General features: G+C 38.2%; 8 protein-coding genes and 4 long non-coding RNA genes across 20 annotated transcripts; 9 read left to right on the plus strand and 3 right to left on the minus strand.

Annotated features, from left to right (window-relative positions):
• The first annotated feature begins 14,680 nt into the window (after positions 1-14,680).
• On the plus strand, positions 14,681-17,321 carry LOC129742252 (uncharacterized). Its single transcript, XM_055734128.1, has 5 exons — positions 14,681-15,088; positions 16,372-16,467; positions 16,529-16,608; positions 16,678-16,745; positions 16,803-17,321. Exons 1-5 carry the CDS (start codon positions 14,681-14,683, stop codon positions 17,228-17,230), a joined length of 1,080 nt encoding a protein of 359 aa, XP_055590103.1. The 3' UTR covers positions 17,231-17,321.
• A 5,133-nt stretch (positions 17,322-22,454) lies between these two features.
• On the plus strand, positions 22,455-23,027 carry LOC129742253 (uncharacterized). Its single transcript, XM_055734129.1, has one exon. The coding sequence runs from the start codon at positions 22,455-22,457 to the stop codon at positions 23,025-23,027; it is 573 nt and encodes a 190-aa protein (XP_055590104.1).
• A 3,423-nt stretch (positions 23,028-26,450) lies between these two features.
• On the plus strand, positions 26,451-29,614 carry LOC129746216 (uncharacterized). Its single transcript, XM_055739776.1, has 6 exons — positions 26,451-26,508; positions 26,570-26,649; positions 26,719-26,786; positions 26,844-27,323; positions 28,425-28,509; positions 28,576-29,614. Exons 4-6 carry the CDS (start codon positions 27,120-27,122, stop codon positions 29,595-29,597), a joined length of 1,311 nt encoding a protein of 436 aa, XP_055595751.1. The 5' UTR covers positions 26,451-26,508; positions 26,570-26,649; positions 26,719-26,786; positions 26,844-27,119; the 3' UTR covers positions 29,598-29,614.
• A 6,663-nt stretch (positions 29,615-36,277) lies between these two features.
• On the minus strand, positions 36,278-38,295 carry LOC129746493 (lanC-like protein 3 homolog). The gene is made up of 3 exons (XM_055740155.1): positions 38,161-38,295; positions 37,209-38,070; positions 36,278-36,828 (listed from the first exon to the last, which is right to left on the minus strand). The coding sequence occupies exons 2-3, from the start codon at positions 38,025-38,027 to the stop codon at positions 36,394-36,396; spliced, it is 1,254 nt and encodes a 417-aa protein (XP_055596130.1). The 5' UTR covers positions 38,028-38,070; positions 38,161-38,295; the 3' UTR covers positions 36,278-36,393.
• Positions 38,296-44,301: 6,006 nt separating this feature from the next.
• On the plus strand, positions 44,302-45,396 carry LOC129749449 (uncharacterized). The gene is made up of 2 exons (XR_008738049.1): positions 44,302-44,967; positions 45,027-45,396. It is a non-coding gene; the product is annotated as an uncharacterized LOC129749449 (long non-coding RNA).
• A 3,398-nt stretch (positions 45,397-48,794) lies between these two features.
• Positions 48,795-49,900, plus strand: LOC129750142 (uncharacterized). The gene is made up of 3 exons (XR_008738305.1): positions 48,795-49,204; positions 49,258-49,557; positions 49,621-49,900. It is a non-coding gene; the product is annotated as an uncharacterized LOC129750142 (long non-coding RNA).
• A 4,307-nt stretch (positions 49,901-54,207) lies between these two features.
• Positions 54,208-55,658, plus strand: LOC129745139 (GTP:AMP phosphotransferase AK3, mitochondrial). The gene has a single exon (XM_055738045.1). The coding sequence runs from the start codon at positions 54,450-54,452 to the stop codon at positions 55,095-55,097; it is 648 nt and encodes a 215-aa protein (XP_055594020.1). The 5' UTR covers positions 54,208-54,449; the 3' UTR covers positions 55,098-55,658.
• A 9-nt stretch (positions 55,659-55,667) lies between these two features.
• LOC129745138 (uncharacterized) lies at positions 55,668-57,582 on the minus strand. 3 transcript variants are annotated; one of them, XM_055738043.1, is made up of 3 exons: positions 57,038-57,582; positions 56,793-56,971; positions 55,668-55,813 (listed from the first exon to the last, which is right to left on the minus strand). In XM_055738043.1, the coding sequence occupies exons 1-3, from the start codon at positions 57,372-57,374 to the stop codon at positions 55,778-55,780; spliced, it is 552 nt and encodes a 183-aa protein (XP_055594018.1). In that variant the 5' UTR covers positions 57,375-57,582; the 3' UTR covers positions 55,668-55,777. The 3 variants fall into 3 exon arrangements, with proteins under 3 accessions (XP_055594018.1, XP_055594019.1, XP_055594017.1); XM_055738044.1 differs by lacking the exon at positions 55,668-55,813 and adding an exon at positions 56,016-56,698 and having other exon boundaries at positions 57,038-57,580; XM_055738042.1 differs by lacking the exon at positions 55,668-55,813 and having other exon boundaries at positions 56,016-56,971; positions 57,038-57,574.
• A 13,995-nt stretch (positions 57,583-71,577) lies between these two features.
• On the plus strand, positions 71,578-80,446 carry LOC129743820 (tetratricopeptide repeat protein 14 homolog). Of its 2 annotated transcripts, XM_055736020.1 has the most exons (11): positions 71,578-71,763; positions 75,213-75,562; positions 75,633-75,709; positions 75,956-76,078; positions 76,145-76,359; positions 76,625-76,837; positions 77,007-77,410; positions 77,506-77,730; positions 78,476-78,917; positions 79,024-79,407; positions 79,528-80,446. In XM_055736020.1, exons 2-11 carry the CDS (start codon positions 75,259-75,261, stop codon positions 80,270-80,272), a joined length of 3,132 nt encoding a protein of 1,043 aa, XP_055591995.1. In that variant the 5' UTR covers positions 71,578-71,763; positions 75,213-75,258; the 3' UTR covers positions 80,273-80,446. The 2 variants fall into 2 exon arrangements, with proteins under 2 accessions (XP_055591995.1, XP_055591994.1); XM_055736019.1 differs by having other exon boundaries at positions 79,024-80,446.
• Positions 80,447-82,392: 1,946 nt separating this feature from the next.
• On the minus strand, positions 82,393-94,288 carry LOC129744280 (putative mediator of RNA polymerase II transcription subunit 19). 4 transcript variants are annotated; one of them, XR_008736872.1, is made up of 4 exons: positions 93,865-94,288; positions 91,699-91,887; positions 87,770-89,200; positions 82,393-87,693 (listed from the first exon to the last, which is right to left on the minus strand). XR_008736872.1 is itself a non-coding variant. In XM_055736725.1 (3 exons), the coding sequence occupies exons 1-3, from the start codon at positions 93,865-93,867 to the stop codon at positions 87,992-87,994; spliced, it is 1,401 nt and encodes a 466-aa protein (XP_055592700.1). In that variant the 5' UTR covers positions 93,868-94,288; the 3' UTR covers positions 82,393-87,991. The 4 variants fall into 4 exon arrangements, 2 of the variants coding, with proteins under 2 accessions (XP_055592700.1, XP_055592701.1); XR_008736873.1 differs by having other exon boundaries at positions 82,393-87,713; XM_055736725.1 differs by having other exon boundaries at positions 82,393-89,200.
• A 754-nt stretch (positions 94,289-95,042) lies between these two features.
• LOC129749048 (uncharacterized) lies at positions 95,043-101,419 on the plus strand. Of its 3 annotated transcripts, none has more exons than XR_008737910.1 (8): positions 95,043-95,516; positions 95,591-95,735; positions 95,889-96,919; positions 96,988-97,230; positions 97,505-97,847; positions 97,913-99,280; positions 99,631-99,958; positions 100,020-101,419. It is a non-coding gene; the product is annotated as an uncharacterized LOC129749048 (long non-coding RNA). The 3 variants fall into 3 exon arrangements; XR_008737911.1 differs by having other exon boundaries at positions 95,889-96,048; positions 96,218-97,230; positions 100,020-101,418; XR_008737909.1 differs by having other exon boundaries at positions 95,889-97,230.
• An 11,135-nt stretch (positions 101,420-112,554) lies between these two features.
• LOC129750187 (uncharacterized) lies at positions 112,555-113,436 on the plus strand. Its single transcript, XR_008738326.1, has 3 exons — positions 112,555-112,790; positions 112,862-113,017; positions 113,076-113,436. It is a non-coding gene; the product is annotated as an uncharacterized LOC129750187 (long non-coding RNA).
• Positions 113,437-144,179: the final 30,743 nt, after the last annotated feature.

Here is a 144,179-nt window from a genome sequence, read left to right on the forward strand (position 1 = left end):
TCATTTAAGCAAATGAAATAACTATCCTGAAGTGATTTTTTTGTTGACGAAATGATTTTCTTGAGTATTGATAAGAAGCTTCACAAGAAGAAAAGTACGTTTTGTTCCCAGTGTATCACCAGTGATCCACTTTACTTACTCAAAAATTTATATGTTTTAGTTGAAATCTAAGTAAACCATCATTTGATTCTGTTTGCATAAGCAACGTTTTGCACGTCAGTAATTTTATTTGAAGGAAATTATAAAAACTTGTCAAGTAATTGAATAACAAATGACGACTTGATTTAAATTCGAAAAAAATCCAACTTTTTTGCAGCTTTTGATCTGCCAAGAAAAACCGAGCGAACCAATTTTCTTCAAATTTCGTGCAATGTTTCTTCACTCATATCTACACAATCGGTGAAAAAATGGTGTTGATCCAAAGCGCCCATTTCAAATGCGAGCTGTGCAAAGTTGTGGATCACCTGTGCTACCATGGGAAGGAAAGGGTTAATGAAAAAAAAAGCAAATTACATTCCTATGAACTTTAACCCAATGAATCAAGGAAACGATAGGTATGAAAAATAGAAAAAAATATGTTTTTAATTGAAGATCGAAATGATGTTCTGATTTCAAAATTTTCTGAACATTTTTGGTGGGGATCTGCGATTTGATTTAAGACTATGTAATATTTTCAAGATTCAATAACATTTAATTCAAAAGCAGATTTAAAAAAAACTAAATAGTTCGAAAAGAAATAATCTGTTCAGGCTACGATGGTTTCATGAGTTCATATCATCTTCTGGAAAATTTCATACTGATATAACTCAAAACCTAAAAAAAAGTGTTTTTTTTATAAATCGAAACTCTCAATAGAGGAAAACCGGGTATGAAACAGTGAACCTGTAAAAAGTTTTTCGGCAAATAATTAAAAAAAAAGTTGAGTTTGTTTAGTCAGATTGTTTATTTGGGCCCAACCATTTATAAATGAAGAAATAATGTATACATTTTATGTAAATTTTGAACGTTTGCATTCGCTCTAGTGTACCTTTTAACTGGAAATTCTTCTTAGATGATTGATAACTTACACATATGGTTGCAAAAAATTCTTTGCATTCGGCCTTTAAATAAACATCAATCCTAATCCTTCTCAAAGGACAGGCTTTGTTTAGTTCATGTGTCTGTTCATTTTCAACGGATTTTGTTGTTGTTCTGTAAATTTAAATGCGCGTGATTTATCTTCAGTTAAGCACATTCGTACATGTTCGAAAAATGTTTCTAGGCGTATTGGATTATTCAATCGCAGCAGTATCAAATTCATGTTTTTAGACAACCATTGCTGATTCAATTAACGTGAAATCAAAACAGTTTTAATATATAAAACCGTTTTAATGGTTTTGATTTGATCGGTAAATTATCAATCTGGGTCACATCTAGGCTTCATTTATTCATTTGTCTTGTACAAATGAGCTAGGAATCAAGAAGAAAAAAACACATCTAGGCTTCTTATCGCCGCCACGTGCGTTGAAAGTATGCTTGGTTGAGAAATAGGCGCCCAAATCTTCCCACTAACCAGTATGCTATGCCCTGGTTACTATCCTCTCACGACGTTTGTTCGCGACGCCTCGACCATAGAGACGAATAACAAACCACCCGCCCGGCGCCCAAAGTAATGAAAATCTCGAAAAAATGGATGTCATGACTTTTATTTGATTCAAAAAACTACAAATTTAATTATTACGGACAATTGAGGTGACTTTTTGTTAATTTTATTCGATATAAACCGATTCGCATGGCTACAGAATATTCGAAAAATAATTTCATTCAAATCGTTTTGGTCATTTCGGAGGAGTAGTACTACAAACACCGTTACAAGAGAATTTTATATAATAGATTAAAGTTTTCTATTAAAATTCTGCAACCATGTTATAGTAGTCCAGTACTGGTTTTAAAAATATGAAATATGCCACATTCCCCTTTACAGAAAAAATAATCGAAAAATATTGAAAAAAGTAATCAATGTTACCTAAGGGTTTGCGTACTTTTTGCTTTAATACAAAAAAATATATTTGTTCGTTAATAGTAGCAGCGTTTCATAAATGCCTTATGGTTTATAATAAACTCAATAAAAGTCAATAGCTCATGACTACCATAGTCAATTCGTTGCAGTTTATATTAGAAGGCAAAGTCGACACTAGGTGGCAGTGTAGTCACATTTGCGAAAAATTGAACAAAATGTTCTATGGTGAGTCATGTCTGCATTAGTCTGTGCTAAAAATATACCATTCGATACCACTATATTCAGAATGCGTATTTATTACCTTAATAAGCTTCCGCTCTGGTTTCAAATTAATACGGAAATGTTTTTGGGAAATAATTTCATATATTTTTTCTATAAGTTTGTACAAATTATAAATATTTAACCTAAATTGATTAATGGTTTAAAACTCTAAAAGTTCAATGAGGCGCACTTATTTTTTTCAATTTTTTACATATATTTAACCGAAAAACAGGAGTGGCAGAAGGTATGACGCTGAGGATCAACGCAGTCTCACGGATATTTAAAAAAATACGAAGTCAAAAACAATATTTTTATTGCAGTTCCCGTGAAGCATAAAATGCGCTTATCCCTTTAATTTGATTGATTAGCCTTTTCAATTACTTTCAAAAAGCTCTTTTGTCGAATTTTAAATTGAAAAAGAATAAACATTTTCTTTCTAATTCAGGAAGAATGATTTTTGACATCGGGCATTTGATTTCTTAAAAATGGAATTAATTATTATTTGTTTATATTATGACATAATTCGAAAGAAAATTCAGAGAAATATGAGAAAAACAAGTTAAAATTTGAATTTTTCATTGCATTTCATTGTCGTTGATATTTTTACAGAAATAAACAAAGCTTCCAACTTGTAAAAAAAATTGTGTGTTTTTTATGATTAGTCCCTATGTATGCATTCTATAACATAAATTTGGAAACAGTGATAACTAATTCTCAAAATATAAAACAAGTTTTTTATGCTCCTTTTATTTTATGGTCCTGGAACATATTGAAAATTTACCAAATTTGGCAAATGTTCTGGGCTGTGGAAATTCTAAGGTTTTTCTTTCTGGCCAGGATGAACCTGGAAAAGTGACGTAGTGTTAAAACTTTTCCTCAATCTGGAAAAAACATTTCAAGAGAACAGAAATGAGGAAAATGCTGTAAGCATCAACCAAACGAATCATGTTTGCATAATGCTTTGAGCTTTTCGTATTTCTGAAAATTTATCCTTGTAACATATCTATGTGTGTCGAAATTTGAACAAGCAACAATGTGAAAAATGTTGTTTCCTAGATGTATTTCCAAACATTAGGTTGCTACCTATATAGAGGCTGAAATTAATCCAACAAAGTTATAATACTGCATTCTGCATTATGAATTAAAGCAGCTTCTGAAAAATTCTCCTGACAAACACAATTATTTCAGTAGCCAATGATGATGATGAACGATGACGAGAGATTTTCCTCCCCCGTCATCGGCATCATCGCATCGAGGTTCGGTTTCCAGGCGAGTGGCATTTCAGTCGCCCAAATTACCATTGGATTGTAGACCTACCTACAAAAAACGCGATGGTGGAAATGCGCTGAAGCATAAACTCCTTCCCCCATCAAAAAGTGTGTATCGCAATGCTTCGGGCATGAAAAACGCGAGCATGAGCATAACGCCCCACAAAAACCGGAGAATCGTCATCGTCGTCATCATCATCGTCATCGCATAAATATGCTGGCCAATATACATACAACTCCTACGATCGGAGAGGAGGTCTTTTGTTTTTTGTTGTTGTTTCATCTATTTCGTTTTTATTTTGCTGTCTTCTGATGTGCTACTAGAAATACTTTTACAAGGAGCAAACACACATTTCATCAAATTCGATTCAATGCTCGGGTTCAGTTTGTCCCTCCATACGCGACCAAGAGGTGAAAAGTTCCGCGCTGTCGCGAGATGAACTGGTTGGCGCTTATTCTTCGCGTTTGAAAGATCCAATGCCTCGGGTTGCGTTTCGATCATCGTCGTCGCCGTTTTTGTCGGTTCCCGATTCTGAGCTTTTAACTTTTGAGCGATTTGTGAATTGAAATTAATGATAGTGAATTATTCCATTATCGAATTTGCTGTGCGAGTTTCCTGGTGTTATCGAGTGAAGAATGTGACTGAAAGCTGCTCCAAAACAATTTGACTACAAATGCAGAACACAGTTCCGTCGGAAAAGTTTCAATGTACATTTGAAGGAGATGAAAGTGAATAGGTGCTGTGGATTTTTCGAAAAAAAATATCTTCTCATGGTTAGCAAAACAAATTTCGAAATGGAAATGAACTAAGGTAATTTACCTTTGCATTGATTACACAGGTATACAAAATTTAACTTTTCTGTAAGAAACCAAGACATTTTGACTTATTTGGGGGCGCTGATTCCCCATTAATCTGTGTCGGTTCAAGTTATTTAGTTTTAAGAGTAAAAAAACAAAGGCAAAACAGTAAAATTTGTAATTTTTTTTTCAATCTTCAAATGTCAGAAATAATTATGGACTCGTTCTATGCAATTTTTTTAAAATTATGGAATTTAAGTAGATATATTCGTTATTACTTTATATTTCTAAGACTAGAACATCTAGGAGAAATCTGAATCGTTGGTTTATTAGAGGACAGTGAATTAATTCAAATTTATCTGTTAATGGTGATGGCTAACGACTGACATTAAACGAAAATGCCAGCTAGCTCGATATCACCATCACTTTTAAAACCAAAATCATGCCATCATAACATGATGACCCTCCAGACGTTCTTGTGCGACCCGCGAAGCTTTTGTCAAATTTTTATTATTTTTCGACTTGTTTCTTCTTTGATCAAATATATATGAACATTTGCCCCACAGTTATTCAGAACGTTAATTTTTTTTCTTGCGTTTTAAGAATTTATCATGTTCTTTTAAATACAAAAAATCAATATTATTAAATAGTAAAATATAATATTTGAGTTTTTTTTTATTCAGATTACATTTTTTCAGTTATTCAGCTTCAATTCAATTCAAAATACTTATATAAAAGCAGGCGCAGATATTTCTTAGTCTATTATGAAAATACCTAGGCTGGCAAAAAAAACCATTATCGAAAACAATATTTTTGTTCATTAATATTGAGTGTTTTTATCTACATAATCGACATAGGATTCTTATTGACATGACTCACATCAGAATCATCGACTGAATTCTGAATTCTTTACACATAAACAAAATCTGAGGGCGACTGAAAAAGTCAGAGGCAACTTTTTTCCAATAATTTTATAGATAAATCTTGCCAGACATCGATAATTGAGTTTTACTTCAAAATAAGCCATCCACATTATCTAAGTTAGATTAACATTAGAAATCCTATCACAGTGGTTTAATTTTTAAAATTCTTGAATACTGTCAAAAATTTATTTAAAAAATCAAAATGTGTTTTTCACGCTATAAGTTTTCGCTGTTGTATTACCACAGATGAACAGATGTACACTAGGGTGTCCCAAAATTGCATAACTTCTGGGAATCTGGGGGCTCACCCTCTAAATGGTAGATTAGGATGTGCCGAACAAACTTTTGTATGGGGCCGACTAAAAAAAATCATGTTTAGAGGTTCCGCAAGCGCGATCTTTAAAAAAAGTCCGCTTTCAAAAGATTTGATTTTAAATAAATTCTGGGTCCAAAAATTTTCATAGAATTTATATATTTTATGTTTTTTTAATTTTGTTTGAGTTAAAAACTACACGTAAAAAATACAAAATGAACCAAATTTGTATCAAAATGTAAAACTAGCAAGCTATTTTCAAGAGAAAAAAATTATTTGGTCCAAAAATTTTGAATTCAACTGACCAAAATGTGTACCAAGCGTAGAATATTTTTGATACCAATGCCATCAAAAGATGCGGATTTTTGTGCACTTAAACTTTGTTGAACAAAACATGTGGTTTGTATCAACGTGTGAACAGCTATTCACGGTTTAATGCTTAACAAAAATAACAATTTCGGATATTTTTTATTTAATTTATCAAATTTGTCTTAATAAATACCTACTTTAAAATCAAAATACTTGCAAAAAAGGACTTTGATGGTTAAAAGGAGTCATCAGAAGGCCATATGCCGAATTTGAGCAGAATCGGATAACAGGAAGGGGTTGCACTGAATCTCAAGTGTGAAAGGGATTCTGAGACATAGTGTTCTAAAGAAGCATAAAAAACTGGTTTTTCATCATGCATTTTTGTCTTTATCAATAGATTGTTTGATTATGTAAGTTTTATTAAAATTTCAATTAAGACTAACATTTCACCTGAAGACTGCAACTCGATTGGACTTAAAACAAAAAAGTTATGGTTGTTCAAAGATTGTATTTTGGTTACAAATTGTCCTGTAAAACTCAATGAGTAAAAAGTACTCATTGTGTGTTAAATGACAATTTGCCACAAAAATACAATCTTGGAACAGTCATAACTTTTTTGTTTTAAGTCCAATCGAGTTGCAGTCTTCAAGTGAAATGTTAGTCTTAATTGAAATTTTAATAAAACTTTCATAATCAAGCAATCGATTGGTAAAGACAAAAATGCATGATGAAAAACCAGTTTTTTATGCTTCTTTAGAACACTATGTCTCAGAATCCCTTTCACACTTGAGATTCAGTGCAACCCCTTCCTGTTATCCGATTCTGCTCAAATTCGGCATATGGCCTTCTGATGACTTCTTTTAACCATCAAAGTCCTTTTTTGCAAGTATTTTGATTTTAAAGTAGGTATTTATTAAGACAAATTTGATAAATTAAATAAAAAATATCCTAAATTGTTATTTTTGTCAAGCATTAAATCGTAATAGCTGTTCACACGTTAATACAAACCACATGTTTTGTTCAGCAATGTTTAAGTGCACAAAAATCCGCATCTTTTGATGGCATTGGTATCAAAAATATTCTACGCTTGATACACATTTTGGTCAGTTGAATTCAAAAATTTTTAACCAAAACTTTTTTTTCCTTGAAAATAGCTTGCAAGTTTTACATTTCGATACAAATTTTGTTCATTTTGTATTTTTACGTGTAGTTTTTAACTCAAACAAAATTAAAAAAATATAAAATATATAAATTTTATGAAAATTTTTGGACCCAGAATTTATTTAAAATCAAATCTTTTGAAAGTGGGCTTTTTTTAAAGATCGCGCTTGCGGAACCTTTAAACATGATTTTTTTTAGTCGGCCCCATACAAAAGTTTGTTCTGCACATCCTAATCTACCATTTGGAGGGTGAGCCCCCAGATTCCCAGAAGTAATGCAATTTTGGGACACCCTAATGTACACGCTCGAATAAAAAATCTTCAAAAACTTGTGTAATAGATGACAGTGTTCTTAGATAGCTATTTTAGAAGTAACAATTTTTCGAAAGTGGAAACAGTATACCTGTATAATAAGTTTGACAGATTGCCGGCTTTATCCGGATTTACCCGAATATTTGATACAAAATTTGGGAAAAGTCCACTCCAGCCCGTTTGCCCGGATTCATTCACTTCATTTGCCAAATCCAACAAAAAAAACCAATTGTGTTATAAATTTTGAGCAAGTTTTATAAAAATAATCATGAAAGAAGGTTTTATTGAAGCCTTAAATACGATTTAAGCTCTGCTGATGCGTTTTGATAAAAAAAAATAATTAAGTTTTTCTCCCCTAATTATTGTTAAGTAACCCAGGAGGGATTTGTCCGGCCCGCAGATGTGCTGATAAAAATCTGGAAGCATAAGTATATTACCCCATGAATAAATAAACCTTTATATTAAATGGATTTTACAGCTTAAATTGATGAATTGTTCTATTTTTTGAAGAATACCAATTAGCTGATAAAAGTAGCATCATGATAATTTTTTCACAACAGAGACTGCCGAAATAACAAACAGCGATAATTAAGTTTCAACACTTTCATCGGAGTATGAAGAACCTATCCAATCCAATAGAATCATTGAAGAACAATCCCACATATCAGTACCGATTCTATGAATCGAGACTTCTGTGTTTCTTATTGAAGCGAACAAGTTTTCGACTAATATTCATCATTTGCTTAATCAAGAATGTGTTTCGAAACTTCATAGACCATTTTCTCAAAATTCTTCAAGTAGGTATCTCAGTAAAAAAAATACAATAAGAATTACCTCATTCAACCCTCAACTGACTTGATTTTTGAATTTGTTTTCGATTAAACTTTTTTTTCTAACAGACTAAAAAAACTTGTTTTAATCGCAATTTGACCCATGTCGAAAATAGGTCCTACTTAATTCCTTAGGGATTTATTTTGGACCCTCCAACATAACCTGAGTATTAAACTTGCTGCTAAATGTTCATGAACGTAATAAAACATCGAACGGCGATATGAAAAGAATTATGCTCACTGTTTCAATCGACTCTTAGTCAAAAGCCTATTTGGTAGGTCAAAAGCTACACCTTAAAGAAGCTCAAAAACATGAAAAAACTGAACACTGAACATGCACCAATTTGTTTATTAAAGGGGGAGTAGGGTCTAACGGATAAAAAAAACACCATTTTCACGAATTTTTTTTAGAGCTAGCGTTCAAACAAATGTATTCAAATTTGTTGCATTATACAAAGCATTGTTAAAAGAACATTTAGTAATTTTTTCGTAGAAATATATTTCAAAATGAGCCGGTGACGGAGCACGTTCGAGGATGCCTTTTAGAAAACAGGATTTGCGGTGGACACTGTATCTCAGCACAGAATCATCTGAAGTCAAAAAATCAGAGCAAAATATTTTTAATAGATATTGTTCTGGACCCCAACGATTTTAACTTAATTATTATTATTATTAACTTAAATTTTTTTAATGAAATTTTTGTGGCTGTTTGAAGTAAAAACTACGATTTTTCACGAAAAAATCCGCCATTTTTTATCTGTAAAATCACCCTAAAGAAAAAAAAAAAGAAAAAAATCGTTGGGGTTTGGTATTTTATTTGTAGAAAATATGTTCCAAATTTGAAAAGAATCGGTGAAGTAGTTTTCAAATGACGATGTCCACTGACTTTAAAAACGCGTTTGAAGTTTCTGCTTGCAGTATTCTTGCAGTATTAGATACGAGGAGATAAAGGCCTATAATTTCAACAGTTTTGCTTTGATTGACTTGAAAATTTGACACAACATTCTTGAAATGTTTTACAATAAGAAAATAAAAAAATAAAATAAATCGATTTTTTTAAAGTGTTAGACCCTACTCTCCCCTTAAGTCATTATTATTATGCTTCATGAAAAATTATTGACAGTTTGGTCTAAAAGTTACAACCATACAGGGTTGATTTTCGAGAAAAAAAACTTAGGTAGAAGCGATGAAATATAAACCCTGTCTAAAGGAGGGGTTGGGAAAAAGCGACAACAAATCGGAAAATATGTAACCACTGATAAATGTAACCACTGATGTATGTAACTAAGTTTGATATTTGCAACCAAGGCCGTGCGAACGGGGGGGGGGGGGTTTTAGGGGTTTAACCCCCCCCCCCCCCCATGGAGATTTTTTCCAAGTAAAATTTTCAGTACAAGAAATGAATTTACCGGAAATTACTTGATCACAAAAGGTGTTAGAAAATTAGTGTTGACAAATATGACAGAAATTCGGCTCGCCTCCGGCGGAATTTCGTCTTAAATCATTCTAAGACATTTCGTTTTACGGCTCTATATGACGTTCACAAAATGAAATTAATCAATTCTAGATTTCGATTTGCAATTCAGTTAAAACCTTTTGTATTGAAACTCAAATCTTTATTCACAAAAACCCTAACTCGTGTTTAAAATGGGTTTTTACTAGGAAGTGTAACTAAACAAGTTTAACATTTGAAACCAACTATTTGAACTTCAAAACTCATTCATAGAATACTAATTTTACACATCACAAGTTGGTAACCATGTGAAAGGTGTTGAACACGCACGATAGTCAAAATCCTAGTTTCGATGACTTTAAAACTAACACCTTTGATTGTAAAAAAGGTAAATGTCATTCCAAATTTTATGGTGATATGAAATATTCCTCAAGAAACCAATTTCAGCCTCAATTATATTTTATGTTTTTCATTCTTTTGAATCCTAAACTCTATATCGAAAAAGTTTTTGACAAACTACTCAAGGCCTCAAATTTAACATTTTTCCTAGGCGCAAATAATTTAAAAGATGATTTTATACAATTTGGGTGCCCAAAATCCAAATATGCGATTAGGTTTATGTCTAACATCTTCGTTCATTAAATCACAATAGGTGAAACTCATTTAAGAATTTCTTTTTTGACTTTTTTGAAAAATCTGTGAAACATAAAAAGAAAATAATAGGGTTCAAATCAATTATCTACATTCCCCTAGATCGCAACTAATTTTGGTTTCTGCGAAAAAAGCTATAGCAGTCTCCTACTTGTTCTCGTTACTCCATTTAAATCAAATTTAATTTAAGATATTTGTAGGCGAAAAACAAATGCAGATTAAAACAAATTGGTAAAATTCAATAATATCTTTTTTATTTATAATTTCTTTACTAGAGTCGGACATGCTTGTAATCATATATTCCAAGTTTATAGAAACTTTAGAATTTAACTTTTTTAGATCATGCATTATCATCATCATCAACATTATTATTCCTAAATAAATTAAATATAATAAGCAAATAAGGAATCATTTTTTTTTAATTTCATGAAGATTTGTTAGAGCATCAGTTATAAATGATTGATTTCACTTAAAACTGATTCAAGTTTAAACTTATAAACTCCATAAACGTATCTTTTTTAACGTCTTATTATGTTTTTCTAAATTACCAAATTTTATAGTTTTTTATTTTAAACTTTCACATGAATTTTCCAATTTTTGTAGTCAAACATTTTTAATTTCTTTTAAAATAATTTAAATAAGTTTCTCATTGTTTTTCAAGTCTGAATTTTTGTTTTCTGAAAAAATAATAAGCCTAAAAATCTATTTTTAAAAAGAAAACTTAGTTTTCTCTAAATATATGAAGTAATACTGTTAACTTCAGAATTGCACTATCCTATTTCAGTCTTTTAGGTTGATAACTGGACGAAATAAAAAATGATGTTTTCTCTGATTTTGATCACTGTTACTCTTGAAATAAAATTGATATTCTTCTTTGTATCAAATTAAATTCAATCATCAAGTAGCATGTGTTTCGAATAATATAACTCAAGTTCAATATGGTTTTTTCCTAATCAAGATTTCACAATTCAAATGGTGTAGAATATTCCTTCAAATTTAAAATATTACAGCGGAATTTTTCAATCAATCCATCAATTGAAAATGAAGGAAAGGAATGTTAACGATTAATAAACAAAAGTTTTTATAGTTCTGCTGAACAATTTTAAATCGTGATTAAATTCATATCTAATCTGAAATATATTTTAGAATTCAGATTAAGTTTCTTTTTAAATCTGGGTTAAATTTATGAATTTTATTTCTATTATTCCTATGCCCGAAGCTTTAAACTCTGTTTTTCTTCAAAATCGCATTTGTTTTCTGTGTTTTCTGAAATATTGATGTAAGATTCGTCAACTTGATTGCTTCGTATTTATTCTTGCAAATGTCTAGTTCAGAATAAGGAACATCATTTTCAATAATCTAAGGATGATTTGCCAGACAGAGCACTGATTCAAAACTTTGAAAATCTTGATTTTGAATTTTTAATTTTGAACCCCCCCCCCCCCCCCCCCCCCCACTAGTTCTTTACCAAACTACTTACTTTCTTCATTAAAATGACGTGAAATAAATGAACAAACATTTGGTATTAATGATGAATCAGAAAAAATAGGTTGAATATCAAAAACTTAGATTTTTTTTTTTTCAGTAAACCACACTTATTCCAGTTTCAAGTCGTAGATAGCAGCACTATCTTGCAGTTAAAACCAAATTTAGTCTCAATATTGATTTTCCAGGTTTATTTAGGCCCATATTCATCATTTTGAGGTATATTCCCATTACAGTTTTGTGGAAGTTCGCGCTGCTGAAAGCTTTTCCGGATTTGCAAAAGAATCACCAGCACAAAAATGTACAACCGCAAAAATTCCTGCTCATCTCAACTTCCGATTCAGTTGCAAATCATACCAATAATACTGCTAGCCATCTGGTCCATCAAGCTCCATCGCAAAGTACAACTTTATTCTGATAATCGGTCCAAAAAATTCACTTTAAGTGACCTTGATGCGATTCTATTTTTTCTGATTTAGTGATCTTAGAATTTCCAAGGCTTTCACACGGTACCATGTACTTATTTCTTGACCAAAATCATCCAGCACAACCTAATTAATCTCGGATATTAGAAAATGCGCACGAATTTGGTAAAACTGCAAGATAGTGCTGCCATCTATGACTTAAAACTAAAGAAATAGTGTTTGACTATTTGAAAGCCATTAGAATTTTTTAATTCCAATCTGTTTTTTGGATTCAAATTCAGCCTCAAATCTATGTTTCATCATTTTGCATCATACTTATGAATGTTAATGAAGAAATCAAGCAGTTCGTTAAAGTTTTGTAGCTCAAATATTAAATTCCTTTACGCTAGAGGACCCCTTTTAATATATTTGAAACCCTTTGGGATTCCGGAAAACTCCTTAAAATGCAGTTATCTATTCAAATAATTCGTAGAAGGATTATTATTCACTTTTACACACTAAATTTTAAAAAAAATCTTGTTTTTGTTGAAAAACACAAGTGGTACTATTCTTATTTCGCACCCCTTTTTCACATTTTTGGTCCTCAACGCCAATTGCTACGTCCAAAAAAAGTAAACTTATGCTTGAATTATCCTTTAAACAATTCAGAACTAACTGTACAAGAAAATTTTCGTGATTTTCAATCATTCATATTTTAACAAGGAAAAAACATAGTGGTACTATTCTTATTTCGCTTACTGTATATTCAACTATAGCTATGAGATAGTCTTAAGATGATTCTAAATTTAAGAAAAAATTGTAGAAATATATAAAAATTACAAGATAAAAAATACTAAAAATCTAGTTTCTCAGCCCCTGTGTTTACGCAATTTTTTTATTTTAACTGTTGAAGAATTTACTCCAACAATAATTTTTTCGTAGAACAAAAGTTGTTTCAAAGATAAAACTGAACTTTTGGGAATTTTATCATCAATCGCTGTCGTAAATATAGCAAAGTTTAGAAGAAAAAAATACTTATTTAGTGAAGGTGGTCCAAAATATGTCCAAAATAGAAACCTGATTGTCCAAAATACCGACCAGAGTAATGCTCGAAGAAACAAGTTTTTGGGCTTACATCTTGTTACGTTGCAACTAACGACGATATGTTTCGATAGAAAAAGCCTTGATCTTCGTTATGGACGGATAAATCAGTCAAAAATTTTTACATGTACTTTTTTATTTCAGAAAATAGCATAGGCACTTCCGAAAGTGGTCTATAATAGGTCCGTTGCCCTATTTACTACAACACTTATTCAAGTTTTATTTTAATATTATGTAATAAAATTATCATTTAATGAAAACAAAATGATGATGGCATGGTTTATCACATCGTGAGCTAGTTTTGTAAAGTTTTTGATTCTTATTGAAATTAATAAAAAATACCAGCTATAGATGTTCCATTTTTACATTTTTCGATGCCGTAAAAAACTTTACCCAATATGACGCATTGGCTTAAAACTATCGCCTATAATTTTTATATTGCTTTCATTATCTTATACCAACACTGTAGGTGTAACAATATTTTTCGGACAATAACCAATCTTTTTAAATAAAATTTGTTATTAAAAAAAACTATGTTCAATTTTAATTCTTATCTATAACTAAATATCCATGGCGGTTTACAAATTTTTATTTAAATCTTAGTTCATTTAGAAATGGGAAAGTTAAGAATGCGTGTGTCTAAAAAAACATTCGTTTGATCGAAATAAAGATAATGTTATGATATTCATGAAAAACTTTTTTTTTTAATTATCGTTTTTTGTAAAAATTATTTCTTCTTTATTCCTGGTATCTCCCATCGCCTGGCCCACTTTTTTTCATGATCAGTTTTTCCAACTTATAGGTACTTCGTCAAATCTGTGTTTTGGGTGGCTGCATCTTCCTCCTTCAGTTTCCGCTATTTTTTGGCCCAATACTTCTCTTTCGAAAGATAACGAGTGCAATTTGGTGGATTCAGCTATATCGAAATAATAAAACTAGATAATTTTTGTGCCACTAAAAAACGTTTTCACTGGATTGTCTGCTGGCAAAATCTGACAAAAACGAAGCAAAACCATCAAGAGATGGAACTTCAAGTATAGTCGGCTAGTTAATATCGTAGATTGCAAAATAAACATACAAAAGTAATTTTTTCAAGCTTTTTAAAACCGCTAAACCAAAGTTTTTGTTTTGAAAATTGTTGTTTTTTTCCACAGGAGCAGAGTCTTTATTAAATTTCTGAATGAGTCATCATAACATGTGTTTCAAGATTCAACCGATTGAATATATATGCTTCTTTCAGGTAAAGTTTTCAAAACTACTAAAATGACCGCTGAATGGGACATCAACGATGCACACATTCCGTTCGTTCAGGACATAACCTACGATAAGTTTAACGAATGGGCTGATGGCCACTGCCGGTTCATTTACCATCAATCGGATGACCAAGCTCGAAAGCACATCTCTGGCTGGGCCATGCGGAACACCAACAACCACAATGTGAGCATCTTGAAGAAAAGTTGCCTCGGGGTGCTGATTTGTTCGGCCCGATGTCGACTGCCAAATGGAAGTGCCATCCATTTGCGGCCGGCAATTTGCGATAAGGCCCGCAGGAAACAGCAAGGACGAACTTGTCCAAACCGGAGCTGCAAAAATGGTCGATTAGAGGTGCAACCCTGTCGAGGTCACTGCGGTTATCCGGTCACACACTATTGGCGCCACACGGATAAGGCCATCTTTTTCCAGGCAAAGGGTAGCCACGATCATCCGAAGCCGGAATCCAAAACGGCAGGAGAATCGAGGAAATCCGTTGGACTTTCCTGCAAAGCGAAGACGAAAAAGCTCTCGGTGCTGCTTTTAAGGGATGCCGCTCTCGGGAATAAGGTACAGAAAATTACGAAATTTCTATCATTTTATAACGCACATTAGAAACCAGGAGTACCAGAACTATCTTTTTATGACTAATCCCGAATAACACAAATCAAAAAGGCAATAAGGCAGAGTTAGATTTTTTTCAAAAACAATTTTAAAAAGTGTAGAATAGAATATAAAAGTTGTGGTCCATTTATTTTAAAGACATTTGTGTGTCAAATTTGTTTGAGAAATCAATTCAGATTGGGAAGAAGGAAGTAGACGTAATGAAGCTCAGAATTCAGTTTACCGTAAAACGGGGGAAGATTGATCACTTTTTTCAATATTTCTCGACTTTTTTTATGTCAAGGGGAATGTGGCATGTTTCATATTTTTAAAACCAGCACTGGACTCATATAAACGTAAAACATGGTTGTAAAAATTTATTTGACTACTTTAAATTTGATTTAAAAATCGATTTCGTCTTTGTTTGAAGTGATGCTTTGGGGTAACATTGGCCAGTCTCTATTTTGACGGTTTTAACAAGTTTTCTTGATCATAAGGATATAAAACAATTTCATAATATTTACAAATGTATGTGTTTGTGTTCATTTAAAAAAATATATTCTAGCTGATGATAAACTAAGGCAGTTCGTGTGTTATGGCCGAACAACAATTGAAATCGAAAGATGGACAATGATGCTACATAAATTAAGGGGCTAACTTATACAATTTGAACTACAGAAAAAATGAAATTTAGCCTTCATTCAATTCCCTAGGCCCTCGTATTATTCTCCTCTATTTTTTTAACTTCAAACTTTACCATTTGATAGGGTTTGTAACGTTTATATTTAAAACTTGGTTCATTTATGTGTTTTATGAACCAATTTGGATAAACATGTAAAAAGATTAAATAAATAAAAATAGTATTAACATACAAGAGAAAAAACTCAGTGCAAGTTAAGCTCCGTGCACCAACAGTGTAAGTCGACCTGAATACCCGTTGCTGTCAAAAGGAAGATAATCACGCAATACGAGAACGATTTCAAGAAAACAACAACAACCACACGGCGACACGTTTCCGCTTGGCTCGTTCTTCTTCTGCGGACCGTCGCACACGCAGGTGGCGTGTTTTTTTTCGTGTGCCGCAAAAAAAGTGTCGGTTTTCGTTTTTTATCGGGCTAATTGAGCCGTGCGATCCGCGAAGGAAGTTTATTCGCGATAATAACGAGTTCTCGTTGGAAAGTTTCCCGTTTGTTGCGCTCGACGACCAGAAAAAGGAATTAGTGGAACGTTCGAGTCCCTGAACGCGCTAGCTGGTACGATCGCTAGAGGCAAAAAGTGCTTCACCGTGGTTTCCGTGTGAGACCTTCATACCAGATTCTTGCGAGCTGGTTAAGTGCAGTAGATCGGTGAGTCGAAAATTAAAATTGGATCGAAAAAGAAAACGGAACAAATTCCTATTTTCTTCAGAAACGCCAACCGCACGGGAAAAGAAGACGGTTCCGAAAAAGAAGAAATCAGGAGAGCGAAAAAGAACGCTGCGAAAGTCGGTGAGTCAGACACAAAAAATCGTTTTGTGAAATCAAACGATGACTAATTTTCTTCGTTACGCCCACCAGATACGCCCACCACGAGACAGCGAGAAGTAGTCGAAGAAGAAAATCCAAAAGAGCCCCTAGCGAAAAGGGTGAGCAACATCAAAAAACTCAATGTGGCCACGGTTCTAATACCAAAATTGCCACAGGGCTCTTTTCTTCTTCTCTTTCTTTTATTCGCAGTTTTCGTCTTCGCAGTTTTCATCTTCGCAGCTTTCGGGGAAATCTTCGCATCTCTTCCAAGACGGACAGCAACACGGGTGGTCGCATCATTCGAAGGCCGAGCTACTACCGGACCCGTGAGCCAAACAGGAACCGGACCGGCAAACCGAACGGTGACCGAATCCGGGAGCAGAGCCCGCAAGCTGACAAGGAATCGTCGTGGCAGATCCCGCTCAGGAGAGCGATACAAATTGGAATCGCGCATGGAGCAGCGTACGCATCCAGTTTCAAGGAGCAAAATCCTCGTCATCATTCCGCAGTCGAAGTGTGGGAATCAGCCGGCTCTGTTCAGAGCCACTCACGCGCGTGTGCCATTGGTTGGTCTATCGATGACCATTTGCGAAAAGGAAAATGAACGTTTTCGCTACACTCTTGATGCCGTGCCGGAGAGGCCTAGAGGCCATAATGTAAGTGCCCGATCTTTATTCTCAACATTGTAGATGTTCGGCGGGAGGAATTTCCTGCTCGTATGTTTGAGCAAAGTGGCAATGGCCAAAATAAAAAGCAAAATTTATTTGATCTAAATACATGTTAAATTTCATTTCGGAATAATTCCGAAATCTCTTTGGCTGAATTGATTGAGCTAGCCGGAGCAAAAGAAAAGGAAGAAGAAAACTTCAATCCTTCTTCTTTCAAGCCAATTTCTTCTTACATTGGCACCCAACGTTAAAAACCCACACAGCACAACAGAAAATTTTGGTTTTTTGATGGTTTTTCCTCCTTATCGTTAATTTTCGAAATCTTGTTAAGATTTCATTGTTTGGTTCGTCTTTGGATTCATATTTCGATTTTGCTGCTTTAAAGTAAGTAGCATTTAGAGCTATCATCATAATAAGTACAATACAAAGTAAGTAAATTATAGTTAAGATGGATTTTTCGTTGCTATCAGAAGAGGAGATCGCTTACGAATTAGCGTTGCGACACATTTTGAATGTGAATTCACTTACACATCGCAGCAAAGTGTTGCGTTTAAAAGCACTTTTTCAAGAAGAAGAAATTAAGGACTTTTTTCACAATAGTTCGATTCATGTGATGAGTCCTACAATCAATATTGAGAATTGCACAGTTGGCATTAAGGATCTGCAAACTTTTGCCGATTTAGCTTGCAAAGCAAACAACAACCAGGATCTTAAAATAGCTAGAGCTAGATTGCTTCATTATGACCAAAGATTAAAAATTATAGATCCACCAAACTATCTTATTGATGTCCTCACTTCCCTTCAGTCAATCGTAAGCGAGTTGCTTAAAAAAGTGCGGGCGCATATTGAAAACGGTGCTAGTGCAAACTCTAGTTTAGTGGCAGTGGAAGAGGAAGGAGTCGGAGGAGAAAACAGTCTGGCTGAGATCTTCAATACTTCAGCAAGCATTCAAAACACCACGATTCAGGCAGGTTCACCACTCAACACAGTCCGAGGACGAGGGCGAGGAGTTTCGCCACATCAACAGACAGGAGCCGTTCCAAAGCAACGAGTGTTAAACAACGACTTCGAAACCAACAACCCTCCACACCTTCTCCCCAATCCTCATGCGCAACCACAACGGGTTTTGAACAACAATGCATCTGCAATCAACCGTGATCAACAACTACAGCAATCAACTGAAGACAACAACGAAGGTAATCGACGTAACTTCAGATCAACACAGGCAGGAAACAGCAGCACGGAAAGAGAGCGTTTCGACGACCTTAGAAACGAGCTCTTGAACAACCTGTTGCAGCTACAACTTCAGCCACGCAGAAACGACGAGAATAGCAGGATGCAGAAGGCGATACACCACTGGCGTTTCTTCTTCAAGGGGCGCGAAGACGTCGAGAATCTCAACACGTTCCTGGATCGAGTTGAAAGCTTTGCGGTTTCGGACGATATTTCCGATGAGGTGTTGCTGTCAGGCGTCAAGCATTTACTTATGAACGATGCGCTAGAGTGGTATGCAGATAACCAACGTCAACTGGTGTCGTGGGACGCATTCAAGCGTATTATTCGACGGGATTATCTAGGTGAAGAGCATGGTCAGTTGCTGAGGGCTGAGGCGTTTTTTCGTTATCAAGGTGAAGCAGAATCGTTCGATCAATACTACAAGGACATTTCTACGTTGTTCCGGTTTGCCGATCCACCGATGTCCAACGCAGAAAAGCTGTTTCTGGTAAAAAAGAACATGCGCATGGATTACCTATCAGCAGTCACAGCAGCGAACCCTACAACGCTCGAACAACTAGTTCGGACCTGCAAAACTCAAGACAACATGAAGCTCCTGCTGGACAGACAACAACGCATGTCGATTCCGCGCGAATCATTATTAGCACCGAGGTTGGCCACTCCGAAGAACCAGCAGAAACCGTCGTACAACCAGCGTTTTTCGAAGGTGAATCTGGTGGAGAAGAACAACGCGGGAGAATCTGCAGCAACAACACGACTACAAAAAGAAGCGACAGATGCAGACGACGATGAGTATTGGCACCTGAAAATGGAAGAGCTGACGGAGCAGATCAACGCCATCAAGACTTTCGTGGATCGTAGACATCCCAGAACCATGAACAGGCAGATTCAACCGTCGATACCCAACCAACAACAGCAGCCACAGTATTCGCAGTACACGCAACAGCAACAGCTGCAGGCTACACAACATCAGTGGCAGAGGTCTCGGTATCCGGTAGAACAGCAACAGTTTGAAGGTTCGCAGCAGTATTCAGGGAATCAAAATCATCAGTTCCAGTATTCGCAGCAACCGTGGCAAGGTCAGCAGCAACGATCTTCGAATTACAATCAACAGTATCAGCCCATCCAACCGAATCAACAGTACCTGACAACTCAACATCAATTTCAGCAGCACAGACAACCCTGGCAAACACAAGAAGCACAGCCTCCAAAACAGCACTCTCAGGACCAGCGGAAAACTCTGACAACCTGTTGGAATTGTGAAGAAGCAGGACACCGATTCGTCGATTGTGAGAAGGAGCAGACTTTCTATTTCTGTCATGGCTGCGGCAAAAAGGGATTCACTCTGCGCAACTGCACATCATGTCGTTCTAGCGCGGGAAACTACGAAGCGGGGAATCGTCAGTAGAGAGGGATGATTCAATTAACCCAAGCGACACTCTCAATGAAAATCTGATATTGACACACTTAAATGCTATCGTCATAAATCCCGGACATGACAACAGACCGCATGCAATCATCGGAGTATTAGGTAGAACGATGAAAGCACTATTAGACAGCGGAGCCAATTGCTCTTTGCTAGGTGGCAAGCATACACGAATAGTTGACGATCTAGGATTACGGAAAGGAACGGTGCAAGGTGGAATAAAGACAGCAGATGGTACGAGCCACATGATATCTAACTTCGTTCGTCTTCCTATAGCCTACAACAACCGAAATGAAACACTTCCTGTCTTATTAGTTCCGTCAATTCCGGACTGTGTAATTTTGGGTATGGACTTCTGGAACAAATTTGGAGTCAAAGCAGTTTGTTGTACAATTGAAACGGCGACAGATGTAGAAGACATCGAAGGGCAGAACGATGAACACACGATGAAAGAGCTGACCGAAGAGCAACGCAAGCAATTAGATTCCATCGTAGAACAGTTTCCTAGAAGTGAAGGCAGGATAGGTAGAACGCAACTGTACGAACATCGAATCAACGTTGGCAATGCACCACCGAAAAAGCAGAGACATTATCCGATGTCCAAGTACGTGCTTGCGGAGGTTCACAAAGAAATCGACAGAATGATTGCCTTGGATGTCATCGAAGAAGCAATGTTCTCACCTTGGAACAATCCGCTTGTCGCTGTAAAGAAAAAGAATGGAAATTGTCGTGTTTGTCTTGATGCTAGACATTTGAACAGCATAATGGTTAACGAAGGCTATCCAATTCCTCAGATCTCGTCAATAGTCAACAATCTGAGTGGATGCACGTACATTTCGACGATTGATCTCAAAGACGCATTCTGGCAACTTCCGCTACATCCAGATTCTAGGCCGCTTACAGCATTTACAGTCCCTTCACGTGGTCATTACCAGTTCAAAGTGGTACCATTTGGTTTATGCACAGCTAGCCAAGCCCTTGCTCGCGTGATGACGCATATTTTCGCCGACATGGAACCGCACGTCTTTCACTACCTCGACGACATAGTTGTGTGCTCAAGAACGTTCGAGGAACACAGTCAAGCTTTGGAGGAAGTCGCTCGTAGGTTACAAATTGCGAATCTGACGATATCACCGGAGAAGTCCAAGTTTTGCAGGAAGGAAATTAAGTACCTAGGTTACATTCTGAACGAAGAAGGTTGGAAAGCGGATGATGAAAAGATCGAATGCATTGTAAAGTTCCCAGTCCCGACGCAACGCAAAGAAGTTCAGCGGTTTTTAGGTCTTTGCAATTGGTACCGCCGATTCATTCACGACTTCGCCAGGATTGCGACGCCACTGACAGAGCTGACCAGGACCAAAGTCAAGTTTCGCTGGACGAAGGAAGCTGAAGATGCATTTTTGAAATTGAAATCGATGTTAGTATCCGCACCAGTTCTAGCCATGCCGGACTATTCGAAACCTTTTTCCATTGCGTGTGATGCCAGCGATGTCGCCATTGGAGCTGTACTCACCCAGGAGATTAACGACGAAGAACATCCAATATGCTATTTCTCTCAAAAGCTGTCAGCATCGGAGAGGAAGTATTCAACGACGGAGCGTGAATGCTTAGCTGTGATAAGGTCCATAGAGAAATTTCGTGGTTATGTGGAAGGAGTAAAGTTCATCGTCCACTGCGATCACGCCGCATTAAGTTATCTCAAGTCCATGAAGAACCCCACCGCACTTCTAAGTCGATGGATTCTCCGCTTGAATGCTTTCGATTTTGAGATCCGTTATCGCAAGGGCACAATCAACGTTGTTCCAGATGCCTTGTCGAGAGCAGTCGCCACAATTACACTCTCCAAGGAAGAAATAAAGGACACTTGGTACAAGCAGCTTGTCGAGCATGTGACAAAACAACCGGATAAGTATCCAGACTTCAGGACAATCGATGAAGAACTCTACAAGAATTGTCGCTGTCGGGACGAAACTGGAGTTGTAACGCATAAATGGAAGAAGGTAGTACCACTCGAAGATCGACAAGAGGCAATCGTACGATTTCACGATTCAACGACTGGAGCACATCTCGGTTTCTACAAGACACTCAAGAAGATCCAGAACCATTTCTACTGGCCTAAGATGCAAGATGATGTTAGTCGCTTTGTTCGAAGCTGTGACACCTGCAAGGCTAGCAAGGCGCCGAACACAAAGATGATGCCGCAGATGGGCAACGCCAAACCAGCCAAAGTTCCATGGGAGCTGATCTCGGTGGACTTCGTGGGCCCTCTGACGCGCTCAAAGCAGGGAAACACCGTTATGTTTGTCGTAGTAGATTGGATAACGAAGTACGTTATAGTGCAACCGATGAGAGCAGCAGATTCAGTCCGCATGGTACGCTTCTTGGAAGAACAGGTGTTTCTAAAATTCTCACGACCCAGGATCATACTTTCCGACAATGGCAAGCAGTTCGAATGAGCCGCATTCAAATCGTTACTGGCTCGCCACAAGATCATCAACATGCGAACCGCCTTCTACTGTCCTCAAGTAAACAACGCTGAACGCACCAACCGCGTATTGATCACATGCATCCGCTCGCTAATCGACGAAGATCATCGCTGTTGGGATGAGAATCTACCGGCGATCACCGCAGCGATCAACAGCGCGAAGCACGAAGTCACTGGAGTCAGCCCGCACTTCGCGAATTTCGGCCGTGATTTGATTCTACACACTGATCTCTACGCACAACAACACTTGAACGCCTCGGATGATCCAAAGATCACACAGGATCTACGACTATCAGGAATCAAGCGAATCCAAGAGTTCATCACGAAGAGGATCAAGAAAGGTCACGAAGACTCCAAGCAGCGATACAACTTAAGGAAGCGGACGGTAGATTTCAAGATTGGTGATGTAGTATGGAGAAGAAAGTTCAACCTGTCATCGAAAGCAGATCATGTCAACCAAAAGCTGAATCCAAAGTTCGTGCCAGCAGTTATTCGAAATGTGCTAGGTGCGAATCTGTATGAGTTAGAAGATGTCTCGAGCGGGAAACGCGGACGCTATCACGCGAAAGATATCAAAGCAGATTAAGTTTCAAGCTATGTAAGCAACAACGCTGACCACAAGCTCACTTAGAGCACAAAACACGAAATGGAGAAGGCTGAAGGACCTACATCATCTACGAAACCTCGCCCCCAACAACTCGGATCATATTTGCAGAATTCTTCAATTCAAACAATTCAACGGAACACAGCTGATGCTAAGTCGTCGCTAGCACACCGACGAACACAACGAAGTAGGCGTTTATGAAGGAGACAACGGCCTTGCGTAGGACCAGCGTCGGCTGGATGGACTCTAAGAACTCTGCCAGGAAGTTCTTCAGAATTTGGAGAGGGCCGGCAACCTTGCGTGGGATTGCCGCCACTTATTGTCCAGAAGGCAATCCTGTCATCGTGAAGCAGCGTAGCAGCGCTGGGGATAGTAGCACTGGTGAGCCACCGTAGTCAGGCGCTACACACCATCGCAGAGAACCCATTCAGGTTCGGGATATTGGAATGTTCGGAAAGTCAAGTACAGCAGCTCCAAACACCACGTCGCTGCAATTGAAAGGATTGTCAGGACATCAGAAAAAGGATTCAGCACTACGGAATACAGTTAAGCGAAGAAGTTGTGAGGAGTAGACATCATGACGGCCGCTACTACCATATCGACTCTCTCTCGCTAACTGTCGTAAGCCACACGCCCATATAATCAAGCTATGTACACAAGGCAAAGCCTGTCAACAACGAGCAACGCTCCAAAAACAACATCCAAGGTGTGACGAGCAACAACAATCTCTCAACCAACTCTCCACCTGAAAATGTCAAGAATACCACTATCATGCTAACGCAGCAATCAACCAAGCTTGATAGAACGAAGCACAAGAATCAAGAACACACATCCGTTTTCAGAACGTGACAAACTGACAACTTAACCAACACCCAACCATCAACCTATACGAACTGAAGGAAACTTCGAAGGCAACCAGCCCCTTCAGGCTCGGGATATTGGAATACGGGAAATTCAAGTACAGTAGCTCCAAACACCAAGTCGCTGCTGTCGAAACGACAATCAGGACTTCAAAACGGGCGAAAGAGTTAAGCACCTACGGAGTTTTGCGCAGAAGTTGTGAGGGGTAGACATTATGACGGTCGCTACTTCCATATCGACTCTCGCGAACTGCCGAAAGCACCATGCACTAAGAAATCAAGCTATGTAAACACGGCCATGCCGGTCAACAACGAGAGATCTCCGAAAATAACACAAAGGGTGCGATGAGCAACAAAATTCTCTGCAACTACCTCTCCACCAAAAAAATGTTTATAAGTACCACAACCATCATTGATACAGCAAAGAACCAAGCTTGAGAACAGAAAAACAAGAGCAACAAAACCTATCCGTTCTCAGATCGTGACAAACTGACACATAGCTATGAAGACTACAAACTGATGTCGAACTGAAAGAAATACTGAAGGAGAAGAAACCGTTCGCCGGACGAGACAAACCGTGCACAACGAAAGCGACAACCATCACTATCTATTTGTATTTGTACTACGTAAAGGATTTGAAGCTACTTTCTCTACTAATAACTCTTATTATCCAAAAAAAAAATCGAAATACAAACATTCGTAGAAATTTTCGGGGGTCAGTAAGAAAATTCAAAAGGAACGCGAATTGGAGGCGCGGTAAAACCTCTACTCTGGGCTCTTTCTGATTTAGGAGACTAAATCCTCCTTTACCTGGAACTCTGCGAATCACCACGAACCTGTAAATAAAACCATCATGTTTCTCTGTAAATACTTGTACATAGTATCGTTTAGTTTCGTTATCATCGTTCGATCTAAACCCTTTTGCTTACTAAAGATTTTTGATCGTTTCTGCGTGTTTGCTGCAGCAGAAATTCTTTGAGAGAAGCAAGTTTAAGATATTGGTCGGTGACTTTGTCACACTTTGGTGACGCAATCTTGATCACCATCTGCCAGAAATCGCTGATATTACTTTAGTTAGAATAAGTATCTTCGTTTTGTACTATGTGCACTACTTCTGGTGTGCCTATAGGGCCACGCAACTAAGCTAGTTAATAAGTATTTTGAGTTTAGCTCAAGTCTTCTGATCATTAATAGCTCCGACCAATTTTCAAAGAAAGTTGTAATTTTTTTCATGAGCCGCCTCACACCGTCTCATGAAAAAAAATTTCTGTTGTGGCAATGCTGTGTAACGTTTATATTTAAAACTTGGTTCATTTATGTGTTTTATGAACCAATTTGGATAAACATGTAAAAAGATTAAATAAATAAAAATAGTATTAACATACAAGAGAAAAAACTCAGTGCAAGTTAAGCTCCGTGCACCAACAGTGTAAGTCGACCTGAATACCCGTTGCTGTCAAAAGGAAGATAATCACGCAATACGCACGCTCTTTTTTTTCAACTCAAAATTAAGTAGTTTTGGTTCAAAACAGCACTTCGGTGGCTTCCCTCAACTTTGAGTTTGACTGGGCAATAGCAAAACTAAGTTCTGATAGGCATACTCAATACTAAGTTCGGCAGCCAAACTCGAATGTATCCTTTTTTTTCGAGGGTAGCTTTTTTTCAGGGAATTAAAGGATGATTAAAATTTGTTGTACCCGGATGCTGCTGTTCCGGTACATTGCATTGCAATTACAGAGCGGTGGAAAGTTTTGACATTCCCGGTCAAAGAAAACTTCCGGATGTTACTTCCCACGGGAAGTAAACAACATCCGGAAGTTTCCGGACATTCCAAGCCGCTCACCATATGATGACAATGACGGACAGAATTTTACGCTGACATGGTGAACATGCATTCATTATGAAGTTCCTTCATAGTCGTCCGGTAATTGTTCCGGAACGACATAATTTTGCGACGTGTTCGTTGGTTGCTGTTCCGGTTCGGACTGAACTCGCTAAGTGTTTTCAGTCCAACAAAGAGAGTTCAATTTTTAGTTCATAAGGTCGAACTCAGCTTTGATCCCTCGCCGAAGGAAAAAAAAGGGATCAATTTTGAGTTCGCAGTTCGAACTCCGTTTTGATCCATCGCAAGGAGGAAAAAAGGGTACTTAACTTTAAGTTCATAGAATCGAACTATGTTTTGAACCTCGGTCATACTTAATTTTGAGTTAAAAAAAAAGAGCGTGCGAGAACGATTTCAAGAAAACAACAACAACCACACGGCGACACGTTTCCGCTTGGCTCGTTCTTCTTCTGCGGACCGTCGCACACGCAGGTGGCGTGTTTTTTTTCGTGTGCCGCAAAAAAAGTGTCGGTTTTCGTTTTTTATCGGGCTAATTGAGCCGTGCGATCCGCGAAGGAAGTTTATTCGCGATAATAACGAGTTCTCGTTGGAAAGTTTCCCGTTTGTTGCGCTCGACGACCAGAAAAAGGAATTAGTGGAACGTTCGAGTCCCTGAACGCGCTAGCTGGTACGATCGCTAGAGGCAAAAAGTGCTTCACCGTGGTTTCCGTGTGAGACCTTCATACCAGATTCTTGCGAGCTGGTTAAGTGCAGTAGATCGGTGAGTCGAAAATTAAAATTGGATCGAAAAAGAAAACGGAACAAATTCCTATTTTCTTCAGAAACGCCAACCGCACGGGAAAAGAAGACGGTTCCGAAAAAGAAGAAATCAGGAGAGCGAAAAAGAACGCTGCGAAAGTCGGTGAGTCAGACACAAAAAATCGTTTTGTGAAATCAAACGATGACTAATTTTCTTCGTTACGCCCACCAGATACGCCCACCACGAGACAGCGAGAAGTAGTCGAAGAAGAAAATCCAAAAGAGCCCCTAGCGAAAAGGGTGAGCAACATCAAAAAACTCAATGTGGCCACGGTTCTAATACCAAAATTGCCACAGGGCTCTTTTCTTCTTCTCTTTCTTTTATTCGCAGTTTTCGTCTTCGCAGTTTTCATCTTCGCAGCTTTCGGGGAAATCTTCGCATCTCTTCCAAGACGGACAGCAACACGGGTGGTCGCATCATTCGAAGGCCGAGCTACTACCGGACCCGTGAGCCAAACAGGAACCGGACCGGCAAACCGAACGGTGACCGAATCCGGGAGCAGAGCCCGCAAGCTGACAAGGAATCGTCGTGGCAGATCCCGCTCAGGAGAGCGATACAAATTGGAATCGCGCATGGAGCAGCGTACGCATCCAGTTTCAAGGAGCAACATCCTCGTCATCATTCCGCAGTCGAAGTGTGGGAATCAGCCGGCTCTGTTCAGAGCCACCCACGCGCGTGTGCCATTGGTTGGTCTATCGATGACCATTTGCGAAAAGGAAAATGAACGTTTTCGCTACACTCTTGATGCCGTGCCGGAGAGGCCTAGAGGCCATAATGTAAGTGCCCGATCTTTATTCTCAACATTGTAGATGTTCGGCGGGAGGAATTTCCTGCTCGTATGTTTGAGCAAAGTGGCAATGGCCAAAATAAAAAGCAAAATTTATTTGATCTAAATACATGTTAAATTTCATTTCGGAATAATTCCGAAATCTCTTTGGCTGAATTGATTGAGCTAGCCGGAGCAAAAGAAAAGGAAGAAGAAAACTTCAATCTTCTTTCCTTAGCCAACCCTCCTTCTTCTTACAGGTTTCTAGCCTTTGTCTTAGACTGGCTTACTCTTGGAAAACGTCCCTATTTTTTTAATATCCAAAATTTACCTCGAAATACCACAAAAACTACATCAAAACTATAAATTTACTAAGGAAAAATGTTGAACTGTCACATAAATCAACCTGCTGCTTCTAAACCCTTTGATTTCATCAGGAACGGTGTGCGATTTCGAGCCTTCGAAAAAATAGATATTTCAAGATTTTGAAATAACAGTTTTACTTACATTTGAAATTTTCAAAAACAAATCAAGTTTTTTTTCCAATTTGAAACTCCACATGTAGGTTTTAAAACGTATAAAAAAGTATTAAAATATTTTAACTTCAGGCTTTGTTATTGATGATTATGTGGAAAATTTCATGTTGATCAAAGCTACCCCGGTGATCAATGTTACCCCGTTTTACGGTATATATTTTTTCTACTAAGCAGTTTAAATCAGAACTTCTGTTTATTCAGCTAGCGCTTGCTAAACTTTACATTTAGCATGTGCTAAATGTTATTATAAATTTCTTTTCTGAACTCTGATGAATAAGCCCAAGCGACCAAAAGTTCTTACTATAGTTTGATGTACGCTTTTAAAGTTCCATATTGGCTGAACAAAGAATTCCTACGCGTGTTCAGTTCATTTTAAATACTCAATATCGAACCCAAAAAAACAAGTTTGATTTCAATAAGAACTAAAATTTTTAACCTATTATGTTTAGAAGGATTGAATTGGCAGAAAAAAAATTCTTTTTGAATTTTATTCTTCATGCTACCTGGATTTGTGTTCCGTATTTCGAACTAGTGTTTAAAAGTGCATAATACATTTTTTGTTGTTTTTTTTTCAGTTAATGTCACTTAAAAACGGTCACAAAACTGGAAGCAATACGGAATTGTTACAACCACCACCCCTCATTCCGGATTCCAGATTAGGTAATAATTTCAATGCAGAACATTCATTCAGAACCTATTGAAAGTAACGTTATTTTTCCTTCGCAGATAAATCTAAATGTCACTCATGTCTAAAGATCCAATGCTGTTGTATCACAAAGAGTATCAGCATTTCAACTTCAAAATCATCAAATCCTTCTACTTCATCGAACGCTTATCCTGAAAATGCTCACAGCTTCTCACAATCGTCTTCGTGGGCCGGCTTCCCAAGCACATCGCATCATACGAATCCCGATTTACTAGGCTGCATGAGTTCTCGTGTATCAACAGAATATCCGACACATTCCATCGATAGTTTTCAGCCGGATGAAATTTTCCAACTTGATCAACCATTGCGAAACAACGTGTCACAAACAGCCAACATCATTCCACCACCGACGACGCTTCTCGACCTGGGTAGCGGCGCAGTTTATAAAAAATGTACACAACTGGCCCCAGACTACTTCCTTGGAGCAAACGGGCCGAGTCTTTTGCACGAAAATTATATCTCTCAGCCACCTGACTCGGGATCAGCAATTTCTTCGACAGACAAGTGTCAAGCTTTTCAGGGCAGCTATTATCAAACCAAAACTTCCAATAATTCTCCCTATTCTTCTGATTTCAATAAGTGCATCAAAAAAGAGGCTAGCTCTAAACCGTACGAGTTTACTTATAACCACCATTCGCCACACTACGACTGTGATATTCAGCTGAGCTGCAAGAAACCAAACCAGAACATCGGTTTAACTCCGGCCACCAACAATAATCATCCAGCTGGAGGGCATCCTTACGATCGAATCTCATCCGCTTACGCTTCCTGTGAAGAAGTCAATTATTGCTTCCAACCCAACGAATCCGGTACTTATCATCAGCATGGCTATAGCGTTAATTACATGACCACGACCGGACATCCACATGATGCCGGTGCACCTTCTGCTTCTACCAATACCGGCTACCCTGAGGATTACTATCGTTACTCTGCTACTACCGGTTACTCCAAAATAGCTCATCACCCGTCGGGCTCTGATGGAACACAGCTGCCACAACCGATAAGTTCCGACATTCCTGTACAATCGTATGATTTTTACTAACCATTAAATTAACCAAAACCTCCTATATTAATGAGTTTTTTTATGGTTCATTTTTTCCAAAATATCACATTAAGATCCTTGGTACCCTGAGTCAAGAACTCAGTCTATATGTACACTGCGCAAAAATCTGAATCCTTAGAAGCACACTGAAGTTGGATGTCCTTAATATTGCATGACATGGAACGCGATTGTGTAATGTAAATTCACAAAATTATAAGTAATTGAACCATCCACAGCACTGAAAAAGAATCACACTAATGATACATGGCCCAGAACATGATTTTCTGATGTTAAACTCCGTAATTTATGATGCTTCTTTTTCTACAGGGTCCGGCAATTAAAGTGCTACATTGAAATAAACATACAAAATGATCAAAACAACAACTTTTTATTTCAAATTCATTCAATTTGTCCTGAAAACAAATTACTTTTTCAAAATTCATTGGTAAATTCGACTTGTTCGCCCTAGGAACCACACCTTCATGTTTCTTAGAGCAGACTTGCAACATACTCCAAACAGCGAAGTCCAATTGAAATTCGCGAACGGATCTCGCGTCACGAAAAACGCCTCTTTAAGGGACATCTTTTTCGTACATCATCTTCCCCGCGAAGATATGAAAAGAAGTGCTGCTCGCTGCCACATGTTTCATTCGTGTTCGTGCTTTCAAGGAAACAACATCGCAAGCAGCTGCCGACCAAGGCTGCCTCATGGAGTCCTCCAGCCACCGGAGGAGTGAAGGAGAAACCGCATTATTTCCGGCCTGGAATCACCCATGGCACACCTCATACCTACCGCAAGCCTCCACCCACTCATCGTACATCACCTCCACCCTATCCATACTACCCATCCTTCGCATATCACTACCACCCACCCGCACACAACCCACCCACCGCTCACCACCCACATACCGTTCATCCATCGCTCACCACCCACCCATCGTACACCACCCATCCATCGCTCACCACCCATAACCACCTACAAAAAAATAAATAAACAAACAAACAAATAAAACCAACAATTTATGGAAAAAGAACTCCTGGACTCTGGTAAAAAAAACTCGTCAAACTTTATTCGGGTATGCTTATTTAATATTTTTTTAACGAATAGTCACCGTTGATTATTATTATATGCTATTTTAATGGCATTACAGTCAACGTTACGACGAAAATTCTTGATTGAAGAATTAAAGATTCAAATTAAATGACGGATAGATAAAGCAGATGCCCAGTAGGAGAAAATTAATAGATGTTGAAATTGAGTCAAGAGCATATTTTATGGAAAGCTTCAAAGGTGCGTTATAGACCCTTTGTCCCGCACCATCGCTTATTAAATATGAAAAACACATTAACAAAAGATAGGCTATCGTAATTCTACGTGAACATCTAGGTCGTTTCTTATATACAACACCTTTAACTTTTTTCGGATAACACCTGATTACAAAAGTAACACTTACATCCAATGATAGCTAAGACTTAATGTAAACAAAGCGACGAGAGGTCGTTCAATACTGTTTCGTGGGCAACGAAATAATTACTGTTGAAGTAATGTAGCAGTTCAATTACCGTACTCTGTATATATCATGTGTGATATTATTTTCAGATTTTTTTCATCACACAATGAATCCTTAACAGCACTGAATCGGAAATTTCTTAAAATTACACAACACGAAATGTTCTAAGGACATTGATTTTGAATTCAATTAGTATTACTTCACACAGAACATGATATATTCAGTCATGTTAATTACAGACAGCCAAAAACAGGCACAGACAAATGTTAACAAAGTGTTCAGATGAATCTTGCATGAATTTACCAGACAATTTGTTGAAATAGTTTTAAGCTTGTTTAATCATATCAGTGGTTTTCGGAGGTTTCCGAGAAACAGCGACAATGAATGTGAATACTGGTAGCGGTCCATATTCAGAAGCGGCTCGAGTTTGCTAAGTACTTTGAAAACTAGCTGAAAATTTATGATGAGAGATTGTGAAAGTGACTATTAAAAATTAATTAATTTTTCAAATTGTTCTGAAGAAAATAAACAATATTTATTAAATTTCTTTTTCAAGTTTAATTAGTATAAAATTCAGGAAAAATATTCAGTTAGGTTTCCGCTTCTCCAAATCCGAATTGCCAGGCCTTACGCTTAACCTCTGCCATCAGATTTTGTACATCCACCTTGTCCACCTTCTTCGCCGCAGAAAGCCAGTTTGCTGCTCGTCCTTAGCAGTTTTTTGGTCTTCTTTAGGTTCCGCTTGACAATAGCCCAGTATTTTTCAATTGGGCGGAGCTCTGGCGTGTTTGGAGGGTTCTTGTCCTTGGGAACCACCTGCACGTTGTTGGCGGCGTACCACTCCATGGCCTTTTTACAGTAATGGCAAGATACCAAGTCCGGCAAAAACAGCACGGAACAACCGTGTTTCTTCAGGAAAGGCAGCAGACGTTTATTCAAACACTCTTTCACGTAAATTTCTTGGTTGACAGTCCCGGAAGCTATGAAAATGCTGCTTTTCAAGCCACAGGTACAGATGGCTTGCCAAACCAGATATTTCTTCGCGAACTTTGACAGTTTTATGTGCTTGAAAATATCTGCTACCTTTCCCCTTCCTTTTGCCGTATAAAACTCTGTCCCGGAAGCTGCTTGTAGTCGCCTTTGACGTAGGTTTCGTCGTCCATTACCACGCAGTCAAACTTCGTCAGCATCGTCGTGTACAGCTGAATGCTATTCAGCTTCTAAGAGCATGTCAAAAAACTTCAACGCACCGAACAAAAAACAGATTGACAGATTTTCTCCCTTCATTTCAGTTCCCCGATTCTATAGGTCATCTGCTAAGTCAAATCGATTTAAATTTTATGTATTCAAAATCTTGAACCTAAACAATGAATCTAAAATCATAAATATCGATCGAGATATGTAACCAGGGGAACGAAATTAAATTATTAGTCAAAACTATCGAAAAATAGTTTGTTTAAAATTTTGCGAATGGCATGGGAAGGTTAAGCTTCAAAAACGGCTATATAAGCGTCGATTAAGGATCATCCATGTATTTTTTGTAATTGACCCTTCAGAAGCTCATTTTTGAAACTCAAAATCTTTTTTTACCATAATCCTTATCGAAATGGGACTTTGGGATAAACTATTTGTCATAATGAAAGCTATGCGAATGGCTATAATGAAAAAATGTCAGCCTATACGGATTTCAGAAATTGGTGCAAAACTGGGTTTTCATGTTCCTTCCAAGCAAATTTTGCATAATTCAATACACATTTTAGGCTTTGGACTTTGTGCTAGGCCAAAGATCTATTTAAGCTTGCAACTTATAAGATTTTCAGAAGTCGGCTAATTTGGGCACTCAAGTGTCCATTAACTGACTTTAAGTAGATCAAAGGATTTTGAAATTATCATTTATTATTCCATTCCTTTGCAAATAAATATTAAAAAGATTCAGAAACACATTTCCACCCTTTTTCTAGTATTTGTTATTTTTCTAAACAATATTCACATGATCGCACCATTATTTATTTATTTACATAGTATTCCGTCTTACGACATAACTTGACGAACATAATTCCTCAAATTCACTCGGTCCATGGCAACCGTTCTCCAATTTCTCGGGCACCCCACGTTCGCCAGATCACGCTCCACTTGGTCTAACCACCTCGCTCGTTGCGCCCCCGCTCTTCTTGTTCCTACCGGATTCGTGGCGAACACCTGTTTTGCAGGACAGTCATCCGGCATTCTCGCAATATGTCCCGCCCAGCGTTTCCGGCCAGCCTTCACCACCTTCTGGATACTGGGTTCGCCGTAGAGTCGCGCAAGCTCGTGGTTCATCCTTCGCCTCCACATTCCGTTCTCCTGTACGCCGCCAAAGATGGTTCTTAACACTCGTCGCTCGAATACTCCGAGTGTACGCAGGTCCTCCTCGAGCAATATCCATGTCTCGTGCCCGTAGAGAACAACCGGTCTAATGAGCGTCATATACAGGTTACACTTCGTGCGATGGCTAAGTCTTCTCGACCGCAGTTGCTTGTGGAGTCCATAGTAGGCACGACTTCCGCTGATAATTCGCCTCCGGATCTCACGGCTGGTGTCATTGTCTGCGGTCACCATGATCGCACAAATAGATCTCGAATAAAATTGATGATTGCAAACCGTATCTGCTTACATGGGCCTTTTAGGTTCAATGCCCTTTATTTTTTTTGGGAATAAATGGATCGATTTCATCATCAAATCACATTATTTGTTGAGTTTATAAGCACTTTTAGTAAATTAAGCATTTATTTTAAGATTATATTTTGATTTATTTCATTTAGAGCAAGTTCACTGGTGTTGGGAAAAAGTGGTAGAAATTTTGACACTTAGAGCAAGTTCACTGGTGTTGGGAAAAACTGGTAGAAATTTTGACATTTTGAAAATTTTACCATGCAAAAATGTTTTCAAGATCTTGGGGCTTTGAATTTTTTTGCAACACTGTTTCTATTTCAGCCGTATGTGGTAGAAATATCGCTATTTTTGCATCACAGCATGCGAAAATACAACTCGTGTTGTAAAAAAACTAAACTGCCACAGATCTTGAAAATGTTTTTGCATGGCAAAATTTTCAAAATGTGCCGTTAGTGATAACTTTTTCCCAACACCAGTAAACTTGCTCTTACGGCACATTTTGAAAATTTTGCCATGTAAAAACATTTTCAAGATCTGTGACCTTCAAGTTTTTTTACAATACATGTTGTATTGTCGCATGCTGTGATGCAAAAATAGCAATATTTCTATCACATACGGCTGAAATAGAAACAGTGTTGTAAAAAAATACAACGCCCCAAGATCTTGTAAACATTTTTGCATGGTAAAATTTACAAAATGTCAAAATTTCTACCACTTTTTCCCAACACCAGTAAACTTGCTCTTAGCTGAGCATAAAATTTCGTGACGTCACAACGCTTTGCAAACCCGTGTTTTAAAAAAATGGCGCGTTGTGACGTCACGAAACTGAATCGCTCTGAAATAAATTTAAATCAACATTTGAAAAAATAAAAACCAGCAATTTGTTGGTTCTAATAAATCGATACTTTTCTTAAATTTTCATAAAATTTGATAGAATAGAAGAGCAGAAAAATACGGTTTTGTAATAAAAACAGAAAAGTGGAAAAAGTGGCGTGTTGTGACGTCACGATTTCTTTTGCTTATATTTCAATAACTGTTTGTTCAATAAAAAATACTTTTGATTTCAAATTGTAGCGAATTAAATGTTGAACTTAAGAGGTAATTTTTTTTTAAAAGTGCGATATGAACTGTAAAATTTAATTAAGTAAATCTACGAAATCCGTGAAAATTTGAACTTTGTCAAAGTTTGCTTTTTCTGTGAAATTATGATTCCAAAGTAGTCGACGGATGCCTTTGAATTCAGCCACAGTATTTGAAATTTCATTGGGACAGGACGCGAGTCACCCGTTCAGCGGCTGAATACTACGCGAAGTTTCCACACCAAATGTCACTAGCTACTAGCTAGCATCCTCAGTGGGTTATCAACTGAAGAATTCAGCCATGAGTTTCTTCAAACCTAAAACTTCAGTTTTTTTTATTGCTTTTACAAAAAAAAAATGGGTCTTTGAGGCCAGAATTTATATTCGAAAATGCGCACAGAAAATACAATTTTATGTCTATAAATTTCAACAATGATTAAGCATCCAACGCAGAGAAGACAGGGATTTCCTTAAAATATATTTTTCTCCCTTTTAGTTATCCTGTGAATTAGCTCCACAAGAATTTTAAATTGAAGTGGGGACGAATAGACAAATAGTACCATCAGTTCAAACATGTTTACGAACCATAGAAAGACCTTCAATAATTTTCGTTTTTAATGAAAAGGGGAAAGCGAAACATGTTTTTGTTTGAAATAATTAATAGTCGCGGAAAAGTTCAAATAAATTGAATAATTTAAATTTTTCTCTAAACACATGAATTCGTTTAATTTTAATTTTTTCAGTTGTGTTTTCGTCAAAAATTTGTCGCTATAAAATATGTATGGCATAAAGCACTGCTAACTATTAACATGATATTTTCAGTGCGGCCTGGCGGTAGGTAAAAGATAAAAATGATAGAATTGACAATGTCCCAGATTAAATTGCATCACAGAAATAAAAACGCAGTAAAAATACATACAGCTGGGTGCCCAAAATCCGTTTAGCCTAATATTCGGCTCACCGAATAGTTGTGTTAAGTATTCGACCGAAGTATAAGCCGAATATTTATTTTTGAAATTTATACAATAACAGACTTGACAATTTTTTTCAGATGATTTTGGATAATTCATGAAATATCTAAAAGTAATGTTGAAAAAGTTCCACAATTAAGAAAAACTTTGGTATCAGTAAAAAATCTTAGGTGTATCCGTGTATCTTTCAATGTAGGTCGTACAGGAGAATGCTGACAAGTATCACTTTATGCTTTGATCATCGTTCATTCCAGTTTTTTTTTCGTATATCCAGGCCTGCCAATAAATCCAACAAAGAATTTAAGATAAGTCAAATCTTGCCGGAATGCCTAGATATTATTTGAAACTTCCCTCATTTTGCCCGGGTTTACCGAATACCACGACTCGGTACATCTCTAATACGTATAAGTACTACAAGTACCAAATTGAAACGGAATTTAGGATTGTGATAGCAATAATAACTTCCGTTTTAGTGCAGAATTGCCAAAGGAATCAATAAATTAATTTATTTATGTGTGAGAATAACACCTAAACATGATGATCGTCACGGCCAACAGGGCCTTGTTTTCGTTTATAAGTTTTCTTACCATTTGATTTCGAACACATCCATAAAGGGGAAGCTGGCTCGCTCCGGTCGAAGCAGATCGATCAGGAAGCAAACCGTTCCGGCGTAGCCCTCGTACAGGCTGAACGGTCGATCCGGATTACGTGCGTAACGGATAAACTCTTCGTGCGTCAAAAACTCCATAAATCTAATGGCCCTATAGAGGTATTTGGGGTCTGCGGTCAGTCTGTAGAGGAGGAGGAAGACATATCCACTGCCGGCAACGCCGTGACAGATTCCGGGACCCTTACGCAGCAGTCCCTTGTGCCAGGTGAGCTCCGCGCAGCGCACGCACGATTGCAGATACTTCGGATCCTTGAAGATCAGATATGCTTTGGCCATGAGATAGACTATGCCGGGAGCTCCGTGGCACCAGTGAACCAAAGTTTCATCTCTTGCTTTCTGTACGTAGTCCTGCAAGTGAAATTGCATGAAAAATCTCAGCCTCGTAAGTAGGTAACTAAAAAGGAAGTGAACTCTTTTCTTGAAGATTGTTTTTTTTAATGATTCGAAGAGTGCTATTAAATAAACAAACGAGCGCAAATGTATTCGAATGTCGAACGCAGTTTGAAAGGTTCCACATTTTTTTAATGTGTATTTCAAGATGGGTTGCATAAATTAACTAGACCCCAACTCGGCTTATAAAATTTACTAATGAATGCAATAATCTGTACTAAATTTTCCCCTAATTGAGTTTATGAGTATTTATGTAAATTTATGTTCACTCGTTTCACAATATTCATTTAAATATTAAAGGCATAAGGATGAAACATTTAAGTACTAAACTCTCTTACCTGGAGTGTAACTGGAAAATTGCCTTCGGTATCCTGAAGGGACAACAAGCTATTAATAGTGGCACGCACAGCGGCCATTTCGTTGCTATTCGGATTGGTGTGCAGTGGAGTTTCCAGCAGCATGTGCATAATGGACGCCACTCCGTGGGCTGCACCCAGATATTCATCTCCCCAGCAGTGGAACATCAACGGTATCGGGCTCCGATGGGCAGCGGAATAGCGTTTTCCACTTTCGATTATTACGGATGATATTACATTAATTGTGTCATGTGCGAACAATCTTTTGTCGATGGTCTGATGCAGCCAATATATTCCACTCAAATAACCAGCTCTTCCAAAGAGCAATTCATCGCTTCCATTTTTGTTGAAGTCTATCTTTTGGCAAACTGTAATGCCGGAAGCAAAGTTTCTCAGATCTTCATCCATCTCTTGTCTTTGGCCCATGGTATGGCAAATGGCAGCAGAAACCGCATAGATTCCTGCATTGCCGCAGAGAAACGAACAACGCTCTTCAGCTCGTCCGGCATACCGAACGGCTTTTCCTTTGGCATTTGCTGCGTACTGTTTTGCATACTGCAGGGCGTCAGGTCCGAAAAGTCCTGCCTCGTGCAACTTCAGGAACATGTACGCAATACCAGCATCGCCCACGTACAAATCTCCCCGGTGATCGCTATTCTTGCCCGGACGGGTGTTGTCCACAATCAAATGAACGTAGGACTGAATCAGCCCCCGGATGTGGTCGTCATTTTTCACCACTGGACCGCCCACGTAGTCCTGGAAGGGGTTCTGAAAGAATCGTCCCCCGGGCCCTGCTGCCATCCGAAATGGTGAAAAAACAACCGGAAAACGACACCAACTGGATCTGAGGAAAAATAAGATCCTTCAATTTACTATTTGTCACTTAAAAAACTGAAAAATCCAAAATAACCAAATTTTCACTTAAAATTCTCACCTATCGATCCAGGACTACTGCTGGTCTTTTAAATTTGTTTTGCTCCTTTGTCCTTGCCTGTTGATGGATTGAAATCCAATTGGAATCTGACGAGGGATGCTCACTGATTATCAGGGGTGCTAGGCAGGGATGCCAGGTGTTGAGGATGAAAAATCTGGGCAATTTTGAAAAAAAGTCTGTGTGTGTCTGTGCATAAGGAAAATCACAAATTTGGTACTAAACAAGAAATTAAATTTGGTGAATCGTGTGTGAGCGGGGGGTGTAATAATAACCCAGTTTTGATTAAAATGATTTTGCACTGTTGTAGGGAGAAACATTTGTCAAGATAGAAAGAGAGAGAGTGTTACGCCAATCATCGCGGTAAAATCATCAAGCAGAATAAATTTATACTTAGTACCAAGCGGATGTGTTTCTTCTGTACAGCCATTGAGAAATACAAACATGGTGTCAGAAGTTAATCTTTTCTGATCGATAGTAGTGTCGTGTCGCTTAATAAAATCGGTTCCGCAAGTGCAAATGTTTTAATCGGATTGCAGAAGAGTAAAAAGAGAAACTTTTCGGTACTAAAAGGGAGCTTGTCGTTGCATCAAAGATGGCGTCAAGTATGGAGCTGCGTTTGCCGCAGCCTTTGGACTGTTCCAATTTGTCTCGCGAGTGGCCTAAGTGGAAGCAGATTTTCTCAATTTATCTTATTGCCACAAATAAGATGAATGAGCCGGAGCAAAACAAAATCGCCACATTCCTGTGGTTGGTAGGCAACCGCGGAGTTGAAATTTATAATTCGCTGTTTCCGAACGATGGTAGCTTCGACGGAATGTTCGGAACGGAACCAGGAATGGATGAGGAAGAAGAAGCCGACGGTGAAAGAGGTGATGTGAATCATGTTGTTGTTGCTGCTGCTCGCCGTACGTTGTGTGATGTCATCAAAGCTTTTGATGATTACTGCCTTCCGAAGAAAAACATAACTATGGAAGCATTCAAATTTAATGCCATTAGGCAAAGTGAAAAACAGTCGTTTTCTAGTTTCGAGACTGAACTACGCACACAAGTGCAGTTTTGTGAATATGAGTGTACTAACTGTCATACATCGTACGCGGATAGAATGTTACGTGATCGTATCATCGTCGGGGTTGAGGACAAAGTTCTCCAATTGAAACTATTGGATGGAAGGGATAATCCATTACATCAAGTCGTTGAAATGTGCAAAGTGTACGAAACAGCTGCTGCAAATAAGCAACTGTTGGATAGGAATGGTGCCATGGAGGTCAAAACAGTGATGGAGCAAGCTGCTGTTTCCGAGCCACAGAAAGTTGAGCTTGTAAAACGATCATGCTTCAATTGTGGGCAGCCGTTTGATCGTCAACATCGTCAGCAGTGTCCAGCGAAAGAAATCAAGTGTAGGCGATGTGGTATCATCGGACATTATCAGCGATTCTGCAAATCCTCGGATGGCGGTAGGGAGTATCGAGCACCAAGGGACGGGAGCAACAAGTTTAATATAAAAAACGTTCGTTCAATCGACTGGCGTAACACAGGTGAGTCTGGTAGAAATTTTGATAATCAGGTCAACAGTGCATTAAAGCTAGGGCAAATTATTCTATCTGATTACAGAATAAGTTCAACAAATGAAAATACCAATCGGGTTAGATGGATGAAAACATATACTATTCAGAACAGACCAGTGACATTTAAACTAGATACCGGATCCGATATAAATTGTATCCCTCTCAATGTCGCTAAAAGCTTGAATGTGCAATTGATTGGTGGTAAGAAGTTTCATGTTGTCGATTATAGTTCCAATGAAATAAAAATTCACGGTGAAGTAAACCTAACCTGTATTGATACGGCTCAAGGCAAAAAGTATAATGCACCTTTCTTGATAGTTGATAATAAACTGGAGCCTCTGCTGGGATTGGAGTCTTGTATTGAGTTTGAATTAATCAAACGTATTTGTTCCGTTGAAACTAATGTTCCCCTTCCAACCTGTCCAGATGATTTTGTGGAACTTTACAAAGATATGTTCGAGGGTTTGGGTAAGTGTCCGGGTATATGTTCCATTGTTCTGAAAGAGGGTTCAGTACCAAGCTTGCACTACAAAAAGCGTCTTCCCCTTCAACTATTAGACAGATTAAAAAATGAGTTAGATGTTTTGGTGGCTCAATCCATTATAAGTTCTGTTGATTATCCTACAGATTGGGTCAACAATATCCAAATTGTTGAAAAACCAAATGGTTCGTTGAGGATTTGTTTAGACCCAAAGCCCCTAAATGCGTGTATCAAGCGTGAACACTTTTTAATACCGACCGTAGATGGTATAATGAGTCGCCTGCCTGGAAAGAAAGTCTTCACTGTGTTAGATTTGAAAAGTGGTTTCTGGCAATTAGAGCTTGACCAGAAGAGCTCAGATCTGACAACGTTCATGACACCGTATGGTAGATATAAATGGAATCGGGTTCCTTTTGGACTCAATAGTGCACCTGAAATGTTCCAGAAAAAAATGGTCCAAATATTTGGAGACATTCCAGGTGTTGAAGTATACTTTGATGACCTTATAATCGCTGGAGCTGATAGTAATGAGCATGACACAACATTAAGAGTTGTGATGGAGCGAGCTAAGGAAAATAATATTCGCTTTAATTCAGGCAAAATGCAGTATCGTTGTGGAGAGGTTACGTTTATGGGGCACGTTATTGCTGATGGCACCATCAAACCAGACAATAAGTATATACGTGCTATAACCGATTTCCGAAAACCTGAGAATAAGACAGACGTTATGCGGTTGTTAGGGCTATTTAAATATTTGGCGAAATTTATTTCTAACTTGTCTCAGCGAACAGCTTTAATGCGTGATCTAACTAGAAAGGACACAAAATGGTGTTGGACATCAAAGCACACAAAAGAGCTTAGGGATCTCACTGAATCTATTACCGTTCCTCCTGTTCTTGCTATATATGATCCTTCGAAACCTATAGTTATTCAAACTGATAGTTCTAAGGACGGTATGGGTAGTGTTCTTTTACAAAATGGAAAACCAGTGGCTTTCGCTTCTAGATGTCTTACCAAGAGCGAACAGCGATGGGCACAAATCGAAAAAGAGCTACTGGCGATTGTTTTTGCGTGTGAACGGTTTCATTATTTTGTGTACGGTCGGGAATTTGATGTACATTCGGATCATAAACCGTTGTCCTCTTTGATAAATCGTGACATAGATTCAGTAACAGCACGTTTGCAGAGAATGTTTATGTTTCTTTTGAAGTATCCTGGGTTGAGAATTGTTTATAAACCTGGAAAAGAAATGTTGATTGCTGACTGTTTGTCTAGAGCTCCCCTGAATGACCCCGTAGAAGACACTATGCATTTGACTGGTTTAATCCATGCTGTTACCAAACGAATATGTATGTCTGAAGATAACCGTAACTTGTGCGTTGAAGCGCTTCGCGAGGATGAAAAATACAGCCGCGTGTGCAAATATGTTAAAGAAGGCTGGCCTTCGTACCACAAACTCGACAACCTAGCGCAGTCCTTTTATAAGATAAAAGATGAGTTGCATTTTGAACAGGATCTTCTCTTTAAAAACCATCGATTGGTAATACCTACTGACATGCAAGAAAGAATATGTAAATGGTTGCATGCTCCTCACATGGGAATAGAAAAAACCCTTGCTCGAGCTCGTATGCACGTTTTCTGGCCTGGTTTAACGAAAGATATCACGGATATAGTAAAATCATGTGCAATATGTGACAAGTTTCAAAGAAACAATCAAAAAGAGCCGTTGGTACAAGATGATAAACCATTTTATCCATTTCACAAGGTTTCCATTGATATTTTTGAATATGCTGGGTACAGTTATCTGTCGCTTATTGATTCCTATTCGGGGTTTCTTTGTGCTGGTAAATTACTTGATAAAACTGCAGATTCCGTTGTGAATTTCCTTGATAAATTATTCTGTTGCTATGGTTATCCTACTGAAATCCGGTGTGATAATGTGCCGTTTAATTCAGAAACCTGTAGGATGTTCGCAAATCGGTGCAATACACAATTCGTTTTCTCTAGTCCTCGATATGCACAAAGTAATGGATTAGCAGAGAAAGGTGTTGCAATTGCTAAAAATCTCTTAAAACGTTGCTATGAGGCTAATGAAATTGAGCTGTATCAATACAGGATTTTGGAGTATAATACGACTCCTGTCGCGAGCATGAAATTATCACCAGCTCAATTATTTTTTGGACGGCAGGTAAAGACTATGCTTCCCGTAGATGGACTTCTTCTTAAGAGAGCAAGTGTAGAAGAAAGGATCGTTCAGGAAAGGTTTGATATAAAGCGCAATAAGCAGAAAACATACTACGATCAACATTCTAAACCTTTACCTTCACTGAATGAAGGAGAGACTGTAATGTTCAAAAAAACTGGTAAAGAATGGAATTACGGTAGAATCGTGAGAAATGTGAACGGTAGATCTTATATAATAGCTGATAGGTTTAATAATCATTATCATAGAAACAGGCGCTTTATCTCTAAAACCAGAAATAATGATTTCGATAGCAGTGAAATATTGTATGAGCAACAAACGTTGGACTTTCCAAATAATCAAAACATTGTTCGATCGTCTGCTCCTAAAGTTGATCACCCAAGCGATGGTAGAAGGAATACGCAGCTGAATGACAGCTGCAGAAGTTCTTTATCAGGAAGTGATATGAAATCGTCATATTACGAAACTGCATCAGAAAATTCTGATGTAGTAGATTCTGAGGATAGTGAAACTGTGGTTCATCCTTCTTCTACCATCCTTCCTGAAATTCGCACTCGCAGTGGTCGTAGTGTTAAAACGCCGAAATACTATGGTGAATGGACAACATAAAAAAAGGAAGCGTGTAATAATAACCCAGTTTTGATTAAAATGATTTTGCACTGTTGTAGGGAGAAACATTTGTCAAGATAGAAAGAGAGAGAGTGTTACGCCAATCATCGCGGTAAAATCATCAAGCAGAATAAATTTATACTTAGTACCAAGCGGATGTGTTTCTTCTGTACAGCCATTGAGAAATTCAAACAGGGGGGGGGGGGGGGGGGGTTTGAGGTGTGTTTGTGCTATGGTGTACGGGTTATTTTCGTGTTGATAACTACATAACAAACACTTTTTCCTACCACGTACCATGCCGATCTTATTTAAAAAACGATTGATTGGTCATATCAAAGAATACAAGTCAGATTTTAGTCAAGTCTGCCACTTACATATCAAATCTGATACATTAATATTGATTTTATCTGTCAATTTTGAAAGTCTGTAAAATCTGGGCACTCTCAGCAAAAATCTGGGCAAAATCTGTGTCTGATCAATATCTGGACAAAGGGTCAAAAGTCTTGGTTTTACAGACAAATCTGGGCACCTGGCAACCCAGGTGCTAGGTGACAGGACACTTAGGCGTCGTACACAAATTACGTAACGCATGTAGGGGGGGGAGGGGGGTTGAGTCTGCGTTACTTGCTGTAACATAGGGGGGAGGGGGGGGGGGGTACTTGGTTCAGTTACGTAACAAATTAATGAAAAAAATATAAATAAAAGAATTATAATTTTCTTTTTTTGGCGAGCAAATCTAGGCACCCATTGTTCGAAAGCGTCAATGGTGGTTAACCCGAATAGCAAAGACCATGGTATTAAGATAACAAAACAATGGATTTCAATTTAACAATAGACTTCATTGTAATATCTAAATATTTTTCAACTGCTTTTCAATTTGAAATCACCATATTTTTTAAAGTCACTCTGAAATAAGTCGTAAATTCATGATATTTCATAGTTGCCGAATATATCAGAAACATGGTGTTACAGTAATTTTCTAATGATTTTTATTGTTACAGTCAAGGTTCTTAGATACACTAGGTTCTCCGACTTTCACAGTAAGTAGGCGAGGAGTGAGCGGGGCTCTCAATGAGTTTGTTTATTTTTTGCTCAGCTTTTCTGGGGTTTGTTGGTAAACAAACTTCATGAGTTCCGTATAGTTGCATAGCCTACATAGCCAAAATGGCTGAATCGGGAATTCGTTATTCGGGAACACCTCCTGAATATAAACTCACCTTGGTTACAGTGAACTTTATGGTTAAACTAATACCGTATTTTTTTTCACCTGGAGGCAAACTAGAGGCAACCTAGGTTCGCTCTAACTGCTGTCATCGTGCTCATTTATTGCTCGAGAGGCAACCTAGGTTCGCTCGAAAAAGGGACGGAGTCGCCCTGAGAAAAAAGTCAGTTTTGCGAGAAGTTCACCAATACTCTCAACGTTGTTGTCAAAACATTAAACAGCTGTTTTTGGCTAAAAACAAAACAGTTGAAATAATGAACGGGCAAATGATTATTGCCGCGATTTTGAACCTCTCAGCCAAGCAAAATCGTACTATCTGCAGTCCAGTGCAATCCGGACACGAAAAACGGCAATCCGGACACGAAAAACGGCAATCCGGATGTGAAGAACCGAATGGAGGAATAGAGAAGGGAGGACAAAATGACAGCTGCATGTAAACATTGCGCTCGTTCTCACGCACACCTACGTATGGAATAACTCGAAACCCGAAACTTGCTTTTTTATTCTGACGGTTCCAGAGCCAAATCCGGAATCAAAAAAAAATACGCCATAAAATCCAAACCAAAACGAACATTGGTAGACTTTCGTTTTTTTTACCTAATTAAAATTTTTCGTGTAATCGTTGAAGGCTAAAATATTTTTTTCGTGTTAGTCTTGTTTGCGCGCCATTTTTTTTGGGACACAATTCTTTATTGCGGTCGATAGGAGTTATTTGCGAAATCTTTTGGTATGTACATTTTAAGACTAATTATGAACTTTTAAATCATTTATTTTTTATTTTTCTAGGCGTTGATCGAAATGGCAGTGATTCAAGGACGAGTGGAACCAGCGATGTCACGAAATAGTGCCTGCCTATGTTTTTGTGGATCCGCCGATCGAATGGCGGCCGCTGCCCCACGGAACAAGAGTTGGCGTGGTAAAATTTTACCATTTTCAAGCGCTTCAGTCGCATCATCGTCTGCTACACCATCAACATAAGAAGTATTGCAACGCGGGATGTTTTGCTGAAATCATCAGCAAATGGCATTTTGAAGGCGAATTGTGGACAGTATGGAGTTAATTTCCGAATCATAACACCCAAGTATCCAGGAAAAGGGGAATAGAAAAAATATGTTAAATGTAAGAAGATTTGTAATAATAAAATAGTTAATTTTAATTATTGTTTCGTTGTTCAATACATCCGAAAATCCCCAATTAATAAAAAAATAAATCATGGTAAAACCGTAAAATTCTATGGTACGAAAATGAATACATACCATAGATTAACCTGGATTTTCATCTTCGTTTAAACAATGAAAATGAAAGGATTTCCATGGTTTTATTATAAAAAACTGGAAGCTCTTTTAACCATAAACTTTATATTTTTGGGCTTTCTAATGTATGGAAAATCGCCATTTTTTTCATGGTCACGCTGCATAACAATACCCCTTTTTCATGGTTATTTTCGCCAATACGATGAAATGTATGGTCAAAAAATATGAATTTCAATGTGCATTCACGGTATCGAGGACGATAATAATTATTGTGAAAACCGTATAATTTATGGTTTGTGAATATGGAATTCATGGTTTTTTCACCATACTTTTCTATTCGGGAAGTATTTTGTAAATAAAGTTTGATTCAGAAAAACCGTTTACTATGTGTTTGTGTGCCCGCTGTGCTAATGAAACGAAGTGGGCTGCCGTTTTTTAAATTTTTTTTAATGATATTTTTCACTGTACACACTAAGATTGCAATTATTCTTCTCGGGATAATGACTCTCCGAACCACAGGCAAATTGCTAAATTCAAACGAAGTTCGAACCAAAACCCACCTGAATATCGGGACGCTTCATTTCTCCTGAAATCCAGGATACAATTTCTACGAGTGCACTGGTACTCGTACAATTCTCTTGAAATTCTGGACAGTATCACACTGTGTTGCGGGAGACTCACCTGGTTTCGCGCGTTTTCTGCCAGTGTGTGAGTTAACAAATGTTTTGTCCTTTTCTAACGTGTGGACACTTTTCTTGGGTTAGTTTTGGAAAGTGAAAAATAATCAAACGGAACGCAATTAAGATCCGAAACGCTAGAAGAAATCCGAGCTCCGAAGAACTACGATTATCCGAAACAGCTTAACAAGTATTAACCGCATCAATCAATCAAAGGGACAAACAGCAGCGTTGAGGAATAAAATGAATTTAACAAAAAGCTGGTAAGTGCCATGGGAATTTTCTCAATTTTGGAATGAATCAAATTGAATTTTATTTGTGTTAAGTTTCAGGCTACAGTACAACACTCCAATTAGCTTATGTCCCAGATTATCATTGATAATCATCAGGAGAGATCATGCTCTTCAATGGACAGATGTCGTTTCTTCTCCAAAAAAAAATATAGATTTAGTTCGGGAAGACGTTCACCAATTTGCAGGCTACAAGTTTTGCCAGGGATAAACCAGGGTAGAATATATAGCAGCTTCGAGAAACAAGAATCGGCAGCAGACCAACCATAATAACAAAAGCAGCAGAGATAGTCACAACTGTTCCGCCACCACCACCGCCAATCTCCAGGCGGTTCTGATTAGGCCTAACCCTGTAGAGTGGCCACAAAGTTCCGGGACTTCCAAAATCGTTGAACAACTCTTACAAAGAGAAAGTGAGTATGTGTGTGAGTTCCTTGGAAAATTGTCCACTTAAATAATCTTTTTTTTTTTCGACAGCACGTAAACGAAGCAAATTTGTGCGGGTACTAATATCCCCGACTCAGTTCCAAATAACCGAGCATGAAACCCGCCTCAGCGCTCAGAAAATTCCTCTGGTCGACGCAATCTCTCCATGTCCGCAGGTGTTTGAGCAGGTCGCAGCATCGATCCATTTAACCATGTAGCTGATTTCGAGGACCTTCCGTGACTACTTTCTTATAATTCTATCATGAAGTCGAGTGCTGTGATTTTCAAATTTTCGAAGTGTTCTGCGTCAAATGATATAACAAATATTTTGAACTAAATGGTTTATTTTTTAAATGCAAATTATTGTCTTTATTAAACATAGAATAATAATTAAAATTTGGGATAGATTTGAAAAAAGGGACCGCCAAACGATTCCAATTCCTGAAAAACTCCAGAAGAACCCGTCTCGAACGCTCAGGAGCACTTAAAAATTACCTGTAAATCACTGGGCGAATCCGTTTCGAGTCTACAGGTAAATTTGACAGTTGTTTTCCTGAGCTGTTTATCTGTCCTGAAATCGTCCTGTAATTTCAGCTGTTGAAAATACAGGACAGAATCCTCCCGATCACAGGAGAAAAGATTAAGTGTGTAGGAGAAAGGTTTCCTAAATGGGCCTATCGGGTTAAATGACCCTACGGCTGTTTGACGAAATGGCTGACTAGACAGCTTATCTGACCAATGCATTTTGAGGGTGATACGCTTAGAACATAAGGCAAGAAAGAATTTTATGAATTTATAAACTCAAAAAAATTTAAAAAATCATACAAGGTTTTGATACATTTTGATGTAATATTTCGACTTTTAAAAATTATACGTTAAGAAGTTTAAAACAAAAACTAAGATGGTTTTTGTTTCTTACTAAAATGAACTTAAGAAATTAAACATATTTCAGCTTTTGTGAACGTTTAATAATGATTATTTAGTGGAACAATAGAGTGTTTTTGTATGCCCCCATCATGTTTGTAAAATGCCTCCATCCTAAAATAACAGGTTAAATAGAATAAATAAATGATTTTTATCACTGAACCTTCAAATCTAAAATCTGAATGACATCTTAAGAATGAATTGAAGATCTAAAGACAAATTTGATAAAGTTTTTCTCATGGATGAACTGCCTCCATAGTATGGCAACCATAACTTTTGTTTTATTCCAAAAAATCTATGTACATTGATTTTTATAAAACTTCAGCTTTGTCGTACGGAAATTATTACTTTCTAGCAGTTTCAATGAAATTATACGGAAAAATTGCCCAAAAAACAGAAATTTTGTTCAAAACATAAATAGGCGCATTTAGCCCGCACGGTTTGAAGTTCGGCATTTTAGACAACACTTACAATAAAATCGTTTTCTTGAAAATAGAAGAAAATTTTAACATAAAAATTACTCCATTGTATAGAAAACAGATGCCTGCACACGTGTATATAGTTTTTGTACACATATTCGACGTGATATTTTATTAAATCAGTGTTCTGCTTAATAGGCGCATATAGCCCGCTCCTCCCCTAGTATAAGAACGGACAGAATAAAAATGCATCAAATAAACTTTTGTGTACTTTTATTTTAATTTAAAAATTGAATATGGGGGGGGGGTATTTGGCGTTACGTAACTATAGAAGGGGGGTCCTATCAAACGTTACTTATTGTTACATAGGGGGGGAGGGGGTCTAAATTCTAGATTTTTGCGTTACGTAATTTGTGTACGACGCCTTAGAACAAAAGTTTGATCATTTTCTGGCAAATTTTTTTCGTCAAATTTAGCAGGTTCGCAATACCGACGGTAAGTGGCGAACCTATATTTATTTATTTATTTATTTATTTATTTATTTATTTCAATCTTTGCAGATGCTCTAAAAACTAAGTACAATGAAAAATATTTAAACTATCTTATTCTAGATTTAAAAACAGTTTTGGAAACATTGAAATCGAAATCACTAGATATTTCATTGAAGCGCGCGCAGCATACATCCAACGGGTTGTTTTGACCGTATTGGGTTCGTCGCAGGGCAAGTCTAAGAAAATCGCGCGTCCGGGTTGTTCTGATGGGAGCATTTATATACCATTTTTCCGATACAAATGCCCTGTAGGAAAAATGTACCTGTTTAGCCCGATTTCATCGTCTGAATTGCCTGTATTTTTTCGAAAGTTGGGTGGAACTTTCTAACTGGGATAGCATTTCTTCAAATCGATCGATGCGCACTCTGGAATCGGTATTGCGTACTGTTGGAAAAATTATCCAACAAACGAAATCGCGAGTCCAGTCAGTATGGTCAGTGCTATTCATATCAGTTTGTTAGTTTATTTTTTTTCCAGATCTGATATTTACAAAGGAATTCGTCGAAGGTTAAAACACAGACAAACAGACGGGACACTCCGTTTTCATTCTTCGCAAAACTGAATAGCTAGGCCAGGAAGCTAGGCAATGTCGCCACCAGATTGAGCCACTTCACTTTTAGGAGATTCTTATTTTCCATCATGGTAGCCGTAGCAGTTTGTTTATTTTTTTCCTGACAACCAAAATTTTCATAAACAAATTCCATGTGAAAAGTAAAAGATGTAACGCGATGCATGAAGCCATTGCTCAATTTCGCTTAATTCATTGGCCAAAAAAACGTAAGTATTTGCATTACATTTCCTTAGAAGCATCATGTTGATTACAAAAATATTTGTTTCTAGAATCTGAATATTTAATACTTCGTGCTTTGCGATGCTCTGTGGAAAAGGGGAATCCTGAGGTGGACTTATCTATTCGTACTACCGGATCCAGTAGTGATAAACTCAAGCTCCTTCAATTCAACAACAAACAAACAAACCTCCTGTGTCTATTGAAACCGTAATGTTTTTGAATATTACCAATTCATCGAAAAATTATTCATGTTTTAGTGGTAAATTTTACTTTCTAGATTCAGTGAGGAAGCAAATATTTACTGTATAGACTTAGAAGAAACCCCCTCCCTCCTCCGCAAATCCCAATTTAATTTTATTCTATGTGCAAAAGTTTACAGAAATTAAATAAAAACTTGACTCGGAACATAATAAAAGAAACAACCAAAATTATCTGTCCTACAGCTTATTTATTTTTCCATTCTCTAAAAAATTCCTAGCTCACGATGATTTCATATGTGGCGAGACAACAACTCAACGAAGAATAACATGGAATTGGTTTTCGGCAATTGATCAGAAGGGATGGCAGAGTCGTAAAGAACAAATGAGCTTTTCGAGGTACAACGTATGGTTTAAGTCCGCGAAATGAAACGCTTAAGCTATATCAATTTCCTATGAGTCCTCTTCGTGTTCGCTGGTTTGTTTTTTTTTTAGATCAGTGAGGTCCATGTAAATTTTAAAATCACCTGCAAAAAATGATACATTTATTAGGATAAACTCACGAAATTAGAAGAAAGAGTTTCCTTCCCAAATCCAGAGGCTCTGGGTTTTCGCCTGATAGAATTGTAGTTTATTGAGTTGAGTACGGACGATCTTCACAACAGTTTCTGAACTTCCACAGAAGTATTGCAAATATTGATATTAATTTCTTTGAACTTCATCTTCTGAACTAAATTTTCATTACTGGAGCAAAAAGCCTAGCGACAATAAATACTTGTTTATTTACTTACACATTTGTGGCATCACGATATCATAGGCATCCTAGATCATTTTATGAAATTCTTTCTAGTTAGTAGGCAATACCGACACCAGATGGCAATGCCATACCTTTGCGAAAAATGTAACGATTTTTCTTCTAAGTGTCCTGTCTGTTTGTCTGTGGTTAAAATATGTACAAGAATTTTTCCAAATTTTCATCGTAGTTTTTTTTCAGGTCGTTCTCATCATAATTTAATTATGTTCAATGAAATTTGTTTGAATAAATTTATAATTTTGTAACTATGCTTATGCTGAAAAATCTCAAGTTAGGAGAAAATACTCATCTATGGATGACATGGTGTCGCAAGTGCATGCTTAATAACTCCCCTGGCTCCCCTGCACAGTAAACGAAAATTACCGAGTTCGGTAATTTTTTTTACAGAAACACTTCTGTAATTCGGATATTTTCGGTAATTGATCAACTTGACGTCTTGTTTTTAACGAGCCTCGTTAATCAGCTATCCACCTACCGAACTTCGTTCATTTATATGTAAACAAATCTCTTCGCAATTAGTTTTCGGTAAAAAAACACCGAAAACTGTAAAGTAAAACTGAAAACTGCCGCTGTCAAGACAAACGTCAAAATGCGTTTGTCTTTTTCTGGCATTTTTTACATTTTCCTTCGCTCTCTTGCAGTCGTAATAAATGGCCTCAACTTTGATCGTGTGATCGAGCGAGAAGCTGAAAAACTCGTAGCCATTTTTTAAAGTTTGGGTTTCGCGTGTGTGGTGTTGTAAAAAATTCAAACAAAACACATTTCACCCCGTTTCCATTCGGAGCCTTATCTTGAGGTAGGGGAGGTTTGGCCAGTTTAGCGGCTCATTCCGGTCCACATTTTGTCAGCTGCGAAGGGGCAGCAGGTCCCAACAAGAAGACCTACGCCGATAGCTCGCCGAGCGACAGCAGCAGCAGCTCCGAGGAGTACGGCAATAAAGTCAAAGTCTTTAATATTTGTGGTTCCATTGGAGCAGCAGGAAAATACTGTTCCGCCGGTGGGGAAGTGGATTGCCAAGGAAGCTTCGGGAACACCGTTCCAAGGAATCAAATTCCTTTCTGAACAGGAAGAGGTAAAAGTTTAGTTACATTTGTTCCGTGTCGAAATTTTATTGTAACGATTTTCTCTTATTTCTACAGAGGCAATCCGAGCTCGATGACGATCAAAATGAAAATCCGAAGAGTTTTAAAAGGCAATAAAAAAATGTTTTAAACTAACTCGGTTTTTCGCTCAAGGCGCCTTCTGGAAATGCCGGTAATATTTACCGAAAACTGTCAAATTTTCGGTAATTTCTTCCGAAAACCATAAATCGTATGGTAATTTTAGGTAATGATGCGCTGTGTGCACACATAGCGGGATGATTCGATTCGAGCACAGTGTATGCATCATAAGCTAAAATTATCAAACGTTTTTTGGTTGCATGTATCATACACAGTAAACGAAAATTACCGAGTTCGGTAATTTTTTTACCGAAATCCTAACATGTGTAAATCGTTAAACTGTTCGGTAAAAAATAAACGAACATCGGTAAATGAAGAGTCTATTTACCGATGTTCGTTAATTTTTTACCGAAAAATTTACCGAATAGTTTAACGATTTACACATGTTAGGATTTCGGTAAAAAAATTACCGAACTCGGTAATTTTCGTTTACTGTGTAAGCTGAAAGTGCCGAACATTTTACGGGTATCAGTAAAAATTACCGAAAATTTTACAGTTTTCGTTAAATATTACCGGTATGTCGGTAAAAATTACTGAAATTTCGGTAAAAATTACGGGTTTTTCGGTAAAAGTTACCGATTTTTCTGTAACTTTTACCGAAATTTTCCGGCATTTAGAGAATATTTACCGGCATTTCGGTAATAGTTACAGGTATTTCGGTAACTTATACCGGTCGTTCGGTAAATAATACCAAACATTTACAGCTTTTCGGTAAAAAAATTACGGTATTTCGGTAATAGTTCTAGATAATTGGGTAAAAATTACAGGTATTTCGGTAATAATTTCAGGTTTTCGGTAATTTATTAAGGTATTACAGTAAATTCTACCAGTTGTTCGGTATATACTACCGAGCTTTTATAGTTTTCCTTTTAAACATTACCGACCTTTCGGTTATAATTACAGGCATTTTGGTTCAACAATACCGGTTGTTCGGTAATATAGCAAACTGTCACGTTGACAACTGTCATAATTTGACAGATGATCTTAGATATGATCAGCCGAGGTTCGGTAAAGTTTTACCGAAAAAGGTCTGTAATATTTGACAGCTGTCACTTCTCTGCCATGAGAAAAATTACCGAACGGTTTAACGAACTCCACATGTTAGGATTTCGGTAAAAAAATTACCGAACTCGGTAATTTTCGTTTACTGTGTGCATCGTCAGTATTTCCATACACCCTTAAAAAATCGTACACAAAAATATGTAAAAATAAGTCAAAACAACCCGTAAGTGCAGGAAGCCACTAGTATGTAAAAAGGGTGATACGAAATATTATGTAGTAAAGCTGGTACGGACGAGTATGTAAAAAGTACGCAAAAGAATGTATAGGGCTCTTTGAACTAAGAAGTATATTAAAATTACATAAATTAGGAAAAATTCTGAATTTAAATTAGAAATTTAGAAGCAGGGATATTTTCTCTCGAATTGAATCATTTGATTTGGATTATGCTAATTCATTGTCTATAAACTATAAAATTGGTTGGTTGGCTCCGTTGGTTCGCCCGAGAAGTTCATGATGGGTAAAACATAATCCACCGTGGTCACTTCAGGACATCGGTAAGCTTGGGCTGGTCATTGGGCTGCAGATTCTGGGGCTGGGTGTCCAGGGGACCTGGGATTGGCCGGTGAGGTTGTAAATCCTATAGAAGAAAGAAAAGGTCAAAAAATGGCTACAATAGAAAATAAGAAATATTACCCATGCTTTTTTGTTTGCTTGTTGCGGCCGGAACTATGGTGGAATCGGCATGTTGCTTCGGGACCTAGAGGAAACCAACAACCTTCCTAAAATTATGGACAAAAATTTAATAAAACATACAGCAGAAGTGAATGTTTTCAAACTTACCGAGAGGAGTGAAGAAATCTAGATGTTTTCGGAAAGATTTAACCGGCAGTTTTGGAAATGTTCAGTGCGTGCAAGTAGGATGCAAAACACAGACTGAATTTCTGCTGGTGCGAGTGAGAAGCACAACGCCGTCATCCCCAATTTTACATACTTTGTAGTTATTTCAACGGAGAGGAACTTCAAAAACATAAAGAACTGGGAAAGTATGTAAAATTCACCGAGTCTCCGAAACTCATCGCACGTAGAATGGAACGAACTTCAAAGTATGTACTTTTTACGGTTTCAGTATGTAAAAATTTCTTAGCGTGTATGCAGAGCTTCACGCATGAACATAATGGGCAAATGGGCAAATGAACTTAGGTTCATTAGATATTCAATATGAGTGGTGTGGGTAGGGTGGGTTTTAAATAAATTTGCGATCTTCAAGATTTTTATTTATACACCTACTACCAACATATTCTGATGTGTGCATATACCCAGCAAGAAAAAAATTCATTCCCGTTCATTATCCGCTTCGCTGCGAAATAAATCCGAAGCGGCCCGCTTCGTATTTATTTCGCTGCGAAGCGGAGAATGAACTTAAAAATCACTGGGTATTTCTGCCTCTCATACTCATAGCTCTCATATCACTCTGCGCGTATCAGTAATCGTGTTTCTGCGGTGATTCTGTGAATACTTCACAACCGGTCCCAGTTCAAAGTTCAATCAGTTCAATATAAATAATATCAGACGTGTTTCGTTTAGATTCTCAACAGATTTTGTAAGTCAGAATTTTTCCATACTAATCATCTACCAGCCTATTCAACATGAGTTCCAGAATATTCCGAGCGGTTATTATGGGTGCCCCAGGTTCAGGTAAGGGGACCATATCTGCAAGGATCATCAAAACGCAAAACATGAAGCACATATCCAGTGGTGATATCCTACGTAGCAATATCGAACAAAAAACCGAACTAGGCAATATCGCTGATGGCTACATCAAAAATGGCAAGCTAGTCCCAGACATCTATATAACTAAATGCATATTGGGAGAACTCGATAAGATTCAGTCATCTTCGTGGTTATTAGATGGCTTTCCTCGTACAACTGAACAAGCGGCTGATCTGTGGAATGTGGCGCCTATAGACACGGTTATCAATTTGAATGTCCCTTTTGAAGTCATCATCGATCGCCTGCGCAGCCGATGGGTGCATCTGCCAAGTGGGCGAGTGTACAATATTGGCTTTAACGATCCCAAGGTACCTGGGAAGGACGACGAAACAGGAGAACCGCTGAGTCAAAGACCGGACGATAATCCAGTTGCTGTTAGAAAAAGACTCGAAGTGTATGATGCCTGCACGAAACCGGTCAATGACTTTTTCCGGAAGAAGGGAGTTCTGGAAACGTTTTCCGGTTCTACTACCGACGAAATATGGCCCAACGTGCACAAATTCCTTCAAAACAAATTGAAGTAAGACTTGTATAGATAACGTAGTACGACAATAACGATAAAGACGTGAAGTATAATTTGATAGCGTAAATGATAAGAAGAGAGTAATGGGATAAGTACGTGATACTTAGGCACAATTTAGTACCGATTACCGGGAAATTTTCAGGTGTAGGAATTATACTTAAAATATATAGGAATTTTTATCCATAAAAGTTGCCACTTCAAACGTCGTTTCGAAATGTTCTATCTTAAATTCTCAACCATTTTTCCAGCCTTTCCTCGAACTAGTTTTAAACGCTATTTTAAACGCTGAACGAAAGCAAGTAAATCTACGTTAACTATACGGATGGGTAGACCAATAACAGAAAACTGTATACTACAGCTAAATCTACTTACCTACATATGTATAAGAATTAGTACAGCTCGGGTTTGATCAAAGCAAAACATAATTACTTAAATTTCACTTAAATTAACTGCATATTTGCACTTCATTTTACTCCACTAAACGAGAGACGATTCTGACAATCCACTATTCTTTACATTTACCGTTCAGTTGATGTATGTTAAATAAATTTTAAAGTCTGTATATTTGATGATCTATTTATTTGAAGAGTCCATGTTTCATATTTATTTATGTTTACGCCTCACTTGATTCCTGATCTACTATGCTTTGAGAACTCCAAGCTAAGTTCTGGAAAAATTTGGTTATTTGCTCTGAGTCGTTGCTTCCCGGAACTTAATCTGTTGAATATTAAAAAAGTTCTGAAATGATTTCCAATAATTGAAATTAAATTGAATTGAATAAATAAAAAAAAATTCAATCAAGCAAAGTTAAGCATGTTATGGAACAAATCGGTGTTGTTGTGTTTTACGTTTAACTTGACCTGAGGAACGAAGCCTCATATCGCCAATGTGCTTTTTTGTCAATTGATGGTCGAAAAAATAGGCATTTCATTCATTTCTATTTGAAAGAAAAAATCAAGATCGACTATTCTGAATCTTCTTCTCGTTCTTCGGAGGTAGAACGATCAAAAAGTTCAGTTTTAACAGGAGTTATAATGGGAACCGTGCTGACAAACTCGATTTCACCGACGACATTTCTTCTCTTCAAGATCCATTTATAGAAGACGAATTGATCCCAGTCTTCTTGCATCACAGCCATGGTGGGGCCATTTTTAGTGGCCATTCGGAAAAGTTCCGTAAAGTTGAAATCAGAGATAGTTGACCCGGGATTCAGTTCTTTCCAGCTTCGCAGTGCCACACCAAGTTCGTCCAACACAAAGTGAACCAGGGGCGTAACAGACGTGGTTGGTTTTTTACCGTTGATACTGTCCGGTGGGTGGCTAGCCAATATAAAAATGTCTAGTTTGCTACAGGCTTGCCACAGATCATATGTGATATTATGCGTTGTACCATCAATGAATAGTATCACCGGAAGACTTATATTACGAAGTCTAAGGTATTTGTAAAACACCCTGGTCACAAACAGATAAAAGCATTCCTTAGACATCAACCCAGTTGGGCTCGTGGAACAACCATAGAAAGGTGGAACAGTATTGGCAAGCTTCATAGAAATTGGCTTTTTGCTAGGGAACACCATCATGGGGAACGTGAGCTCTCCTTTGGCTGAAGAAATAAGGCCAGTAGTTATCATATCAGGGCCTTTATCCGGGTCATTTTCAAAGTACTTCAACAGTGATTTACTAGAACTGAAACATACCTCGCTATATCGGAAAACGCGTTCGGGACAGTCGAACACTTCTAGAATATTGATGTTTTGGTAGACTTTCTCAAAGCACTGAGAAGCCGGGATGTCTGCGGTTTTTTGTAATGCTTCCACATAAAGGAAATGGTTTATTTCCGGATGGCGTGCCGTAAATTTCGTACGCCAACTAGATCCTACAATTTTATGATCAAAATGTTCTGTAAAAAAATGCATTAATTTGGGAAAATCGATAATCTTACGAAGCGTATTTTGGCGAAAAACCCCATTAACGGGATACGTTTCTAGAATCCAACGAGCGGCGCCTGCCAAATCGGATCGCCGCATCAGCATGCCCCGACCTCGTAAATCTCGTACGAAGGCCACCAACGATTTTTCTTCCTCGTTTGTAAACGTAAGCTTATGACCGCTTCGGCTCGATCGGTTCCTATTTTCGTAGTATCCTGTCAGAGTACTTCTTGGAACTTTGAACGTTTTAGCAGCCATATAGAGACTCAGACCCTGGTCAACGGCGGCAACAGCATTTAGCATATCCTGATGCTTATATTTTCGGAGCGTGCCTCCTTTTTTGCTTGGCATTTTACTGATTTTACTATTGATTTTTTTATGTTTTTAACAAGGAAAAGCGATGCACTGCCGAACTAAAATAAACAAATGCACTTTTAATTTTCGATAGATACTTTTCGTATTAAAAAGTTTTAACGAGTTCCAATTTGAGAAAGGAGGTTTTGATAAACAGAACCATCATTAAACATAAACGGAAGCGGTATCGCTGGTCCTAATCTAGCTACTTGGCAGGGTATAAACTTCGCAATCACTTTCTAGGCAAACTTGAGCGCCTTTACGTATACATACTTTCAAAAATATGAATTAATTTCAGCTATGCTGGGATATAGTTTGTAATGTTTTGTTCTTCATTTTATAAAATGAGTTGCCCACAACTCACTAATTAACTATATAAAAATAAGCGTGACAATGGCTGGGAACTCGTGCACAGGGATGCCAGGTGTTGAGGATAAAAAATCTGGGCAATTTTGAAAAAAAGTCTGGGAGTGTTTGTGCATAAGGAAGATCACAAATTTGACACTCAACAAGAGATTTGGTTATGCGTGTGAGCGGGGCGGGGAGGGGGGGGAGGGTGTTTTGCTGTGGGTTATTTTCAAGTTGAGAACTATACAACAAACACTGTTTCCTACCACGTAACATAACATTTAAAAAAATGGGGGTTTAATGATAATTAATCAAATACGTCAAATACCTATGGATACAAGCGAGATTTCAGTCTAATCTGGCACTTACGGATCAAATTCGATACACGAATATTGATTTCATCACTCAATTTTGAAAGTCTGTAAAATCTGGGCACTCTTAGTAAAAATCTGGGCAAAATCTGTGTCTGACCAATATCTGGAAGAAGGGTCAAAAGTCTTGGTTTTACAGACAAATCTGGGCACCTGGCAACCCAGCTCGTGCATGAACCCGGTGCGCATGAACATCTACGGACGCGTACGCGTGAATTATAAATAATTCATTTCCTTAAATGAACTCTCTTTACACACTTATTTTTTTCAACTACATATATAGAGCTGACAAAAAACTAATTGAATACATGTTTGGATTCAGCGCCCCTGAATAAGTCAAAATCAGTTCTGAGATTCCTTGCACCTATAGACACTATAATTTCATATAGTCTGGCAAAGAGAATGACGGGAGCCAATCGAACTGTCATTTGCGCGGAGCCAATCGAGCATTCTATGAAAATGTTCAAGCTCTTCATAGCTCTCTCCAGTTGCAAAATAAAAAATAGTTTCTCAGATTCTTAAATTACCTACTATGTTTGTCAGTTGAACGCGAAATCCCTTTTAAAAATATATTATGATGTATAGGTGAAAAAAGTAGTGAAAATTCTGCTAAAAAACTTTTGTTAATGTCACTAAAAAGCCAAAAAAGTTTAGTGAATTACAATACTTCAACCATGATATTCCAATATTTAGAAAGTTTGCTCGATTGGCTCCCGCGAATGACAGTTCGATTGGCTCCCGTCATTCTCTTTGCCAGACTATATGAAATTATAGTGTCTATACTTGCACCTCGGAAAAATGTGAATTTGTTAACTTGTGTTATGTGTGATGCTATTTTCAGAAATTTCATAGGCAAATCATGCAAAACATTGATTAAAAGGAGTCATTTAACTTAAAATTATAACAGCCTAGAAAGCCTGTCCCAGAGGTGTCTAAATTAAATTTAAAATTTATGAAATCTGTAAATATTTTCTAGAATCAAGAATGTAAACTGTAACATTGACAAATCTGGTTAAAAAAATTTTTCACAATAATTTTGAAACCTTGCTCAACATTTCTTATAATTGAGGCACTTGGGATCAGAGGGGTGCAAGTGATTTTTTATCAAAACTGAGAAACTGTTTTTTGGAAATTTAAAGTATAGATTAACATTCTGTAGAAGACACAGGTCGAGAAAAAAATTATTTCGATATTTTTAAGCTGTTTTAAAAATAACGTGTTAATGAAAATGCTGTTTCGTTTGGTGTCAGAAGGGTGCAAGTGCACTTGCACCCTTCTGACACCAAAGGATTAATCTTTTAGACTGAAAACAAGTAGTGAAACAAACATGGAATCATCATCTAGCTCCGACTTTTTTAGATTTTCTACAAGTTCTGACCAGAATAATCCAAAGTCCCTAGATAGAGAAGTGGCAGGTTATTAAAAATGAAACTCCTCTTTGTCATGTATACGAAAAATTCTAAAAGGTTTTTTTTATGGCAAATTTAGCTTATGCTAATAAGGATAAAAGACAGACACGAGACGCACATAACAACATTTTTTTTGGCAAATATAAATATCTAAGAAAAACCACTGATGAACTGATGTACAAGCTAAGCCTTGGAAAGTGTGTAAAGTCCCGACGACCGTTTTGAATCAATTTTATGTTTTTTGGTTGAGCCACCAGATGTCTCCAAGGACACCAGAGAGAACTGTCAAGAAGAAAATGAAATGTAAACAAAACAAAACAACAAACTTTTAGTCAATTATGAAAAGGTCGTATCTATTTGAAGAGTTTCAAGCAAATTGGTGTTGAAGAATCGTTTCACATTTCTGATTTAGGTTATCAAAATTTTACGCTTAAAGCTGTTTCTTATTGCTTCAAACTAGCATGAAGCACTTAATATAAACAGATATAATGCGTGAAAATGCCCGCTCAGAGAAGCCTAGAATCTGTATTTCTTCGTTGGATTGTTAATTTTAAGCTCAACTGGATAAAATAACTGGTTCGTCTGGCTTGTTCAAAGTTGTTAGTTAGCCTCTATAGTAAACAGATATAATGCGTGAAAATGCCCGCTCAGAGAAGCCTAGAATCTGTATTTCTTCGTTGGATTGTTAATTTTAAGCTCAACTGGATAAAATAACTGGTTCGTCTGGCTTGTTCAAAGTTGTTAGTTAGCCTCTATAGTAAAAAGAATCGAGGTAAAATGAACCAGATGAATTTACCTTGCTGTGAATATATTGAAGCCATCCATTTTTCTACGATGTTAGTTTATTAATTTTTGAGATCATATACAATTGCGCTCTTTCAAGAATCAGGTACTTCAAAAGTTGATTCGGCTTGTTTAAATGATAGCATTTGAAATTATGAATACGTTTCTGGAATTTTATAATTCAAACTTGTATATTTGTCATTTCGTCAGTCTCTCTAGTGACAATATTATAATGATGCCATTTTTCTCAGCTGAAATTTATTCTTAGTTCATCTAATTATATACATAGAGCAATTTATCTAATTGTATTTAAATTTATTTATTAATGAGTTCAAACACCATTTCGCCCTCTCGAAAAATTCTTACTTGCAAAAGAGTTATCTAGAAACAGTGCCATCTGTTGCGCCGTTCAAAAGTTACAAATCAAGCAATAGATGGCACTGTTTTTCGTCACTTTTTAACGGCTTCTTTAAAAGAGAGCACTGGAAATTTTACACAAGTTTTTGAAGATTTTTTGTTCGAGCTTGTACATCAGTTATCAGTGGAAAAACCTCTCGGATGAAAGCTCAGAGGATTGAGATTTTTCGACAGGCTCTGATCATGATGTCAGATACTGTTCCACGGAACAAACTGAAACTTCGGAACGTTCAGATGAGTCGTTGTCGGAAGGGTTTTTACAAAAAATAACACTGAGTCTTTTAAGAAATATTTACATAACTTTTTTTTGAAGAATTGGACCAAAAAAAGAAAAGTTAAACATCCACGGTTCTTTTGGAGAATCCGAAGTTGCTGCAGTTGCTAACGAGAATGAGTCCACTTCTGCAGCCGAATTCCGGTACTTGAAGAAAATCTCCGAAAATCTCTTCTAGAAAAGAAATTCTAAAATTGTCGTTCTCTTCATAAAAATGTCTTTTCTTCTTGGCTGATTCCGAAAAAGTAAAGAGAAAGAAAAAAAAACCAAATGTAAGAGAAGAAAAAAGTATAGTTCACCTATTCACCGCTAGACGTCTTTGACGTTTGTTGTCGGTGAGACTTTTCAAAACGACTTTTTGTTGGCACCGTGTTTCTCCCATGTTTCCCGATATTTAGCATGGTAATTAGAATAAAATTATATTTGTAATACTGAAAACTATTTATAACAGCAATATTCAATATTGTTAGATAAAATTCTTCAAATCTTGCTCATCGTGCATGCAATTAAATATGAAAAAAACATATCGTTGAGTGTTGAAGGCATAATTGGAAGTTTTGAAAAATGAATCTAGAAAGTTACGTGTTTGTAAACAATCGGATGTGTTGATATGATTAAATATGTTATAGTTGTACATTCGAAAGTGTCATCCTTTAATGGGATAGCGTTCAATTGTTGATCCAGTAAGTTAATAAACTTCTTAGCCAAACATTTTGGCATTCGAAAGAGTTTTTCGAAATTTCCATCCGAAATATCAAATGGATTACTAATATCTCTCAAATAACGACGATGCCGAAGTAGTTCGATTTTTTCTAGGCGTTTATACCACTTTTTTTTTACATAGTAATATGATCCAATCATTTGCTCCATTATTTTAAAGTTTTAATAGGTATTAACGTATAATTTAACAAAAATCCTCACTGAAAAGAAATGTCTTTTGAAATTTCCGAAGCAAAAATGCCGAAGAAATTAAAAATCTCGTTTTCTATTTCAAACGTCAAAAATTGTCTTCTTTGAATTGACCGGAATGTCAATCTAAGAAAATTTCGCAACGAAAAAAATCCGAAGAGATTGAAAATTATGTTTTCTTTTTTAAACGTCAAAAAATGTCTTCTTTAAATTCACCGGAATTCCAAGATAAGAAAATTTTGAAAATGTCTTCAATAATTTCTTTTCTTTCACGACATTTTTTGCCCGGAATTCGGCTGCTGCAGCCGAATTCCGGGCAAAAAATGTCGTGAAAGAAAAGAAATTATTGAAGACATTTTCAAAATTTTCTTATCTTGGAATTCCGGTGAATTTAAAGAAGACATTTTTTGACGTTTAAAAAAGAAAACATAATTTTCAATCTCTTCGGATTTTTTTCGTTGCGAAATTTTCTTAGATTGACATTCCGGTCAATTCAAAGAAGACAATTTTTGACGTTTGAAATAGAAAACGAGATTTTTAATTTCTTCGGCATTTTTGCTTCGGAAATTTCAAAAGACATTTCTTTTCAGTGAGGATTTTTGTTAAATTATACGTTAATACCTATTAAAACTTTAAAATAATGGAGCAAATGATTGGATCATATTACTATGTAAAAAAAAAGTGGTATAAACGCCTAGAAAAAATCGAACTACTTCGGCATCGTCGTGATTTGAGAGATATTACCCAAGCAACCAAAAGTCGCGTTTTTACTTAACTCCGAACTCCGAAGTTCACATTTGGCTGAAAAAATGTATTACGGGAACTTCAGGTGACTCTTGTCGCGTAAAAGTTACTCAGGAACTTCCATCGCCCTTTGAAAGGTTAAACTATCGATAACGGAACTTCTAAGCGCTTTTAATGGAACTTCTTTCAAGAAGGTCGATAACGTTCGCGTAACATTCTAAAACGCACCATTAAGATACTTGAAGGTGTTTTAAAGAACCTATATGGGAAATCTAAGCGACATGTCAAAAATATTTTTCAAGAAGGTCGATAACGTTCGCGTAACATTCTAAAGCGCACCATTAAGATACTTGAAGGTGTTTTAAAGAACCTATATGGGAATTCTAAGCGACATGTCAAAAATGTCTGTCAATTTCTTGTCATGGTATTTGTTTTGTTTATATCTGTACTAATATTTACAAATGGAATTCAATATTTTTTCGAATTTTTCTTATAAATGTTAAATAAGATATTCGAATAAATTTTTGATGATGCGAATTTTTGTTATGATTCATATTGTGTACTGAAAGTCCTTTGAACGAAATAAGGTACCTTCTATTGACCAACCCACTCAATCATCTCAAATGACATTAAGTTTAAATACTAATCATTACAGTGGCAATTAGCTATTGCTGGATTGGTCGAGAGGCTGATGAGTTTCATTGCAACCTAGAGAGCAGCGGTTCAATTCTCTAGGCGTGTAAGAGCTTTTGTAATCAAAACAATATAATTAAAATCAATGAGATAGATTATGATAGACCGGCAACCTAGCAATCTGACATGTGGTTGTCAGAGCAATCTGTCAATTGGATTTTTTTTTCGGCGCGTAGAAGTTTCTTGACATTCTCTTAGAAGCTGAATAGCGTTCTCTACAGCCACCTAAACGAACTTGAAAGTAGCTTCAAGAACTTAAATTTTGGGCTGATTAGCATTCTCTTCAGACACAAACGAGAGCTGATTAAGCTTCTATGGAACCTTTTTAAGGGAATTCTGGTTGCTTGGGTAGTAATCCATTTGATATTTCGGATGGAAATTTCGAAAAACTCTTTCGAATGCCAAAATGTTTGGCTAAGAAGTTTATTAACTTACTGGATCAACAATTGAACGATATCCCATTAAAGGATGACACTTTCGAATGTACAACTATAACATATTTAATCATATCAACACATCCGATTGTTTACAAACACGTAACTTTCTAGATTCATTTTTCAAAACTTCCAATTATGCCTTCAACACTCAACGATATGTTTTTTTCATATTTAATTGCATGCACGATGAGCAAGATTTGAAGAATTTTATCTAACAATATTGAATATTGCTGTTATAAATAGTTTTCAGTATTACAAATATAATTTTATTCTAATTACCATGCTAAATATCGGGAAACATGGGAGAAACACGGTGCCAACAAAAAGTCGTTTTGAAAAGTCTCACCGACAACAAACGTCAAAGACGTCTAGCGGTGAATAGGTGAACTATACTTTTTTCTTCTCTTACATTTGGTTTTTTTTCTTTCTCTTTACTTTTTCGGAATCAGCCAAGAAGAAAAGACATTTTTATGAAGAGAACGACAATTTTAGAATTTCTTTTCTAGAAGAGATTTTCGGAGATTTTCTTCAAGTACCGGAATTCGGCTGCTGGAGAGTCAACTGGCCATTCATCAAGGCCCCGAAAATGCCAAAGAAAACAAACAGTCTGGAAACTCAACTTGCGGAAAAAGCTACGAAACCAAGGGGAAACGTAGGTACGTATCGGAAAAAGCCACCAGCTAAACAGTTGATTCCAATGGATGAACACATATGCAGGTATTCTTGTGTATCCAATAAGGAAGAAGAGAGATTGGAAGTTTTCAACAAATTCTGGGCATTAGGATCGCAGAACTTGCAAATCTTGTTCATTATTAGTTGCATGGAAATATGTATCCCGAAAACGCCGAAAATCAAATATGTTAACAAAAACAAAACAGCTAGTGTCATACTAAAAATACTCGTTACATACAGGTTCCAAAAGGATGCGATCATATTGTTTGGAGTCAGAGGGGTGCAAGTGTCATTCTTGGGATCAGAAGGGTGCAAGTGAAAAATATCAAAAAAAGTAGTTCGCCGTTTCAACATAAATATCGCAAAAACTTTGCTTTTTCTTTCAGAATCATTCATTTTAGATCTCTTGAGACACAATCCATCGAAAATTGAGAAGAAAAAGCGATTCGATAATTTTTTTTTTTTTTTTTAATTTAACAAGTAGTTTTATTAAGGCATTTAACTCATAAAGTTTTTTTGTGCCGAGTATTGATTTCACTTTTGTGTGATGTTAGTAAGAGGGGGGCCGTAATCGTCGCGGCTACTCAACTGTTAATTAATTTAACTAGAGGAAAGGAAAGAGGATTGTGTAGGGTCACTCTCGAGTACAGATTTCCGTCTTGGGTTGGTGGTGGCTTCCTGTAGCGTGGTTTCGTTAGCTACCTCAGGTATTGTCTTCCTGGCCAGCCTTCTTTCCGGTGTTATCGAACCGGTCGGACGAGAGGTTGTTCTAATGAATAGACGAAAAGAGCATTAGATAGAGTAAAGACAGAGGGGAAGAGGACTAAACGACCAAGTCAGACATTTTAAGATATTTGTATATAGGGTACAAATATTCAAGATCTAAGTTTGCCAAGATGTCTCGAATTGGAACACCAGGTAGTTTACTTCGGGCCCTAAGGGTATCCAGTAGCCAAGCCCTCGATCGATCAAACCGTTCACACGTCCACACAACATGATCAATGTCGTGGTAGCCATCCCCACAAACACAAACATTGCTTGTAACTAGTTGTATACGAAACAAATGCGCGTCAAGCCGGCAGTGATTTGACATGAGCCGAGAAACCACGCGAATGAAATCGCGACTCATGTTAAAATGCTTAAACCATGCCTTCGTCGGAACCTTAGGGATAATCGTATGGAACCAACGTCCCTTTGTGCCATTATCCCAGCTAGACTGCCAAGCGTTAATCGCTAAAGTGCGAGGTATTGAAAAATATTCATTGTAAGTTATTATCCTCTCAAAAATTTCACCTTGTAACGCGCCCACCTTAGCCAATGAGTCCGCATTCTCATTGCCTTGAATAAGACAATGAGACGGGATCCAAGCTAAGGTAATCCTGTACGAATTTTCGATCAAAGCGCCCAATATCCCTGAAATTTCCAGCAAAAAATGGGAAGAGCGCTTCATCAGTTTCATCGATCGAATCGCCTCAACGGAGCTGAGACTATCCGAATAGATGAAATAGTGGTCTACGGGCAGTGTGCGAATGTGTTCCAAGCTACAATAAATTGCGGCTAATTCAGCAACGTAAACGGAGCATGGCTCTCGAAGCTTGAACGAAGCTTCAAAGCGCTCATTGTACACTGCGAAACCAGTCGCGCCGTCGATTCTGGAACCATCAGTAAAGAACATTTTTGTAGGGTCAATTTCACGTACTTTTGATGCAAAGATTGAAGGAATGACGTTGGGTCGGACGTGATCTGGTATTCCACGGATGTCAGCGGTCATGGACAGATCGAATTTTATTAAGGAACTACTGATCGGGTAAAAGTGACTCGTGTCCGAATTTAACAAAGAAGGGTTTATTTCTAACTGTCTAAAAGTTTTATAATTGTTTACATATTTTACATGCGGATTAATATTCATAAGCCTTTCCAAATTTTCTATCACCAAAGGATTCATAGTTACACTTCGAATTAGGAAACGTAGCGATAAATCGAAGAACCGATTTTTCAACGGCATTATTCCCGCCAGTACTTCGAGACACATCGTATGTGTTGATTGCATACAACCCATGGCAATACGCAAACAACGATACTGTATTCGTTCTAGTTTAATCAAATGGGTTTTCGCGGCGGACCCAAAGCAAAAGCTTCCGTATTCTATGACCGACAGTATCGTTGTTTGGTATAACCTGATGAGGTCCTGTGGATGAGCACCCCACCAGGTTCCAGTAATCGTTCGAAGAAAATTGATTCTCTTTTGGCATTTTTGTGTCAAGTACCTAATATGTTTTCCCCAGAGGCATTTAGAGTCGAACCAGACACCCAAATATTTAAAACTAAGAGATTGAGTTAGAGTTCTACCCATCATAAGGAGCTCTATTTGAGGAGGGGAATGCTTCCTTGAAAAAACTACTAACTCGGTTTTACTAGGCGAAAACTCGATGCCTAGATTCCTGGCCCAATGTGATAAATTATTTAGAGTTTCTTGTAACGGAGGTTTAATTTGAGTGCCTTTTTTACCTGTGATATGAACAACACAGTCATCCGCAAGCTGTCTTAGCGTGCAATTTTGTGCCATACAAGCATCGATCTCTCGGACATAAAAGTTGTATAGCAGGGGGCTTAAACACGAGCCTTGGGGTAGACCCATGTAACTAATTCGTTCAACTTTGGTTTCTCCATGACTAAAATGCATGATTTTTTCAGACAACAGGTTATAAAGAAAATTATTCAAAATTGGTGAAAGTCCGCAAGAGTTAAGTTGACTAGATAGCACTTCTATGGACACCGAATCGAATGCCCCTTTGATGTCCAGAAATACTGCCCCCATCTGCTCTTTTTGGGCAAACGCCAATTGAATGTCTGATGAAAGTAATGCTAGACAGTCGTTCGTACCCTTGCCTCTACGAAATCCATATTGTGTACTTGACAAGAGATTGTTTGATTCAACCCATTTATCCAGCCGAAAGAGAATCATTTTTTCGAGCAGTTTCCGGAGACACGAGAGCATTGCGATCGGCCTATACGAATTGTAATCAGAAACTGGTTTTCCCGGTTTTTGGATGGCGATAACTTTCACCTGTCTCCATTCATGCGGCACAATGTTCATCTCTAAACACTTATTGAATAAATTCAACAAGCGTTTTTTAGCGGTATCTGGCAGATTCTTCAACAAGTTGAATTTGATTCTGTCCAGTCCGGGAGCTGAATTGTTACATGACCAGAGCGCAAGTGAAAGTTCGACCATCGAGAATTGATCCTCCGTTTCGGAACTATTCTCTGTATCCCGATAGTTTTTCTGAGCTGGTACTGCGTCCGGACAGACCTTTTTCGCGAACTGTGTCAGCCAACGACTCGAGCTTTCTTCACTTTCGTTCGAAGGTGTGTAATTTCGCATGTTTCGAGCTGTTTTCCAAAGCGTGTGCAGAGACGTTTCTCGAGATAACCCATCCACGAATCGCCTCCAGTACCCACGTTTCTTGCCCCTGATCAAGTTCTTAAACTTGCGTTCCAAGGACAAGTAACGTTGGAACTTCTCTGGCAATCCAGTTCTGCGAAACTCAACAAACGCCTTGCACTTTTCTCCTCGCGCACGTGAGCAGTCTCCATCCCACCATGGAGTGGGAGGTCGTTTTTGTATCGTCGAATTGTCATTCCGTCTGACCTGTGCCCCGATTGCACAGTCCACAATTGTTCCGGACATAAAACTGTACTCTGCCTCCGGAGGCAGTTCTTCCGTTGAGTCGATGGCTTCAATGACACCTGATGCATACTTTTTCCAATCTATATTCTTTGTGAGGTCATAAGGAATATTGATCTCTTCAGGTGGACTACGACCACTGGTGATAGAAATATTGATAGGCAGATGATCGCTTCCCTGAGGGTCTTGGATTACCTTCCACGTACAATCCAAGCTCAGAGAGGAAGAAGCTAAAGAAAGGTCTAAAATACTATGCTGTGATTGGGATCCATTAATTCGAGTCACTTCCCCATTGTTTAAGACAGTCATGTTGAAGTCGTCGCACAGCTCATAAATAATGTTAGCACGATCATCATCACGTGAGCTACCCCAGCCCACGCCATGGGAATTGAAATCTCCCAGAACTAACCGGGGTTCTGGGAGAAGTGAAATAATATTCGCCAATTGGTTCCGGTTCACGCTTGAATTTGGCGGAATATATACCGAGGCTAGGCAAAGGTCTTGGCCTTTAATTCTAGCTTGGCAACTGACGACTTCAATACCCGGAGATGGTTGTAATGGAATACGATAGAAAGAGTGGCATTTCTTGATCCCCAAAAGAACACCACCCCCTCTTTGCCCATCTCGATCCAGGCGAATAATATTGTGGCTATGGAAGTTGAAATCAGTGTTTGGAGAGAGCCAAGTTTCGCATAAGGCGAACACATCACAATTCAAATTGTGTACCAATACTTTAAAGGAGTCTAATTTTGGTAAAATACTTCTGCAGTTCCATTGCAATACAGAAACAATTTCTCTTACCTCAGTGGACGAGTTATTCATCAAAAGAAATTGCTTCTGCGATGAGGGTCATAGTACAAGCTTTCTTTTTCAAGACTTCTCTCAAAAGAGGTACAAACATATTAATCATAGTCCTCCAACCTGCTGGTACACTGAAAAAGTCCAAGATGAACGAAACAATTTCCGAAAATTTCATCTTACCATCAGACGAAAAGCTGGGCAAACTGTTCGACGATGGATCAGATGCAGTTTCTCTGGGAATTGTTACATCCTTGTTAGTTACTGATGGTCCTGAATTCTGAAGGGAAGTCTGGGGTTTTGACTTCCTCGAAAGTGGGGGGAAGTCCTTCGGGGAGGGATTTAAACCCGGAGGTTTCTGAATAGGAGGGGTAGAATTACTATTCCCACTTTGAGGATTTTTAGTTTTATTAACTTTGCTGGCAGCTAATCTGGGTTGTGTGTTAGTTGTGCGTTTCCTTTTTGGAGCCTGTGAAACATTTTTTTTAACAAATGGCCCAGCTGATGTTCCTTCGCATGGATCCTCCCCTTCGGATTCATAGTCGCTTAGAAGGCCAAACTGGTTCTCTGAGACGATTGGCAAAGACTTCATCAGCATGTCTCTATATGATTTTTTAGAGCGAGTTTTCAAAGAAGTCTTGATTTTTTCCCGGCGCGATATGTACTTCGGACACGCCGAGAGAGCATGAGATTCCTCGCCTGTGCAATACAAACACTTGCTTACTGCTTGTATTTCACACGAAGCTTCCGCATGCTTCTCCCCGCACTTAGAGCAGCGTGCCTGATTGCAACAGTAAGCGGCCGTATGATCCAACTGCTTGCAATTCTGGCAGAACATGACCGAAGGCACATAAAGTCTCACAGGTAGACGAACCTTCCCGATCGCAACGTAATCAGGAAGTGCAGTGCCGGAAAAGGTAACGCGATAGGAGTTCGACAGGGAAAATGTTCGTTCTTCCCCCTCGCCTGATGCTGATTTCAACTGACGCGCGTCCAGCACCTTGACCGTGGGAAGACCAGGGTCTTTGAATCGGCCAACCCCGGAGTTCACAAGATCATCGACGGTCAAACCCTCTTCGGTTACCACTCCGTCGATTTCCACGTCACGAGCGGGAACGTATACGCGGTATTCGATCGTAAACTTCGGGTCACAAGCAATGGCATTTGCTTCCTTCAGGCTACCAACAACAATGCGCATCTTGTGCGGTCTCATCGGCTGGTAGCTGATTACGGAAGGGTAAGATCTGTCGAGGTCTCGGGCGATGGAAATCACATTAGGTGATTTCCCGTTCATTTTGGACCGGATATAAACTACCCAGGGCCCCGTCGATTCAGGTTGGTAAACCCGACGGCGAGGGGGCGGTTTAGGCAGCTCGTTAACTTCTTGAGGGGCTGGTGATGGTGGGGAGTTGCCAAACACAAAGGGAACTTGAGGGTAAGGGGTCTGTGGGAGGGGGGAAGGAGTATCTTCCGTGTCCGAGAGGTACATCGGTTGAATGATGATATTTTGGGAAGACTGTTGTTCCAAAAGATATTCTTCGGAGAGATCGTCCTCTCTAAAAGGAGGATGCATGCCTTCCTCGTCGCCGTCATCCGTTAGTCGGTTGCTTTCCGACATAACGGGCAAGAGTGGAGAGTCAAAACCTTTATAAAAAAAAACTCAAACAAAATTTTGTTTGAGAAAAAAGAATAAAAAAAACTAATATAAAATATAGTAGGAACAAAAGAAAAGGAAAATATAAATAAAAGATATAAATAAAACCAAAAAGAAAAAAAAACTTTTTTGGAAAAAAGTATAAAAACCAAAAAAAAATATTTCGAGCCACCCTAGTTGGTCGAACCACTCTAACACAACTGGTTTCGAACGAACAACGTGGTTTCCTATCGGTCTATTATGACGATTGACCTTGCTGGCTGGCAATCGTATACAACAGCGGGGCCTTTTGTTTTCGGCTGATGATGGTCTTCTGCGATGCCGCGCACAAAACTTTATCACTTTCGGGTATATCTGATAACAGAGTGCCCTAACGGAACACACATCCGGATGATCAGGGCAAAATTCTTCACACACTATGCTATTTACGGAACACTAGCAGGAGCAACGAAACACTACCGCTTGTGGCGAGTGATGTGGAACGAGTGATTCGATAATTTTGATTTAGAGAAAAAACTTTGAGGCCTGTTTTCTCGAAATCATCATTTCGGCACTTGCACCCCTCTGATCCTAAGCGCCTCAATTATAATATAATTTATAAATTTTATTTTGATGCGGCCCGCCGAAAGAATTTAAAATTAAAAGTGGCCCGTTGCTTCAAAAGGTTGCTCACCCCTGTCCTATGACATATTCGATCGCGAATCGCGATTTTGTTTTTGATATTAAAAAGTGTCTTGTCCTGTTCAATGATTTGATCATACAAAACCTCATTGAATATGTTTAAAACATTGCTATTGAACATACATAAAGTGCTGTAGATACAATAATAAATAATTTGTTAAAAATAGAAAATTTGCTGGTCTGATTTAATATAGAAGTATAAAACCATGGTTGCAAACTTTCATTTTGGTCAAAAATTATTCAGCTTATGATTCGATTTAATTTTCTGTGTAGGTAGCAGAGTTCATCATGAACGCGCAGTTTGCTTTTGCAAAACGAGAACGATGAATTTTGTCAGCATTTGGTGGTCAGCCGCCATGTGAGATAGAAGTGTACGGGGTGTCTGTGAAAATAATTTTGAAAAGCGAAGCTAAATATCAAGTTGGTTTCAAATAAGGAGATTTTCAGGTTACCACGTTTTCTGGATACAATTAGCGTGCTTTGCTGCAGTCGTAGCTGTAATCTTTAGGTAAGTGACTTTTGGTGCAAGTTTTTTATGGCATGAAATGTGTTCTCTACGTAACAATTTCGCTGCGGCAAATAGAGTTGGAAGAAAAATGTCTCATCGCGGTCGGCCATCTTTAGATGGGATAATATGAGAATAAAAAATTCTGATGGAAATTGAAAATATGATTATGATTGAAGATTTTAGTATATTTTAGCATATTCGAATAATGTTTTGAAAGAAATTCGGCGCTTAATACATTTTGGCTAGTTACTGCAGCTGATGGGTACAAACTACCGGCAAGGAAATTCGGTCGATCGATGGATTTTTTTTTTATACTATCGGTTTACTGTTTGCGCCAGGGCTTGAGGCGATCCCTTTTTTCATCAGCAGTCAACACGCTGGCTCAGTCAATTGCATGCATTCCTTTTTGTGCGGTCCTTCGCAAGCCATTCGTTTCAAACCCAACTGAGAGCATTCGTGTCGCATTCGTTCTTCCATTTCTCTAAGAAATCCTCTCTCGTTCAATTCGTCCTGCTTTGCTCAAACTCCATTCATGCTTCTACCGTCCACGGTCATTTTGCAGTCAAACGACTGCGAAAAAAACATTCACCTCGGCAGTCAAACCGCAGTCACTGAGTAGGTAGAAGTGAATATGCTTATTCGGTGCAGCAGTTCTGTGTGGAGTGCGAGTGACTTCTACATCATTTAATAAAAATTAAAAAAATTGTCATTTTAATTTCAAGTTTTTTTTTACTTTTTATAGGGGAGAGTGGGGTAACGTGGGCCATGTTTTAATATTTCAGGTGTGTGTGTGTGTTGTGATAAAAATTTCAATCCAACTGTCATCGTCGTTGCTTCGCGTAAGCATATTTTTCTATATGTTGTTGACTTAAATACGCATCATATGCTTCTTTTTTTATCAAGCTAAAAAAAGCACTCGCAATTTGCATCGATCAGGAACCTTAAATTCATAAAAAAAATATGCTCATACGCTTATGATCTTAGTTTTGTCATTTTTTTCACGTGGAAAAGGAATTTTTGATGAAACATCAATAAGAAGTCACATAAACGCAACCAATTTGCAAATCATAGCTTGTGGGCAGTGGTGGGCCACATTTTGTAGGGTATCTTAGACCACCTATATTTTTATGTTTATATACATATTTAGAACTTAATTTACGATTTCCCTTTCTGTAGAGTATTCTTATGCCAAATGAAGAGTTATAAAAAAAAATTGTCCATCATATGTAAGGAATGTTGCCAAAACGTTCACCTGCTAGGTTTTTAAATTTTTTCGATCTTAAGCAACTCTCTTTTTTATTTCATAATCTGAAATTGCTTGAAAATAACGAAATGAATTATGAAAGCACAGTTTTGGGTCAACTGATAAACTTTGCATGTTATTTGGACAATTTGGATTTAGTGGCCCACAATTCCCCATCGTTTTTCAAAATAGCTCTTTTAACCTTTAAAAAAATAAAAAATAAATGATACTTTGAAAATGTGATAAAATGAACGTTTTTTTTATTTTCATTTTATCTTTTATAATAAAAAAGTTATGGAACAAAAAAATAGTGACCCATGATTCCCCACTCCCCCATATTTAAAAGGTTTCATTATTTTTCAGTGTAAAATATTCTATTCTTTAAAAACCAATTCTCCACAACGCGTCCGAAGACATGATTTTGTTGCAATACATTATGTAAATCATAGTGAATTATTTTTGGATTTATATTTGATGGAATTGCTGTTTTGAGTCTTTGGCAATGGTTATTAGACCGCAATTTTTAAATTTTTACACCTCCCTTAACTTTTTTTGGTTGTTTTTTCTACCAGAAATAGCAATAAATTTTTTTGAAGCGATCCATCCAGTCCTGATTAAGCGCAACGAGTTTTAATTTTGTATGGAAATTTATATGGAAAAACAAAAAAAAAATATTAAAAAATCTCCAAGAGATGTACTGCAAGTTTCTAAAAATATAACTTTGGATGAAAAATATTCCTTGATTCTTGCAGTAACATTCATGTGAACAAAGCACAAATGTAACTTGTACCCCAGTAAAGATATAGAATGTTATACAATTGTTTCAAAATAATTTAATTTAATGTTAGCCTTTTTGACTGCTTAATTGAAAGCTGTGTAACCGTAGGATGAGAATAAAAATTCTCAAAAAATTGCTTTGCAAAAGCCAGAATTTTGGTTGATTTTTATAATCTTTTCAAGAACATTTCATGAAATTATAAAAAGTTCTAGCAAGCAAAGTCTGCCCTTTTTAAATACTTTTCAATAGATTCAGTTTTTTTTTATTTTGAAATGTTTATAACTTTTTTCATGAAATGCTTAGCTGTTTGTCATGTTAGCAAAAAATTAAGCTTAAGAATAGTCAAAACCAAAATTCAAAGACCGAGTTTATTTCGAGCATTTGAATTTTCTGGACGATTTAATGTGCATTTTTTTTTCATACAAATTTCCATACAAAATTGAAACGCGTTGCGCTAATTCAGGAATCCACCAAATTATCTCAAATTTTGCACTGATGCTTGGTGGCCAAAAAGGCATATGGGAGCAAAAAGTTGTTTTTGCAGCGGTCTAGTGGTTATATTTTAACTTCACTTCCAGAAATGTATCATCAAGACATAATGCTTTAAAAGTTTTGAATGTCTAATTACTAAGAAATGAGCTATCAGCATCTCATTTCTAAAAGAACTAAGCATTAGTTTATGCATTGAATAATCATGTTTAAAATAATTAAATTGCTTGTTCTAGAGTGGCTTAAATTACTTCAGCATTTTTTTCCAAATGTGATACAAACTTTCCACCCAACCCAACCAACACATTCCATACGCTTAACCTAGTTGGTTGGTAGGGGCTAGCAGTAGCAGCACGAGCCACACGACGAATGTTACGACCGGAGAGAAAAATTGAGAGCGAAAAATGTCCTCAACTTTGGCAGAATCGCAGTCCCGCTTCCATTCGTTCAAACTCTCTGTTTGCAACCTTCGGTATGAATGAGGAGCGGTAGAATGAAGGACTAAAAAAATCATCTCTCGCAAAGCTGCAGCAGCGAATACCATACAAGCAGTCAAGAAACGGCAGAATGACTGCGACCGTTTCGCATTCAACTGAATGCTTATGACTGTGGAAGTCAATCGGCGCACATTCGTTCGTTCACGCAGTCACAGTCAGAATGCGATCCCTTACCAAGCCCTGGTTTGCGCCCAAGTTCCTTAGCTACAGGACGACCTTGTAAGTGTGTGTGTGTGTGTTAGTATGATTGGTTTGATTAGGTTTTAATATTTCAGTAAGTATTAACATTCACGGAAGTATTTTTTAATCACTCAGTCAACGTGCTTGTCAATCGGGATTTCAAATTGTCACCTAGAAATACAATTAAAATATCGTTTTTTAAATTCTGTCTGGAAATTACGTGGTTACGACATTTGTGTCTCTTCCTTTCTATCCACTGTAGATACAAAGAATTGTAAGAGCACTCGCTAAAATCCACCGTTTCCGAAATGTCGTCGCCGTTACTGGATCCCAGTTTGGTGGAGAAGGCTATTGGATTCCACGGATTGCCCCTGCAAAAAATTTGGGATGGCGAGCGTGGTGAAATGGATCTAACACAGCTCGGTATCATCAATCCGAATTTTGTCGTCTATCAGTCCAGGCAGAAAACATTTACCTTTCATGATCGCGCGAAGCGCTTCAAGTTGCACCAATTTTTGTCGAAAAAAGCCGACCAGTTGTATGATAAAACACTGGTTGTGCCCGTAACTAAAGATCGGGTAACAAGAACACGGCCAGGAGAGTATCAACAGTGTAAGTTAATTTATTTTATTTTCTAGGTGTCTAAATTTAAATCTAGAATTAAATGTGTTTTTTGTTCCAGATGATCAATTCATGATACCGCCAATAGACGCGATGATGGAAATTGACACGACAGAAAAAATAAATCACTTTCTAGAGGTATCCAATGTTCAAAAACTCATTCAGATTGCTTGCTGTAAAAATATGCGTTTCTTAAAATGAAAATTTTTTGTTTATGTTTTTACAACGTTTTTGTCGGAATAGTTCACAAAATAACATGAACGCTTGCATTATTAGAAAATGTATTTATTCAGGGGCAGATGATAATATTTGCAGCAAGCACTTGTAGTAGAAGCAACGAGTAGAGCTACGTTTACTAATTTATCTTTAAATTGCACTCCAAAGACAGTCAGACCAGGAGACGTTGTCTACGGTTTAGTATTAAACAAGGCACCGCAAGGAATCATTTTTAAGGTTCTTTTTTCCATGGGAAACACCTGCTGTTTCGTGAATACCGGTCAAATCAAGGTGATTTATGTCAACGATTTTACTTAATAAATAGATTGAGTTTTAACCGTTATGAATTGATTGTAGGCTTACGTTGGCTCCAACTATTTAGCTCAAGCTTTTGATCGTGCCGGTGCACCCCGCAATTTTGCTGCCAACGATTTGGTTTGCTGTGAAGTTAGCGACGCCAAACCCGACGCCAGGAAGCTTGTCTGTACGATGCAACGTACGGCCATCAGTCGCGCCCCAGATTCGATCAAATACGGTCTGATTAGCCCAGAAGATTTGCCAGTGCCGTACACGTAAGTAAATTTTTGTTCGAACGGGAAATATATTTTCTCGTGACGAAAAACTACTTTCAATAAAAAAAACCGTTGCCCTGTTTGAGTGTTTTGTCTGAAAAACTAAAGAAGACCACGTCCAAAAAATGGCCGATCCCGCGATTTCAACTGAAAGAGACATTTGCCAACTTTAAATTTGACAGTGGAGTTTGATCTTTTCCATTTTGTTTTTTTGTGAGATGTATTTATCATTATTATTTTTAAATTTCTCTTATTGTGTGTCTAGCCTAGCAGCAGTCAAGGAGCCGAAATCATACGAACACTATCTTAAAAAGTCGGTTTCATTCAACGATCCTCGTGGTTTGGAGAGTTTGATGAAAGAACTTGGTCTCAGCAGTACCGAATTCTACACCAATATGTCCAGTCTGAAAGGGAAATTCCCGACACAGGAGTACGCAGGGGAACTGCGCAATGCTCAAGCAAGTAAATGGGCCTTCCGGTAAGTGTATAATAAGTTGGTTAATAATCGGGGTTTTCTCTAAAGGTAAATGGTGATAAAATGTTACTGACCACCCTATAGCTAATTCTGATCTGATTTTTTTATATCAGCCTTAAAGAAATTATGTAACTATCTCAAATCATTAAAAAAACATTCTTTTTTGCGCTAGCTCTGTTGCTGAAGGTATCGAACACTTCAAAGAAGGTCGGCATGCGGAGGCATTCCAATGTCTCAACAAAGCTCTTAGCATCGATGCGCGTAACGTCGAAGGATTGGTTGCTCGTGGGGCCTTGTACGCTAACAGTGGTTCTTTCAAGAAGGCAGTGGACGATTTCGAAACGGCGCTAAAAATCAACGCAACACATGCTAACGCACGGAAATATTTAGGAGAAACACTTGTGGCTCTCGGGCGTAGCTATGAGGAGGAAACGCGCTTCGAGGATGCACGAAAGGCGTACACCGATTGTCTCAATATCATTCCACATCATGAGGAAGCTCAGAACTCTTTGGATGCCCTTAAAACGAAAGCATTTCCCAAGCAAATAGTGGCTCCAAACGAGCTCGAACTCCCAGGTTGGTATTATACTGTCTACAAAGGCAGCTCTCAAATTGATGAAAAAAAATTTAGGCAAGTTAAATAACCCTTCCATTGTTTCCCTAACCTCCAGCTCTCAATATTCCGAAATCAAGTAACCACAAACAGGAACCCGATACGTCTAAACGCGATGGTTCCGAGTCGCGAAAGGACAAAAAAAGCAGTAAAAAACACGAGAAAAAGCGCAAACACAAGAAGCGTCAGAGCAGTTCCAGTGAGTCCAGCTCGAATAGTTCCGATTCAAGTGATTCGAGCAGCGATTCGGACAGCAGCAGCAGCTCCTCGTCGTCCAGCTCAGGTACGTTTCACCGGGATCCGGTTGATTGGCCAAAAAACGGTGCTCCACCTCCTGGCATTTTAAATTTAATATGCACTTTTCAGCAAAATGAGTTATGTTGTTGTGTTCCATTGATTGAGAGAGTTTGAGGATTTTGTGGAAGACTTAAAGGGATCAAGTCTTTATTCATGGGCACATTTGCAGTCATGAAACAAACCGTTTACCATTCTATTCCCCCGATCGCTTTTCGATGACAACTTACTAAGATTTGGTTTCTCGCTTCATCACTGTCCGTATGTTTTAGGTTTGAAAAATTGCTTTCAAATGAAGGATGATTATGTTTTGTTGAAACTAAAAATGATTGAAAAACGACTACTTATTTTTATATGAAACGCTACGAATTATATAGCGCATAGCTAACAGCGGATTAAGAACTGGAAATAAGGATTTTGATGATTTCGTACCATGCGATCCGGTCTAATGTTGGCGCACCAACGAATGTTAAGGAAAATAGATGATCGAATTTAGAAACGCAAATATTGCACCCGGCAGCGAAAAACTGCTGATGTGGATTATGCGAAAAAAGTAGAGACGAACATCCATGAAGGTGGTTACAGCTGCAAATGCAAGCATATTTGAACATTGTACTAAATAAATTTTATTTGTCGAATTTAAAATTTCAAACAATTTACTTTGTTTGACATTAAACTTTGAAGGAGTCAGAACAATATACTCACTAAGATGAATCATTCTCCCCCGTTCACAGATTCGTCACGATCGTCGGCTCCTAAGAAGCGCAACAAACGGAGCAAGAGCGTTAAGAAACAGAAATCCTTGTCCCCGCTCAGCAAACGTATGTCGGCCGCAATGGGCAACGACATCCGAGGAGGCAATGGGCCATTTTCGTTCGGGAATCAACAAACGTCCGGTGCAGCAGATGACTATGAGCAGAAGGTTCGTAAATTCCTCGATATGCCCCGCGATGAGGACGATTATGAGGACAAAGTTCGTCGCTTTGTAGCCGAAGCGACCAAATACCAGAAGGAGCGAAAGGCTCAGGAAGAAAAAACTAAGAAGGAGAAAAAGAAAAAAGAAAAAAAGGCTAAGAAAGAGAGTAAGAAGAAGCGCAAATCAGAAGACAAGAAAAAATCCAAGAAGAAGGATAAAGAAGATGTGCTGAACAACGATAAGCTTAAAGAAGCTTTAAAGTAAGTATACCTACAACAAGTTTGAATATTTTCATCCATCTTCTGAACTTGCAAATGATGAAAGTTTTTTCTTTCGAAAATATTAACTTTTCCTTTTTTTTTCAAGGATTTTCGAGAAATTCCCCGTTTTGGACGAGTTAGGCTCGAAGCTGTCGCAGTACTACACCAAGAAGGACAATCCTGTAGCCGGTCCCAGTGGAATGGCAACGGTGCTCTCCTCATTACTCACTAAAGGTAGTTCCAAAAGAGAGTTGGCTAAGATAGAAAAAAATAATGAAGAACTAAAAGCCAAACCTCAGGAAGCTCCAAAGGCGAAAGATGGCAAATGGCGCATGATGTTCAACAAAGACGAACGAACTAAAGAGCCCCCACCAACAAAACCCTTCGTTCCGAAACAATATGCTTTTGCCAATGATTCTGAAGAAGAAAGTGCATCATTTCCGGTACAACAAACTCAACCACAGCAGCTGCAGCAAAAAACTAATCGCAGGTACGATGAGGATAAAGTTAGAAAACGGCCTCATAGCCCAGAAAAGTCAAAACCGACGGTATCGCAAATGGCTCCCGTCAAATCAGGTCCGGTTGTTTTGGATAAATTTGGAAATTTCAGGTTAGCAAACGCGGATGATGCCAGCAAACCACCGGAACCGGCAGGACCACCCCAGCGATCGCGGAGTCGTTCTAGGGGCCGTAGAGATGAAAGCTCCAGCCAATCACGTTCGCCGAGTACACGTAGACGATCTCGGTCAGGAAGCTTCCGGCGTCGATTCAGTCGATCAGGATCACGTTCGTTCAGTAGATCCCGTTCCCGATCGTACTCCAGAAGTCGATCTCGTTCTCGTAGTCCTGAGCGAAGGCGCTTTGTGGAGCGTAGATTCTTTCGCGGTCGTGGTTATTACCATAATAATCGACCATACGGAAGATTTATGCATCGCGGAGGGTTCATGAATCGACGTGGCGGTTTCCGAGATTACCATAACTATAGGGATGGTTATGATCACCGTGGAGGATATCGTCCTCCTTTCCGTCATCGGTTCCAAAGAAGATTCCAAAGGTCATTCAGCAGAAGCAACAGCAAATCCCCGGATCGAATGGACAGCCCCAACAATCGCGATAGGTCCAAGTCAAAAGAGCGCGATTCTTACAGAGACAGAAAAAATGATAAAAATAAAGATGGATCTGTGGAGGTAGAATCCTCCAATGTCGTTTATATAACGGATGATGTAGAAGGGCGTTGGGCTGAAGACAAGCCTAGCAAGGATCCACCTCCTCCAGGGGCCGAAGACTCTTCTAACGATGATATAGATAGTATGCTGGATAAGGCTCGGAAGGATAAAAAAGAAGGACTAGCTTAGAGGTTTGATGACCAGTGTTTTATTTTCATCATATAACTTTCCCCTTTTCAGCGGTAAGAGTGTTTAAAGTAACTCCAGACGGTAAAAAATTTCTAGCATAACAAACAATAATTATGCTGCATATTTCCAAGTTATAAACTACTACATCTGCAAATAAAACCTATGAACGATTAACAGTGCTGTTGAATCCTTCGAAAGCCTAATGGTAAAACAGTTGGCATTTTTTTTCAATTGAATTGCCTCGTTTTCACAAAATTTATAATAGGCGATGGAAGCGGTGCTGAATTTGGGTGATGGTTTTCCACTAGTGCAAGTGGGATGCAGCTAAAGTTTCACCCAACTTTTGACAGATCATACGGGTTTTTCTTAAGGAGAGAATGAATAACTTTTCGCTTCCATCGCCCATTGATGCGTGCATGAATGAAATGTTGCACACATTATAACAGTCGAAAAATCGACCTATGGTGAAAAGAAAAGCATATTGTTCGCCAGATTTGACAGCTCATTTGAAAACTCCAGCAGAGCCTTCAACTGTTATACAGACATGAAAAGTCTACATCCAGGGGCTTTTTCTATTGATGAGTGCAATAATTGCACTTAAATTATGATGTTAAAATCATTGAATATAGTGTTTTAAAACTCCTATGAGTAAAAAAAACAAGTTCATATCATTTTAAAAAAAACTCTGATATTTTAAAATTCAAAATTATCTTTAAAAGCGTGTATATTATGTATAAAAAGATGAACGCATCAATACGTATACATGAATAATGAGTTTTGTGAAAACGCGGCCTAAGGATCAAGAAGAAATCTTAGTCGGGAAATGTCATGTTATCTTGGTTATCCACCATGGGTGCACGGATCCACCGCAGTTTCTGCCTAAGTATGTGCTTACATACATTCTTTAGATTATCAAGTTTTGACAAATCTCCAATGCAGCGCGCGTACGCCACAACCGAACCCCATGGCTTCTTATGAACTGTTATGGAGTAAATGTATTGTGTTGATGTAAGTTTATTTTGGAAGAACGAGCCAATCAGGTGGGCTAGTTTACTTACAGGTATTCCGGCATCCGTGTATATACCTGGCCAGCTGGCAATTGATTGAACATCCTTATCATAAAGTCAATTATATAAGGAAACACATCTTACCTATCGGCACCAGATTCGAACCCAAAAGTTTTCTTGCCGATACCGAGAATCGAACCCAATACATCTGGCATACCAAAACCAGACTCGCGCCACTACACCACAACGGCGCTTAGAAGAAATTTTAGTCGGGAAATACCCAAATTCTCCATTCTATATCTTCGCAACCAGTGAGCCAAATTCACCATCTTGACTCTATTCCTCTTCAGCTTTACTCATTCCTAACGGTACAAGCGAATTTCGTTATCTGCAATTCATTTTATTTTGCAACCTAATTCAAACTTTTTTCAGCTTTCTGTTACCATCAAGTAGGTAGTCATTCATGGTTCAGAGAGCCCAAAATCACCGCTTCATGTGTATTTTTTTTAACTTTTTCAATAGTTGTTTTTTAAGCGTTTAGTGATGGGCGGTAATTGGTATGCAAACAAAAGTGTTGGTTCCTAATTTATTGTTTTATTCCGCATGCAAAGTTTCAAATGTGTAAATTATGTATATGAATACAGATCGATTACGTTAAAAAATGATGTTTTATCGTTAAAAGTAACCGGTTACTAGCCTGTTTGTAAGGAATCATCATTTTGACAGTCAACGCAGTTTGTTAAAATTGAAAACACAAAATGCTTCCTCTCAAGATCCAAAACAGCTGCTTACAAAGACTAAAATTAATCGTCTTGTGAGATAGTTTTTCCTTGAGAAAACACTATCGGTACTGGAAAAGGTTTTTCTTAGGCATCAAAGACTTCAAACTAAACGTTTAAAATGACAAATCATGAAAATATAAAATAAATGGAAAACAAGTCAACTGAGAATCATTCCAGGCGAAGTTTACTTACTTTATTTCCATGGTGTTAAAACATTATTAGGATAATGCGTTTTCGAAAAATCAATGTTTTCCGGCCATGAACAACCCCTTTAGAAAAGAGTTCCAAGGATTTCTTTCAATATGAAAAAGACATTGTTTTATTTGCACATTTGGTAAACCATGTTCAAATTATTTTTTTTATTTTATAAATTAATGTATTATTCATTTTCACTATTTCAACGTACTTTATTATTTTTTCACTTTTATTTATTAATGTTTTGTTTTTATCACAATGGAATATACAGTCTCAATCAATAAGAATATAGTTGTGTTTTTTCCTTTTTTCGGTTTGTATTTTTCTCGCATTAATGTAACCGTGGTTAGTTTAGTATTTTGTTGAGTTTAGTTTTGTTTTCCTTTGCAATTAACTTTCCGTTGCCTCATTCATCGACAATGGTTTATTATGTCAAACATTTCAATATTTTCACGTGATCTCCAACTTTTCGCTTCCATTGAAGAAAGGGAATTTAAAGCGTATTTTTGTGTTTTTTTTATACGGTGACGGGATCTGCAGACTTTAACATAAATCGTTGTTGGATGGTTCAACCAAAACCAGATTTTGGTTAAATCAATTTATTTTTTTCGTCTTTTCGAATCTGTAGTTTTTTTTTTATTTTACATTTATATTTGTTAATTCTCTTGCATACAACAATTCCTTCACGTTGACTTCTTGAGAACACATCTACATATTACGAAGCCAGAAATAAGCTAATTTGTTCAAATATTGACTGACAACATCATTTCATTATTATATTGTTCACATTTTATAAATAGTATTGCTGTACTCGATCATGTGTAGAAAAAGTTCAAAGTTTTTCGTGTTTTCTTATTTAAAACCGAGATTGAAATAGATTCGTAGTATACAATTAGCTGTCAGTAGAAGCGAAATTGCACGATAAATTCGAAACCGATAAGTATACTATGACTTCAAAAAAGCCAATTCTCGAGCTAATTTTCAAATATTAAGTACATAAACGCCTATAAAACCTAACTGATCAATCACCGGGTAAAGGATTCTCTTTTATTTGTAGACAAATTTAAAAAAAAAAATGGATGTTCTTTGTAGAGAAGTAGTTATAGATGAAGTTCATGAAATGTTTGTCATTGCGAGTCAACTGTGATAAATTGGAACGGAAAGTAATCAAATCATGACATAGCCGGTCCGTTTTTTCGAATATAAATGGAAAAAGCACTGGTCAAAATAAATTAAGTATAAATAGGAGTTTTACTTTTAATTCTGCTTTTGCGATTTCATATCTCAGTTATAGCTAAATGTATTTCTATTTTGAACAACTATCAAACTATTATTATCATATGGGATTTTTCTTTATCAAACGGAGTGAACCCTATGGTGAGACGGATAGCTTTCGCCACTAGGAATTTTTTTTGGTAACGACGAATTCTAGTTAATTGAATGACAAAGAACAGAAAAATTCAGGTATTTACTCAACTTATGACCGCATGGAAGGTGGAAGTTGAAAATTTGAACAGCAGGTAAACGAAGTTAATTGTTTAGCGTTTTTCTCGGAAAAGATTTTACTTCCTGCTCTCTATTGTGCATCTCAACACAAAATACATTCTAGGATAACCGTTTTATTTCGTCCATATTCGAGTATCGAACAGAAGTTTTTTTTTCAACACAATACACAATGCAGTGAAAACAACTGGTTTGAATGTTTGCCTTTTTTCCTTGTCTTGAAAACGTAGGTATAAAAATAATAAATTTGTTTAATCGGCTAAATTGTTAATATAATGTTAACTTCTACAAACTATGAACTAGAATGCTTCAAATACACGTATTCATCGAACAGAAAACTTTAATAGAGCGAATTTTAGTATGTTTCGATACTTTCCAGTATTTAAATTGTTTCGATTTGTAATCGATAACATCCGGGTTTAAGTGACGGTGCCAAACTTCAAAACAGTTATGCGGAATTTCGCAGGGGAGGAAACTAATAGTATTTACAAAAAAAAGAAACTAAACGGATTACATTATTAGTGCCTTGGATCATAAAGGCCATCACAGAATAAGCAACAAGATCATAACATAATCGATATATTTTTATTCGTTAATAAGTTACGCTATTATGCCTGAAAGGTATGAGCCGTTTCAAATAAAGAATTTACAAAACAAAAAAGTTACGCTATTCTTCTAAGCGGCGAAAGATTCCAACTGCATGCTATTGTCACACGTCTGACTTAGTTTTCTTATGGGGTACTCCGTTTTTTAATATAAAATCCGTTTTCGAAACATTTTTGTGGATTTCTGAAATACTTAAATTCAACAGTAAAAGAAAAACGACGAATGAAAGAAGTTCAATTTCAACAGGATAAAAAGTAAAAAGCAATTACAGTTTTAATCGGATTGATGGCATTAATTACTGATTCATGTATTCCTGTAAGAAGTTTGTAAACCTGGAAACATTGCATCACAAAGGGCATACATATATTTGACGACTTAACAGTAGCTAACAATAATTTTGAAAAGTGAAAAAAAAACTTCACATATATCTCCAGCAATCCGTTTGCTGCAGGGCCAAATCTAACAAACGGTACGTATTCTGTGTTTGTATGATTTTTGTTGTTTTCCGGGCTGTGTTTGAATCAATATGTCCTATTCTAAATGTTTGTTTTATTTTTGAGCGCGAAGCTTATACATCTATCATCTAATATTTTCGATTCAATTTACTAGAAACAGTGAATTTTTCAATCTGTCTCTTTTTAGTCTCACTATTTGATTAGATTAATGATTTACAAAACAGATAACTAGCATGGGACGCTCTGTGTGGATATTATTTTTGGTACATTTTATAAAAAGAAATAACAATTAGTTTTCTGTCACGTAGTGATATTCAAATTATTCAGTCTAATAGTGATTAAAACTCGGCTGAAAAAGGTAGTTTTCGTTTAGACGGGGTTTAGGGAAACGTTTGCATAAGTGTACAAAAATCCACACCACACCTCGTTTCGTGAAAAAATAACACTTCTTTACACACAATCTAGCGTTTGTTATGATTAAGCCCGATTGATGTTTTCCAAGTTCGACCTGTATAATATGCATTCGCATGCATTTATTTTATTTTTCTTTACCTAACACCTAAATATGACTTGTTGCTTAAAATTTCTTTTAACACTATACTATTAGCACACGAATGATTCAGATAAAGGCGCTGTTTAAACAATAGCAAAATGATAAGTAAAATAAAAAAAAAAACAAAAATTTCAACTGGAAAACTAGAAACAGTATCATTTAGTTTTGTATTGTTTGGGATAAAGAAGGAAACTGTAAACTACCGTGCACGTCTCACAATCAAATTTGGTTGGAAGCTTGTTCCGATTTTGTTTTTTTGTTCCCATCAGTTTATTGTTGTTGTTGTTGCTGCAGAAATTTGATTTCGCGCCAACTTCTTCAGCTTACTTTTGTTAAGGTGTATCAAATATTGTAAGGTATCTTTAGTTTATCTTATAGAATGTGTTTTCGTTTCCAATTCAGTGTGAGTATTGATTCCACATTTTGCACCTAATTTTAAATGTAATTTCAGACTCAATATCAAAGACAAATGTGGGAAAACCTAGTTTTCATGTTTTTATTGCGCTTATAAATTGTGTTCGATAAATGATTTTGATTTGGCATTTTGTTTTATGTTTAACTGTTTTTAGATTTTAGTACAATATGTTTTTGTTTAGGAATTCTTGTATTTGATTAGTGTTAAGAAGTTATGTTTGAAACATTGTTCTTTTTTCTTTATTCTTGGTCAGTTGTTTCTGAAATTGAAATGGCAAGTAAGCTGAAATCTCATACCCGTTCGTCTGGCCGCTTGGAGCAGCCGAACGTCGATCTTTTCTTCATCGATTAGTGTTCAGTTTCTTATTTATTCTATTGAATGCTTTCTCATCAACAATGATTCTCGGAAATGTGCATGAGAATTGATACAAGAATTAGAAAAATAGCATAGCAAAAAACAACCGACGAAGACATTTCCGAGTTTTTCCATTAATACTAGGTCTTGTTTTGTAGGCAGCCAATTTGACTTATGTATATGTCTTCAGGGTTTTTAATTTAATGTTTATGCTGGTGCTAACGATTCTCACATGTTTGTTTCCTCTTTTTAACTTAAAGTTTAATACACTCTTTATTTTATCTAAGTTTGTTTTATAATTAATGCTTGGTAATAAAAACTTTTTATCAATATTTATGGGTGATTCTAGTTTTGTTTTTCCCTAAACCTCATAAAACAGATTTAAACCATATTTCCTAATATTAAAAGACCTTGAGGATGGAAAACGATTTCACATTTCTATTGCGTTCACTATTTATGTTTTTCTCTAGCAGAAGGCTGATACCGTGTGTAGTGTTTTGTTCTTTAAACTTATAGTTTTCTCGCTCTAGATAACTTGATTCTTTTCAAATCTTCTCTATAAATCACTTCGTATGTCGTATCGATCTTAAACCAACTGATTGACTATGAGATCCTTTCCTGTGTATGCATGTGTACGTGTTTTCACTTTCTTGAGTGTATAATAGTAGTATTTATAGTAAATTCTCTATCATCATATAACTAACGTTGGTTTTTTCAATGATATTGTCCGTGGGAAGGAATTGTCCCCTCGCCAGGGTTCTTGTGACATACATTATAAAAATAACACGGATAGCACAGAGGGTGTATAAAAAAGATCTTTCGTATAGGTTCGCTTCTGCTTAACATTGTTTATGATGTTCGTAATTTATCGAAGCATTTTTAAGAACTACAAGACCATGTATCAACAGCTCGGGATACACGCAGATTTATTAAGCAGCAGAGTAATCTCTTTACAAGTCAATTCGGCATCAGTAGGATCAATTTGTACTACGAAATTCTGAGAAAGGCAAAGCTCAGCAAGTCAAATATTCTCCATTGTCTGGTTCACCCGAGCTGCAAATAGATAGAGCTGCTGACAGTCATGGAAAATACAACCACGTAACTGTATTGTACTTCTCGCTTCGTTCCAACAATGTACGCAACTAAGAATCAACATCAAACTGTTTTTTTTTGGATTTTGGATGGAAATACAATGGATAATAATAAATAACTAAAATTCAACATTGGTTTTCTTATGAAAAGTCAATTACTCTAAAAATATATATATGCTTGTGTGAAAAATTACAACGATTTTGCATTTAAATATCTCGACGTAAAATTGTAATGTGTTCGGTTTCATTCGTAACCTATTACTGTGTGTCCGTTGTTCCTACTATTCCCGTATGATTTCGTTTCCATTGTTTTTGATTTGGTTTAAAGTCTATAAAATTTGCTTGCTAGCAGCAAGTGCACTACTGGCTGGTCACAATGATAAGATTTACGTTTTAAAAAGTTTGCTTTTGGCTGCTTCCATTTCCTCTGTTTCCTGAAATGCCGGAAGGATTCGTCAAGCTGGAAAGGAACAGAATGTTCTAAAATCTCAATTCAAACTTGTCTACAATCTTCTCGGGAGAGAAAATGGACATACACACACGCACGCACATTCTCGTGTTTTCTCTCATTGAGAGGGGAGTGGGCAACTCAGGTCAGGTTTGGTTGGTTGGTTGCTTCGAGAATCTTTCGAGAGGACTAGTGGAGACGTAATGAGGGATACTTTCTCCCAAAGTAGCTAATGGCACCGATTCCTGTTTCGGTGCTGGATCACACAATCCTCCCGTTCAGGCAAGTTGTATCCTCCCTCTCTTCCGCTTTACATCATAGTTTTATAGTAAGCGTACATATTTTTGGAGTTGAAGTTGTTGGAATTATTGAAGCTACCGAAGTTCATCAAATTTTGGTTGGCCAAGACAGCTGCAGCAGCCACCGCGGCCGGCGAGTTGAAAGTGCCACTTGAGGCGGCTGATTGATTGTTATTGCCGTTTCCGTGGCGCAATTGCGTATTGTTCCTGTTGTACCAGGGCTGATGTTGGTAGTTGCTGCTGCTGTTGCCATATTGATTGTTGCCAAATTTATTGCTGCCGTTGTGATTGTTGTTGTTTGATGATCCAAAGCTCTGCTGATATGATTTGTGATTGTTGTACGTGCTGGTGCTATTGTTAAATAAATTTCCGCCACTATTACGGTTGGAATCTCTTCCAAACAATCCAGAGGACGAGCTACCATTGTTTCTGAAATACTGACTGCCATTGTTGTTGCCACTATTGTTATTATTGCCGAAAGTTTTGGTAAATGCGTTAGCTGCAGAACTTAGACTGAACTTATCTCTATTGCTAGCAGTACTATTAATGCTATTGGCAAAGCTGTTCCACTGGAAATGTTGCTGATTCTGTTGTTGCTGTATTTTCTGTTGCTGCTGTTGTTGTTGCTGCATCAAAGCGGCCGTTAAGCCTTGTTGGCCCATGCTTGCTGTCATTGCTCCACTGGTTAGTGATGTACCATTGACCGGATAGCGGAAATCGCAACATTTACACTTGACCATCGTATACTCCTGGATATGACCATTGGCACCCAACCGATGATACTGGGAACGATTATCCAAAAAAAAGTGAATATTGTCATTTTCCGGCAGTTGAGCAAATTGCAATCGGAAATGATTGGGAGTGGTTAGGTTGTCCATCAAATCCAGCACGTTACGACCACCGATGACCAGTTTAACGTCCTTCAGTTCAACGGGTGGTTCCGGTTCCGGCTGTTTTTGTTCGGCATTTTTGGTAGGGTCATTTTCTTCCGCGACATTGGCCGATTCCTCCGAGGAGCTACTGGCTCCGCTGTCACTTCCGCTGCCGATACTATCCGTTGAAGACAATGAGGACCGAGTGGACGAGCAGCCGGACAATTTGCTCGGTTCCTCTGGAAGATTCGATTCGGATTTAATCGCCGAGGACAGAGGCAATGGGGAACTGGCCGTCGGACCCTTTTCCAATTCTTCCGTAGGACTCGTCGAAGGCGAAGTCGGTTTCTGTGGGATTGTCCCAAATTGAATTATTGAGCGAATAAAAAAAAGCTACGTTTAGGTTGGGATTAGAATACAGACCCCAGATCAACGTCATTGAAGAAGCTCTTCTAAAATACTGATAGTTTTGTCTGCGCAACTTTCTAAAGGAGTGACATTCTTTTCTTCTCTAATTTACGTTCCTCAGGTGGAGAGGAGGACAGGTTTATTTTCAGTGTCTTAATTCAACTTTTAAAAAAATCCTCAAGAATCGATCAAATGAAACTTAACTCTAATACACTGCCCCTATTCGCATATGAGTCCCATATGCATTTTCATCGTTTTTGAGTTATCGATGGAAAACGCTTCCTTGTGGTCCAATTTACCTATAAAACAGGTTTTTGTTCCCAAAATTTCGAGAAAAATATGACTCCTGATGTGTCCCATGTGAAAAATATTCGCATATGAGTCCCATGACCAATATACAGCGCTAGAGCATACAATTGAAAGATACTGTAGATAGAAAATGAAGTAAATCAATAATGTAATGCTAAAAACATAAAAAATTGAACGTATTGTAGCAAAATGATTCCGAAGAATCTGTTTCTTAATCACAAAAAAAAAAACATTAATAAGTAACAGGTGAACTCTTCCAAAATTTTTCCACAAAAATCGATCGCTTAACAATGCTTAATAGATTGGTCTTCGGTTAGGCAGGATTGATCCTCCGTGGGTAATTTTGGCGATCTAATGTTTTATCTGTGGGTAGTTTGAAGTGTTGTTTCGAAAACAAAATAACTATCATATTTAAATGACTTTTTTCTATATCCACAACAATATCAATACCACTGTTTTGATTTATTACCGAAAGATGTTTCCGGTAGAAGTCTTCTGCTTTGCCTTGGAATCCAGCAAATTTTTGGTCGGAACTATCCACGTATTTGGAACACACATTAAATTAAATTGGAGTCTGATAAATTCGCAGCAATTCTAGAATGTAAACAAAGTTTTGGAAAACACTGGAAAACATATCCCATTCGACTTAAAAAACATCGATTGAAATCAGTTTCGATTCAGGATCTTCCGAAAACTTACTTCTATCATCAAAAAGAATGGTAAACAAATAAGAAAATATGTTAAAATAGTACTTGCAACTTGTTACCAGTACTGACAACTTTATCACGAGACTCATTTGAGAATAATCTCTGCTCGAGGGTTAAGAATATTCGCATATGAGTCACATGAGTTATTTCTCCGTAAATACTAGTTAGTACCTATTAGTAAAGTATTCTTTGAGGTGTTTGCTATCCGAACTATTGATAGGTTTTACCAAAAAGTGATGCATACGATTGTTTTCATGAAAACAAGTTTCAAACTTTAAAAGCGTTTTTCTCGGTTTGCAGTTTTTACACATGGGACTCATATGCGAATAGGAGCAGTACAAGTATACGTTCATTGTTTATATCACCGGGAAAAAGCATGAGGGTACTGCATACATTTAGGGGTAAAACATACTACAAAGAATTCTTCAGGCTAAAATCATAAAAATGTATGTTTGGATGGATGAAATTTTAAAATTTACAAACGCGTGATGAAAAACAATCATTCCAGGAGATGGAAACGTGATTTAAAAGGTGAATCTTTTAGCCCAGACTGGTAACTGAATTATACAAATATTTATTTTAAAAAAATTTGGTGGTTGTTCGAAAAATTTTTTAACACCAACAGTGTTGGTATAGGATAATAAAAGCAATATAAAGTTTAAGCCATTGCGTTAAGCTGGGTAAAGTTTTTTAAGGCATCGAAAAATGTGAAAATTTGTACATCAAGAGCTCGATTTTTTTTTAATTCTTCATGAGAACCTATACTTCACGATGTAAGGAACCATGTCTTGATCGTTTTGTCATCATTAAATGATAACTTTCTATATCAAAATAAAAATTGAATAAGTGTTGCGGTATACAAATGTTGCATCTAACCCTGCTGTTGTATAATGCCCCATTTATCGAAACATCAAATTTTTCAAGAAAAGTCATTCATTGATAACTGATTATTTTTTATTGTAAGTTAACAGAACACATCTTGATCCAAAACATCAACTTATCAATTTTTCCGATTAGGTAGTAGTTTTACCATCTTTATGTCATTCACGACTAAATTTATTGAATCATCACAAAGAGGTGCTTGATAACTTTTCACGAAAAAAGGATAGTTGCACCTTCTTAGACTAGGAACAGAATTGAGAATGGTATCGAATATGCAAGGGATGACCCAAAGGGTGCAGATTTTCTGATAGCGAGACGACCCGTTTCCGGAAATCTGCCTTGCTTAATTATCAGTTTACGATACTTGTACGTATTGATGCAAGTTTGTTTCAATTAGAAAAGTTTTATTAAAAGATTAATTCGTTTGGATACGATGAACGGGCTAACGAATCATATTATATTCAGAAAAAAATTGCGCATTATCCGCAACATTACCAGTAAGGGCAGTTTCACCGATAAACAATCATAATTGGATCCTACCTTAATTTCATCAGAATCCAGGGAGCTTACGCCGCTCGACTCGCTGCCAACAGGCGACACCAGCTGCTTCTTGTCATGGGTTTCGGATGCCGTGACCACAACACTCAGGGGTGATATCGGCGATAGCAGACCGAAACCGTCCATCAGATCTGCAACAGTCGTCAGCGGAACAGCAATGTTGAGTGCCATCTAAAATACGCATAAAACGACGCAAAAAAAAAGAGACGAAACGTGAAAATAAGTTAGAGCACGTACTGTTCATCACTTGATCCGAATCGGGTTATGGCCTTCGCAAACAAATTTCTTCTCTTCCTGACATACAAATGAATTTCTGAAGGTTTTGAAACATTCATATTTGTGGTTCTGCTTCATGCATGTTTTTTCTACACTGGTTTTCTTATCAGCCGCTTAGTGGAAATTTACTGTCGATAATAAGAAAAAACCGACAAGCAGTTCAACACGACACTGTTCGTACCTTTGCTATCTAAGGTTTTCCCGTTTTTTCTTTATAATCTACGATTGAAGGGATCCACGAACTAATTTCCGGATTCGACAAAACGGGGTGCGGATTTCCGCATCCAGGAAAATTCGTCAAAAATTCTGCACAAAATAGAAATTTAGAAATTTAAGTCGACAGTAGTTTCAAACGACACAAGTGTGTGCGTACTGTGAAAAAATAAAAATAGCAATGATTACGTTGGCAAGTTTACAAACTCACCGAAAAATTGCACACATACGAAAGCGAATGGAAATGCCGTCGTCTACTCTGTAGCGCTACTATAGCTGGTCCATGGTCTGGCGCTTAATTCGGCTTTCGGTCGCGTATCGCGTATCGTCGTCGTCGAGGCCAAGCAAAACACAGCAGCAGCAGCAGAATATGAGCGAGACTGGCTGACGCACAGAATAATGTAGGTACATTTTTCCGTTTCTTCGATATGTGGTTGTTTGGCTGCTCCATATTCGCGATTAAATTTCTCACGTGTTCAATCGGTCCAAGTTCTATTTTACTTTCATCAATGCTTAGTGGTCGAAAATGAGGCGATAGTAAAACGAACCACTTATGTACGGAAAGACGATATCAAAGCGACAGTTTTTTTTTAAAATACAATACGCTGCCGCAATATTAAAAATAAAAAATCAATCTAGATTATTTTGTATTGCGATAGTATTATCTTTAAATGGTAGAGATCTAATATGTTCGGTGCAACAATTCATTTATTATAATAATTGTAATTCTATAGAAGAAAATCACCAAGGTACAAAATGTAATATTGGATTTGAAGAATCGGAAAGTTATTTGTCGTAAAATAAGTTAAAAGTTAAAATTGGCACCAATATTTTGTTGATATCGTAACGTTGGTAACCTAATGTAACCCATTATAGGTTACATGTTAAGAATCCTCGAGTATTTTTGAACTGATTTTTTTAATCGATAAAGCATAAGGTTTTCTATGAATTTCAAAAAAAAATTGAACGTTTTAATAACGCCACAATTGGTCAATGGTCCAGCCAGGGGTTTGCCGTTAACTTAAGTTTAGTCGAATAATAGGTTATCGTTGACAGATTTACCAAATCCTCGTAAATTTTGGTCAATGGAATTTTTAAATCAAATACTTCGTCCCGTTCATAGTGAATCAAGTGTTTCTAAAATGTTACTTCTAAAGCTTACCTTAAGCCAGGACGCGTTACGCTTTTATAATAAACTAATCTTTTGTCCTTTTGAGCGGCAAAAACAATAATTCAATTCCCTTTCTTCCTTGTTATTGCTTCGTTTTTCCTGAACTGACGGTGAGTTGTGACAATTCGTATTTCACCTCATCCCAGCAGAGGTGTGAGAAAGTGAGCAAATGAGAAACCGATCCGCTCATAGCCGAAAAAGAAAGCGCAACACAAAAAAAAGCAACCCACGGGGACGACAAAAGAAGGAAAATAAAAATGGTCGCCACTTTAGCCGTACGGTTCTTTTTCTTTTCGCCTCTCGCAGCAGCAGGCCTTGCTTTCATGCAATATGGACGAAGATCAGACCCGATGATGGCAGAACTCGAGACTATGACCTACGGCGTCATTCAACACGTGTCCGGGCGGATCGGCAGATTAAATTGGCCACCGCAGGGATTCGATCCGTTGGTCAGATAGTAGACGTTTTCACCACACTAGGCTACTTACCATTCAAAATCGCTTTGCTCCTGCAACCTGATTCGGTATCGATGGATCTGGACTGACTTTTGGGTCCTGCTTACTGTACGACCGATTAGCTCCAGTTTTCGTCCTGTACCTGCTTCCTTTGCTGTGCTTCTTTTTTTATTCGGGTTGACAATTGCGATAGTAATTTCACTTTCTGAAGATTCTAGATTTTCACTTCACATAATCCGGAAATGGCTCCCAAGCAAATATCCGGCTTCGCGATGGTACTTTCTTGACGCAACAGGAACAAATTCTACGAGCCCGTCACGCGATCCACGATTGGAACCAGATTTCTATTCTTTTCTCGGACACCAGCGAATTTTGATGATGATGGACAAATTTCGTCGCAGTTTCTGTAGACTGCTGCTACTCTTGTTGCTGGCTGTGTGTTATTTGGCTCATGTCGAATGGGTGACTTTTGCTTTGCTCTACTCACTCACTCGAGCGCCACCAGCTGATACCAACACAAAAACACAGCCGATGGACACCATTTTCAAATGGTCGAAAATTAGATTATTCTTCACAAATGTTTATGTTTTGCATTATATACATTATTTTTAACCTTATATGTAAAACAATTCTTTATGATCTTATTCAACAGAATCTTATTTCAAGTTGATGGTATATCCCAAACGAAAAATAAGTCGTTTTTATGGTGTTTTACGAATCACACGATCTTCACCTCACTTATCAGCACATACGGATGAGATGAGAGTGAGCATCAATCGTATCAAACAGCTGCTATCATGAGCCGGTGGTTGTGAAATCAGTTCAGTTTGTCAAGTTGTGTTTGTTTCGTTTGTTGGATATGAATACACTGTAAATTGAGGTTTCTACGATAATGTTAAAATTATTGTAAACTTCATATTGAATTTCAAAAATAATGTTTTTAAAGGTCACGGCATTTTTAACTGTATGACCATTGTGATACCAATAAAGTATTGCCTTAAAATAGCTTTTTTAGCAATCTAATTGTGAAAAGGGAAAGAAAACACAGGAACTACACATTTTTAAATTATGAATTCGAATGAACCTTTTAGGGTGATAAAACTTGGTTGGTTGTTTGCCTATCTTCATATTTTCATGAAGTGAGAATTTTCATTCTCACTTCTACTCAGCCGCAGCGCTCATCGTGGATTGGATTTCCTTTTCCTGTTCAATCTTCAGGTTTTTCTCTACGCAATTTAAAAGGGATAATCAACTTGTAGGCAATGTTTTAGGTAGATTGCGTGCAATTTCCTTTTACACTTCATACAGTTGTTGCATAACGTTAGGCGTTTAAAACGTACGACCCGATAGCACCACCCTGTCAGGAACGTTTGCTCAATCGGGCCGATTGCAAAACAGACATGGCGGCACTCGAATTCTAGCGGTTAGAATTCGGTCAGTTTTCGGCTCGATTTCCATCCGCCTGCTCGATTGCTCGAAAACAGACGATATTTTTCGCAGTGCTGCGATGAACAAAACGAAACACGAGCAGTTTTCAATCGCAGCAATCCGGGTGCGTGATTGTTGTGAATTGTGTTGTGGAATTTGGTCGCAGTTCTGTTTCTGCCTTTTCCGTTGCTGTTCAAAAATGCTTTGAGCGCTATTTGGAAGAAGCCATGTCCGCCAATCATTTAATCATAAGCAAGGTATGAGATTGATTGAATTCTAAGCAATCAAGTTTTATTTATTAAAATTTTCTAACTCATTATCGTCCCCAAAGAAAACATCAAAATGTCCCGGGTGTACAGGATTTGGTGGAATGTCATCCCGGACAACGGATCCGGATCCCGGACCCACTCAGAGGTGGCATCACTTGGATTACTTTTAATTAGTTTTTGGTGTGAAACTTCAAAGTGGAAAGCAAGGTGAGTGTCGTTGTCATAATTATTTACTATTTGCTTATTAAACTGATCTTTTTCATCCAATCTCGATTCAAATTTCGACAATGTTTGATTGATTAAGTTTAAAATAATCAAGTTTTATTTATATAATTTTCTAACCCATTATCGCCCCCATAGAAAACATCGACCCATGCAAACAAAGCTTCCAAAGAAATGTCCACACGGTACGGATTCTGGTGGAATGTCATCCTGGACATCGTATCCGGTTCCAGATCCCGGATACGCTTCACTTACTTTTAATCGGTTTTCGGTGTGATAGTTCAAAGTGGAAAGCAAGGTGAGTACCGTTGTCACCATTATTTACTATTTACTTATTAAACTGACCTTTTCCAAGATTTAAATTTTAATTCTTGTGGATTTTTGGCTCATTTTTGAGTTAATGGGATGAATCATCCAATACGATAAAAATCTCATCAAAATTACAAATAAACAATCTCGACTTTTAGTTTCGTGACATGGCTCGCACAAAGTAAGTTGTAACAAAACCTACCGGAGGAAAACGCATCTTGCAATTGGCTACCAAAGCCACCCGTTCGAAAAGTGGCCCGTTCGTTCAAAATATCATTGAGGGTGTATATTTGCTGACACTGATCCAACCAAAAACAAAACAATCATAAAAACAAAAAGAAAACAAATTTGTGTCTTGGAAAATTTTCCAGTTTTTATTTAATCGTTTATTGATCAAACTGTGTAAGAGATTGTGCCGAGTTTTATCCCGGTAGTGTCTTTTTGTCGGTGATAGCTGGAAGTAAATGAGGACTGCAAGCTTCCAAAAGTTTTACTACGTTAAAACTCATCACAGATTATTCGAAAAAGTCTGTATCGATGGATTGGACGCCGAGAAAACAACCGGATGCGGGTTATCGTAGTTCGGATTCAAGATTATTTTTGATTTAAAAGTAAAATCAGAAAAACTCGCTTCCTGCTGTGCAAAATTCTAGTTTAGCTTATTGTAAGTCTTAGTTTTATTCATGCTTTGATTAATTGAATTTCTACGATCCGGTTACAATTTACAGGTGGCCACGAAGAAAAACAAGTTCAACCAATTATTGCATACTTTTTTCACTAAATCGGTTGTTCTTGGAAAACATGTATCAAACTATGGTTTAAAAGTACCATCGGAAGGGGTCCCGCAAGTTTCTTTGCAGGTTTGTATCCTTATTTCTTTATAACGAAATAATAAATTAAACATAAATAAAATAACATTTCATTTCAGGAATCCAAGAAGTCGGCCCGAGACTTAAAAACTTGAAATCGAATTGACTGCTCCATTCAAGCGTTCTTCGGTTGAAAAAACTCCTTGAGTTCAATTTATAACAGCTGCGAGATTGCACTCGCTACAGTGTTTTAATCACAATTGTGATCTTCGTCTGGGACATCATATGAACGAACAGTTTTGAAGATTGAATCAAATGGAAATCCCGGAATCTAGAATCGCTACCTGTTGGTAATGAAATGGGTGAGTTTGCTTTTCTAATGTTATTGTGTTTATCATGATTTTATTTTGTTTAATTGCACACAATCACTATAAAAACTACACCTGGTTTTGACACTATTCAATCCTAACTTTAGAACAGATTCTACTGATAAGCAGCTTGAACTTCAAATTATAAATAATTGTATGTAAACGAATGCACCTTGAATTAGTTTGTAAAATATAGTTTTGTGTGATTATTCTTTATGTTTTACAGACGAATAAGTGCCTTAACTCTTTTTGTGTTCCTTTTTTGCAGCATTTTCATGAGACAAGCATGGCCCAGTGGCATACAACATAGAATTTTCGTTCGAGGTGGCCGCCCTGGTCGTTGACTTTGGGCATCATCTGCACATGCTGCTGTGGGCAAATGTGTTCCTTTCGTTGGCCAGCCTGGTGATCATCGTGCAGTTCCGCTGTCTGAACAACGAGATACAAAGGAAGTTCAAGAAGCACCGTAACTACCCGTGGGTGCTAGATCTACGTAAAATAGCTGTCCCCTAGCGACGGCCGAAGATCTGAATTCTGACAACGGTATGAATCATATGCTGGGAGAAGATGGAAACCGCCCGGAAGCTGCCCTGTTCGCATCTGTTTCATAAGTAAGTTGGGGTTATACATAATCTATTTGAGTAAGATTTTTAAAGATTTATTTTTGTTTTTTTAGCTCATGCCTTAAATCTTGGTTGGAACGGGACACCAGTTGGCCGACGTGTCAGCTCGGGTTAAGCGTTAACAATGCCAATGTGGCCAATATTTTGCAGAATGAAATCCGCATCGATGACCCGGAACCGGTTGACGGGTTGGACCGGGACGAACGGTAATCCGGTTTCTTGGAAAACGGCGGCTGAAAATCATACCTAGCAAGTCAGGATCATGGCCCGGCACGTCCAGGAGATGTTCCCCCGATTTCCAATGTCTACGGTCATTGCCGATCTGAGCATATCGCGATCGATCGAAGTCACAATTGATTCTGGAAGGGCGCTTCCCAGCCAGCATTCTCGTCAGCAGCATTCACCATCATCATCATCATCGGTGGCTTCTTCCACGCCCAGCTCCGACAGTTCCTCCGCGCCGCTGTCAAAAGCTTTTCTCAATAAAAAAGATAATTAGAAACTTACATAGGTATTTAACTATTAAAGTTCCTACAAATATGTTAGTTTATTGTTTTGATATTCCATAATATTATGTTTTACATTTCAGCCAATCGATTCCAATAATAACGCATTTTGGGAACAGTTCTGGTGCGAGCATAGCTCTCCAGTTCAAGATGTGTTTGCGCTGATTCCATCGAATGAGATACGGAAAGTTCAGGATGTTATGCCAGCGAATTTGGCAACTTAATGCTACAAAGCAACAGAACGATTGGTCCGAGCGGTGGACAACAGTTGCCGTACCCAGGGGAAACAGCAAACGGTGCTAAACTCTATCCGTTTGCTTAATCGAACATTGCCATGTATTTTTGAGGATGTGCAGTGGAAAGATTTCTTCTGGTCTTCACTTCTGGCTAATGATAAAGAAAACGGAGACACTCCATTGGCGTATGTTGAATGCCATAGGCGACTTATTGTTCTGTCCCGAATTTACATTTGTGGGATTGTGAAAATCGGGTCGGAAAAGGTCGAAGAACTCAACTTTATCGATAGTTGGGAATACATATGGGAAGCAGGCGTAGGATTTGCTCAGTCGCCTCCCAGGAATGGAAACATGGATGCTCGTCGTACCGAACTTGATTGATGCTAACTTGTTTTAGCGAAACAATGTATCGAGCGCGAATATGCGTGACAAGCCCAACAAATGGATTGTACATTTTACAAGTGCTGGCAACCGACATGCATTTCCTTTGTCCACTTCACTCCTCAACACGGTTTGCGCTTACGATACAGTTGGCATGGGAGTGCCCTACAATCATCTGCTGTTTACCGACACGTTGGAACCGCTGGTGGAAGTTTGCTTGCAGAACCTCATTGTGACACTTGATCAAGACATCTCGAGCAACACGCCTACCCAAACCACGTTCTATTCAGATGACAAGGTATGTAACGAGGTTGCTCAATTGATTTTTCCTTTGATTTAAAATTTTTATAAGATACACCGGGGTAAGTGGGGACGATGGCTATTAAAACAATACTGTTAACTCTTTTTTCAAACTTTTGATGCAGAATGTTCAATTTTCTTGTAATTTATCCAATAACTGTGAAAAAGATACGATTACGACAATAACGAATCCGTACAGCGACTTTTGGGTATTTTCTTTTTTCATCTACGATGTCGAGTTGATTTGCATCTTTTTCAAGTGCAAATTTCTCGTAAACACAAATACAACTGGCAATTTTCATAGAACTTAAAATAACTTTAAGTAAATTTCAACCTTTTTCATTCTAGCAAAAAGTATCCGGGTGATCCCATCCGGAACTCACGATTTCCACTTAAAGGTTTGGCAACCGTCTTCGGAATGGGTTCAATCCTGGCGCTCCAAGCTGCCACTGCAGACCATAATGCGGTTGCTTCAGGTTCTGGTGCCCCAGGTCGAGAAGATCTGCATCGATAAAGGGCTTACTGATGAGTCGGAGATTTTCAAGTTCCTGCAGCATGGAACATTAGTTGGATTGCTGCCGGTACCGCATCCGATTTTGATAATGAAGTACCAAGCCAACAGTGGCCCGACCCCGATAGCAAAGTTTGGAACACAGCGGAAGATTTAATCCATCAGGTAATCGTAAGCTTTTAATACAAAAGTTAAAAGTAATTGAACATTTTTTTTCTTTTATCAGGTCCGTAAATTTTGCTCCGACACAAATTGGAAGAAACAAAAAGATCGAGCTCTGTACAGCAACAGCGGAGATTAGCTGTCGAAAATGTCTACTGCGTATTTCAGATATCAGTATTTCATCTGTTTGTGAATCGTATGCGTTTTCGTGTTTTCTGAGTAGCCGTTATAGAGCAATCTGATTTCAACTGACCAGCAGTATTTTAAACAGCTTTTCGTTATTCTGAGATGACCCCACAAGCTGCCCTCCGACTTTGTTTAAATCGCAACTTGTCCGTGTTCATTTAGTATAATGAAGTTTTGTTTAGTTTTCAATATTGGTAAAAAATAATTTTGAATGCTGGGGCTGGAGAAGGTCTATTTTTTCATGATCCATGTTGATAAGATGAATGGGAGTTGAAACACTTGCCCTCTCTTCTGCAGAACAATCGCAACATCCGATTGACAGGGAAAGTATCACAATTTGCCATTATAATAGCTGATACTTTCAATAGGGCATAATTCTTGTGGCTGGGTAGTTAGTTAGTTGGTTTAGTTTAATAGAATTAAAAAAGAGAAAAAGTGTAAAAAGTATTGCGATGTTAGGTAAAGGTTATGGTATTTGCCTCCCCAATGCTCTAGTAAGTTTGTATTTGCGGTTTATGAATTTCGTTGGCTTATTCTTTGATCATGCATTTTACAAGAACTAGAGGCTCATTGGATGGGAACGGTCTTATTGAAGAATATGATATTTCTTTGGTAAGACGCTTTTTTGCTTTTTTTTTAATTTAATCATTCACTTTTGACAGATCTTCACATTTTTCGGTTAGGGATGGAAATAGATAGTAAAATGTATGATATTGAAGAACAATAATGAGTAGGTAGTCCAGCCAGATAACTGATTTCGGGCATTTAAAAATAGGCACACGGTATATTTTAATAGAACCCCTAAGTAGACTTACTATAGTTTGTCAGAGAGGCTGACCACAATAAGTGATGAGGTTTAAGAAGAACAGCATTGTGCATTTCCTGATCTGTTCCTGTTCTGTATACGGTATTTAAGCTAGATTTATTATTAGTTTGGGCTAGGCTTCTTATATTATATTGATAGATAATATGAACTTATATCCTATTTTTCTATTCCTTTTTTCTCTTTTTTCTTTTTTGTATTCCTTTTAATGTTACCTTCGGAGGATGACGAAAGAGCTTCGAGTGGAAAACTCGAACAACCTTCAAGCCATCTCCTCACAACATCAGACCCCGAAGATGGTTTCGCATGGCGTGGAAGTCCCAAGGATTTAATCAACACCTGAAATTAGACAAATTGCTCAAAAAGAAGAAGCTTGCGCCAGACATCGCAATGTCTTAAGCAGGAGAGGCAGAAAAAGAATCAATTAGAAGAAAAAAATATGAAAAATAAAACAAATGAAATAAAAGTCTCTAGCTTTTTGTAAACAAACCGAAAAACCTGAATGATTGGCAACCATGCTAATCGGTCCAGAAACGGTTCGGAAAACCGTTCGGGTTCGGTCCGAAATCGGTCCTTTTTTTAATGGACGCTATAGCAATCGGCCCAGAAACGGTTCGAAAATTAGTTCGGATTCGGTCCGAAATCGGTCTTTTTTTTCGGATGGATACTATGGCAATCGGCCCTGAAACGGTTCGAAAAATCGTTCGGATTCGGTCCGAAATCGGTCCTTTTTTCGGATGGACGCTATGGCAATTGGCCCAGGAACGGTTCGAAAAATCGTTCGGATTCGGTCCGAAATCGGTTCTTTTTTCGGATGGACGCTATGGCAATCGGCCCAGAAACGGTTCGAAAACCGTTCAGATTCGGTTGGAAAACGGTCCGCTTGTTTTGACATTTGATCTGCTCGAACTGGTTGAAAAAACTTATCGTCGTCCGAAAAAGTGTTTCATTTTCGCACGATTTTCTACTAAATTCGGCCCGATTTCTTATACGATTTCGGACCGATCGAGCAGATGAACGGACAAAAATCGGGCCGATTTCGGGCGATTTTTCCTGACTGGGCAGCTATCGTGTAAACAAACACTGAGTTTTTTCGGTACACTCAGGCAAAATCTTATTATAATTTTCATAAGATACGTCTTATGAACCCCTTTTTTGCGTCCAAACTAAGTTTTCATAAGAGTCTTATGAAATTCGTTCAATTTTCATACGAAGTTCGTATGAAAAATAAAGCAAACGGCATTGTCGAAAAATTATGAACACATTCATTCCATCAGTAATTTTTCAGTCGTCAAACGAATTTGTGGAATAATAAGTGATATTCTTTTAAATGGTAAGTTTGAATTGAAGTTTATTGTTGTAATCGTTAAACATATTTGTAAAGGTAAACTCTAATTTGTTTTTTGTTTACTTTTCAGCACGTTTACCGGGAAAAAATCCAAGGTCAAAATACCGTATGCGGCCGAACAAATTCTTTGGAACCGGGTATTGATGTGCTGCTGGTGGTGACCAAAATGTATGTAGTTCCAAACAAATTAGCCGAACAATAAAATAAATTTTCAAAATCAATTGTTTTGAATTATTCTCATCGAACGTGACATTTCCTGTTTTTATAAGACCCTCTTATGAAAAACCACAACCTTTCATTGAATCAGGTGTTCATCTGCAGAGTTCATTCGCGTCATAAGATAATCGAATTTCATTGATTTTTCTTATGGCGCCACTTCATAAGAGAATCTTATGGCATGTATAATAGTATTTTTCTGTGTGTAGTTTATTCCATTTCCATCAGATCCATAAAAAATATTAAGGAATATAGCAGAGTGCCTCCAGCTACGGGTGGATGCATATTGAGGAAAAGTAGGCAAGGGCTGGGGGAGGAAGACTGAAATTTGCTGTATCGTTTTCTGTATCGTTTTTTTACTGTTCGGCAATAAGCCAGCAATTGTTGAAAAGATTTGTAATCGTTCAAATTTTAACTTTAGGTGATCAGTTTCGTGTAGCGAGTCATGTAACTCAGTTGTTTAGGTGCTGAATTTAGATTTAGCTATATTTTTGGAACAACCATTAATCAAACCATTTTACTTTATCAGCTTCAAAACTTTAACGAAATTTGAGCGACTCAATACGCCTTATCATGCAAGAATTTGCCAGAGCAAAACAAAACCTAATAAAATCATTGTTTTATGCAAAACAAGTGCTTTTGAGCATCAAACAAGTTTTATTAAAAATCACTAAATAAGAAAGAAAAATTTTGAACCTTCGCACTGGTCGGTAGATTGATGAGAGAAATTTGACGTTTGAAAGATTTTTTTCTTTTTTTATTCAGTCTTCCTCCCCCAGGGCAAGGGGTACCAAAAGTTTCTCATTGGTGGGGGTGGAGACGGAGCACTTTTTGACAGCGAATTGTTCGCCTACCATGCCTACGATTACGATTGCCTGTCACAAGATGGACGATTCCGTGCATTGGTATAAGAACACACCTGAAGCTTTACACGCCTTGGAATATAGCACATCACCGGTGTTTTGTAAATATATTTAGAAAGTTAAAGATAAAGTTCCGAGTCAGTACAAGGAAATTTACTTTCGTTTTGTGGTCTGAAATATAAGAAATTTCTGAAAGCTTTCAATATGTGTTTGCGTTTGTTTTATTTCAAAATCCAAATGGCAAAAATGAAACACACGATAAAAATGACAAAAATGGCAAAAATGATAAAAATTACAATAATGATAAAAATTACAAAATTGACGAAATCACGAAAATGACAAAAACTAACAAAAATAAAAGAATCAATGTCAATTTTACGTATTTCTCAATAGGCAGCATGTGTTAGTTTACAAAAATACATTTGAAAGTATCGTTTTTTTTACAATTCGTTTATGTGAAACGGCTCAGGAGCCATACTATGGTTTAAAAATAGTAACGTTATTTGTAAAAACCATTTTTATCGTCAAAATGCCAAAATTAAAGTTAATTTCTTTGCTTAAATCCAGATGAAAAAATCTCAACGCATTGTTTGTTCTCTAAACAATGACAGCATCCGCACGTGTGTCAGAAAAATTTCAAGCAGCGCAATTCTAAGGATACATACCGGTTTGTCTGAGAAGTATAGGTAAATATGCTTATACGGATACCTAAAGCATCCAATCGGATTCCATATAGACTCGTGCCGTTTACGACACTATTCATTCAGTTCCTTTTTTAATACATGTCTGGTCCTTTGGAACCTATATTTGCACCTGGAGTTTTCTTCGCATCTGCTTTGGTTGGTATTTATGATTTAATATTATGTAATTGGAGAAAAAAATCGAGAAGGTATAGGTAGGTAACTACCATTAAAAGAATCTTTCCAATTTCTTTTCGTAGGTAGATTTTATTGTTCGTCTTATTTTTTTGTTAAGAAAAAACTATAGCCCTCCCTATCCTGCGCAATCGTCTCGGTTCTTAAGCTAAATCACAAGAAGCGTTCCAATGGGAATAGATTTCATGAATATGTCAAATTGGTTATTATTTATTGGAACCTTAGGAGAAGCGTATGAACTGTTTTGCCATAGGTACAGCATTTTTTTTGGGCAAGATCTACCTTTTTTACACAGTGTCCGTTTTACCCGACCGTTAAAAAAAAACTGTTATTTGCAAGCATATTTTAGACTGCTATAAAAATAGTCTTGATGAACTCTGTTGTGTTGTGAGCCTACTTGGTTGAATGATTCAACTGAATCAAAGCAATCGAAAGACTCCTTTTAATTCAACCACGGTAAAACTGGTAAAACCGTGGTTGAATTAAAAGGAATCTTTCGATTGCTTTGATTCTGTCTTGATGAAGGAAATTTACTAATGCCAATGGTTAATGTGATACCAAACAACCTAAACTACTCATCTGACCGAAGACTGCGATGAAAAAGGCAATAACAGATTTTCTATTGCGATTCTACCTTAGGGTGTCCGTCTTACTCGACTTTCCCCTACGTTTATTTGTTTATTCAATCAACAGACCAAGTATAGCTCCAAATGACGACTTAAAGTTAAAGTTACACAAAATTTACATCTAATTGGCGATTTCTCGATATTCTTAAAACTTTTCTTCGGAAAACATCCCTCGAATCGTCAAAGTCGAAGAGCTCGGAAAAGCGGTTGAACGTTTTCATAACACCGATGAATGCACTATTGGCTCCATAGTTGTTCAATCGAGTGGGGACATACAGTTGAAGGTCCTGGTTTCTCAGACCATGGGGTCTCACACTAAGAGGAATAGCTTTCCGTAGCGTAGTACAATCGATACGCGATGTCAGTAGATCGGCGACGAAAGAAGCTCGTGTTGCATTTCGTCGGGCTTGAAGAGTATCCATGTCTATGAGACGACATCGATTTTCGTAGCTTGGCATGTGGAACAGGTCTTGCCAGTTAAGGTTTCTGAGGGCATAACGCAAAAAGTGCACCTGGATAGCCTCGAGCCGCTCGTTACAGTTCTGGTAGTAGGGACACCAGACAGCTGAAGCGTATTCGAGGATGGATCGATCTATGCTGCAATACAGGCTCTTCAGGCAGTACATGTCCTTGAATTCCTTGGCCACTCGAAATAAAAATCCGAGGCTTCTAGAAGCTTTATCGACGACGTAGTTCGTATGTGTTTTGAATCATTAATGTGGTCCACCCGCGCAATGGACTCATCTCCTAAGAAGTACTCCGCGCAAAAAGGCTGCCGTTTTCGAGAGAAACTGATGACTGTACATTAGAGTGCCCCAAATGACCCGACTTTTGAAAAAGTTATACGCTGCAGGCTAAAATTGATCCTTGGCCTAGTACAAGATCTCATGCCAAATTTGGGCCAGATCGGATCACGTTTAGGGGTCGCTCAACGAGCCTGAAGTTTGTATGGGATTTTGAGACATTTTGTTCGGGAGAAACATGAAAAACCAGTTTTTCATCAATAACTTTGGTTCCCGTCGGCCGATTTTTTTCAAAAACGGGTTTTCTTAAAGCCTAAACTATGAAAAATATTTCATGCGAAGACTGCATTTCGATAAAAGTTAAGATAAAAAAGTTATAAGGCTTCAAAAATGGGCTAACTTTTTTAACGGTGGTATTCAGCACTGTTAATGAGGCGTCAATATGTTCGACCGCCTCGACTCATTAACAGTGATGAATACCATCCTTAAAAAAGTTAACCCATTTTTGAAGCCTTATAACTTTCTTATCTAAACCCTAATTGAAATGCAGTCTTCGGATGAAATATTTTTCATAGTTTAGGCTTTAAGAAAACCCGTTTTTGAAAGAAATCGGCCGACGGGAACCAAAGTTATTGATGAAAAACTGGTTTTTCATGTTTCTCCCGAACAAAATGTCTCAAAATCCCATACAATTTTCAGGCTCGTTGAGCGACCCCTAAACGTGATCCGATCTGGCCCAAATTTGGCATGAGATCTTGTACTAGGCCAAGGATCAATTTTAACCTGCAGCGCATAACATTTCACAGGTTTTGAATTTCACATACAAATTTGGGGCAGTCTACTGTACATTTACTGCGATTCAAAACCAGGCAGTTGATGTCGCACCACTGTGCGAAAAAATTGAACTGTTTAGCAGAAAATCAATGTCGTCCTGACCGTTTATGGCGTAGAACAGTTTAAGATCATCAGCATAACAAAATTTCGGGCCGTCGAGGAGTGAGAGCACATTGTTAAAATAGATTAAGAACATAATCGGTCTTCAGTGACTACCTTGGGCACTGGAGGAGGCATGTTTGAATTGCTCAATGGCTGTACAGAAGAAACACATCCGCTTGGTACTAAGTATAAATTTATTCTGCTTGAAGATTTTACCGCGATGATTGTGCGATGGGCGCGCTCGCAGTCCCGGTATACAATTTCTCGTGTGTTAAACAGAGAGAGAAATAGCCTTCACTCCAATTTCACTCCGATTAGCTGTCATTCTTATGGAAATCTGTGTAAGAGTAAAGAGCAGGCTTTATTCTTTTTAGCAGGCCCAATTCCATTGGCGTAACTCTCTCTCTCTTTCTATCTTGACAAATGTATCTCCCTACAACAGTGCAAAATCATTTTACTCAAAACAGGGTTATTATTACACGCTTCCTTTTTTATGTTGTCCATTCACCATACACAGCAAAAAATTTCTTAAAGTACACGGAATCTAAAACACGAGTGATCTATTTTTTCTCGAGTGTAATTACAAAAAGATGTAATTTTAAACTTTTTTTGATGTAATTGTCGGGATTGAGCGTCACTTTTTCCATTTTGCTCTACTTCACTCAAGGGAACTTTCTTTTGCAAAGTCACTTTTCAGTCTTGTTTCCAAAATTGAATAAAAATAAACTGTTCTGATTTAATTTTACATTAGGTGGTATGAAAAACCCCTAGCAATTGCTTTTGCTAAACTAAATCGAGCATTCGAACAGTCGCAGAAAGCAATTGCTTCGGTTGATATGAATAAAGTTTTTTCTGACAGCTGTTTTCTCAGTCAGGAGCTTTTACTTTTAGAACAAGCTAGTTCGGTATGAATAAAGCCCAAATCTGAAGCAATCGCTCGAGAAATCTCCTAGCAATTACTTCATTTTCTAAGCATGCTTGGTAGCAGACTTTTCCAATAAACAAATTCTTCAACAACGTCATGAATTTATAAAATTAGCAATATTACACTTCAATACAATTTAAAAAGGCATTTTCAACATAGATAAAGAACAGTCGAAGTGATAACCCAACTTTTTTCATATTCCTGTCGTTGTATGGAATGATTCGTCTAAGATGAATCAAAACAAATCAATTAGTAAATATTTCAAATTAAAAAAATCCGGCTACAGTGGAAGAAGTCCCAATCGGCTGAAGTTGGAAGAAAGTTGTAATAATTTAAAACATAATTCAGATCTCCCAAATTTATATGATTTTTTTTATAATTCAAAGATAAAAAAAAAACATCTAAGTTAATATGCGCGCCTTTTGCCTATTTTTTTTATACATCGGATTATCCCGATCCGAAAACGTGTGGGAGAGCTTATGATAAATGTTAAAAAGCTAGGCCATTTTTTGTTTGACAATATTCAGTTTTCTTTAAACATCAACATACGAGCATGTATTGACTTAAATTTTTCCGATCGTTCTTACACCCACCACCCGCACCGTCGATTTCATGGCTATTTTAGCCGTACTTTTCAATTTTTTGATCGTCTTCTTTCATTTTACTTTAGAAAATTTCAGATTCTGCAGGTTGGATAGCTCTTTTTTTCGAAGCAAAAGCTATGTTCTAAGACTTTAGTACACATCTACTAAGCAAACGTTTATTCATACCAAACTAAGCAAATGCTTTGGGCTTTTGCTTTGCTTGATTTCGAGCAAAGTAAAAGCTACCGAAGCAATTGCTAAACCTTATTCATACCACTAATTATATATAGCTAAAGCTTTTAGTTTTCTCGTTATTCAGCATGAAAGAAAAAGAATCGAAAAAACATGCCTCAGGAAAACTGCTGTAGTTCATATATTACACGTCCAAAATAAATATTTGTCTTATGCATATGAAAGCTGAAGTTGTAGACATTAACATCATGAAGCCAAGAAATATTTTTTTAAATTTTTTTTAATGAAATGGTCGCAAAAAGTTTTAAAAATTGGTCTGAAAAACCTACTTTTCATTCGATTGCTTGTAAATATTGTTTGAGCGATGGTAGAATTTTTGAAAAAATATGACTACAAAATCTATTTAAATTCTAACATTTGGCTGTCTTTAGATTTTCCATGCAACAAAATTTGAGTTTACTGGAGTTTTTCAAAGTTCACTACTTTGCGCGATTTTTTTACAAATTGAAATTTCATCTGTTTTTGTGGTCCACCGTGAGGTTGTACCCGGATTTTCAGTGCTTTTACTTTTTTGGACCAATTAGAAATATATTCATTGAAAAGCACATTTAATCTACATTCTAGTGAGGTGCAACAAGAACCGGATTCCAAGCTTACGCCACAAGGGCTGATATGAATAAAGCTCTAGTAATTGCTTTTGCTATTTTCGAGCAGTTTTGTTAGTCAATATCTTCGAATGGCATGCATATTTTTAATCCGGAGCAGGTTGAAAGTAAATGTTTTACTCAGCTTTTTCATATCTAGCTGAGCAAATGCTTTCAAATGTTGCCATTCAAAAGTTCGAGCAGAGTAAAAGCTATCGAAGCAATTGCTATTTTTTTATTCATACCACCTAAGGAGAGATACTTAGAAGTAGTGATTCAAAGCTCAATGACCGCCAAATTGACTATCACAAAAATGCGAGAAGTGTTCGCTAGATTTGGATATCCCAACATTATTGTATGCGACAATGGTCGATCGAAGTCTTCTGAAAACAATCAAATTAAGCGTTGCTTCTAGAAGGGATTGGAAAGCAGATCTCCAAGACTATCTACATGCTTACCGCTCAACACATCATTCTGTCTCAGATTATACACCTCCAGAGTTATTTTTTGGATTTAATATTCGCGATAAATTACCTCACGTTAGGCGAAAGATCAACATAAAAAAAGCCATTTAAAATGATAAACTAAGATTAGAGAAAGGAGAAAAACAAACAAATACAAGGAAAAATGCTAAACATTGTAACACTGATGTACACACTAAGTTTGCGATTTTCTCGCTCGGGATAATGACTCTTCGAATCACAGGGAAATGGCTTCACATTAACGAAATTCGAATAGAAATTCGACTGTATTTCGTGACATTCAGTTTTTCCTTTTGTTCAGGATAAAAGGTTCACGAGATCACAGGCACTCGAACGATTGCCCTTAACTCAGGACATTTTTCGCCTGTATCACACACACTCAGAAAAATACTATTATGTCTATCATAAGATTCTCTTATGAAGTGGCGCCATAAGAAAATTCTATGAAATTCATAAGATTGTCTTATGAAGCGAATGAATTCTTCAGATGAACACCTGCTTCAATGAGAGGTTGTTGCTTTTCATAAGAGGGTCTTATGGAAACAGAAAATTTTACCTGTGATTAGAAAATATCGAGATAATTGATGTTAAAGACTTTCAGTTTATTTTCTGCGTAATTTGTTTAAAAATATTTCATGGTCACTATGAGCAGCACATCAACGCCAGATTCCAACAGTCATTCCGCCGCACCCCGCCGTTCCACCGTCCTTTCCAACGGTCATCATGCTAAATAGAAAACAAAAACAATGTGTACCTATAAGTTAACAAATAATTTAAACGTTTACACAAAATGAACTTACCAATTAAAATAACAAAATCACTTTTAACTTAAAAAAAACTAATGGCTCCACAACGGGTTAGTGCTTGGTAAGACGATAAAAAATTGACTGAAGGAATGAACGTGTTCATTGTTTTTTCACAATGTCACTTCTTCTATTTTTCATAAGAACTTCTTATGAAAACTGAAAGAGTTTCATAAGACTCTTATGAAAGATTATTTTGGACACAAAAAAGCGGATCATAAGACGTGTCTTATGGAAATTATAAGAAGATTTCCACTGCCCGGATCGAAAAATCGGCCCAAAATCGGTAGGATTTCGAACCGTTCAACCCGAGAATCGGTTAGAATTCTGACGAGAAATCCAACCGATTTCCGACGAATTCAGTGCCCTGGTGAAACAACTTTCCTGACGACGATAAGTTTTTGCGAGTGAGCTGTCAAAACAACCTGGTCGTTTCAAGACGGAAATCGGTTAGATTTCCTACTAAAATCTAATGGTTTTCCGGTCAAAAATTGACGGTTTTCCGATCGAAATCGGACAAAAAATCCGAACGCTTTGCCCTGTTGTTTTTGTTGTTTTTCTGCCCAAATGTCAATTTCTGTTCGGATTTCAAATTTTTGAAAATAAAACAATAAAATTATTTCTATGGATAGTTTAATATATATTTTTTTTTTGCAATACACAATATTTCAGCTGCATTGCTATTATTGCTAATGTTGTTCACGGTAGCTAAACTCGAAGGAGGACCACTTGCGGTCCCACTGCTGCTGCTACTCATTCCACTGCATGCAGCAGCAGCTGCAGCGACTGCCCGGTGCTGCAACAAGATGGCCCTCAGCTGGAAGGCCAACGGAGTCTCGGAATGTTCTTCGTTGTGATTTTCATCGTGTTGCCGATGACAAGATTCGTGGCTGGTGAAAATAGCAGGTTTCTGATCTTCCGATCTACGACGGTTCATGGTGCTGGAACCTTCCAATGGCGATTGGAGATGACGATGGGTTGGGATGATTGTTTGGCCCTTGATGGAGCAACATCTGCTGAAGCAGTGACGATTGTGGTGGCACAACTTCGAGTTATGCTTCGAGCGTTTCGATGGGAAGCTGGTTTTCGGTTGTATCCTCAAATTTTGTTGGATCCGGTTCCAATTCACCCGAACCAGTCTAACTTGTTCTACCGGGTTCTCGACATTTGGAAGTCCTCCTCCAAGGTTATCTATTGAGTCAAGAAAGAAACAAGAACAAAACAAAAACAACACGCGTTACTATACTATGGTTAGGCTACGCTACCGAATCGGACTTACCCGTATCGAGGTGCAATCCAGTATCATGTCGATCACCTCCCGGCTAGGGTTACCTTGTGCAGGGAAGAGAGAACAGGAAAGGTCCTCCACGGAAAAGCATAGACGACAACGACAACTTTCATCCACAACAAGCGCTAAAGCTGAGGCTGCTGCTGATGGTTGTTCCATTTTCGCTCGATGATGGTTTCCTTCCACTGCAGCTCCGAACAAACGGAACCAGTTTCATGATACTGCTGCTCCTGCGGTTTCAAAAAAGATTTCAGCCGCGCACGCACGTACCTGCCGACCGAACCGATGAGAAAAAATAAATATTTGACGTACGTTTCGAATCGTTTTCGATTGACAGTTTAGCCAGTGATGTCAACCTTCCAGATTTTGTCTGGATCTTCCAGACTTTTTGAACTTTCGTCAGTTGGCAGTTGGCATCTCTGGTCCCGCCAAGTAAAACTGACAGAATTCGAATCGAAACCGAACCGATTCGAACTGATCGATTTTGATTTCTGTCATTGTATGGCAGCGGAGAAATGGTCGGGAAAATCCAAGAGAATTCGAAGGGAAACCGGATAGATTCAAACTGACAACTAATAGTTTGACAGTAATCGGTCCGGTTGCGATGTTCGTTCCGATCCGGGTGAGTGCAAGATTCGTCTATATAGTTGCGCGCGTTTCTTGCCTATATGCGTGAATGAACATCTGTTATCTATCCCTTTCTATCGTTTTGCAAGTGCAGCAGCAATTTTATTTAAGGTTAGTTTCGAAATTCAAAAGTGTTTAGAGCACGAACGAGGGCGTTCTATTGAACAGCAAGGTTGCCTGGAACGAAAAACCAGCGGAAAACGAAATCTGCTTCGATGAACAAGGATGTTCGAACTAAAATCCATCAGCAGCAGACAAATCAAAACAAACGAGGCAGCAACAATAACAGCATGGATCGTAGAAGTGACCAAGTTCCGGGGCATCAAGAAATCCAAAGGTTTTTTTTCACGGTACTTCAATTGCGTTAACTTAAGTGGTTTTGCTAAAATCGTTTTACCACTTTTTTATATTTTCCTATAAAGGTTCAATATCTGAAACTGCTAGTTCAAATGTGGAAGCAACACCATCAAACAGTCGCACCTAGCAGCAAATCATTCAGAGTGGCAAGCTGGTTCGTCGCAAAAAGCTCCAATCTCTATTTGTCGGGAAGAGCAAGCATTTCCAGAAACGAAAAACCACCGGAGGAGAGATCGATGTTGATTATGTTGCTGTTCTGTAACATCCAGCCAACTCAAAACAACTATAACCGAAGTGGCAGCGGCGATTCAAGTAAGGTAAGTTAATTATTTTGTCAAAAGTTTGATGTCACGATAAAAAGAATTCTCTATCACTTTTGTTTCAGCAGCAACAGCAAGCAACTTCTCGACTCGTCGGATGCCTTAAAGTAACCGGTTCACCTTCAAGCTACCTACCTTGCCGACTTGCTTCAATTGTGAGATAATTTTCTTGGAAATATTACCGCAAGTACCTATTCGATGAAAATGCCGAACGGAAATATCTCGTGAGTATTTAATGGAATATAGCCGAATTGTTTTTTAATGTTGGTTTTTTTTATTTAGCCTAAATTTGCGGCGTTCTTAGGACGATTTCGACTGCGAGGCGTTGCATAGAAGTGAGATTTTTTCGAGATGGAATGGACGCAGAAAGAAAGGAAAGCAGCATGCATGGAACAGGAAGAGCAAATTCAAAAGAAACGAAACGAAATAAACACAGTTTTACACGGAGCAGATTCCGGCGCAAGTAGCCACGAAGCCTCCAGGTCAAACAGCTGGGACCAATGCTAAATCAGAATGCTTGCAGGGTAGATATTCACCAATTAAGGGGGCGGCCATTATTAACCGAATGACGGCTCCACTCAAGACAATTTAGGTGATTTCGAATGATATGTCGAGTACATCATAATGCGTTCTGTGTGATTAAGTGACAACAAATATTGGAAAATAAATAATTTATTTTTGAAAATGATATTTTTTTATCCAAAACAAACAACAATGACAATTTTGAAAAATCAAGAAAAGTAGGAGACCACAAATCGATTTCAGAAATTCCTACAAATCTCGGGAAGAAGCCGTTTCGACCGCTCAGAAGTATTTCAAAACAACCTGTAAATCCCAGGAGAAATCCGTTTCGAACCTACAGGTGATTTTGACAGTTGTTTTCCTGTAGTGGTTTTCTGTCCTGAGATCGTCCTGTAATTTCAGCTGTTGAAAATACAGGACGAAATCGTTCCGACCACAGGAGAAAAGATTAAGTGTGTAGGAGACCTTGTAGTCGTGAAAAACTTCGTCAAAAAAAAAAGAATAAGTTAACAACAAACTACAGTCCAGTCGAACATACTGTCCTAAGTAGAGAAGGAACTAGCTTAAAACTAAAAAACATGGAAACAGGGAAGATAACAGATCGACACATAAATCGCACAAAACGCATTTAAAGTAATAATCCTTTACTGATTAACTTACCAACACATTCTCAAAATGATAACTCGACAAGAAGTATTGAATCATCAAGGAGTAAGCGACCAAGAACGAAATAAATGAAGCAGTTAAAGAAAATAGAAAAAGGGAGAGGTTGTAGTATATCAGTAGTCGTTTCTTTACTATGTCAGAATAAAAATTATTATTAAGTTGTTCTCCAAACTAACCAGTCTTGTCTCTACAGCCCCATTTGGATTTCGAATCATAATCCTTTTTAAGACCACTTTAACATATATGTAAGGTCAAATCACAGGCACAATTTTCCCGTATGTTTGGATAACGCCAAGTTGGTGTGGATTTACTTGTCACGCATCAAACCTGACGTCACAGAAGATGCTGTCAAGGCCATGGTCAATGCTAATCTTGGCGTTGAGGATGTTAATGTCGTCAAATTGGTTTCAAAAGGAAGTGATATCAGCTCTTACCGGTTCATATCATTCAAAGTCGGCATTTCTCCAGATTTGAAACAGAAAGCATTGAATCCTGATTCTTGGCCTAAGGGGTTATATTTCCGGGAATTTGTGGACTACAATTCGAAGCAGTATCGTGCTCCTCAACCATAATCATCCGCCAAATAATATCTATTGGACACCGGGACGCACCATCCATGCCAATTCGGAAGTTCTCTTCTCTGACCACCAACGGCCGATCGTTCCTGCTGCAAGTCGTCCCGTTTATCGGTCAGGTGGTTCAGGGGGAGGCTTCCAATTGCCATGTAACGGCAAGTATTTTTTTACCTTGGACTTTTCTCCCAGTCATGCATTCCTGCCTTCTAGCCATACCTCGAATCGTGAGTTGGATTGTTTTACCCGCTATGGTGAGCAAATTCATGTTGACACCAACTTGGTGCTGCAGTATGCTGCTGATGATATTTCGGATACCGGCTCTATCTCGTCGCATTCAAACTGGACATCGGGACGCACTACTTCTCATGCCAATTCGGAAGTTCTCTTCTCTGGCCACCAGCGACCGACTGTTCCTGTCACAAGTCGTCCCGTTTATCGGTCAGGTGGTTCAGGGGGAGGCTTCCAATTGCCATGCAACGGCAAGTATACGTCTGTTTTAAGATTTCCCCCTCGTCACGCATCTCAACCTTCCAGCCCCGCATCGTATGGGTTGAATGCGGGATTCTGCCGAAGAACCAATATTTGATGATGGCAACCTACTGCTGCAGCTCGCTGCCGATTTCACCGATGCTGCGCCGGTAAATTTCAATTGGACGTCGGGACGCACCATTTCTCATGCCAATTCGGAAGTTCTCTTCTCTGGCCACCAACGACCGACTGTTCCTGTTACAAGTCGTCCCGTTGATCGGTCAGGTGGTTCAGAGGGAGGCTTCCAATTGCCATGTCACGGCAAGTATTCGTCTGCTTCGAGCACTTCACCCAGTGATGCATTTTTGCCTTCTAGCCTTGCATTAAACAGGATTCCTTGCAATGACGCAGCTTGGTGCTATTACCAAAACGTTCGGGCCTACGCACCAAAACAGACGACTTCTATTTGGCAACCACCGATTGTAGCTACGATGTCATCATACTGACCGAAACTGGCTTGACGTATTCAATCAATGCTGCCCAACTATTCGGCAATAGGTATTCCGTTTTTCGTTGCGACCGCAGCTCAAGAAATAGTTTAAAAAAAAGCTTTGGTGGAGTTTTGATTGCTGTTAAACAACACCACGTGAGCAGCTTTGTCACTACTGATAGCGGGAATGATTTGGAACAAGTCTGTGTTGCAGCGAATATCAACGGGAAAAAATTTATTTTCTGTGCCATATACGTGCCTCCTGACAAAAGCAACTGTACGCACATTTTGGAGTCCCATGTGGCCACCGTACGCGAGTTGTGCACCCGTGCTTCTGCTGAGGAGTCCGTCTTGGTATGTGGCGATTATAACCAACCTCGTTTGTTGTGGGAGGCGAGTGATGCAGGTGCGATTCTCTTGAATGTTACACCCATCAGTGCTGCCGCTGCCTCATTGATCGATGGAATGAATTCGCTCAATCTGAATCAATTCAACGCTATCAGCAATCACCACGGTCGGATACTGGATCTTGTTTTTGGTTCTAGTGAGGAACTAATTGTAATTAGAAATGCTCCCGATGTACTCGTACCGATAGACTTGCATCACCCACCTATCGTCTTCGATTTACCTGCTACTATGTCTACCAATTACGGTTCTCGAAAAACCTCCGAACCTAGGAATAGGCCTTTAAATTTTCGGAAGATAGACTTTTCGTTGCTCTTTCAATACTTGAACAGTGTTGACTGGGATGCAGTTTTCGGAGACTCATCAGTTGATGCTATGACAGAATCGTTCTGCAACTTGATCTGCACCTGGTTGGATTCGCACGTTCCCAGATTCAAAGCGCCTATGACACCCGCTTGGAGCACGCCCACCTTGCGGCAACAACGACGGGAAAAAAAATGCTTGTCTTCGCAGACTGAGAAAAAATCGAACAGAGAATTTTCAACAACAGTTCAAAACAGCAAGCGTCACTTACCGTAGACTAAACGCATCGTTATATAAGCTCCACGTCCTACGCTTACAATCTAGTTTACGCAGTAATCCGCGAAGTTTTTGGACTTTCGTAAACTCAAAACGTAAAACGAGCTCTTTACCTACTTCCGTTTTCTACCATGATGCTGTTGGTAACTCTCCGGATACTTGTTGCAACTTATTTGCAGAGCATTTTCGATCGGTGTTTTCAGACACTGTTTCTTCCGAAACTGAGTGCAGCGAAGCCAATTATCATGTCCCAGTCGATGCTATCGAGCTTAACACTTTTGTGATAAACCAAGAGCTAATTGTACACGCCGCGAGGAAATTGAAAACCTCATTCGCTCCTGGACCTGATGGAATTCCAGCTGTAATTTACTGCCGCTGCATCGAAGCTCTTTCAATGCCTCTAGCACGAATTTACAACAGATCTTTTCAGCAACGTAAATTTCCTGAAAAATGGAAAAATTCGTTTATGTTTCCAGTGTTTAAAAATGGCGATCGAAGAGACGTAAAACAGTATCGAGGTTTAACCAGTTTGTCGGCAGGTTCTAAACTTTTCGAAATCATCGTGAGTGGCGTTCTATTGCGAGCTTCATCCCAATATATTGCGGCTGAACAGCACGGGTTTATGCCTGGTAGATCGGTGAGTACAAACCTTTTGCAATACACATCGTTTTGCCTGAACCAGATGGAGTGTAAAAACCAAGTAGATGCTGTTTACACCGACATCAAGGCTGCATTTGACAGGATTGATCACAGAATATTGCTTGCCAAACTATCTAAACTTGGTGTTCATGAGAACATGGTTGTTTGGTTGGAATCCTTCCTCACAGATCGGTGCATCAGAATTAAATTTGGTGATAGCATATCCTTTCCTTTCAAAAATCGGTCTGGGGTGCCTCAGGGAAGCAATCTTGGGCCTCTGCTGTTTGTATTGTTTTTCAACGATCTGATAATCAGTTTGGATGATGGAACTAAGATTGCATATGCTGATGATTTGAAAAAATATGTCCCAATAGAATGTACCGAGGATTGTGCCCAGCTCCAATCGCTGCTCGATCGGTTTAGTGAATGGTGTAGACTGAATAAGTTATCGGTTAGTATCCCTAAATGCTATGTAATAACCTTCCATCAAAAAAAAATCACCCATTCTACACGACTATAGCATCGATCATTAGCATCTTAAAAGGGTATTGGAAGTTGACGATCTAGGTGTTACCCTTGATGCACAGCTCACGTTCAACAGCCATCGAACAACCGTTATAAATAAAGCCAATCGACAACTTGGATTCATTTCAAAAATAGCACGAGAATTTACTGATCCGCTGTGCTTGAAGTCGCTCTACTGTGCACTCGTCCGATCCATAATAGAACATGCTGCAATTGTCTGGGCCCCCTACCAGCTGAGTTGGATCTTACGAATTGAACGCATCCAGAAGCGTTTTTTAAGATTCGCCCTACGACATCTGCCATGGCACCATCCTGAGGATCTTCCCGCTTATCCTAATCGCTGCCAGCTTTTGGGTAGGGGAAAAGTTCATATAACGCCCCATGTGGCTAATACGCGCCACCCTTGTTTTGAAGAATCTGAAACATTTTAAGCCTGCAAAATATTACCAATTTGTTCTAAATGCTGTGATTGGTCATGGCAAGTATGATTTTTTCCTTAAAATGCCCCTGTATCTTGATAATTTCACAATTTAGGTTTTGCTTCATTTCGATCTAAATTTTAAAACACATTCAATAAGGTGTCACCAAGCAGAGAAAAACGAATAAGACAACCCGATCAGGAGAGCATATCAAAATAATATCTCAAATGTATCTCACCAAGATATTTACATCTGATTCAGTTATAATTAAGTACTGAAAAATTTAGATTCTAAGTTTCTCCAATCTGAATTACATCCTCTTCTGATTGACAGACTTGAATGGGGTTGAGATAATTTTCAATGATAAAGAATTTTTTCGGGTTGTCTCAAAATAAAATGATTATATCTTATTTTGATATATGTACAACTTTTTCTGAAACACGGACATCGAAGTCAACGGCCCAAACCGTACATTAATGAGTTTCGCTCAACAGATTCTTAAAATTGAATTTAATTTTTGGGAAACCTTAAATGGAACATGGTCTTAGCAAATAATATGGTTTATTGACATTCCACTAGTAATTTTTCTCGAAGCACTCATATCTTGATAAGTTAAAATTTTGATAGGTTTTGTTCTGCCCAATATCAAACTATGCTATCTGAACGAGATATAATCTCGAAAGGAGTTTATCTAAAATTGATATAATTTAGCTATGATCGTATAGATTTTTTGATATAATTAGAGATATTTTAACATCCTACGAGTACTTAATAAGAACTCATTTAGATAGAAAAAAATTAGTATGAAAATATCTCATCTTGATATAATTTAGTTTTTCCCTCCTGATCGGGAACGACACTCGAAGTCGACTGCCTGCCCGTCCGCACGCATCCCTTTTAAAATTCCATTAGTCTGATTCCAATTCTTCAAGTAAACGTATAGAAATTCAAATTGTCCAGTTTGAATCCACACAAACGGCTGCCTGATTCCCGTGCGCACGCTTCCCGATCAGGAGACCATATCAAAATAATAACTCAAATGTATCTCACCAAGATATTTATATCTGATTCAGTTATAATTAAGTAGTCTAAATTTTCGATTTTAAGTTTCTCCAATTTGAATTATATCTTATTCTGATTGACAGACTTGAATGGGGTTGAGCTCATTTTCAATGATAAAATTTTTTTGCGGATTGTCCTTAAATAAAATGATTATATCTTATTTTGATATACGAACAACTTTTTCTGAAACACGGACATCGAAGTTAACGGCCCAAACCTTACTTTAATGAAATTCGCTTAACAGATTCTTGAAATAGAATCCTATTTTTAGGAAACCATAAATGGAACATGGTTTCAGCAAATAATGTGGGTTATTGACATTCCACTAAAAAGTTTCTCGAAGCATGCATATCTAGATAAGTTATAATTCTGATAGGTTTTGTTTTGCCTAATATCAAACTATGCTATCTGAACGAGATATAATCTTGATAGGAGCATATCAAAAACTGATATAATCTTGATAGGAGCATATCAAAAACTGATATAATTTAGCTATGATCGTATAGATTTTCTGATATAATTTGAGATATTTTAACATCCTACGAGTACTGAATTATAACTTGTTTAGATAGAAAATAAATTAGTTTCAAAATATCTCATCTTGATATAATTTTGTTTTCCCCTCCTGATCGGGTTCCCTTTGAGAATTCCCATAGTACGATCACGATCGGGCGGATCCACCAAAATTCCAATACATCAGGTAAACTTATATGAATTCCCATTGGCCAAAACTATGAAACCCAAACGGCTGCCTGTCTTTACGCGTCGTCCCTAAACAAGCAGCCGGAATCGGGCTATGCAGAATTAGTACGAAAATAAACACCCACCTTCTAAGAAGTTCAGGTAGAGTAGTAAGCAAGGACACACAACTGGTAGGATGGGCTGGGATTGGAAAAGTGATGAGCCTCGATTCTCATTTTTTATCGCCTTCTTTTTTTGCATACAAATCCAATAAGATTTTTAGTTTATACATCTTATCTGGATGAGTTATAATTTTGTTTAAATTATAACAACGGTTGATATGATTTAGTTATGGTTGCATAGATTTTTTGATATAATTTGAGATATTTTAACATCCTACGGGTACTAAAATATAACTCATCCAGATAGGAAAAAATTGAATATCAAAATATCCCATCTTGATATAATTAAGTTTTTCACTTCTGATCGGGAATATTTTCTGACACATCGATAGAGAAGAATCTAAACTATGATTTTATGCTAAAAAATCATACTGAACTCGCTAAGGTATGCTTTTTATGGGTATGTTCTATAACGACCCATGCGCTCGTTATAACGCGCCAATCGTAGTAGGCTGAAAATAGCATTAATTTTTCAAAAAGGCCAATTTTCATTTAAAATGAACAAAAAGTCTAAAACCATGTTTTGAGCGTAAATTCAGCCCAAAAAATCAACTTTTCATTTTTTTTTAATTTTGATTAGTCCATTTTGATTTTCTTTTCAGTCAAAGTGTCTGTAAGTATTGGTGTGTTTTCGATCTTCGGCTGCTTTCGGGTGTGTTCGGCTGCTAGGCGCGTATTGAATACACAGCGGCGCGTATTTGCAACACAGTTTTGTTCTGTGGCTTTGAATATGGTTTTTAAAAATCAAGTTTTTGAAGCAACTATAGCAATTTGAGTAATTAAAAATCATAGGCATTTGTAGAAAACACTTTTCTTCAACGATTACACTCAATTTTAACACAATTTGTACGTGGAATACATAGAAAATCAGCGATTCGCTTAGGTGGCGCATAATAGCGCATGTTCCCCTATTGAAATACTGGAACGCCGCCGAAGGATTCAACAAGCAACATTCGTCGCTAAAGTATTGAACGGTGAGGTCCAGTCACCACACTTGCTGGAAATGATATGCTTTAGTGCGCCATTAAGGACCTTACGATCTCACTCGTTACTATCAAATCGAGTTCACCGAACATCCTACGGCTATAATGAGCCATTGAGTGCGATGATGCGAGTATTCCAGGACGCTGAACATCTGCACCAGTTCAATGAACCAGCTAGTCGTTTTATTCGTCGTGTTCGCCAGTCCAGTCTATTTAATTCTATCTGATTGATGTCTGTTCTATATTCTAATTCATTTAAACAAAATGTTCGATGAATAAATATAATAATAATAATAATAATAATAATAATAATAATAATAATAATAATAATAATAATAATAATAATAATAATAATAATAATAATAATAATAATAATAATAATAATAATAATAATAACGTGCCGCTATTAAGCCTACTCGCTTTCTGATACCTGAAGGTCAAAGCACTCAAAGCTACTTTGGATTAGGATATCCACGTAGAATTTAGGAAGAAAGAAACTTTCCAAATTTTCCTACTCGTAAACGGCTTTGTGATTTTCCCTAAGAGCGTCAGGTCGTGTGCATGAAATAATGAATGTAATGTTTACATGTTTAACAAATCGTTAATGAAGAAAAAAATTGGATGGTGTAAGATGACTATTGTGTGAGATGGCTCTGAGATGGCTTAAGCATCTGCCCCAGTAATGACCAACCGTCAGCTGAGTGAAGTACACCATCGTCCAGTGGCCGAGAATATCTTGGTGGGTGATCTCTATTGGATAACCAGCATGCAAATGCACAACTATATACCTTGGAAAACGTTAGTCTATATCGCATAGCTCAAAAGGCAGAAAAAGTGAAATAACACCCTAACATTACACATACAGTGCAGTTCTTTGAGGACCTCTCTCCAATGATTGTATTTTTCCGAGAAGGACATTTTTCAATGGCGTCCAAAAATTTGAAACATAATTCGACTCAGTGAGATATGAACCTAACTGGTTTTTTGGAATAATTCCGTATGTCAATTCCTTTCAACATTTAAACAAAAATCAAACTCTCATCCTCTATACGTCGCTGTCAAACGTAAGATTGGTGCAACTTTTTGCAATCACTAGCCTCCAGCAACAGTGAATCAGGCGGCTCAACACTGTATTATATATACCACACCCTCATACAAACACACATGCGATGTCGCGAAGTTTCTCAGCCAGAAAAGTGGAAAATGTGAAATAATAAAACACTTGCCTTTATTACCATCTGGATTAAAATGGAAGTTCCCTGGAATCCCGACCGGGACGAAGGCTTTTTGGTTGGTACCTGCTGGTGCGGCAAGAACAGGGTGAGCGAAAATTTTCCACTTGGTGTGGCAAATTTCCACCTTATTCTGGTGACTGACTCTCGACGGAGCGCGGTTTGACATCGCATCTTTCGCCTGGTGCACATACCTATACCCACCTCACATTTGTAAGATCCTCTTCGTCCTGCTGGGTCATAGTAGGAAGAAGATGGGATTCGAGTATGGTTCCTGTTGTTGGCATAGAACCGTACCAGCATTCTTTTCGAGGGAGTAATTTTTAATTTGCGTCAAGTATTCTGCACTAACGACTGGTAAGATTAATTAGTGCGAAATGTTATGAGTGCTTTTGAGAAACAGAGATTTTTTCTTCGCTTCTCTGTTATGCTGTGTCGCACCTAAAAGTGTCATGTATTTTCGCGTCACTGTTTCCGGGTGATCTTAAACTGATTAATTTTAAATTGGACCCCTTGTTATTCAACCGTTTTTATATCTCTATGCACTCTGAGGGATGCTTGTTAAGCAAAATGTATAAACTCGTTATGGAAAAATCTCAATTTACTCAAGCGTTGTATAAAGATTCTGCATTGGTCTCATAAATAATAACTCATGGGAAGAAAAATAGTAAACAACAACTGCTACGAAAAATGTTTCCAAACTGTTCTGGTGTAAAATGTGTACAAAAGCTAGCAGTCTTTCTCAACGTTCAGTATTGAAAACTGAATTTAACTAAAGAATTCGTTATTTTTTTTTTTTTTTAACAATTCTTTATTTGAAACGGCTCATACCTTTAGGCTTTAAGGAGCCAAAATCGATTTTGTTGTTTACAATTGTTTTCTTAACTTAACACTTTGTGAGAGGAGAAAGGAAGATAGAAAGGGAAATATGAAAATAAAAAAGAAATTATAGACGAAGATCGATAGCTTTTAGAAAAAGGTAGATTTCGAACATGTAGTCCAAATCTAGCACAGCTAGTACATCTCTAACTGGAACATTAGGTGGTTTTCCTCGGGCCCTAAGGGAGTCTATTAAATTCGTTCTGGCGACAAGATGGACCTCACACGACCAAACAATATGCTCGATGTCATGGTAACCTTGGCCGCAACTACACAAATTGCTGCCAGCAATGTCAAAACGATAGAGTACCGCGTCTAAGGAACAATGATTGGACATGAGACGGGAAAATATACGAATAAAATCCCGACTCAAGTTCAATCTATTGAACCATGGTTTAAGGCTTACCTTTGGGATAATCGAGTGGAGCCACCGACCATCCTCATCCTCGTCCCATTTGCGCTGCCAGTTGACAAGAGAGTTCCCTCGTACCAAGAAGTAGAATTCGTTGAAGACGATTTCACGTGGATACGTGTCGCCTTCCGTCGCCCCCACCTTTGCCAGAGAGTCTGCCTTCTCATTGCCCACTATCGAGCAATGAGAGGGAACCCAAACAAAGGTAATGGGAAAGCGACGTCTTGTTAAAGCACTCAAAGTATCCCGTATCTTCTCTAGGAAGAACGGCGAGTGCTTTCCCGGTCGTATTGATCGTATTGCGTCAACTGAGCTTAGACTATCCGTTACAATGTAGTAGTGCCCAACAGGCCGTGAGGCGATGCTGTCCAAGGCCCAGTGAATAGCAGCTAACTCTGCTATATACACAGAGCATGGAGACTGGAGGTTATAAGAGGCGCTAGTTGTTTCGTTGAACACTCCGAATCCCGTTGATTCCTCAATTAGAGACCCATCGGTAAAGTACATTTTGTCAGCATCGACGTGTCTATATTTAGCTTCGAAAATTCTTGGAATCAGAAGTGGGCGATGCGAATCCGGGATTCCACGAATTTCCTGCTGCATAGACAAATCAAACTGGACAGAAGAATTATCGTAGTGTGGGCTGAAAACACGAGTTGGAGAGTACGAAGAAGGGTTTACCTGCATTGACATGAGGACATAGTATACAGACATAAATCTTGTTCGAAAATTTTGCTCAAGTAACCTTTCAAAATTAACGATCACCAATGGGTTCATGACCTCACACCTGATGAGGAACCGAAGTGATAGTAGATTGTATCGATCTTTCAAAGGGAGTATTCCTGCCAAAACTTCAAGACTCATGTTGTGCGTTGAGGGCATAGAGCCCATTGCGATGCGGAGACAACGGTATTGGATACGCTCGAGTTTGATGAGGTGAGATTTGGCAGCTGACTGGAAACAGAAGCTACCATATTCCATCACTGAAAGAATGGTTGTTCGATACAATTTTAAAAGATCTTCTGGGTGGGCTCCCCACCAGGTGCCTGTGATTGATCGGAGAAAATTTATTCTTTGTTGGCATTTTCCTTTCAGATACTCAATGTGGGCTCTCCAGGTACACTTGGAGTCAAACCAAACCCCAAGATACTTAAAACACCTCGATTGAGTGATCGTTCTGCCTAGGAGTTGAAGCTTCGGTTGAGCAGGTCTATGTTTCTTAGAGAAAACAACCATCTCCGTTTTCTGAGGGGAAAACTCAATCCCAAGCCCCAACGCCCAGGAAGACAATCTGTCTAAAGTATCTTGTAAAGGTCTGTGCAGATGAGACTCGGAAGATCCTGTGACAGACACCACGCCGTCATCTGCAAGTTGTCTTAGAGTGCAGCCTTCAGAGAGACAAGTATCGATGTCACTTACGTAAAAGTTGTACAAAAGTGGACTTAAACATGAACCCTGTGGGAGGCCCATGTAGGAGGTTCTTCTAATTGCAATATCTCCGTGAGCAAAGTTCAGATGTTTCTCACAAAGCAAGCTGTATAAGATGTTGTTCAATAGTGGAGGCAGACCCCGGGAGTGCAACTTGTCTGACAACACCTCTATTGAGACTGCATCAAAAGCTCCCTTTATGTCTAGAAACACTGAAGCCATTTGCTCACGTTTTGCGTACGCCATTTGTATCTCTGAAGACAGCAAAGCAAGACAATCGTTTGTTCCTTTGCCCCTTCGAAACCCAAATTGAGTATCTGAAAGGAGGCCATTTGTTTCTACCCATTTATCCAAACGAAACAAAATCATTTTCTCCATCAATTTACGTATACAAGACAACATCGCTATTGGACGGTAAGAGTTGGGATCGGACGCTGGTTTTCCGGGCTTTTGGATAGCGATAACTCTCACTTGTCTCCACTCTTGGGGAACAATGTTATGCTCCAAGAATTGATTAAATAAATTTAACAAGCGAAATTTGGCGGCGTCCGGAAGGTTTTTCAACAAGTTAAATCTAATTTTATCAATACCCGGAGCTGAATTGTTGCAAGAGAGGAGGGCAAGTGAGAATTCGACCATCGAAAAACTGGAATCCAGACCACACCTTTCAGGAAGCACATCCCGGATTATTTTTTGTACAGGCGTAGAATCTGGACAGACTTTCCGTGCGAAGTTAAATATCCATCTATGTGAATATTCCTCACTTTCATTCGTAGATGATCTATTACGCATGCTTCGTGCCACTCTCCACAAGGTACTCAAGGATGTTTCTCTTGATAAGCCACCCACAAAATTCCTCCAATACGCCTTTTTCTTCCCCTTGACCAATTTTTTAAACTGATTTTCAAGGGAAACATATACTTCAAAAAGGGCGAGAGTTCCATATTTCCGAAAATCTTTGAATGCTTTTGATTTGTCCTTATAAAGCTTGGAACACTGCTGGTCCCACCATGGGTTTGGAGGCCTTCGGGGAACTGATGAATCTGGGATGGGTTTTGTTTGAGCGCAAAGTGCACTTTCATGTATTAAACGTGAAAGAAAGTGGTACTCCTCTGCAGGAGGTAAAACATTCGTAGAACCGATTGCTGATGTTATTTCGTCCGAGTATTTTTTCCAGTCGATGTGTCTTGTAAGGTCATATGTCATATTTATTGCGTTTGAAGAGCTAACCCCATTGGTGATTGTAATTTTCATTGGCAAGTGATCACTACCATTGAGATCAGGGATTACCTTCCACTGGCAATCCAATGATAGTGAGTTTGAGCAGAGTGAGAGGTCAATTGCACTTTGTCTTGCAGGAGGTTTAGGTACTCGTGTTTTTTCACCCGTGTTCAAAATTGTTAAATTGAAACTGTCGCAAATGTCATAGATAAGAGTAGAACGACTATCGTCAATTTGTTCTCCCCAGACAGTTCCATGCGAATTAAAGTCACCCAGGATCAACCTTGGCTCAGGGAGCACTGAGCACAGGTCCTCTAGGTGACGTCGATCCACTGCAACTCTATGAGGCCAGTACAAACTGACAACGCATAAGTCCTTACCTCTTATAGTTGTATGACATGCAACAGCTTCAATTCCTCCTGATAAAGGGAGGTGGATTCTATAGAAGGAGTGGTGCTTATTGATCCCCAAAAGCACCCCTCCATAAGAATCGTCGCGGTCTAGACGTATGACATTAAAATCGTGGAATGAGATGTTAGATTGTGAAGAAAGCCAAGTTTCGGACAACGCAAAAATATCGCAACTAGTTTCATGAAGTAAAAATTTGAACGGGTCCAGTTTAGGGACGAGACTACGACAATTCCACTGTAAAACAGTGATATCTCCGACCTCTCGGCGTAAATTAGCCATCGAGAGAGATAAACACTGAAAGAAGGGGCCAAGTTTGCATCAATTGCTTCAAAAATGTCTTAACCATAGGAAGCATTGCACTAACAATACTTCTTATGGATTCAGAAACGTTAAAAAACGTGAAAATTCCATTAAGTATGTCAGAAAACTTGAAAAGTCCCGGTTGATGAGTTGATTCTGACAAATCCGCATTAGTAACGGGAGCTTTTGAAGTCCCAGCTGCTGTTGAATTATTCTGTGGAGAAAAGGTCGCGCGGAATCCAGGAGGAACTTGTTTTTTCTTGTCTGTAGCAATCACTTTTTTGGTGATGTTGATTGGAGGGCTGATTGTCGGGATTTTATTCGGAATCTTAGGGGTCTTAGTAGTTGGTTTTGAACGTTTTCGCGAGTTCGCTACAAAAATAAACGGGTTCTCCTCATCTGTTGTGTCCTCGTTGTCAACTGGCAGCACTGTGAAAATGTTACTGGACTGCGGTTGGATCGGAGGCGCCGCGCCCTTTAGTATGGCGGCATAGGAACGTTTTGACCGTTCCTTCAAAGAGCGCCTTTGACTATCCCAGCGGCTCTTAAACGCCTCGCACAAGGAGATGTCATGAGGTGAGCCCCCGCAATAGATACATTTCTGTTCTATTGCTGAGCATGCTCCATCCCCATGAACCTCCCCGCATTTGGGGCAACGCTTCTTGCTACAACAATGGGAAGCTGTATGCCCCAATTTAATGCAATTTTTGCATTCCATCGGGCGAGGCACGAAGAGCCGCACAGGAAGCCTCAAAACTCCGTCAATCAAGACGTAGTGAGGGAGGGCGGTACCCGCAAAGGTCACTCGAAATGAAGCTGAAGGCGAGTACTTTTTAACTCCTTCTACGACGGTGGTAGTATTGAGTTGGCGGCAATCCAAGATTTCGACCGAAGTCGAATCAAGGCTCTTAAATTTACCAACGCCGTGGGATTTAACGTACCCAGCCTCCAGACTCATTTCTGAGATCACGCCCTCTATCTCTACGTTTCGAGACGGAATGTAGACGTGGTACTCTAAATTAATGAATTTGCTGGCAACAATTTCATTAGCGGATTTATGATTGTCCACGACAACGCGCAACTTGTTTGGTCGCACCTTAGTAACGCAGGTTACGGAGGGCCACCTCGCCAGATCTTTAGTGATCTGCACTACGTTTAGCTGTTTGCCGTTAGCTTTGGCCCGGATGAAAACCACCCATGGCCCAGAAAAAGACGAACCATCTGTGTAGGTTCGGAGTCGAGGAGCTACACTGTCATCTGTGGGTGATGAAGAATTATTGGACGTACGAGAATGATTAGCACTTGAGGGACCAGCATCGTCTGAATCCTCCAAATGCTCTTCATTCTCGTACATGGCTTCCTTTTCGTCCACCGATGACGAGTTTAACCCCCCGCCTTCGTTCATATTTTTGCACGGGAACACGAATGTCGCCCGTGTTTAAAATATGACCGAAGCAACCAAAATTCAAAATATGTACAGGGAAATAAATAGACAAGAGAATAGTGAAAAAATGAAAAAAGAGACTTACAAAGGTTCTTGCACTTTTCAATTGCATGTATCTTCTTTTGTTCAGCAACCACGTGGTCCTTGGAAGAAGATGGCGACCAAGTTGAGTCTTTGCTGCTGATGACGCTCTTGAACGCAAACGACCGATCCACCGAGACGTCCTGTATCCTGCTACCCACGGCAAACAGCACCGGAACCAACGGTAACAGCTCCCACGTTATCCACACTCGGGTTTGTCGGGGGAACAATCAACACTTCCCCGATGGCGACAACACTCGCACCGATGATGATGGCCAGATAAAACTCACGCCAATTTCAATTTCGTGTCTCTGGAATTCGGCAAACGATTTGGTCGGTAGAAAAACAAACCACCACGTTCGGACTAACTGCACTGTCCGATTTCACAAAAGCAGCGAGTTATAATAAAACACACTCCGATCGAAACGTTGGGAGAACACAACCGTTCAGCTTGAGCGATTGAGTTGGAATGAAGAATTCGTTATATAGAACAGACAATCAAGTTTTGAGAAAAAAATAAAAGCTGAATATAAGACTTACAAGTTCAAACTTCTATATCCAGTGAACACAATTGATTTAGGGATATTTTCACTAAACGTATCGGCAAATAACACATTTCAGCGTTACGTGACGACTTTTTGACGAGTTTGTTTCGAATCATTAGTCAGTTTTTTCATTTTTTAGTCAAAGAACCCCAACAAACTATACATATTTTTTCTTTCTTCGCTCGACTGTTGAGCAGTTCAGTCCACTTTTAGTTGTCGTTGCGTTTTAATTGCTTGCTGGAGCCGAAATAAGAAAGAGTTGTTCTTTTCATAATATTATTTCGTGCTTCAAGAGGCATAGTACATCGTGGTTTTTCCGTTGCGTTCCCTCGGCCGCCCGAGGTGGGCAAAGGAAAGAACAGTAAGAGGGAAAGGGATCCGACCCTTATTAGTTGAACACCCAGGTGGTGAATCCTTTTTACGGATTGCATTCCGAGGCACGGCGAGCGACCGAGTCCCCCCAGTATGCTACTCTGGGTCCATGGGTGCAATTGGACGACTCATGATACTAAGTACCCCTACGCCATAAAGTCCACCTGGGGCCTCTGGTCATAATTCCCATCCGGACCTGCATCGAAGGTTGTACCCGAGATGCGAGACCAAGTCCGCGCTTAAGCGCTCATCGGCAAACTCCAGTTCGAGTCAAAACTCCAACATACTCTGCCTCTTGTTACGATTCAAGACTAAGGACCTCTCCTCTAACGATTCGAGATCCGGCCTTTACTCGCAACTCGAGGCTCGCTTGGTTTCCACGACGTACCTAACAGCTCGGCATACTCGAATATCCCCCGTCGAAAGGGCATTCAACTCCGACCGTGGTCCGGTTTTCCTCCTCCCTTTTGGCTGGCAACCCTAGGCTTTTTGCCCACCGTGTGCCGAATCGAGAGCAGCTTATCCTGGACTCACGCTTGTCATAGCACACGTACGGGTCTTTAACGCTTGCGACTCAGATGAATCCCGACGGTGATGTCATCCTACCCGACTCGAGTGGCTCATCCGACGGCGACGTGAGACTACTCTACCCGAGAGTACTCCGCGACGTGAATACTCTTCCCCTTACGAGTTCGGCTGCGGAGAAGGTCGTGTCATCACTGATGAACTGATGTACAAGCTAAGCCTTGAAACGTGTGTAAAGTTCCAACGACCGTTTTCAATCAATTTTATGTGTTTTGGTTGAGCCACCAGATGTCTCCAAGGACACCAGAGAGAACTGTCAAGAAGAAAGTGAAATGTAAACAAAACAAAATAACAAACTATTAGTCAGTTATGAATATGTCGAATTACTATTTGACGAGTTTTGAAGATCCGCAACACATTTATGATTTGCGTAATGAAAATTTTTTAGCTTCAAGCTGTTTTTCTAATTGTTTCAAACTAGCATGAAGCACTAAATAGAAACAGATATGATACGATAAAATGCTCGCTCAGAATAGCCTAAAATCGGTATTGTTTCATGAGATTTTTAATTTTAAACTCAACTGGTTAAAATAACTGGTTCGTCTGGCTTGTCCGAAGTTCTTAGTTAGTCTTTTTTAGTAAAAAGAATGAAGATAAAATGAAACAGGCAAATTTACCTTGCTGTGAATATATTGAAGCCGTCCATTCTACTACGATGTTAATTTATCAATTTTTGAGATCATATACGATTGTGCTCTTCCAAGAATGAGGTACTTCAAAAGTTAAATCGGCTTGTTTAAATGATAGCATTCGAAAATTTGTACTGGTTTCTGGAATATAATAATTCAAGCTTGTACATTAGACTGGCCTAAATTTGTATGGGATGATTTTTACAACATTGTTTTCAACGCGGCACCCCCTAGATTGGTGCCTTTAGGTGAAAAAGTGACTTTCTGATAGTTTAAGGTCATTTGGCAGAAGCACGATCTGGCGCAAAGGACTTGAAATTTGTATGGAGATTTTCAGTAAAATGTATGGAAAATCGACATACCTTCACTCTTTGTATTCTAAAATATGTTTCCAATATGCTAGAAAGCTCAGAATTTAAGGAATTGTAGTATTTACAAATAATGACAAACAAGTTCGTAGAAGATTGTGACGCGATACAAGTTGACTGGGATGAGTTATTTGCAAATGAATGTGTGCTTTGTCGCATTTCATCGATATATCGTGAACGGTATATAGGTGGATTATTAGTACTAACTTGATCGCATTGTCACACAATGAGATAACATATAGAAAATTTGTGTCCTCGGCATAGTTGCAACTATTTGTTATAAAATAAGCTACAACTTTGCTGGGACACAAATTTTGTATATTTTATTCTCATTATGTGACGATGCGATCAAATAAGTGCGATTATTAGCCCCTACACTGTTCACGTTATATCATAGAAATGCGACAATCACACATTCAATTGCAAATAACTCATCACAATCAACTCGTATCGCGTCACAATCTTCTACAAACTTGTTTGTCATTATTTGAACTACAATTCCTGAAATTCTGAGCTTTCTAACATACTGGGAACATATTTTAGAACACAAAGAGTGGAGGTATGGCAATTTTTCATACATTTTTCCGAAAATCTTCATACAAATTTCAAGTCCTTTGCGCCAGCTCGTGCTTCTTCCAAATGACCTGAAACTTTCAGAAAGTCATTTTTTCACCTAAAGGCACCAACCTAGGGGGTGCCGTGTGGAATATAAGGATTTTTTTTGTTATGGGCCAGTCTATTGTACATCTGTTTGTTATTTCGGCAGTCTCTGTAGTGAAAAAAAATATGACAATGCTATTTTCCCCAGCTTAAAATTATTCGTGGTTAATCTAATTGTATAGAATAATTCGTCTTATTGTATTTAAATTTATTCATTTTTTAATTCAAATACCATTGCGTCCTTTCGAAAAATTGTTACATTTAAAAGAGCTATCTAGAAACAGTGCCATCTACTGCGCCGTTCAAAAGTTAGAAATCTAGCAATAGATGGCACTGTTTTTCGTCATTTTTTAACGGCTTCTTTAAAATAGAGCACTGGAAATTTTACACAAGTTTCTGAAGATTTTTTGTTCGAGCTTGTACATCTGTTCATCTGTGGTGTCATATCCCCACAGTCTTCGTCGCAGAGCATGCGTTCGACTCGGATACTTCGCGGCGGTTACGTTGGAGGTATCCTACACACAAACGCGCGACGTACCTAACAGCTCGGCATACGCAGAAGGTATAGTCTCATCTTTGTATGCTTTACTGCCAGGGTCGGACGCACACTACTCAGGTGTTCCCCGACGAAGAAGTCACCCTACACCGGTCGCGGACTGGTGCTGGTTCCAACTCCTCTGCAGGGCAGTCATAATCCGTGTGAACCCATCCCTGACCACGCGCCAAGTATTGGCATCCTCACACATCCTCCGCACGATGTTGTCAGCTGTCGTGTCTGGTCCGCAGGCGGCAAGCATGTTAGCGCGTTACCCCTTCGAACCTCGGACAGTTGAACACTACGTGCTCTGGTGTCTGTATTGTGTCACCGCAGGTTGGACAGGATGGCGAGGCCACGTGTCCAAACCGATGGTGGTACTGCATGAAACATCCGTGACCAGTCAAGATCTGTGTTATGCAGAAATCTACCTCTCCATGTCTACGGCCCATCCAGGATCCGATGTTAGGGATCAAGCGATGGGTCAACCGGCCACGTTCCGAGCTGTCCCTCTGGTGCTGCCAGTTGGACATCGAGGCCTCTCTGGCATGTTTCCGCACGTCGGGCATGTGCCTGTGCTCGTAGCAGAAGATATCTTCCTCTAGCAAGGCCGAGATGGGCATGACCCATCCGAGATGGGATCCGACCCTGATAGCGGCAAGCAGTCCTCGGGTCGCGCGTCACTTCAGTGCGAAGGTTCTCCGAAATGAAAATGTCCCCCAAGCCATGCTCGCTCGAAAACCGACCGTTCATCACGCGGATCGGAGAGCATGGATTCCGCTCGAAGAACCAGTGCATCTGTTTCACACTACATTCCTAGCGTGGCCCAGTCGCACTCTCCAGTTACCAAGCCTGCCGGAAACCCACCTACTCCAACCAAAGTAAAGCTTCCGCCATTGGTCAGCAACAAGCTAGTCAGCACTTTAGCATCAGTGAAGCCCACGCCGAGTACAAGCTGACGTCGATTGGCATGAAAGTTGTGCTTTATGTCAAGGACGATTTCGTTCGAGTCACGACGATCCTCAAGGATTCCAATATGGAGTTCTTCATCCACGACATCCCTGGCAAAAAATCATTCAAAGTGGTTATCCCAACATAAAAACCGAAGTGATTGCGGCCGAAATCACGAATCGTTACAAGCTGGTTCCCACTGAAGTTTTCGGCATAACGCGGAAAAATGAAGGCATCAAAAACACTCGGATTGTCTTTTTGTGCTCCACTTCCAGAAGGGGACCGTCAAGCTCAACGCTTTACAAGCTGTCCGTTAACTCTTCTCCATCATCGTCTGGTGGAAGCCGTACCGTGGTGGTCAGGTCATCGTGTGGTCACACAGTGCCAACGGTGCCTGGGCTTCGGTATTGTTACATCGCTCCGAGGTGCAGCATCTGTGCCCAAAATCATCCAACATCAGCCTGTCCGGTGGCGGTGTTCACATGCGGCAATTGCTAAGGTGCGCCAATGCCCCAAACGCGAGGAGTTCAAACAGATCCGAAAACAAGCATTAACCAACCATCAGCCTGGTCGAAACAGAAAACGAACCCGCTCCCGGCGTTAACTGAAGCTTATTTCCCTGCCTTTCATACCCGCGGTCTGGACCTCAAACCATCAATCAACCCTCCTGTTGGCCAATCATCACACCCCTCCCCCTGGCTTCTGATGGCATCCAACTTCCTCAAACAACAACTCCGATCTGTTCTCTGCGGACGAACTGATGGAAATCTTCGTCAACATGTCCGGCGCCTTACGCAAGTTGCTATCGAAATACCGGTATCTGAACTTTTTATTTACTGTGGTTGAACTAAAAGGAATCTTTCGATTGCTTGGATTCAGATGGCTTCAACCCCAAAATACCAGCGAAAGGACTACCACCACGTGAACTGGGTACATTTCGGTCGTTTGGTGGACGACAACATCAGCGAAAACCCGCCACTCATCTCTACAGAAGACATCGACAAAGCCATCCGAGGGTTCCAGCGTGCTATAGCAATGGCCGAAACGAGGTGTGTTCGAAAATTTTCTGTGAGGGGTAAGTTCATCACCTTAGATTCCCATACCCAGATAATGATTCGTTTGAAAAACATCCGGAGACGCTAGTTTCAAAGAACCAGATATCTTGAGATAAAGCATGATAGCTTCCAGGGTGATCTCCATCCGGAATGAAAATTTTGAAAAACTAATTCAAAATCTAGATGTGAGTTCTAGACCTTTCTGGAGAGTAGCAAAAGTGCTGAAAACACATCCCAAACCAGTCCCACCCTTAATATGAACGACAAACTTCTTATTACCCCTAAGAAAAAGCATATCGTCTCTTCGCATCTACTTGGTTCGAATATTCAGAGTCTCCTAGAAAATGAAGTCGTCCATAGCGTTCACCAACTGGATACCTCCCCTTGTGTCATTTCGGACTCAGATAGGTATTCTCCCGACCAGATAGGTTCAGCGCTGAAATGCATAAAAAACATGAAGGCTCCCGGCTTCGATGGACTCTTCAACCTTGCCCTAAAGAAGCTCAACTTCAAAGCTCATTCGTTATTAAACGCCATCTTCAACCGATGCATGTTTGGAGCTCCACTTTTTCCCAAGCATCTGGAAAATTGCTATAATTATTCCAATACAAAAACCCGAAAAGATCCTACATCACCGTCAAGCAATCATCCTATAAGCCTTCATTCACCACTGAGCAATCTATTTGAGAAACTCATTCTTAACCGACTTCTCAACTTCGTTGACGAAAATAACATCTTTCTGTCTGAACAGTTCGGATTCAGAAAAGGCCACTCAACCACTCACCAACTGATTCCGGTGATGAATAACATCAAAAGTAACAAAACTGTATTCAAAACTACTGCAATGGCCTTGTTAAGGCTATGACCATTTAGTATCCGGGCAGTTGCAAACGATTGTATTTTAAAAACTATTCATTTGATCGATAAACTTTCTATGGAGGAAATGAAGGTGTTAATATGACATTTAATATAAAAATATAAAAAAAAAACATTAATCAATGATTTCAAGAAATAATCTTATTTTTTCTTAAAATCTGTTTTTTATCTTTGCACACTTGTGTCAGTTATGTACTGGTCTATTATTTTTACAACAGAAGTAAACCTTAGCAAAATCATGACATTTTATACAAACTCACCTGGAAAAAGCAATTGGAATCTGGTTGGAACGTTTTCATGAGTAGGCATCTTGAAAAATTTGATCTCTTAAATCCGGTTTTAACATAAATTTCTTCGTCCATCAGGACACATCTGTCACATTGCGTAAAAACCGGTTGCACATATTGCAATCTAAGGAACTGTTCACTTTTAGTTATTGCGGTTACTGGGAAAATTTCTAATCGAGCGACGGTAGCCTTCCGTGCGGTAGGCTAGCCGGAGCAGTAAACACAGTTAAAAAATTCACTCTTACTCACTAATTTCATTGAAAAGTTCAGAAGTAAATTCTTGAATCAATCTTCAAATCATTATTTTGCAAGAGAGGACAAAACATGAAGTCATCGGAATGAAATATTATTATTCTTAGTATTCATTGAGATTGAATTAATTACGAGCGTTCAAATCCCAGACAAAACAAAAAATATTGAACACTATTGAAAACACATTTTTCCATAGCCTGAGAATTAACGAATTTGGCATGACGAAGATTTTTGATGCGATAAATGCGTCTTTGATACTTTATATGCTGGTCGAATTCAATTATGCTGTCGTTAAAATGTAACAAATCGTATATGAGAAGTTAAAAAAAGGAGTTGTGTACGGATAATGATCTATTATAGGAAATAATACCATTCGCATCGCAAAAAATTGGACTGCACACTCATAACTGCGAAACTTGTGCGATCTGTCAAATCAGTATAAAATCTGTCGGTTTTCTACACGCTAACCGCTTTTCAGTTAAACTTTATACGGATAACTCCGACTGCAAAACATAGCACGAAATCCAACATTCAATGAATGATCGCTACCGTGTCGTCGAACTCTAAACTTATTTAAACAACTACAGCTTTTTTTTTTCGTGAATTTGTCCACTGATTGATCCCATCGCAAACAGTTTTTTTTATTATTCATTTTTCCGTGATTTTGACCGCTGATTGACCAAGCTCAAGGCAAACACAATTTTTTGTTTTATAAACAGTAGATAATCCGATAATAATATTTGGTATACATGTTTGTTTGACAACTTTTTATTAAATCATCTTTAAATGTTTTCCGCTTGTTCATCCGATTTAATTTCAGTCGATAAATAATCCTTATGTAGAACAATGCTCATTTTTTTCTTGAATACTGTAATTTTTTTTACAGTGGTACCCTACGGGAGCCCAAATCAGCTATCGCAGAAATAGAAAAAAAGAGTGGATCAGCAATATTTACTTGGTGTCTACTAGTCAGACAACACTTTTTGACTGACGGAAATGGATTAATTGCATTATTTAAGGGGTACGCATCCAGTTATCCCCAATAACCATAGACTTTTTACCATATTTAAGATCAAGGGTTCCACTCCGATGCTTGATTTGAACTTCGTGTGGATTTTAAAGTGGCTCCTTATACTTCTTAACTATTCGGACCAAAAAAGAATCAGAAAAAAATCATCGGTTTATGAGTTTTCAAGTCAACAATGAAGAATTTTTGAGGCGCAAAATGCGCAAAAGGCGCAAATTTGTGCAAAATTATTTTTACCGTGTCTTTTTGCATCGTAAATATCTCAAACAAGCATTAACTTAAAAATCTGGCAAAAATAGGCAAGATAGTCCTTTTCATAACCAACACAACGCTGCTAAAGTTGTGCATATCCGAGCTCTAATAACGTAGCTATCACCGAAATAAAGTGCCCGGATACTAAATGATCATAGCCTTAGACATTGAAAAGGCCTTCGATAATGTCTGGCATGACGGACTCATATACAAGCTCTGTAACTTTGATTTTCCACCACACCTCATCAAGATCATCCGTAACTACCTCCAACGAAGATTATTCAGAGTTAAATTTTAAATTAAATCTGGATGTGGGAAAAACTCTCAGCTTCAAGATGAGGTACCGTAAACTGGGGGAGCTTTGATTACTTTTTTTAATTTATTTTCGAATTTTTTTTGAAGGGGTTGCGTGATCATTGATAGCAGAATATTCAAACGATATTAAAGGGTGATACGGTCGAAATTTGGTCAAGGGAAAACGCGTGTAAATCGGTGAAATCGTTTATTTAAAAAATCAAATTAAATTTCTTTTTTTTTAGTTTAATTAGTATGGGAGAGTGGGGAATCATGGGCCACTTTTTTTCGTTGTTCCATAATTTCTTTATTATAAAAGATAAAATGAAAATAAAATATGGTATGGTTTTCTACATTTTCAAGGTATCATAAGAAATTTTTTTAAATTTTTTAATAAGTTATTTTTCCCAAAATCTGATTGTTTGAAAAAAAGCAAAATTTTTTGGATTTTGAAAAATGGTGGGGAATCGTGGGCCACCAAATCCAAATTGACCAAATAACATGCAAAGTTTATGAGTTGACCCAAAACTGTGATTTCCTAATTCATTTCGTTATTTTAAAGCAATTTCAGATGATGACATAAAAAAGAGAGCTGTGTATGATTGAATAGATTCCAAAACCTGGCTCGCGAACGTTTAAGCAAAATTCCTTATACAGGATGGACAAAATATTTTTCATAACTCTTCATTTGGCATAAGAAAACTTTACAGATAGGAAAAACGTATTATAAGTTCTGAATGTGTATAAAAACATAAAAGTATAGGTGGTTTTAGATGTGTGGCCCACGATTCCCCACAAGCTATGATTTGCAAATTGGTTGCGTTTGTGTGACTTATTGATGTTTCATCAAAAATTCCTTTTCCATGTGAAAGATCATGAAAAAACTAAGATCATAAGCGTATGAGCTTATTTTTGTTATGCACTTTAGGTTCCCCATCGATGAAATTAGCGGGTGTTTTTTTAATTATGTAAGTAATTTTTTCTAACTTTTTTTAGCTTGATAAATAAAAGAAGCATATGATGCGTATTTAAGTCAACAACATATAGAAATATACGCTCACGCAAAGTGACGACGATGACAGTTGATTTGAGATTTTTATCTCAACACACATCTGAGATATTAAAAGTGGCCCACGTTTCCCCATGGCCCACGATACCCCACTCTCCCCTATAAAATTCAGAAAAAAATATTCAGTTAGGCTTCCGCTTCTCGAAACCCAAATTGCCGGGCCTTACGCTTAACCCCTGCCATCAGATTTTGTACAGCCACCTTGTCCACCTCCTTCGCCGCAGAAAGCCAGTTTGCCTTGAACTGCTGCTCGTCCTTAGCAGTTTTTTTGGTCTTCTTTAGGTTCCGCTTGACAATAGCCCAGTATTTCTCAATTGGGCAGAGCTCTGGCGTGTTGGGAGGGTTCTTGTCCTTGGAAACCACCTGCAAGTTATTGGCGGCGTACCACTTCATGGCCTTTTTACCGTAATGGCAAGATGCCAAATCCGGCCAAAACAGTACGGAACAACCGTGTTTCTTCAGGAAAGGCAGCAGACGTTTATTCAAACACTCTTTCACGTAAATTTCTTGGTTGACAGTCCCGGAAGCTATGAAAATGCTGATTTTCAAGCCACAGGTACAGATGGCTTGCCAAACCAGATATTTCTTCGCGAACTTTGACAGTTTCATGTGCTTGAAAATATCTGCTACCTTTCCCCTTCCTTTTGCCGTATAAAACTCCTGTCCCGGAAGCTGCTTGTAGTCGGCTTTGACGTAGGTTTCGTCGTCCATTACAACGCAGTCAAACTTCGTCAGCATCGTCGTGTACAGCCTCCAGGATCGCGCTTTGGCCGTCGTATTTTATTTATCATCGCGATTTGGAGTCACTACCTTCTTGTGAGTCGATAGTCCGGCTCGTTTTTTGGCTCGATGCACGGTTGTAGACGATACATCCAGCTTATTTGCGGCATCTCGGAGAGAGAGGTTAGGGTTTCGCTTGAAACTACAGGCAACTCTCTTTGTCGTATCAGCGGCTTACAGTTTTCGATTTCCCCCGATCCAGACTTCCTGGCTGTCGACAAACGTTCCCCAAACACTTTAATTACATTTGTAACGGTTGATTTGGCAACTTTTAGCGATTTTGCCAGCTTTGCGTGAGAGTAGTGTTTTTTTTTTCTTTGTTTTTATGGGATTTGAACACTTTCCCGCTTAATAATTATACTACTAGGGCTACTAGAATTCTAGTAGCAGTTCTAGTAGAATTCTAGTAGAATTTTTTAAAGCGCCCAAGTGGCCCAAGTAGAAAATAGCCCAACCGATTCTACTTGAAATGCCTACTTCCCGATCCAGAATGACAGTTCGAATGAACGGCGACCATGTGTGCATGTGTTAGTGAACAACGACCACGTGTGCATGTGTGAGTGAAGGCAAAACTTGTACTATGCCAATGCAATTTTCAGAGAAAAATATGAAAAAAAATCCAAATTTGACGATTTTCACAAATTGCTTTTATTTAAAACTCTTCTCGTTGATTTGAATCACATTCTTCCACTTGAACACTTAAAACCACGAACTATCACTCTTATAACTAAAATTCTACTCTTTTCTCTACTATTCCTCCGTATAATTCTGATTTCCCGGTCCATTTAATTAATATCCTTATCCTTTTCGTCTATTAGCAATCTTCTCGACAAAATCCTTGCGGTCAATGCTGATGAACTGTTTCTTAAAACCCTGCTGCTTGAGGTCCGGGAAATTTTTGCTTCGTGTAGAAATTGAGCCATTCTTCTTAGAAAAAGCTCTCATATTTCCAATTCGTGTGGCGTAGAGCTGCAATAAAGAAGAGAAACATAATCAGTAATTATTTAAAAATTAAAATTTCCTATCCAATCTCACCTGTTACAATTTTCAACAGCTCGCAAAATCTCGACACAGCGTCAACTCTTCCAGTCGTCATCTTATTCAGAATAAGATCCAGTGTTGCTTGTTATAATTTTCTTCCAGAAATACATGTATAGAGAAATGTTAAACATTTCCAGGGCACCTGAACGTTGCTGAAAAATATCTGAAATAATGTTTAATTTCAGTTCAAGTAAAGATTTTCCTTTAAAATGATTATTAATTAGTGTTAACTGTTGAGTTAAGCATTCTAGATTGCCGGTTTTTATCTGGACATGCCCTGATTTTAAAACAAAAAATTTACAATAGTGCGGTTCGGTCTTGTTGCCGGGATATCGAGAAATAACGCCCGGATTTGCAAAATTCATTTACAAAATTAGACAAATCCAAAGCAAAATCTCAAATTTATTTGTTAACACTTATAATTTTTGCGTCAAATAATATTTTTTTTGATGTAATTTCTTAAAAATAAACTTCAAACTTTATGCCAATGGATGTTTTGAAGAGTGTTTACCGTCAGTTTTATGAAGATGTAAGAATGGTTGCAGTTGGTTTATCTAATACTTTATTTACAACATTTTAGGATCAGAATTCAATTTTAGGGATCTTTCTGTCTGAACAGTTCGGATTCAGAAAAGGCCACTCAACCACTCACCAACTGATTCCGGTGATGAATAATATCAAAAGCAACAAAGCTGTAGGGGAAAGGTTTCCTAAATGGGCCTATCGGGTTAAATGACCCTACGGCTGTTTGATGAAAGGGCTGACTAGACAGCTTATCTGACCAATGTATTTTGAGGGTGATACGCTTAGAACATAAGGCAAGAAAGAATTTTATGAATTTACAAACTCAAAAAAATTTAAAAAAAAATCATACAAGGTTTTGATACATTTTGATGTAATATTTCGACTTTTAAAAATTATACGTTAAGAAGCTTTAAACAAAAACTCGGATGGTTTTTGTTTCTTACTCAAATGAACTTTAGAAATTAAACATATTTCAGCTTTTGTGGAGGTTTAATAATGATTATATAGTGGAATAATAGAGTGTTTTTGTATGCCCCCATCATGTTTGTAAAATGCCTCCATCCTGAAATAACAGGTTAAATAGAATAAATAAATGATTTTTATCATTGAACCTTCAAATCTAAGCTCTGAATAACATGTTAAGAGGGGATTGAAGATCTAAAAACAGATTTGATATAGTTTTTCTCATGGATGGACTGCCTCCATAGTATAGACCCTAACTTTTGTTTTATTCCATAAAATTATAATATACATAGATTTTTATAAAATTTCAGCTTTATCGTACGGAAATTATTACTTTCTAGCAGTTTCAATGAAATTATACGAAAATATTGCCCAAAAACAGAAATTTTGTTCAAAACATAAATAGGCGCATTTAGCCCGCACGGTTTGAGGTCCGGCATTTTAGACAACACTTATAATAAAATCATTTTCTTGGAAACAGAAGAAAATTTTAACATAAAAATTACTCCATTGTATAGAAAACAGATGCCTGCACACGTGTATATAGTTTTTGTACACATATTCGATGTGATATTTCATTAAATCAGTGTTCTGCTTAATAGGCGCATATAGCCCGCATATAGCCTAACCCGTCGGGTTTCGCTTGAAACTACCGACAACTCTCTTTGTCGTCCCTGTGGCTTCCGGTTTTCGATTCCTCCCCCCGATCCAGACTTCCTGGCTGTCGACAAACGTTCCCCAAACACTTTAATTACATTTGTAACGGTTGATTTGGCAACTTTTAGCGATTTTGCCAGCTTTGCGTGCGAGTAGCTCTTTTTTTTCTTTGTTTTTCTGGGATTTGAACATTTTCGCGTTATTCATCCCGAGTAGCTCGGATTTTCGCGATGCACGAGCAAAATTTTGATACGCTGCTCTTCTTCCTTGGACGGCATTTTGACAGCTGAAGAGTGAATTCCAAAATCAAAATAGGAGCAACATTCTACACACACACCTTCAAAATGAGGGGTGTTCAGGTTTTTTAAATGAAAAATTGAAAGAAATACGCCAAGTTGATATTGACCAAATTTTGACCGTATCACGCTTTAGTGGCTATAACTAAATCTTTGTTACAAAATCAGATTTCGTGTTTCGGGGTAACTTTGATCCCTATGGTCTCAACATTTTCAAAATTATTGTTTTGATGCTAATAAGCACAGAAAGCTTAAAACATTAATAACAGTAATTTTTTGTTAGGACTCATTGATTTTTTTAACGTTTTCTTTTAAAAACAAATATACTCAAAAGATGGACAACATACATTTGGGAGCAAATTTTTTATTTCTTGGCCTCAAAAACAAATGAAATTTAACCTTCATGCAATTTCATAGGTCCTCCCACTGTTCCTATGTTCTTTTTTAATTCAAACTTAGCCATTTGATAGGGGTTTTAGCCATTTCTTCTATACATGCTTTCTCATAGAAAATGTTCGTTTTTTTTATATACATGCTTTCTCATAGAAAATGTTCGTTTTTTTAATATTCAAAAATTATCATAGAATGACCAAAAAAAGAAATCTTAAATTATACCTAAACAAAGAAAAATAAGGTAAACTTTCATATGAAACAACTCATTTCCTTCTAAATGCTATCATTTTATCAGGAGAGGTTTTTGTTTGTGAGTCTTCGAAAATACAGGTATATTAAAACTTTAAAACTACATTTTAAGTATTCTATATATATAAAAATGGATTTCTGTCTGTCTGTCTGCCTGTCTGTCTGTCTGTCTGTCTGTTCCCTATAGACTCGAAAACTACTGAACCAATTTACCTGAAACTTGGCAGGTGAGGGTATTGGAGGCCGGGGAAGGTTTCTATTATGGTTTGAGACCCCTCCCTCTAACAGGAAGGGGGGAGGGGGTCTTTCATATAACAGTAATAAGTCTTCATAACTCGAGAACTGATCAAGCAAATCAAACCAAACTTGGCATGGGAGTGTACTAGGGTACGAGAAATATTTCTAAGAATATTTGGTACCCCTCCCTCCTTTCAGAGAGGAGACAGGAAGGACGGAGGGGCCCTACCTTATAATTTTTTACATAACTGGAGAACTAATCAAGCTAATGGAACCAAATTTGGCATGGGAGGGTAGGGGAATACGAGGAATGGTTCTATGATTATTTCAGACCCCTCCCCCCTTCCAGTAAAGATACAGGAAGGAAGGAGGGGGTTTTTATACCTTTTTAATTGCATAACTTGAAAACTATTCGATCAAATGAAACCAAATTTGGCTTGGAAGTTTATTTGGGTACGATAAATAGTTCTCTGAATATTTGCTACCCTTCCCTCCTTCCAGTGAGGAGATAAAAAGTGGGGGAAGGGGGCTGTTTTACAATTTTCAGCAGAGATAATTGGATAGCTTATCAAGCAAATGGAACCAAATTTGGTGTGGGAAGGTATTTGATAACGAAAAATGTTTCTATGATATTTTGAGAACCCTCCGTTCTTCAAGTTGTAGAATCTTAAGGCAGGAGGGTGCTTCCATACAATTTTTACATCACTTGGGAACTAACCCAGCAAATGAAACGAAATTTGGTTTGTAAGGGTATTTGAGCACATGGAATGTTTCTGTGAATATTTGATACTACTGCCTCCTCCCAGTTTCGTGATATGGAGGAGAGAGGGGCTCCTTTACAATTTTTCGCAAAACTTGAGCAAATGCAAACAATTTTGGCATGGGATAGCATTTAGATACGTAAAAAGGTTATTAGCTTATTTGAGATTTCCTCTCCTTCAATTGGGGATACAGTTAGAGAGGACGGGAGCTCATATACGATTATCTTACATAAACCAAGCACTTATCTAACAAGTGGAATCAAATATGACATGGGAACAATCTAACAATCGAGCAAATGGATCAGAATTGGGCATGGGAATGTTTTTGAATACACTAAATGTTTGATCTTGATCTCCTCCTTCCAGGTAGGGGATGATAGGCAGCAAGAGGGGTTCCAATACAAATTTTATGGCACAACTCGACAACTAATAAAGCAAACGAAATCAAATTTGGTATGGGAGGGTATTCGAGTACAAGAAATGTTTTTCGGTGGTTTAGCACCCCTCTCTCCATTCAGTGGAACGATATAACGGGAAGAGGGTGACTCAAACATCAAGAAAATGGAACCAAATTTGCATGGAAGCATATTTGTGTACGGGTAATGTTGCTTCGATGGTTTGAGA

The sequence above is a fragment of the Uranotaenia lowii genome, chromosome 2 (genome assembly GCF_029784155.1).
Source record: "Uranotaenia lowii strain MFRU-FL chromosome 2, ASM2978415v1, whole genome shotgun sequence".
Classification (NCBI taxonomy): Eukaryota; Metazoa; Arthropoda; class Insecta; order Diptera; family Culicidae; genus Uranotaenia; species Uranotaenia lowii.

Excerpts from the sequence above, each read along its gene's own strand:
- LOC129746216 (XM_055739776.1), top strand. The coding sequence starts at position 27,120 with ATGGAGCAGCGTACGCATCCAGTTTCAAGGAGCAACATCCTCGTCATC. Across the intron at positions 27,324-28,424 it reads AGAGGCCTAGAGGCCATAAT|TTAATGTCACTTAAAAACGG; the intron begins GTAAGTGCCCGA and ends TTTTTTTTTCAG. Across the intron at positions 28,510-28,575 it reads CATTCCGGATTCCAGATTAG|ATAAATCTAAATGTCACTCA; the intron begins GTAATAATTTCA and ends TTTCCTTCGCAG.
- LOC129745139 (XM_055738045.1), top strand. The coding sequence starts at position 54,450 with ATGAGTTCCAGAATATTCCGAGCGGTTATTATGGGTGCCCCAGGTTCA.
- LOC129744280 (XM_055736725.1), bottom strand. Across the intron at positions 89,201-91,698 it reads TGGATTCTGATGAAATTAAG|AAACCGACTTCGCCTTCGAC; the intron begins GTAGGATCCAAT and ends ACAATCCCACAG.
- LOC129746493 (XM_055740155.1), bottom strand. The coding sequence starts at position 38,027 with ATGGCAGCAGGGCCCGGGGGACGATTCTTTCAGAACCCCTTCCAGGAC. Across the intron at positions 36,829-37,208 it reads ATTTTCCAGTTACACTCCAG|GACTACGTACAGAAAGCAAG; the intron begins GTAAGAGAGTTT and ends TTTCACTTGCAG.
- LOC129742252 (XM_055734128.1), top strand. The coding sequence starts at position 14,681 with ATGCGGAACACCAACAACCACAATGTGAGCATCTTGAAGAAAAGTTGC. Across the intron at positions 15,089-16,371 it reads ATGCCGCTCTCGGGAATAAG|CTGGTACGATCGCTAGAGGC; the intron begins GTACAGAAAATT and ends TGAACGCGCTAG. Across the intron at positions 16,746-16,802 it reads AAGAGCCCCTAGCGAAAAGG|GGCTCTTTTCTTCTTCTCTT; the intron begins GTGAGCAACATC and ends AAATTGCCACAG.
- LOC129742253 (XM_055734129.1), top strand. The coding sequence starts at position 22,455 with ATGCGAACCGCCTTCTACTGTCCTCAAGTAAACAACGCTGAACGCACC.
- LOC129745138 (XM_055738042.1), bottom strand. The coding sequence starts at position 57,374 with ATGCCAAGCAAAAAAGGAGGCACGCTCCGAAAATATAAGCATCAGGAT. Across the intron at positions 56,972-57,037 it reads TTTTCGCCAAAATACGCTTC|GATCTAGTTGGCGTACGAAA; the intron begins GTAAGATTATCG and ends ATAAAATTGTAG.
- LOC129743820 (XM_055736019.1), top strand. The coding sequence starts at position 75,259 with ATGTCGTCGCCGTTACTGGATCCCAGTTTGGTGGAGAAGGCTATTGGA. Across the intron at positions 76,838-77,006 it reads GCAAGTAAATGGGCCTTCCG|CTCTGTTGCTGAAGGTATCG; the intron begins GTAAGTGTATAA and ends TTTTTGCGCTAG. Across the intron at positions 77,411-77,505 it reads AAACGAGCTCGAACTCCCAG|CTCTCAATATTCCGAAATCA; the intron begins GTTGGTATTATA and ends CCTAACCTCCAG.